Genomic DNA, 144,179 nt, shown 5'->3' with positions numbered 1-144,179 from the left:
CTTAAAATAAATAATGCAAACATATTTACAGGAATGAATTCCTGCTCTTGAGCGTATTTGTCACTTGGAGACTCCTGAGTAGGGGAGAGGGAACTGTGCCTGACTTGCTTCTTCATTCCCTTTTCCCTCGGATGTATATGTCACAAACCCAAATGGGTGCAGGATATAATCCAGCCCTCGAGTTGCAGGGGGAGTAATGTGATTCAATCCAAATATTGTATAATAAATGTGTTAAATATTTAAAATGATCGTGCTGAGGAATTGACCCAGCGGAGCTTGATTTCACACATCCTGACAATTTCACGCACCTATGGGCTTACATTTCTTGGTAAATAATAAGGGGCTATTCATGTCCTAGTCTAAGAATGAAGAGTTTGGGTTCTTTCCCTTGTGGAACTCCTTAAAAAGGAGAGTGCTCTGCACTGGACTGATCACCTTGTTCTGCCCCCCACATCACTCCAGTCCAGCCATGTCCAATTCTTTTAAGTGTGACAGCCACACAGGGTGTACACAGCCATAATGCAGGGAGGTGACTTAAAGGCAGGACCAGCAGGGCTGGCTCTGGTGACAGCTGGCTGCAAATCCCATTAGAACAACCCACTTCAATTTGTGCAACTTTGTTCTGTTGAAATGCTGTTGAATGCAGGGCACCATCTCTGCAGCCTGCTATTTTAAACACAAAAAAGAAAGAGGCATACCTGCCTGTGCTGCTGTGATGTGAGGAGAAGTGGCCCAATTACAGCATAGCACCTAGCCTTGCTGTTTCCATGGCTTCACAGTACAGTACTTCCATCTCTTGAGGCCATCAGTGCAGGAACCAGCATCTTATCAATGATCATCCTGGTTATAACACTCTTCTAAGCCATACCTGCAGAAGCCCAGTCTCGGCAGTGATGCAGGATAATAACTTTTCCCACAGGACCCGTACGCTGATTTGTTCCTGCTATAATTTGTGCTGCATCCATCCCAACCTACGTTTTCATAAACAAGTTAAAGAAGTCAGAGCAAAGGCATTGTGTTCTCCAGGCTCCTTTAAGATGATCCCATTGTTTCATGAACTTGTTACGACTTGTCATCCAGTGTAAGGGACCCTTTGAAATGTAGCACTTCTTGTCACCTGCATGGTATTACCCCAAGTCAAAAGAACCTTGAGCCAGTCTGGGCTCCATGGGATACATGGTGCAGGTGCCTGGGTATTCATCTATTCTGCCTGACTGGCTTAATGAAGGAGAGCTTTTCTGTCCAGACTGGAAGGCTAACTATATCCAGAGAGAATGAGTACATGAACATGCTGTGAATAAGACATCCATTTTCTTGGGCCAATGTTCTCTCTGGACAGAACATGAGTAACTACTATTCACTTCACAATTGTGCCTCCTAAATGCTGTGCAGAAAATTAGGATTGAAGGATACAAACTTGAAAAAGACTGAGCATCTGCAAGCCATGATGATAAGCCCACTGCAGCGGCAGTGTCCTCCTAATTATCTTACTGGCTCTCCAAGCAGGCACAGGATAAAGAGTGAGTGTCCGTATGTAGTGAGAGGTGGCTGTGCAAAGGCACAAGGTCAGTCAATTCGTATATATGCACCTAACAGCATGAAAGGGGTTGAAAATGTTTTCTGTTTGGTGTGGCCCTGCTATTGCCAATGGCCAAGCTACACACGCTGTATCTCTTGACAGAGAAGGGTGCAGACCAAATCCTCAAAGTCAAGCTTTGGTCATGTTGGGACTCTACCTGACCTACATCTAACTACTGTAAATTTGTATCCCCTCAAACGCTTCAGGTTTAAAGAGTTTCAAACCTAGGGTCCAGGTCCAAATGCAAACTTAGGGCCAGATTCTAGTCCACCTTTAGGTGCCTAAGTGGACTTAGGCACCTTTGTACAATTTTATTCCACCCTGTCTGAGTCCCTGAAAATTTATTAATGCATCTACTTCAGTAAGAAGCAAGGATTTCTTAGGGAGATATCTTTTATTGGACCAACATATAGTTGTCATAATGTTAGACAAGCACCAAATACAAGACTTTCTTCCTCTTGTCTACTTTGGTAACATACTGTTATCTGACCCTAAGACTGACATAAGAAGGCAGTGAGGAACATCACACATCCATCTGCCTTTTCTTTTAACACTTTTTTAGGGGCTTGAGCAAGGTGGAACTGGATTGCACTTAGACATTTAAGTCCACTTAAGTGCCTAATTGTCAGAATAGAACCAGGCCTCTCATGTTTTGTGTTTTTCCAGTCATGCTAAGTGATTTCCATTTCCCATTTTCATAACTTGATACAGGAGTCAATGCAGCAGCTCCATAGAACTGTACTGATTACTATAGGCAAAGCTGAAGTACACAAATAATAGAGCCTTTTCTAGCCCTGTTACTAATAAATACAGCTGGACAGAATTTTTTAATGAATAGTTTATTTGCTAAATGCAGTTTGGATTGACTCAGATGATGAATAAATTTTGCTTGTATATAAGAAAAGGTGGGGGGTAGATTTAGAAAAGTGTAAATATCTCATTGTGACATTTTTAAATGACTTTGGACTTTAAACTCTTCATACCTAGACAGCATAACTTCATGTGTAATCATCATTAAAAACAACCAATAACAAAATTAAACTTTTGTTTGTTTTCCAGCCAGACTAGCCAAAATGTTTTGTTTCAGGTCAACCCAAAACAGATTTTTCCCCAGTCTCCCAATTCAACTACTAAACTGACATATCACTTCTTCACTTGGCCTTATTTACAGTTATGAATGGTTAAACCATTCATAACCATTCATCAAAACCATTCATCAAAACTTTTCTGTGCTACATGACTGATTCAGGGTTATTTTTTTAAAGTTGAAACAAAACAGCCATCACTTCTGAGTACAATTTTTTCATATTAAAATAAAAAATACAATCATTTTTCATAAATAGATTGTAATATCACCTTGCTTTAAAACAAGAAGTTGAAATTTGGCTAGGCAGAAGTTGTTTGCTGTGTTGGCTACAAAGCACCAACTCACAGGATCATCATAAAATTCTAGTTTATTGGATGGATGCAAAAGTCAGACCATGAACCTTGGTGCTGATCCCCTCAAACACACACATTCATGCACGCACACACACTCACAGTAGCTAGCTATGAACACTAAGCCCCAGTGTCAAGATATACCTATCCCCATCAATGGAGTCCACCGTTGATGGCCAGTCAAGGCTTCTTTCAGTACGATGTTGCTTCAGAAGAGGGTTGCCCGCTGGTCCTTCTGGCTGCACAGGCAGGGTGCTGGTCAGGTCAAAAAGGGTGCCATTGGGGGCCATTCTTTGCTGCCTTTTATCCCTTTCTGGCAGACTTTGGTGACTCCCCAATTCTCGGGCTTACCCAATCCAAGGGTCATTGACCTCAGGAGACATCCCTCTTGGTAGTTGCTGGATGGCAGCTGTCAGCCCCAGGGGTCACATCCGCAGGTACGTGCAGTCTCAGGAGTCCATTGATGAATTTTGATTGATTCACTGCCGTGACAAATAGAGCTCTGGAAGTGGTTGATCAGGGGGTATTTCAGCCCCAAGGGTCTGTTTCCAGTGTTGAGTTCAAACCCGGGCTTTCACACCTTTAACAGTGAAGTTTCAGGGAGTTCCTGGCTCTATATTGATTCTTTCCTCTTTTTGGTCTGTAGTTTTGTAGGTGTTAATTGCCACTCGTTAACTTGTTTATCCAGACTAGCTACTGTGTTACACAATCAACCATAATTCATTTAGGGACCCACTCCATACAGAAATTCCTACCCTTGCTAACATTGTTACATGATACTTACTTTCAAACTTAAAGTACATTTGTAAAAGCATCTATAAGCTCTATTTTCACTACAAGTACACATTATATAAAAATAATAATAATATAATAAAAGAAAAAGATAGAGGAAGGAAGAAAAGGTAGAAAAGAGAAAGCATCCCCAAAAGGGGGCAAATACTGCAAAAGGGACTTTTGCCATATGAAGGGGCTTCACATTGTGGGGAGGGAGGGGGCAAGCAAAAAGGTTTCTTGCTACAGCTGTATCAGACACACACCTTTTGCTGTCCCCAAGAAAATGTCCCCAAATTTACAAGTTACAATACTCTAGAAACTGTAGCTCAGTCATGCTCAAAAGATGCTTGTTAGAGCTTGGCAGTGCATCTTTTCCAAAGAGCTGGGCAATACATTTCTCCAAAGATTCATTGTTCCCATGCAGGTCTGACAGGATGAGCTGGACTACACAGAGGGCACATCTACACATTTCTGTAAGAACAGTGGTCATGCGCATTAAGTGTAGTACCTTTTAAGTGATGATAAAGCACAGTAGACTAATTTTACTCCACATTAGCCCAGTATTATGGCTTATGCCATGACATGCTAATGTGCAGTAGAATTAATCTACTGTGCATTGAATGTCTCCTGTAGACATGCCCAGAGAGAGGTAGTTAGCCATGAGTTGTTAGCTCATGCTTACATCATCTGATGAAGTGAGCGTGTGTTCATGAAAGCTTATGCTCTCCCTATATGTCTTAGCCCAGGGGTGGGCAAAATGTGGCCCAGGGGCTGGATGTGGCCTCCCAGGCCATTCTATCTGGCCCACAGGGCCCCTAAAATATTTAGAAAATTAATATTTATCTGCCCCTGGCTGCCTGTCATACGGCCCTCAATGGCTTGCCAAAACTTGGTAAGTGGCCCTCCGCCTGAAATAATTGCTCACCCCTGTCTTAGCCTATAAGGTGCATATCTGCATTGCCTTCTGCTGGGCTACACAGCCATCATTTCCAGGAAGCAAATGAGCATGCTACTACCTGGGGCTAGAGAGGACTTTTCTTTCAAAGGCTTTTTCCCAGTGCTAAGGGATATTGTGTTGTCAGGTACCAGAACTGAGTCTATGCTCTTCCAGACACTGGATAAGAAAGTCACCTGATTTGAATGCAGAGGGTTAAGGACCAGATGCAGGATGAATGATGGGTTTGGGGCAGGAGCAAAACGGGCCAGAGAGAGTGGCTGAAGGAAACAAAAGGGTGTAGGACGAAGTGGGACTTACAGAGAACAGGCTGAAAACACTACAGGGCACTTCTCTCCAGAGCCTGGAATAGAGCCCAGTGTTCCTGAGTCTCATTGTTCCTCTTCTGTCAGCAAGCAGCTGTGAAACCCTCTACTTGAGGGCTCTTTTCCTCTACTGACTATCAGTTAATGCAGCTGGATCTAAAGGTTCCAGCATAGCTGATGACCCATATGGGTGACAATGTGATGCCATACAATGGACATTCTGCTTTGCTTTTTTAAAAAGATTATGAAATATTACATGCACACATGCACACGCAAACTAGATTAAGAGACCATTATTATGGTTATAAAATCAAGTGCTCAAGAATGAGGAAAAAGCAGCATTAAGGAACTTAAATTGGCCTTCTTATGCTTTATGATAAGTGGATTTAGGCACCTGAAGATATCCAGTCCATCCTGCTCAACTCCTTGCGAAATAGTCACTGTAAAGAGTAGGTCCTCCTCCTCCTCATAGCTTTTCGTGATTTAGTCTTAAGGCTAAGATGCTGGTGTGTCACAAAAGTAGGCGTGTTAACATTTTAAGGACTTGAGATGGTTGGAACAGAATCATCCTTAGGCATCAAAGTTAAGCTAGGCACCTAGTGGGTGGAATAGGATGTGGCCTGTACCATTTTGTCCAAGGGATGGCTACCTCATTCTATGTGAAACTGGGAATGGTGTTCAAGGGGTGAATCTGGGGTACACAGTAAATAGAGCTGTTGTCTGTAGGACACCTGCCACAGGTTTGCAAAAATTAGATTAGGGATTGAAGCAAACCTCAGTCCTGTTTTTAAGTATATTGAAAGCTGTCCCAGAGAACTGACTTCTGTGCCTGCCTCTGCCACAATTCCCTTCTGACACTATGCAAGTAGCTTAAACCAACTGTTTACCTTCTGGTTACCAACTGTGTATTCTTCATTTTCTTGATGCCCAACTGAAGAAATGCTAAGTACTCACTGTTGCAATAGCAGTCAATTGAAAACACAGTTGAACATACAAAACGCTGTACGATGCTAAGTACTGTGGAAAATCTGGTTGTGGGAATTTTAGATAGTGCATCCAAAATTAATAGACACAGAATCAAGAGTTGGCACCTACGTGTTTGGAAAAGCCCATTAGGCACCTATCTGCAATTTTAAGACACCAACGTACTTTGAAACATCTGGCCTTCAGTGCCTCTGTTCTCCATGTGTAAAATAAGGATTCTATTGCCACTTTACCTCCCTTGGGTGTTCTGCAGATTATTTCATTAATTTTTGTGGAGTACTGCAATACTACAGTGATGAACACCATAGAAGAACTCAGGGAGAAGTTATTAATTCTATATTCAGAAGAGCATTTGAATGGTATGTGGTAAATAAGGCCTGGGGACACATACTGAATGATGAGTACAACAAGAATTATTGAATAGCTGCCCATCCAATGAACACTGTCCATCCTGTGCATTAAGGGAGGCAGGGGACCCAGGTAAAGAATAATATGCAGCCTTGTAATTAAAGATTGTATCATAAAGCAAGTGCCCCAGGAGGTTGCACTGCCCGTCTTAATTCTGCAGTGCAACTTTGACATTGATTTAATGTAGTTTTTTGTGTGAGGTAATACTTCCCTACTTGTATTCATGGCATATGTACTGGCACCTATATACGTACCTGACTCCTGCTCCAGTGCATGCTAATTAGCATGCATTGGAGTACACTTGATTAATTGAGTCTGGTGGAGCATGCTAATTAACATGCTCCAGCAGCCTCAGCATTCAGTGTATTCAACATTCCCATGCTTCAAAACAACAGTGGGAGCACTTTTACTAAAGCCCATCAAACGAGCTTTAGTTAAAGCGCTCCCACTGCCATTTTGAAGTGTGGGATACTGAATACACGAGATGCTGAAAGCACTTTAATTAGAGCAGCTCCCGAGAGCTGCTCTAATTAAAGTGCTCCTCCCCCCACCGTGAAGCACACGTAAAGACGCCCAACATGTCTACACCTTCAAACAGGTGCCCATTGGCTTAATCATTGCAAACAAGCCACTACTGAGTATTGTGCTTTGCATGTATATGCCCTTATTACTGCTTTTGTTGAGTGTGCACAGCTGGAGTTTTTGCATGCAACACACTCACACTTTTGTAAAATCTAGCTCCCCTGAGCCTTTCTAAATGTTGCTCTCTCTTCCTCTCATCTAAGGTTTATCTAGCTATTGGTCACTTGTTAGAGCTCTTTCTCCAGGTTACTTGGCACTCTTCAGAATTGGATTTTTATAACATTAGTTAGAACTTACAAAGAGCTTGATAAGTATTAACTGTCACAACATTGCACCATTTCGCATAGGGAAAAACTGATATGCAGTTTGAAGAAGTAATTTGCCCAGGGCCAAAGAGCTAATATGTTGCAGAGGTGGAATTGGCACTCAAGACTTCCTGAACCTCAAGCAATGGGCACAGACTATGAGACCCCACCACCTGTCTATTAGAACATCCATTGCTCTGGCATCTGTTAAACTTGTTGGTTTGCTGGGGAGCTCCCAACAGACTGGCTTTTTCATTTCCGTTGATATTTTAACAGTACGAGCTGGCAAGCCATTGACTTTAGTAGGGAACTGAGATCATAATGGAAACTGTTTGAAATCTCAGAATTTAAATGAAATATCTGTGTATAGTTACAATCATAAATAAATACAACTTAATCCAAGATATGTCATAGTGAGCCAGAGTGCCCCTTTATCAGATAAAGAACTCCACCCTCCAAGATCACAATAAACCTCCTCTTGTAAGTCCGAAACTATAATCTGTTGCAATTATTCAGTGCCCTCTCCAATGACATTCAGGTAACCGAAGTTGCTGTCTCACAGGTTGTAACTTCTTTCTTTACTTTCTCACCGAGACATGAGTTCAGATTTTGTTTCCTGCTACTATCAGTGGACTCACTAACATTTAGAGCAGAGCAGGGAGCACAGCATCCCTGCTGGTGTTAGGTGATAGTAATTAGTGTTGTAGGGTCAGGCAGGGGCCAAGCTTGGGTTGTAGCGAGCCCAAGTATTTTCTGTTCACCTTTGGCATGCAGCAGCCTTTTCTACTAAAGCAGTTTTTTTGCTTAGCAGAGAATAGAAACGTTCCACTATGATGAACAAAACATTTCACAAAAACCCTCCCATATCATATCATCTTGTCAACTGCTGTTCAGTTCAAAAGAGATTTAAGACAATCTGCAAACACCTTTGAAATGTTCAGACCAAGACAGAGAGAGAGCAAGTTTTTTCCTCCTAGAGCAGCACTGTGTCTAAAGAGCGAAAAGATGCCGAAAAATATGAATAGGATGTTTGAACCACAGCAGCAGCTGTAACCTAGCCTGAACTTTGAGCGCACTGTCTATTAGCCTCAGCAAGCAGCACTGCAGAACTGGGGGGGAAATTTGTGGTCTCCCAGCTGTTCCAACCTTTCACAAGCCCCACAGCCGTGGCTTGCTTTGTGTGACTGCACTGACCCTTTCTCTGCACAAGTAACCTGCCAGGTTTCACTGACAACAGCCTGAGCCTGACGCCTTTCACGTCACAACTGCCTAAATCGTCCCTTATCCCAAACCCCTCCCTCAGGCCAGCCTCCTACTAAACTTTTCTCTCCAAAAAACCAACCACACTAGACTCGCCCCTGCCCTGATGTTAAATGCTTTTGTATTTCAGTTGTCATTATCTTGCAAATTAAAGTCACCCTCAAGGTTATACCAGCTAAGCATCTGGACAGTAAACCCATGATGTCCACTCCCCCTCCCAGCAGAGTCCAGCCCAGACCTGAGAACTCTGTTGAACTGAGGCCAACCCTGCTGCTACTTACATCCTCACCCACCCTCCTTCACACCTCCTTCAGGTGTCAGTCAGAGTTGGCCCTGGGGCAGTTGAAACAGGCCTCAGAATCAAGGGGGTGGATCAGTTGAATGGCCTGCAAATGCCATTGAAGGTTTGCTTGGGGTGCCTGGTGAATCCAGATGAGTTTGGTGTGGCTATAATTTTTACAGACATTCACCACTGCCTAGGACAGAGGAAGTGTGTCTCATCCCAGGCTCTAGTTGACTGCCACCCACTGATTCTGCTCTGATTGGCAATCCCATCATCAAGCCTAGGGCAGTGATTCTCAACCATTTTAGATTTGAGAAACCCCTCTTTAGACTCAAGGCACTCCTCAAAAAATGTCAGCCTTTAGCTTTTACTCGATTTTTGACTTTGGAAAAATAATTATAGAGCAATTCTTCTTTTGCAAAGAATTCAGAAAGACCACAGCAGGACAGAATATTTTTGCCACTATGGATTTTGTTTTTAGGTCTCTAGGTTTATCTTGTGAATAATGTGTAGTTGTTTGCACATCTAATGGTGTTAATATTGGGCAACATCCCACAAGACCCTTAAAAAGATCTCACAGCTCCCTAGTTGAGATCCACTGGCCTATGGGGCTGGGAAACTGATGTCTCCTCTTCCCTAAAGAGAAGTATCTGACCATACTTGCTGAACCTTAATTGTCTGGCCTTACCTGCATTGATTAGACAGTGTGGAGGAAATGTTGCTTTCTTTCCATACCTGTTCTGGGAACTTTGCTCTCCAGGGCTAGTAGTGCAGCAGTTTTCACCAACAGTGGGGGGAAAAGAAGAAGAATTTTACTTTAAAAAAGGAATGGTAGCAAGTTTTCTTCAAGACTGGCCCTGGCAGCACTAAGATCTTTGTTAAGGATTGGCTTCCTCAAGTTCAGGAGGCTGAGAAATGTGTAGAATAAATTACTTTTGACACTCACTCCTACATTTCCAGACTTGCACAGCATTTTAGCCACACGACTCCCATTTAAGTCAATGCAAGTTATTAAGGTCAGTGGGAGTTGTGTGGCTAAATCCCATTGCAAGGATTTGAAAATGTAGAGGTAAAAACTCTCCCCTCAGACACAGGCAGGATTCCGATCACAACTTGCTCTGCTGCTATTCTGTGAAGCCACATTTGTCTGTTTAGCAGATTTTTAGGCATGCATTGCCATGGCATCTGGGCATATGACAACTTTTAAGGATACTCGCAGACTAAAACATCATACATTAAAACAAATTCTTTACCTATAGCATGCAAAAACACCACCTTCTATAATTAAGCTAAGGAAAAAATACAATCACAGGTCAGATCCATAGATTGTAAAAGGTACCGTTCCATATCTGGCCTCCCCTCTTTTCTGTTTAAGTACTTTCTTTACCTGTTTAAGTCATTTCACTCCCCATGGATAGTGGAAGTATTCAGGTTCTCTCTTTGATCTAATTCAATTCATATTGCTGTCCTGTTTCACTGTTCACTATTTCAGGTTCCAAACACTGCAGGGAAATGGCGATATTAACAACAATTTTCTCTGAGATTTTCAAAAATGTCACCGCAACATTTTTATGCATGTTCTTCTCAGCTGAATTTTGCAAAACCCATATTTATGGCTCCATTTCACCTGACAGTGTCCCTTTAAATAGGACAGGCTTGAAGGAAGAAGGGATCAGTCCCTCTGACAGGAGCTAAAGTCCTGTTCGATCTGGATTATATGCTGGTTTTGCTTAACAAACAAAAGAATGAAGGGAATGATGCAGCAATGCAATGCCATGTTTGCACAAACCTACTTGGTTGCATTCTTTACCATCCCTTTGTCTGGTTAAGGGTTATTTTGATTTTGTACATGCAGCTTAAAATGAAGGGACGGAGGCTTTCTTTTTATAAAAGAAGCTGTAAGATCAGGCCCCATTGTGCTAGACACTGTATAAACACATGGCGAGAGACCATCCCTGCCTGAGGACTATACAGTCTACACAAACAAAAGGCACAATGAATGCAAAGTGATTTGTCCAAGGTCATTCAGCAGGGCAGTGGCAGGGACAGAAATAGGTCTCCTGGATGTCAAGCCCGCACCCTGTCCACAGGACAAAGCTGCCTCTCAAAAGTAAAAAGGGATAGCCTATATCAAGGTTGAGCCAACAAAATCCATGGCAGTTCTTCCACTGTCTTCTAAGGGCTTTGGCTCAAGCCTCAGTCTCATTGCCTTCTTTCTGACAGTGATTGATGTTAAACCCTCTCATCCCCTATTTATACAATAGTGCTCCATGAGCAAAGCAATTCCCTTTTTGACCTCAGTGGCTTTTGGCCAGTGGCATGATGGCCAGTTCTGATCTTGGCTTGCAGAGCTGCAGACATGGTTCTGTTTAAACCTACTGAACCTGCAACCCAGGCCCATTCCATTCCAAAGACTGAAGTTAGCTTCCTCCACACAGCCCAAACTTTCTGCCTGGTTCTCCCTCCATCTGCCACACTGGGGAGACCTTCAGTGTGACTTTCTCATATGACACAGCTGTTGAGTTCATCACTTTTTATTTTGCAAGGGCTATGGGAGTGATCCTATTCACTTTTACCAAATACAGAACTGCCTTACACGTTTGATGTGTTGGATGAGTGACCAGAGAGGAGAGTACTCAAAATGTACCACCTACATGTCTACTGCAGCAAACACTGGATGCAAATGGACGCTCAGCAGATACTGTTGTGATGCCGTGGATTCCTCTACTCTCCCTCCTGGAACTAGTGTTGTTACCGGAGAGCAGCTTTTAAACAGTTTTTCATCAGTGGGAAATGCAGGAACGAACATGGGAGAATGGCACGTGCACATTCCTCTTTCCCACAAGGCTTCACGTATCCAGCTGATGCAGATTCTCCACAAATATGAACATTTAAGGATTACTCACTGTGCCATCCAGCTGCTCTTTCAGAGCTGTTCTGTGCTGGTCCTATCTATAATTCCCATGCTACAGGGTTCAGAGTAGCCTATGTATGTCTTGGTCTCCTCAGCAAGGGATGAAACAGAACAAGAACAGCTGAAATGAGTTAAACTATTTTTCAGTGAGTGCCATCTGAGCATCCCATTATAATCTCAGCCAGAATTCCTGTCTCCCACCTTTTGTCTGCCTTGTATGTTTAAATAGGAAACTGGCAGGGGCAGTTATGGTCTCTCACTATGTATTTTTTACAGCCCCTAGTACAATGTGCCCCTGAGCTTAGTTCTGGTCTCTTGGCCATATTGTCATAAGAACACGAATACTAACCAATAGATTAGCAATCGGAATAGCCACGTTTCCAGATTTTTCTCCAATCTCTGTTCTCATATGCATCATCCCAAAATCCTTTCTGAGCACTTTGGTTGTTTGCTGTTTGTTTCCGTCTGACTCTTACCTCCTCTTCTAATTGTTACCTATTTATTGCTGTATTGTGATGTCCTCTGGAGAGCCCAACTGGGGATCAGGGCTCCATTCTATTAGGCAATGTACAAACAAATCCATGGAGAAAGATAGGCTTTGCCTCAAAGAGCTTAAATATAAGGCCCTGTTGACATGCAAATTGTACCAGTTTAACTTAAGTCAGTTTTCAAACTGATGTATTAAAATGGATGCAATCTCCTCTGTGGGCATGTCTATTTGGGTTGAGGAGTGGGTTATTGAAATTTAACTTATCTTAAATCTGTTAGGAATTAGTTTAAGCCATAATCAGATTAGTTTAAACTAAAACAGAGCATGCACATGGGGGATTGCACACAGTTCACTCCACTGGTTTGAAGTCACACACTTGCAGTACTTAAAGGTCAGTAAAACTTTTTGTGTAGATCAGGTCTCAGTCAATTCTCCTGCTGCACATGTCAGACAGGAGGCAAGATATGGGGTTGCAGTTACAGGATGCACAACCTTGAGCAGACTGCTGCTGCTTCCTATGTGGTACAGACCAGTGGGAATGGAGGGCTAGATTGCCACCAAGTGAGGATTAGTCACCCTACTGCAGCTGAGGATGAATCCTCCTAACTGGTGAACTTTCAACCTGCATGTTAGGTGAGCTCTCACATATATACACTGCTTTTTATCCTGTGATCCTTGCTAGCCCTTGAGTTCCATATTCCTTTCCCCTCGTTGGGATGGAGTCTATAAATCCTGCACAGCAAGGAAGGGGTTAGTAGGACCAATAGGAAAGCTAGGACCCGGTGACACCCAAAGTTTCCTGGCTAACCAGTGAGAAGGCAAGCCCAGTACAACAGAAATGTACAAAGGAAAGGCTGGGCAGTCTGCAGGTGGCTCTCGGAGAGGGCAGGAGCTCTGGGACTGCAAGACACACCACAGTTGTGAAGCTTGGTGACTGAGCCAGCCCAGGGGCATCATGGCTAAGTTAAAGACCCTGAGATAGGAAGCGGCCTAGGGTTGTTGAGAAGAATGAGATTGTCCGGACAATTTAAACACCAATTTAACCTTATGAACCTGGAATAAGACTCATAGTAGGGGAAGTGCCTGACCCCCCTACCCCAAGATCCTTTGTACTTTTTCACCCAAGAGGACATTTTCAATGTCTGTCTCACTGGGCTTCTATAGACTATACAGTCTACACAAACAAAAGGCATGATGAATGCAAAGTGATTTATCCAAGGTCATTCATCAGGGCAGTGGCAGAGACAGAAATAGGTCTCCTGAATGTCAAGCCAGCACCCTGTCCACAGGGCAAAACTACTGCTCAGAAGTGAGAAGAAGGGATAGCCTATAGCCTATATGGCTTGTAGTTGGATGAGGAATTTCCACCCTCACCAGCCCAGCACAATGTGAATAGCTATAGCACGGATCAGCAGCCTTTATCTGGCATGGGCCGGAGCTTGTGAGCTGGCTGTGGCTGTGGGTGGCTACACTGGACACCCCTGCATTTCCAGGATGCCCATTATAATTCCAACAGCTGACCGGGACCAGCCTCTGACATCCAAAACTGTCCCAGCTTAACGGGGGACATATGGCCACCCTATCTGTGCCCCTCTTTCCTCCTGCTCCCCCCCCCCGCCAGTGTCCAGCTGCATTCAATAACCTGACTCCTCTGTAGCAAGGCAAGTACAGACAAGGAGAAGCAGCAGGCTCCACAGTGAAAAGGAGTGCTGTAGAGGGGATGGGTGACAGAGAACAGCTCTGTGCTACCAATCCCCTGTGTGGAATCAGACTTTTGTGGGCCACATCAGACTTCTTCATGTGCTGGATCCAGGCTGTAGGTTGCTGACCCCTGAACTATGAAGTTTATTACCGTTCAAAGGTGACCCCCAGAGACACATGGGGACCTTGACAATGCCCACTGTCTCATACCATGTCAGTGGTTTTTCTCCTTCTGTCTGTAGTTCTCTTTATGGACACCTATTTCCACCCCTTCACCCTGACATCTTTTCTTGTCCTCTTTCTCACTCTCTGCCCCTGCCCCTTTGTCTTGAAATCTCAAAAGAGACGTGTTAGGGCCCCAGTCTGTCTCATTCTCTCACTCTTTGTCCTGCTTTACCTTCAGACTGCTTTTTGCCTAAATCTCTTTTCCCCATTTCTGTCATCTTATATTTTCTCCAGATCTTGCTCCTCTACCTCTACTCCTCCCTTGTTTCTCCCTCCCATGCTCAGTTTGTTTCTCTAGGTGCTTCTTCCTGCCTCCATGATTTCCTCTCTCTCATGCTTTTTCTGCCCTAGGAAGGCCAATCAAATCTCTTTAAGAGACTGATGTACACGTCCTTTTCCCCCTAAGTAACAGTTCCACTGCTTTCAGGAGCCATTCACTCAAATGCAAGCTCCTGTGGGTTTGCCGCTGTGCTCCATAAATCACTTTCTCCCTCCTTTGCTCCTGATAAATCTCCAGTGACTTCCAGAGGTGACACAAATAAGGACCAACACCCTAGTTGAATAGTAGTGCAGCAAAGACTCCTGTAAGCATGAGCTGACAACACCGATGCTACCATGGGGGTAAAAAGAGACACAAAGAGATAGCTGGGCATGGCATGAAAATGGCCTCATTCAATGATTTGCCTAAGCAGTGGGACTAAAGAGAGGCCTGGACTGGAAAAATGCAGGGCTCTCTACTCCCTGAAATCCCACCCACCCTCTAGGATCCATCCACTAGCAAAACTCCACCCACAAACGTATAGGCAGGATAAAAGCCAGTAGGACTTCACTCTCGCCTGTGGGTGTGCCAAACCTTATGGTTGGCTCCGTGGCAGCTTGAGGGTATGCAGCAGTGCTTCTGAGCTGCTGTAGGGAGGCACCACTCCTTTCTCTGCTCTTTCAGCTTGAACAACTCCTCCGCCCATTTTCTCTCTTCTGCAAACCTAGTGGCATTAGCAGGAGTCTTTCCATTGCTGTTAATGGGTTTTGGATTAAGCCCCTAATGCCTACTCAAGCTGCTGGGCTTTTGTAGGATGCCTGGAAGGGTAACAGGTTCAGGCTGCTTTGAACCATGGTGGAGAGTAAATTCCAGAGTCACAGAGCTGAAGTTATGAATGTCCTGCCTGCTGTCCCCTCCATGGTACAAAAGTCCAAACTAAGTCCTTATCAGCTGCAACTCTGAAAAAGGTTATATGGGCATCTCTTGAGTAGAGAAGTTGTCAACCATTTAGAGCAGAACCAACATCTTCAGCCAAGCAGCATGGCATCTAACCTGCCCTGCTTTGTGCTCATAGTGATATATGCCACTTCAAAAGTGCACTGCTACTTGTATACTAACTTTAGCTCCTGGGGTTAGGATGTTCCCTTCAGGAGGATGCCATAGAAGCCCAATCCTAAGCATAATAAAAGGCCACGTATCTTAAAAATATATGCAGAAGACAAGAGGACTGTCAGAACTAGAGAAGAGACCATGAGTCTTTCACCTCTAGGTCACTAGCTGCATTCAGCTTGGCTTGTTGTTACCCTCTGCAGGATGTCCAGCAAAGTAAGGAGCTAATTGATCCAGTCAGGAAGGGGATGCTAGTCCCATTTCTGCTTGGGCAAGTCACTTTGCTTCTCTGTTCTCCCTCACACCCACTGTCTTGTGTATTTTGACATTAAAACATGGCTTGTCTTTTACTTGGTTTGGACAGCATCTAACACAATGACTTCTCAATTTCAGGTACAGTCTGTGGTTACTCCTATAATACAACTATTAAATCCAGGCCAGGGTTATTCTCTTGCCACATAAGACTGTCTAAAAAGGCCAAATGATGTTTTCTTGTGAGAGCAGAGATGGAGTTTGCCTAGATGTAAACTAACAACAATCCAGCCTATGTATTACAATCAAGCCAGCCTACATGCTATAATCTTCATGCCAGTAAATCAGGCCATTGGTCATTCCCCTGGCTTGCCTCTAAAGGAAAGCAGACAGCACTTTTTGCCTTTTATTTTCTTTGCTCCTGCATTCCAGCATCCAAACACCTCTTGTACAGAGCAATTCCACTTTCCTTTCTCCTAGGCCGGCTTATGGTGCAGCTTTAACAGGGCTGCCAAGAGGGACAATCCCCAGGTCCCATGACTATCAGAGGACTGAGGGAGGAAGTGTCACAGCTCATTAATATACCTCTTACAGCGCTCACCACTTCTGCTCATACTGAACACGCTTCACTCGCCTTGTTGTGTCGCTCTGGTAAGCGTTCTCCAGAAAGAGACTCATATTGACCTGAATACTTTCCTTTAATGTTGCTTGTGTGGGGGAGGGAGAGGGGACAGATCTAATCTCCCCTATTTGCACAAATACATACTGGGATAAACAGAGAGTGAATGGTCCCAAAGCAAAACATGTAGATGCCTGAGATGAGCAATGGTCTTGCTCCACGGTAACTGCCTGGCATGTATCTACGACCTGCTGACAATACACTGTATGTTCTGGAAGGGTAAATCCTCTGACCCTATAGCTTTGTTTCCTTAACATTAGCCAGCCTTGGCTTTGCTGACCCTTTCATATAGCTGCCAAGTACTGATACAAAATTGTAATCACAATGGCAACTTTTGTGACAGGAAGAATGGGGTTGTGCCTTAGGGAGTGGCTTGGAGATTGCAGAGAGCTGGGTCCAGTTCTGGACACTACCACAGAGCCTCTGTATGACCACAGGTGATTCATTTAGGCCTGTCTACCTTGCAACAAGGAGGCTTGACTGTGCACCCAAGCCAGTGTTCACGCCAATAGCACTGAATGTGCTGTGTCACCAGCCAGGTACCCAAGCAGTATCCAGGATCCCAGATTGGGAGGAAGCAGGTACAGCTTGCACAGAAGTCCATACTGCAATGTCTTCATTTGAAATTGGTACCCAATATTGCTAGATTGAAGCCATCTTAGGTAAGCCTGCATGCTATTCTTTCTACTGCTAATTCTTTCCTGCATGTTGTGGAAATTGGACAGCTAAGGAAATACAGACTAGATGAAAGTACTGTAAAGTGGATACATAACTGGTTGGATCATTGTGCTCAACAAGTAGGCACAAATGGCTTAATGTTTAGTTGGCAGGAGGTATCAAGTGGGGTTCCTCAGGAGTTTGTCCTGGGTTCAATATTGTTTAATATCTTCATTAATTATTTGAATGATGGGATTGTGAGCACACTTAACAAATTTGCAGATACTCCAGAGAGTAGGGTTAGGATCCAGAATGTCCCTAGGCTGGAGGAATGGTCTGCAACCAATCAGGTGAGATTCAACAAGGACAAGTGCAAAATTCTGCATTTGGGACAGAATAATTGCATTCATAAGTACAGACTAGGGAATGATTGGCTCAGTTGCAGTACTGTACAGAAGAACCTGAGGGTTACAGTGGACCATAAGCTGAATATAAGCCTACAGTGGGCTCTTGTTGCAAAAAAAAGCCAACAGTATCCTGGGTTGTAATAATAGGAGTGTCACTTACAAACAAATCAAAAGAAATTATTCTTTTGCTCTATTCAGCACTGGTGAGGCTTCACCTGGAGTACTCTGTCCAGTGTTGTATCCCACACTTCAAGAAGGATGTGGACAGGTTGAAAAGAGTCCAAGATAGAGCAACAAAAATGATTAGGGGCCTGGGAGGCAAGACTTATAAGGAAAGGCTGAAAGAACTAAGGTTATTTAGTCTAGAGAAGAGAAGACCGGGGTGGGGGGGTTGATGACAGTCTTCAGATACCTGAAGAAATGATTACAGAGTGGATGGAGATGAGCTTTTCTCTGTGGCTGTAGGGGACAGTACTAGGAGCAATGGCATTAAACTAAAGCAGGGGGAAATTAGGTTGGAGATTTGGAGGAACTTTCTAAGTATGAATGTGGTCAAGCATTGGAGCAGGATACCTAGAGAAGTACAATCTCTATCCCTGGACATTTTCAAGAGCAGGTTAGACAGACACTTGCCTAGGATGGTTTAGTCAGGAGCAATCCTACCTTGAGCAGGGGCCCAGACAAATTGACCTTGTAAGGTCTCTTCCAGCTTTACTCTCTTGTGATCTTATGATCCTATGATGCTGTTCGGGTTTATGTAGTGCTCATCAGGGCTGTGCGAAATTTCATTGGGTGTTTTGTTTCGAAGCTGTTTCAACATATTTTGAGCTCAAAACAGCAAAATAGAAACAAAACAAAAGGTTTCAAAATGAAACAAGGGTACTAAAAATGTTTTGAAAGTTTCAAAAGGTTTAAAGTTTTAAAGCCGGGCTTACTTTGCTTCAGTGCCAGTAACAGCAGCCTCCCTTCTTCTGGCACCCAGATCCAGAGGCCTGCACCCCCAGGAGGGCTGCAGGGCTGTGTTGGACTCCTCAAGGGGTGCATGCCCCCAGATCTGCGCCCGGATGAGAGGAGGCTGCCTCTCTCACCTGGGACTGGCACTGGGTGTGGGTTGTGCCCAGCACCGGAGAAGATTGCAGCTACCGCTTGTCCCAGATGGCAGTGGCAACCTAAGGCTCCTCTCATCCAGCGCACAGAGCACAGGGCTCGCACCCCTGGGAGGGCTACCAGGCTGTGTTATACTCCTCCTGAGGGTGCAAGCCCCTGGATATGTGCGCCGAATGAGAGGAGTCCCAGGAGGCAGCAGCAATCTTTTCCGGTGCTGCGCATGGGCTGTGCCCAAAGCCAGTCCCAGGTGGCAGCGGCAGCCTCCTCTCATCCTGTGCACAGTTCTGGGGACCCACATCCCCAGGAGGAGTCTGGCACAGCCCCGCAGCCCCCCGGGGGGTGAAGGCCCCTGGATCTGCGTGCTGGATGAGAGGAGGATGCTGCTGCCTGCAAGTGTCAGGAGTTTTGCTTTAAGAGTTTGAGGTGCAGTTTTCCAGAAACCTCTGCATCTATTTCTTTGAAACTTAGCAGACTTCATGCTCTCATAATGGGCTACCATCCCTTCAATTTTCATCCAAATCAGGCAATGAATGACAAAGTTTTAGGCATTTTCATGATTCCCCATTATAGCCTATGGGCGAAACGTCAAATCTTGTTGAAACAGCAAAACAGTTTTGACGAAATGAAATGGGCTAGTGCTTCAAAATGAAACAAAACAACAAAACAAAACACTGCCCCTTCAAAATGGTAAAGCAGGCGTTGAAACGAAACAATGCTGTTTCGCACAGCCGTATCATGCGTGCCAGGTACTCTAGGGCAGTGGTCTCCAAAGTGGGGTGCGCAAGATGATCCATTGGGGAGCAGGAAGAAAATATTAGAATTTCTATTTCTATTTATATTTATATAAATATACATATATTGGGGGTGCATGCTCAAAAATTTTTTACTGATAGGGGTGAGTGATCAAAAAAGTTTGGAGACCACTGCTTTAGGGGACATGGAAACTATATAGCCATTCTCAGTGTCTCCAAGAACTTTAACAGTGATTCAAAGAAGGACTCAATGTGTCAGGAGTGAGGGAAGCATAAAAGGAAGTGGGAGAAGGGAGATGGATAGAGGACATATGAGGAGGGTTAGATCATGGGAAGAGAAAGGGTGAGACCAAAAAGTGACCTGAGAGGCAACTTTGATGTGTGCAGTAAGTCTGTGAAATACAGTCCAGAATCTGTCTGATGCAATTATAAGGTGAACAACTTGGAGACAAAGGGATCTGGCACCTTCAATCCAGAGGGATTTTGAAACACTTGAAAGAGAAATGGCCCCATTTTGTCTCTTCTGTACACAAGGGCTATATATCTGGCAGAACTGGACTCTCCCTGCCCAGTAGGTGACAAATTCTCCTGAAGTGCTCTGGTCTCAGAGGTTGTTAATGTAGACATGCTCACTCTGAATGAAAAGGCTCTTGGATAATTGACTGGCACATCATGAGCCCCTGCTGTGAGGTACTGAGGGGCCCAGAATCTCATTCTAGCAGGTTCTTAATGGACATGTCTACACTGGAATTTAAGCACAACTAAATTTAGTGCACATTAAACTAATGTGCATTAAGCGATTTTTGGCAGGTGTCTACATGTACAGAGACTTGGCACTAAAGTTAGTGCCAACTCCCTGCAGCCCTGCCATGTGCCCCTAGTGGCTGGGAAGACTTGGCACTAAAGTTAGCGCTGGGTCACATCTACACATGTATTAACGTGCTTTAACTAATTCTGCCTAAATGTGATACCTGCAAATGCAGGTATCAAATTTAGGTGCAATTAGCCTAATTTTGCCATTTTAATGTGCATTAAGGGTACGCACATGTAGATGCATGCCTGTAATGTGCATTAAATTAGGATAATGCACATTAATGCATCTCATGTATGTAACCTGAGTACACCCAAGGGTGTGCCCTATTCTCAATCAGATGGGACGGGTAGGCAGGAGGGGGGTGCTGTGAGAGCGATGCCGGAATTTTGAGCAGCTCTCTCTTTCCTCTATAGAGTTAGCCCAAGCCCAAAGTTCTTAACTATATACAAAATATTGACTTACCAACATTTTTATATATATATATATATATATATATATATATATATATATATATATATATATAAAACTCTTTAAGGTAGATATAATTACGGCTATAAATGCAAATATACAAATAAAGGTCTGTTAGCTGAAGGAAGTCGTCCCTACAGAGGGCATTCGGGAAAGTACCTGTGCCTCAGGCCCAGAAGAGAGGTGGATCCCAGGATAGTCAATCCAGCAAGTTTATACCACAAGTGGGTTAGCTAATAAAGACATCCTTATACAGCCCATTATACAGAATTAATACACCAAACTATTTATAACACCAACAATAACAATAGATAATGAATGGGAAACATAACTATACCAGATATTAGATGCACCTGATCTAGGTTCCAATCACTAGGTCCCTCAAATGGGATAGGGCCTTCTCCCCCTAGGCCCACTCCCCACAGGGTCCCTTGCCCAGGGGCACCTCCCCTCATCCCAGCCTGCTGAGCATGCTCCCCTTTTATACTCTTCAGGGGCTCCACCCCCAAAGTTCTCCGGACCTGGCTGGTACAGTTCTGATTCAGGTCCAGCTGCTCCTTGCCCCCTTCCTTTGGAAAAGGGCAGGGCATTGCTTCCCTTGTGCTGCCTCTGGATTGGTGAGCAGGCTCCACCAATCAAACAGCAGACCCTTGATCCTTGGACTCAACCCAAGCTCCAAGAAGGTAAGCCTGCTACATGTAGATGCACCCAATGAGGAGTGGGAGTGATTGCTATTAGTCTGATCGGGGGCTGGGACTTGATCTCCTCTGCATTACCCGAGAGAAGGAAGGTCTAGCTCCATCTGAGCGTTCTACATGCTGTACAGTTTGATAAGAGACAGGTGGCTGGGTATGGCTGGAACATGAGGAAAAGGAGTGACCAGGGGCCATCCTTCTCATTTCATGCTGAATCTTATAGGTCTTCAGAGGGAGGGCCTCTCTTTTCTATGCATAAGGATTGGACAGGTGAAAGGATCTCTTGCAGGGCACCATACAGGGAGAGATGTGAAGCACCAGAGTATAGACATACAGCACCTTCAAGCCCCCTCCCTAGGGGCTTTGCACTACCAGTGAAGCCAACCAGGAAATGCCATTTTTTCATCCTGAAAAATAATGACAACAGAAAATGGTTTTAATCAAACTTCTTCCTTGGTTTCTATTGAAAAGCTGAAATCCTGTACTTAGGAGTTGTACTCAAACTGAAGTCTGAGGGTTTTGGATGAAAATTTCAACCAATTAAGTGAAAATGGCAATTTCTCATAGAAATTTCCCTTTAAACAAAAAACCCCATGTTTTTCAGTGATGATGTTTGTCCTAGCACTGTTCTTCAGCTGTTCTGGATGTTGGGTATGTTCCTCTGATTTTCATATCTCCTAAATTAAGAGGCTATTGCTGAAGTTTCTTCAAACTAGTAGCAGATGTACAGTCCCTGACAAAATACAATCCTGTTCCTGGATGCAGGCTTCTAGATACTACTACAATTAAAAAAAATCATTAGCAAAAATAATAACATCCTAAGTCTGTTCAGTAGAACCAGCTCTGTCAGTTCATGTGCAGAAACTACCTATTTTCTACAACTGTAAAGCTAAACTATAGCTGCTGGCTACAGGCCCACAGTTGCAGGTCCCCATGGTTAGATTGGGTAGTTTGAGCATTGTGCTAATAAGGCCGAGGCCATGGATTCAGTCACTTTAAGACCCAAGGGAGACCTGGAAAAGCTGTGACCATCTTTAACAAGAGCAAATAAAAATGCTTTCCTACCATCTTTGGTATGGGCAATCATGTCCACCCACATGATGTTGGAAGTGAGTAAAGAAGTAAATGCACAAGGTTGGATTTTCCAAGCAATGTAAGGAAGAATTTGGCTCACTTTAATGGGAGATGTGAGTCTAGATCCTCCAAACTTCTTTAAAGTGGAGGAAAGATGCCACGTGTATACTAACTGCCACTTGTATACTAACTGCTACTTTAAAGTGGAGGAAGGATGATCCACTAGTGTGTGCTCTAGCCTGAAACTTAGAGCAGCATTTCTCAACCCATGGGTCATGACTCAAAAGTGGATCTCAAGAATACATGAAAGGGTCATGAACAAACTTTAAAAATGAGTTCTCCTTTAAAAGAGAAAAACGTGGGAAACCATGGCTTTTTCCTTGCAGGCTGGAAAAGTTCCAGCCTGCAAGGGGCTGCTTGGGCCCCCCCCCCCCACACCCCTTCTCTCCCCTCCCCTCTCCACAGTCCCACCCCCTGTCCCATGCATGTGAGGCTGGGGCCTGGGGGCAGGGGAAGCAGGGTGGGAGTGAGGGGCAGTGGGTTGCGACTAACCACTGATGTTTAGAAATGGGTCCTGGAAGAGAAAAGGTTGAGAACCACTGACTTAGAGCATGTGGGCAAATCATTTACTTCTCTTTGTGCCTCAGTTCTGTATATTCACAATGGGGATAATGGCAGTGCCCTGCCTCAGGTGTTGGAAAAATACATTAGGATCTGAGATTCCCATGAGCTTTACAGTGATGGAGGCTCTCTAAGTACCTAAGTCCAAACAGAATGTAATAATAAAGGACAAGATCCTTGAAAATAGCACTGAAGCCAATAGAGTTCTGTTAATTTGTCTTTCCTGAGTACCTGCCCAAAGAACTGAAAAAGCAAACAGAAGAGCAGCATGGCATTTGTATTATCTACCAGCCCGGCATTTAATATCCCTGAAGATGCAGCAGAATTGCTCGATAATGGCAGAAATAGCTAAGCGGGTTCAGAAATCTGCTAACTGCCTGCGGAGCTGGAAATCCAAAGTGACATGCTGTACTTGGCGTATGCAGGTGAGAAGGTCTGGGACATTTATTGACTATCCAGCAAAACATCAAGCCAGAAAGGAAACCCTCTTGCAAAAGCATTTTCTGTTATCTCACCCATTTTTGTTATTAAGGGAATGTGGTCTGGAAAACTTTTGCCTTCAGATGGGAGAGACAAGACACAGGCAAGGCAGCAAATTCTTTGTACCAGTGCTTTCTCATATGTGAGTTTGTTGGTTGGGACCATGAGATCAAGATGGAAATCATACAACATTGTTCGTCAGTGAGTCAGAGCCAACTATGGGCAGACTTTTAGAGATAAGCTCTTGGAGTAGTGGAGTCCTGAGCGCATAGGTAACTGGTAGGGAGCGCACAGGGATGCACGTGCCTCCCCTGAAGGGGCCAGTGCCCCCCCGATGGCCAACACTGATGCTGTCAGTAGGGCTGGTGCCCCCCCCCCAGATTCAGGAGGCACCAGTCACTCATGCCTAAGTGTAAAAAACAGTATAACCATCAGGTATACTAAAGCAGTGGTTCCCAACCAGTGTACTGCAGCACACTGGTGCATCATCAGACATTACCAGGTATGCTGTGGACCCTTGGGGGGCATGGCTCCTGGTGGGGCGTGGCTCCAGCCAGTGTCACCAATGCGGCCCCACACCAACACCAGGCCCCGGCTGCCCCTCCCCGCCCCCCATGCCGCGTCTGGCTACACACCCCTGCCCACCCTCCCCACTCTGTGTCTGGCCAGGCACCACACCCCTAGCCCCCTGCTTCGCATCCAGCTGGTGTGCCGTGGGATGGAAAAGGCCGTAGGAGTGTGCTGTGGGATAAAAAAGGTTGGGAAAAGCTGTGCTAAATGAATGTGAATCTATGGACACAGAGGGCTATGTCTTAGGAAGTAAGACTCAGAAATGGCAGCTTTCAAAACACACCATAGGGCTATAATGCCTGTCCCACATGACAATCTTTAAACCTTATTCGAGAAAAGGGAGAACTTCCATTCTAGGCAAGAATGATGTGGGAATGCCCTGCTGGGGAAGCAGCTTCTCTTAAAGAAGATGGGGCCAAAACAGAGGGAGCTGAATTCACCTAAGGGACTGGGATTAATGGGAGAGGGGGTCTGGAGAGAGACCCCATGGCTTAATAGAGAACTTTGCTGGGAAACAAGAGATGTGCAACATGAGCCTAACATCTGTCTCCTGCTCCCTGGCCAAGAGCCCTAGCCACTAGACTTTTGGGCTGAAAGAGGGAGATATCCTCTTCCTCCATCATGTAACACATGCTAGTTATGGTTTTTGCCCAGCTGAAGTGTGTGGGGTTTGTTAGCTGAGCTATTCTATTTCTGTGCCTGCCGTGAGTGCAGCATATTCAATAGGCTAACACAGGCAACAGTGATTCAAAAACTGTGTGTAAGTGCTGGAAACTGCAGTTACATGGCAATGAATGTTCTGTTTAGGTATGGAAAGTAAAGTATGGTCCAGCCTTTAGAGTTAACGTTGTCAAGCTTTCTTCTGTAAGTAGTGTGGTTTGGGGTTTTGTTTAAGTTTAAAGGGAAAGCTGAGAATCTCACAAATTCACGTGACTCCAGAAGGTTGGGCCTTAAGAAAATTCCCAGATGTCACAAGATTGGCAGCAAACTTAAAGGAGTTGGCTTTACTCCAAGATTAAACATTAAATAAAGGAAAAATAAAGCTCCCTTTTTTATTGAACTCTGGACAGGTCTAATATTTTGCCTCTCTGTTTGTGAACTGCACCTGAGCTGATCGCAATTTTCCTGGTGAATTAGTTCCTGCAATTGATTTGTAGTTTTGTAGATCATTTGCAGGTAAAATTCAAGCCTTTTGCATTGCCTGTATAAGTCACATGTTGCTGTTTATGTTCTGTGATTGGAAGATTGTAACTGGGTGCATCTACATGCGATGCTTTATTGTGCAGTAGAGCAAATTACTGCAGAGTAAGTATCCATGTCTACACGTGCAGACACTTACTGTGCAGTAATTGACTCTACTCACAAATGCAAGTAGCAAATTTACTTGCAAGTACTTACTTGCAAGTACTTACTGGGTGCTGGACCATCCTGGCCCTGGCAGTCACTTTCATGTTGCCCACTGCCCAGCCCCAGCCGCAGCCCCACCTTCCCCTTGGCAGCCACTTGCTGCCCAGCAGCAGGCCCTCTCTATCTCCACTGGGCAAGAGCCCAGGCCTCTGCTCCAGGTCTCCCACCACCCAGCCCACACACCTGGGCGCAGCGCCATCATGCACCCCAGCTCCATGTGGCTGTTCATGTGGTACCAGCACTATGTATGGGCCCTGCTGGCCTTAGCCACTGGCTACAGGAGGGGGAGCCAGCTGCACCAGGAGAGCAACACCCGCTGTTGCCCCTGGATGACCCCTGCCTTCTGGGCTTGCTGCAGCATATGCACCTGCAGGGGAGCAGCCAGTGCTGGGTGCCTGTCCTCAGGCTCTGCTCCCTAGGTACCCCCAACCCGTGGCTCCCCACCATGGGAGGGCACACAGCACTTGTAAATAGTTAGCATGGGGAAGAGGATATTTTATTGGTGATGGTGGTGGGTGGGGTGGGTGATGGAGAGGCTCTGTGGGGAGGGAGGGATAGAGGAGGGACTTTGTGGGGAGAGGGAAGAGGGGAATGGGCTCCATTCCTGGGGAGGGATGGGGAAGAGGGTGTCTATTTCTGTGGAAGGGAATAAAGTGCTTTTCTGAGAACTGTCCACAGTGAGCATGGTGCTGGGGGTGTGCAGTGGGGTGGTGGTCCATGGGCTGCCATCCAGGTGGGCTACAGTGGGGAGTGCAGTTAGGCTGGCTAGCTGGGTGCAGCGTGTTGTGGAGCCATAAGGGCCCAGATTGCCTTAGGCCACACATCTGTTGCTGTGGCAGGCCAGCAAGGCAGCATTATGGTAAGCAGGAGCCTAGGGCATGGGACATCGCTGCCAGTGCCAAGGGATGGAGCAGCCATGGTGCAGGGGGCAGAGGCAGAGGTGCTGCCACTATGCTCTGCATGCTGCTCCCAGCCAGAAAAGTATCATGCAGCATGCATGGCTGCCTTTTGCAGATGGATGTCGGCCACAGCCAGCTGTGACCAGAGCCTCCAGCTCCCCCTAGTGGCAGCAGGGGCCCAGTGCAGGGCACCACAGAGTGGGAACAGATTTGCTTCTAGGAGCAGCAAATCTGCTCCCACGTCCCTGCGCATGTAGACACATGCCCAAGAGAGTTTACTCTTGAGTAGTTTACTCAAGTTTTCAAGAGTACTTGAGGTCAAGTAGTTTTCAAGAGTAAACTGTTCCCGGATTATTTGCATGTGTAGACGTGCCCACTGTGACTCACGTTTCTTGCACAGACAGTTGTGACTATGGATTTGAAATTTGCATTCAATGAATATTCTGCAGCACTTGTGGTTTTAGACAACATTCCTGCCAGCAAATCTACTAGCTGTGATAGTCAGGAAGAGTGAACAGGAAGGGGTGTAAATAGAGTTGAAATTACAGTACAACATCACTATAATGAATTTTCATATAACCTGAGTTCATTAAAATTCATTAGGCTCAGTAAAAGAGGGGGTTTGTTATAATAGGGTTAGTCTATTTGCTGCATCATAATAATGAAAAAATAAGTTCCTGCTATTGACATCTTTAGAAAGAAGGGGGAGTTGGAGGGGGTATATAAATAGGGTATGTTATAATGAGATTGTACTTTAACTCAGTCTCATTGCAACTTATCACTATCATGTTTGAGTCCATTTCATTAGTTCATTAAGTGGACTAGCACCATGTGTAGTTCGTTCTTGCTTTCTTCTTCTACTCCCCAAGGAAGAAGTGTGTGTGCGCAAAGGGGGTTTTACTTTGGAAAGGTTTTATCTGGGCAGTTTGTCTTTGATTTATATAAATATCCATACTACTTTGGAGAAACATACCTTTCATTTGGAGCAGGAGAATGATGAGGTTTGCAATGGTCCTTGGTACCTGCGGAGTTCATTCTGTGGTCTTAGACCTGCTGCTGAGAAAGATCTTGTTTCCTGCATAGATGAGCTTTGCCTCTGTGACAAAAGATTTCATTAAAATTGAGGAGTGACTTGCTAGGCTGCAGGATTGCAGAAAAAGACCATAGAGAGGACTGCAGGATGAAAAATGCTGAGAGCCTACCAGGATGTATTAACAGGAGTGTTATATATGCAAGCCATGGAAAATGATACTTCCGCTCTACTCAACTTTAGTGAGGATTTGCCAGGAGTACCATGCCCAGTTTTTAGCACCACACTTCAAGAAAAATGTGGACAAACTGCAAAGAGCTTTGAGGACAACAACAAAAATCATTAGAGTTCTAGAAAATGTGACATGCAAGGAACGGTTGGAAGAACTGGGATTATTTAGGCTAAAGAAGAGAAGGCTGAAGGGGGAATTGATACCAGTTTTCAACTGCAAAAAGGACTGCTGTAAGATCAACTATACTAGGTCCATGAGGGGCAGGACAAGAAATAATGAGTTTGAATTGCAACAAGAGAGATTTAGGTTGGATATTAGGAAGAACTTTCTAACTGTGAGCATGGTACAGCATTGGAATATTTTTCAGTCAGCAAAAGATTTTAAGAGCAGGTCAGCCAGACATTTGGCTGGCATATGTTAGACAAGGTGCAACATTACCTTGCACAGGGGGGTGGACTAGACAACTTCCTGAGGTCCCTTCCAGCCCTATTTTTGATGACTCCATGATTGACACCTTTTTTAGGCATCATGGGCCCACATCATGCAGCACCTAGAAGATGAGGATGGAAAACTCAGTTAGAATCTGCATGGCTATTTTCAAGATCAATTTATCAGTGTTTGTTCAGCTGTAATTACATCACTGTCAAGTGGAGCTGAAATGTGGCTCTTTGTTCCTTGTTTGATTCCTGGTAAAGGCAGTCTCAGGGGCAGGTGGTACTGCATTGGCTTGGTGGATGAGACTTTAGCTCAGGGGTGGGCAAAATACAGCCCAGGGGCCGGATGTGGCCAGCCAGGCCATTCTATCCAGCCCGCGGGGCCCCTAAAAATTTAGAAAATTATATTAATTTGCCCTGGTCTGCATGTCATGCGGCCCTCGATGGCTTGCCGAAACTCACTAAGTGGCCCTCTGCCCAAAATAATTGCCCACCCTTGCTTTAGCTCCAGTACTGTCCCATGTGGGAATGAATGAGCTGCAGTCTCTGACCTTGGACCCTAGATGGCCTTTTTCCACAGCATTAAACTGTCACAAGATTTGGAATAGTTTGCAGGTCTGCTTAGGAGCTCCTTAGGACAGGAGTAGCATGGGGTGCTGCCAGACAAGACCAGGGTGTATTGGTAAAGCTTCATGGAGAAGCTTGTATCTAGAACGGTCTTGGGTGGCACTGCAGGTCAGGGTTAAAGGGAATTAGCACCAAGTCCAGGGCTGACCTAGGAGGGGACACTGCAGATGGGGACTGTGGAGCTTTGGCAATGGACTGGACAGCACTGGACTGCTGCAGATCTGGCCTGGGGTGCAGAGGCAAAGCAGTGTGGTAAAACTTGGCTACCTCCTGCCTGCAGTGAGCCTGGCTGCAGCTGGGGCTGTGACTCTTGCACTGTCATGAACACTAAATAGATTTTCAACATTTAAAGAAAAAGCAAGCGTGTGATTCATTACAGCTACAGGCTCCAGCATTTGTATGAACTGCAGTGCCAAGAGCAGGCAGCTCTGACTGGTTCCAGTACGAGTATCCAGCTCCAACTAGTACCTGTTGCTGCTGGCTGGTACCTTGCATAGCAGCTGATATTTACAGGTATGGATCCAAATGCAAAATGTTAACGATGGAGCTAAAGAGCAGCAGCTCACCCAGAGAGCAGCCTCCTCCTTCCCTTTCACACAGGAGAGCAGCCTCGGCATTTTTTCCCTTGATAACACAGTGTCTAGTATTTAGTAGCCTTCTTATGCTGTCGCCGGCCGACCTATTTCTCACAAATCCTGACTGGTCTGGCCTTAAAGCATCTTGACGCAGTGCTGAAACCAGCCTTGACGCAGCAGCGAAGCAGAAGCAATGATGCTTGAGATTTCCCGACTAAGCGGGAGCAGCAGAGGATTTGTGTAAACTTTCAGGGGAGAAAATGTTGGCTGGAAACAGCATGCTAGGCAGTCGCATTCAGGATCTGGGGGAGGAGGTAAGGGGGAATCATCCATTGTTTCTGTGAACAACAAGAAGTAAAGATGCCCCACAATCCCACCAGGTGAAGACAAGTGTGCAGAGATACATGGAGGCAGGGTGGGGCTGGGGTCAACATCCCCTCAATCTTCTTTGACTGTGCCATCATTTTCTTGTTTAAGAGCTCTCTCTGCTGTACTTTGTGCAATGACCCTTTCCTTTGTAGTGCTGCCTGAGCAACACGCAGGCATATCTCTACAGATAGACAGAGCTGAATTGCACTGCACCTTCCTGTGCTGAGAAAGTAGCCCCTTCTTGCCTGTGAGTGACACAATATACCTTATGCCTTCCTGTCTAATCCACTGAATGCAGAGAATGTGAGATCCCCCTTAACGCCCATCAGCAACTGCTGAAATAACCTTCCTGTATCCTGTCACACCAGGAAAACTCCTCTCTGGAGGGTATCGTGCCAAAGTGCAACAGAGAGCTGAATGTACACCACTCCCATGGAGGTAGGAAGGACAGGCACCGGAAAGAGAGGTCTTGCTGGGGGAAGGAATAGCTAGAAATATTTCATTCCAAGCTGCCTATGGAGTCTGTTACACGCGCAAAGGTCACCAGTAGGGCAGTGTTCTCTGGTTTGAGAATTACAGACCAGTACCACATGGGTCAGGAGACTCAGTGCTGCTGCTGACATGATAGGGGACAAGGGGGTGTTTGCACACCAAGGTGTTCCTTACACAGCACAGTGTATCTTGTTTAAAGTATACCTAGTCTTGAAATCAAGACCTTAGATGATGAGAATCTACCACATCCTTAGGTCAGCTGCCAGTGGAGAAGTGCACTAACTTACTGAACCAGCTCTGGCTGGCCACGCTTTAGCTTTGCGGCAGACTTGCAATGACTCCCAAAGAGGCAGGGAAATAACCACAATCACTCCTTGCTTTACCGAAGAGGAATCTTACCAGTGCCCTCCTGGGAGCTGCCTATACTGAGAACCTCACTCCATCACATTGCTGCTTTACACAATCACTTTTCATACAAAAGGATAACAGAAGCTACTTGTTAATCGTCTAGAACAGGGGGGACCGACCTGCAGCACGTGCCACGAGTGGCTTGGGCAGCCTGTGTGTGTGACATATGGTAGGTTAGGGAAGGGACAGGCAACACAGCAGCAGATAGAGCAGGAAGCAGAAAGCAGAGCAGCAGGTTGGGGAGGGAGGGCAGGGCTGGAAGCAGAAAGCAGATCAGGCAGGAGAAAAGGGATCAGAATGGTACTTGGGGAGAATACAGGGCTAATTTGTGAATGCCAGAAAAGGTTGGCCCCTACTGACCTGGAAGTACATGCTAGCTAATATTAAAAAGGGGCTAGGGTTGCCTACCATGGGCCAAGGGGAGATAAATAGAGCCAACAGTGGTTTGAAAATATGGAAAGGAAATGCAGAAGAGCTTTCTGACACAGACTGAGTAGGAAATGGAGGGGCTTGCCAAGCAGTATGACTGAAGGAGACTTTTGCACTGATGTAGCTGCACTCATGTAAACAGTGACTGGGGATAAATGTCTGAAGCCTGTAGAAGTTGCATGAGGATGTGTCCCTTAGGAGCAGTTTGCACCAATGAAAACATTTCAGGAGTACGTGAGCCCCAGAGACATTATGGCAATGACCAGAGAAACCCCACTAGGTTAATTCCTGAAAAAGTCAACCTTCCATGAAGCCAATTAGCTGGTCCAGGGGCTCAATTCTAAGGGCACTTCATGTTATTGGCACAATCTCTGCCCTATTTTCTAGCAACAAAAGAACTGATTCGGGCTGTAGAATGCACAATTCCACCTCAAACACTGATCGCTAGTTTGTCTGCAGTTTATCTCAGGGTAGGTGATTGCTAACCCCTGCAGACAGCTCTGCCCAGCAGGAGATGGCAGTTACCCCTCACCCCCACACATACTGGCCTGCCAGGTTCACACTGTCCTTGTTTAGCTCCCTCTGTTTCCCATATACAGCTTACTGGCTGCATGATCACGTTTCTCTGTTGTGTGTAATGAGGCTGCTAGCACCTGCCTGCAGCGTCTGGGTCCCTGCTGCCGCTGCTCCACCTGCCTTGCCACTTTAGATCTCTTGCCCTTCATCTCAAGGTAGCAACATCTTACCATTCAAGCAATGGCTCCCAGGAATTGTGCTGTTTCCATCACCTCACAGAGCTCTGCAGTACCAAGCCTCTGGGGGTGGTTCCTAGATTTGCTACTCGGATGGTGGCCAGTTCTCACTCCCCACCCTGCCTCCTGCCTGTTCTCAGCCTGTTCCACCTCACTTGAGAGTCCCAATCTGTGTGATCTTCCTCCATCTCCTCCTTCATCCCCTGCTGTCCTCTATAAAAGCTTTGTGAGCACCTCCCAAGGGTGGAGTCCACCTTTGTAGAAGACCTCTCAGCAAAAATTGCAGGCAGCTGCAGGAAGTACTGCTGGTCCTGGTGTTGTGCTGGGTGGCACTGCTCCCTCTGAACAGTGTGCCAAGGTCTCCTTGTGAAGTCTGATGACAAACCCAGTGCTAGTCAGATCCTGCCACTCTCACACCACTGGCACAACTCCCCTTGACTTCAAACACACAGTAGTTGGTCTGTTGGCAGCAATGCCCAGTGCCAAGATTCTCCTTGCTGTCACAGGTTTGACCTCCTGCCAGTTCACCCAGCAATGCTAAGCAGGAATTCAGCCTATAGGGGCACTAACTCCCCCATGAATTCCTTGCTAGGCCTGCAGCCCAGTACTTTACACAGAGCAGCTCAGCAAACAAGGGCATTTTAATCCTGGTCACTCATTCACCTGACCCCTAGTTACCTTTCCTGCTTGATGCAGGGGGCTGGACCTGATAATCTTCTGAGGTCCCTTCCAGCCTTACAACCTATGAATTAAAACTATGAATTCAGTAATAGCCTCCTGAAGCCAGTGATTCTGGCTTAGGTCGTGAATACAGTGCCTTATCCTATCAGGTAGGGGAATTCCCGCTCTGGAAAACGTGTATGGAGGTGAGTAAGATGGGAGCACATGGATAAATAAGATGGTGGATCTAGCTAGGGTTCATGCCTCACTGTGCTCTATTCAGGGCCCTGTGCCTAAAAATGCTAATAAGACATTTCAAGTCACTACCACAGTGGCTTTCTGTTGGTTGCAGCCTTGGTTACCTCTCTGGCCATCCCTCACCCTGGCCTCTTTGTGGGGACTCCGCCACACTAGGTCACTGCAGACTCTTGGGGACAGCTGAGTCCTGGTATAACCCTTTAAAGCTATTGCCCCTGAGACATCCCTCCCCTAATGGGCATGTCTGGCAGAGGGACCTGCCTACATGAGCAGCTTTAGAGCAGGGAGCCAGCTCCTTTAAATTTCCTGTTGAATATTAACAGAGTAATTGCAACAAAACACCTGAAACACTGTTCACCCAGCTAGGTTGCACTTCTCCAGACGTCCTGCCTGCTGCCAGTCTTGCTGTGCCTCCTGCAAAGGACAAGTTGGAATAAAAGACTTGAGCAAGAAGCACAATGCACAAGTAGCTGAGCTGCTGACTCCCTCCCTGAGCCCCATCTTGTCCCCCTGAAGTCAGCCGGGCTTTGGCTATTGAGCCCAGAGCAGGATCAGGCCCCGCCACGCTGGGAGTGAGATTCCCCATCCGGCTCAGATGAAGCACATTTTGTTCTGAGCTTCCTGCATCCTGCCTGCGTTCCCCACGTCGCTTTGTTCTCCCAGGGAGGGGGGCGTAGAGGTCAGAATGAGGGCAGGCTGCTAATTGCGTCAAAGAGCAAGAGAGGCTGGGAGTGAGGATTCAGCAGCCAAGCTAAAGCAGCAGCAATTCAGAGTCCAAAACATCAGCAGGAGTTGAGAAAAGAGGTGTCGAGTCAGGCCGCAGCCTGTTCCAGAGAGGAGAGAAGGGCAGTGAGGACAGGAAAAGGAGAGAGGAGAAAAAGAAAGGGAGGAAGAAGAGACAAGGAGGGGAGGAAGAAAGGGAGAAGAGAAAGCCAGGCCACTCCTTTGCTTGCTACACTGATGAACAGTGTGGAAAACACATAGATGTGCTGGGTGAGAATGGGTAGATAAATCAATGGGTGTGCATAGGAATGATCAGATAGCTAGAGAGAGGAAGGTAAAGAGAGAGGCAAAGTGTGAGTAGGAATAAAATGGGGAAGAAAGGAAAAATAAGACGTTGGCATGAAGAAGGAAGGGAAAGAAAATGGCAGCAGAAGAGAAAAGGGAGATAGCGATGCCCTAGGTGATAAGAAAACAAGGAAGAATGAGAAAAGAAGAAGCTTGAAAGGTGATGGACCAGAAGTACAATGTGTAGTCCCAAAGGCCCTACACCAGTTGCTTTGCATTGGCCTTTCCAGAAGGTCTCTGAGCTGCCCCCAGCCCTGGGGAGAGGTTAGAGTATTCATCCCTTTCTTTCTAAGTGGCCTCAAGTCACTAAGCACATAAGTCTGGATCCTCAGCTGATTTACATGAGCCTGCCTGGTGCTACTGAACTTAGCAGAGATACACCAATTGGCACCAGCTAAAGTGCTGGCCTCTCAAACTCTGAATGTTTCTTTCTGTAATTTTCCTCAGTCACTTCATAATTTCTGTTGCGTTTTTCTGAACCTCCACTAGGATTTCATGTTGCAGGTACCAAAGTGCCCACAGCACACTGCCAAATACCAGGGGGGCCTCAGCAGCTGTGAGTGGGATGATCCTCTCCATGGTCCGTGACATGACAGCTTTCTACTTGCGAATGAAACTGATATTTCTGCTTTATAGCATTGCAAACCCCTATTTCCTTGCTGCTTATTCTCAGCCACATTTCCTTCAGCTCTTCCAAAGCTTTCCCTTCCACTGAATGTTTCTAGTTTAGGTTGTTTTCTCTCTAAGGGTGCCTGTAGATGTGCTGTGAGCCTGCTCCAACAGACTGTAATTACAGTGTGTCGGAGGAGACTCAATTAATCGAGTCTGCTGAAGTGTGGTAATTACTACGCTCCAGGCAGCCTCTGCGTCTCGCATATCAGCATCCCCGCACTTCAAAATGGTGGTGGGGGCACTTCAACTAAAGCTCATCAAATGAGCTTCAGTTCAAGTGTCCCCACCACTATTTTGAAGCGTAGGGATGCTGATACGTGAGATGCTGTGGTACTTTAATTAGTGCCGCTCTCAGAGCCACTAAAAACACCCTCTGACCCTCCCCAGGGCTCATGTAAAAGTGCCCGAAAGTTTTAACTAGCATTTTTCCATATTGGTTTTTACTGTCCATAGGCATGAATTATTTATATCTGTGGGCATTTGCTATGAGTTCATGATCAAAACCCTTGTTTCTATCCTATGTAGTAAACATATAACTTGCTTGGTGATCATGACAACTGCCAACTTCATAACTTCTGCAGATTTTGTTTGTATCCAGGTAATCTCCTGCTCCAAATCTTTAATGAGTATATTAATTAAGACTGGAGCTCCCACCCACCCATGTAGCAATACACTAGACAGCTCCCTTTGCTCAATATCTTTTCTTTCTTCTGCAGTTCATCAGCCGTTTCTAGTCCATATGCAACCTCATCTCCATACTGATTTGAATTCATTTTCAAGTTTTGTAGGATACAGTATCAAATATTTCCCAATGAGCAAGATGTAATACATTGACTACATTTCCCTAATACCCACAGACTATTGTTTTTCTTTTTTAAAGGACATTGTTGTCTGCCACTATTTATTCTTCATAAACCCTTGTTACTCATGGCACATGGTTCTTTTATCCTCCCTGCTAGTTTTTTCCTGCAGTGAGTTCATCCTTTCTCATTCATTTCAGATGCCCTTTCTCCCACACTGGCTGTAATCCTTTTCTACATCTCTACCTTTACCCTAACAATACTGATTTCCCTATATGTTTCTCTTCATTCCTTTATCTCATGCCATTCCCTTTGTACCCTTGCATTCATCTGCTCTTGGTCTCCTCTTGTCTTTCCCCTCCCCCAACATCAAATCTATGCAACCCCAGTTTCTCTCTACAGTTCAGTCCCTTGGCTCCTCCATTTGCCCATATCTACTCTCCCCAACTCCTTTCCTTACATCCTCCACCCTTCTCATCTACCCAGTCACACATTTTATGCTCTTTTCTCCTACCTTGATTCAGCCCACCTTCCCTACTTTCCTTTTCAGCCCCTCTTCCTTGCCAGCCCTCAGCCTCAGACTTCTCTCTTTTCCCTCCAATGGAGCCCTTGTCTACCCGCAGCTGCAGAAGAGCTCCCTCTCTTCAGCCTGCTGAGGATTCCCCTGTGCTACCAGGTCTTAGTCTCATGGAGACAATGACCAGGCTTACAGAGATCAGCTCTGCATAGCACCACCTGGAACAGGAACATTGGGACTGTCACTGCGATGCCACTTGAATACCTCCCTCTGGAGCCTGAGCAGTCACACACTGGGCTCACTGGCTGGGCTTTGGAGGGAAGTGTGGAACTGGGCAGCTCCCATCTGGATGTTGCCCCCAACCCCTGATAGCTAGCTTCCCCCAAGTCACATTTTTTTCTAAGACAGCACAGGTGTCTGGATTCTTCATGAATGGGAATATATCTTCTGCCTCCAGAGCGGGTGGGCCTGACGGCTGCAACTGGAATACAGGGGAGTGAAGGCAGAGAGAGACACAGCAAAGCAGAGTAGGGTGTGAGCTAGATGTGAAAAGCTGGGTAGGGCATTACTGACTCCTTGGACTAATTCCTGCTCCCTGCATGTCTGTCATGCGCTGGTCTGTCAGGGAAACAACCACGTTCAGTGAATGAACTGGCCCAGCACCACAAAGCCTTCTACTTCCAACTTTGCTCTGTGGCTTTGGAAAGTGGCTTCCCTGCTTCTGTCTAGATTGTAAGAGGTCCAGAAGCTTTCCTCCTCCCTGGAAACCTGTCTTGCTTTATGTTTGACACACCTGGACTCTGGAAGCACGTGAAGGATCCTGATTTCTGCTCACAACGGCACTGCTGCCAACATGTACTCCCTCTGTAGGGAACGTGTTTGCCAGCTGAAGATAAACAGCCCTGATGTGAGCAGTGCTATTTAAGCAGCAACAAGGGCCCTACTGCCCATCTCTCCTTCTGTGACATGGACCAAAAGTGGCAGTAGCGCCAACAAGAACGAAAGAACATGCAGCTGGTGCTACCACCTGTGCCTGTCGAATGGCAGCCAAAGCTGGGTCTCTGATGGTGGGGGAGGTTACAGAAGCTGTCTGTGACTCAAGGATCTGGGCCAGAAAGCACTTGCCATGTCCCTGGCTCCAACCTAGAATGCATTAGGGAAGAGGATTATCATTATAATTAATGCTAGTGGGCATGGAGCACTCACTTGCTCTACTGTGGGTTGATTCCCTCCTCTCCCTACCCCCAAGATCTGGCTAGCAAGCAGCTCCAAAATCAAACACCTGTACAATTGCCAGATATGTGTAGCTGCTGCTGCAACATCTGCAGGGCATGGCATATGCCAGCTGCCTCACTAAGAGTGGTGGAAGGAGGAAAGCTAGGCAAGGGCTCAGCTGGAGAGAGGAAGCCCATGCCCCATTCAGAAACCCCTTCCTCTGTTGCCCTGCTGCTTTCAAGCTTCTCAGCTGGAGGAGATTGCTTCTTCACCTTCCTGGAGGTGTCAGGAAAAAGTCCTTCACTAATTGCCAATCAAGGAGGCATCAGCATTTTACTGCTGAGTGCTCTTCTCTCCTTGGTCCATTTGATTCTACGAAGGCCATGACTTTGATAGTAGCTGTGCAGGAGGCAAAAGGAGAAAACCATACAGTTCTCTGGGGTCTTTGCATCTGACTACTGGTATTTTACCTTCCCTGACTTTATGGCTTTGTCTTTGATCTTTCTACCCTGTGTTTCCTCTCAACCTTCCTGGGTCTGGCTAAGGGAATAAGTGGGATTTTGATGACTGTTCTGCAGCCCCTACTATTTTTCTCCATTTCTGACCTCTATGATTCTCTGCATTATGAGATGTAAGTCATTGGCTGTCACAAACTGCACCCACTACTCAGCCATTGGGTTTCACGTTTAGCACCACTCCTATGGTAGCCTGTCAGACAAATGTTGTATAGATGGGCCTTCATACAGATTCAGCACAAGGGACCATCACCCAAAGACATTTATATATGGACATCTTATTTCTTGCTTGGCACTGTCCTCCAGTTAGAACAGAATAAAAGCCCTGTATGCACTTGCTGCAGGTCATGTCTTTCACCTTCTTTCCATCCTGGCTTTGAGAGCCTTCTCCAGTGTTCCTTCTGGAACAGCTTTACTGTGCTGCTTCACTATGATAAGCCAAGGCAGTAGGGTCCATGTATAAGCTCACTAGGATGGGAAGTGAGTCTTTGCTTTTAGTTCTGGCTCTGGCTGCTGTAATGGGTCTCCCTGGGCAAGGTGCTGCTACTTTGCCTCAGTTTTTCATCCTGAAAAAAAGGAAGTTCCAGGGTTGTTTCCCTTACCCGTTCCACAGGGTTGCTGTGTGATCCTTAACGTGCTAAGTAGGTGGGTCAACAGTGTAGTGGTTAGAGCACAGGAGTTAGGTCAGTCAGCTGTCAGTTTATGTTCTTTGTTCAACTATTTACTTGCTATTTGACCTGGAACAAGTCACTTCCAATCTACTTGGGCAACCAGGTTAGTCCCTGTCTGTTGAGAGATATCTGCACCATGCCCAGCACCATAGGGCACAGTCAGTGCTCTGATTTGTAACTAACAATGACAATCATACCTCCCTCTTTGCATTTCACCATGATTATGTCTCCTCCCTGCCTTTCCCTTTGCAGTACGGTGTGGGGATGGAGATGCTGTGCCAGCTGGGCGTGTATAATCAGTTTTCCCTGCTTTTAGCATCAGTGGCTTAGCTTGCACTGGAGATTCATTCACCTTCATACCCCAGCCTCCCTTTGCAGAAGCAGCAAGCATGTGATGCAGCAGGCACTGCCAGAAGGATTGCAATGCCACTATGACAGCCAGTGGAGAGAAGGGAAAGCTGCTCCATGGAAATGCAGAAATTGTTGCTCATTATCCAAGGAGGGAAGTGAAAGCCACTGGAGAGGCAAAGGGACCTGTTCACTCTCATCTATCTGAACATGTTCCTCACTGCACAGGCCCTTCTGATAATGCACTTTGGCCTTAGCACGCTTTTTGCCTTCAAGGCTCAGGCAGAGAACATGCCAGTTTCTTACATGCAGCAATCACATTATTTGTTAGGACAGCCAGCCCTGCTTTACCTTCCTGCACTTCATGCCTTAGTCAGACGCAGACTCTGTGCTTTAGGAAGATACCTCTCCACCATGCTTTCATGCTCCCTTTGTGTCACCTTAGCAGTAATGTCTCTTTGCCTGCTGGGCAGGATTCTTCTGATGCATTTGGCCTAATGAGGGTGAAGGATTTTCTGGGCATTGCTTACCAAGTTGCTGTTGACTGTTCACAGAAGAGCAGGCCTAGAAGCCGGGCCATGTAGACCGATGTCCATATTCCAGCTGTGATTACAGTCTGATATGTAAGTGGAAGGCAAACCCCACTCATGAAGCAGTGCTACAAAAGGGATGGAAGTTATAGCCCTGCTCTCAGCTCCCGCTGATCAACATGCTAAGCTCACACAGTTGCAAATGTTACCCACAATCATAAAATCATCCTGAATCACCTGCTAAGTGATTTGGGCCATAGACCAAGCTGTTACATTGGCATTATTATTATTATTATTATTATTTAGACTTTTATGACTCAGAAATCCTTTGGAACCAATAGCAAACGGGTTTGAGCAAGATCAGAATGGGTTTCCCCTTCTCCATTCCACCCTTGTGTCAAGTTCCCTAGGCCAATGGTGACTGGCATAAAAGGCAATTTCCTTTGGGCCATCTGAAAGTGTGTTTCACACTCATCACATGCCACCTTATTGCTGGAGGGATGAATCCAGGTGCACAGCAGGCTGTAAGCAATGTCCACTGTACCTTAGCATGACGTATTGATGCAAGCTGTCCTCCATACTAACCAGCCCTTGCCATGTCTCATTTTGACCATAGCTTTCAGCAGCTGCAGTGGAGGCAACAAAAGCAGCATGGAGCACTGCAACTGGAGTCACAATACCACTGACTTGTTTCATAACCTTGTCCCATTACTTCCTGCAGGTCTCTATCCCTTTCTTACCCTGCTACTGTATAACCACGGCAGCACACAGAAGTATGAGCCATCCATGAAAGAAGAATGACTCCTACATGTTTTAGCTGAGAGGGCCAACTAGTAGAGACCTTGTAGTTGTATGAAGCTTATTTTTTCTCCTCTTGCTCTGGGATGCAGGATCTTGTGGGGCAGGGACCGTTTACCTTTAGTAGGGCCATGACCTGACATCTCTTGATACTAGCGCTAATGAAATAGCTAATGATGGTAATAACTGTCTCACCTGACATGATGCATTACTCTGCAACTGGATTTGCCCTATGTATAACAACATCTTATACTTGTATGTTATCCTTCATTTGAGGACCCTAAAATGGTTTACAAAGAGTCAAGAGCATATCCTCACAATATGCCCTTGAAGTGGGGTAGTGCCATTTTCTCTGCTTCTCAAGACACAGAGGGGACTTGCCGAAGTAACTTGGCAATAGAGAAGAGAACCCATGTCCCCTGACTCCCAGACCCCTGCCTTAGCCACAGCACAGTCCATCTCTAGCAAATATCTTGGGAAGCCCATTTCCTGTGATGAACAGCAGCTGATGCCCACATTCCCTCTTAATGCCCTCTCAGTCTAATTTTTCCTTTTCCACACCTGACTCATGACTGGGGGGGGAAGGTCTTGGCTCCACCTCTCCCCACAACCACAAAAGTGCTTTCTGGCACCACTAAGTTGGCACAGGGGGTTGACCTCAGATGCTGCTGAGCTTGTACAACACACAACCACACTCTCCTTCCCCACCTCCAGCATGGACCATTACAATGTGGTAGCCAATCATAGCTCAAAGGGTGTCTCTCAGGCATGGGGCTGTCTACAAAGTCTCTTTTATGAGTGGATTTATGGGTCAGCTCCTGCTAGGTCTAAATGCTCTTTCTAAATTCCCAGAGCTTCACATCCTCCAAAGAACCTGGTGAGAGACCTGCTTTGAAGTAGCATGTGGCCATTTGCTATCACAAAACTAGATTTACCAATTCACAGTCTTAAAGTAAATTTGTTTTACTGAACATACAGCTACCCAAACTTACTTGTTAAAAAAGTGCTCCTGTTTCTAAGCACTCATTTTTACTTGTCTTGACAGAACACGTCTAAATACAGTTATCTGTGGCATGTTAATTTTATTGTTTTACAAGAAAAAGTGGCATGTGCTATATGTTCAAACTCTAGACTAGCTCAAACTCTAGCTAGTAAATATTCCCAAGGGAGACAGCTTTTTAACCAAACTACTTATATGCTTAAATACTTGTTGATTTAACAAGTGGTGGCATTTATTTCTTGGAACACTGCTGTGTTTCCTGCCACGGGCTCAAGGACCCAGGGAAACGAATGTGTTTGACTCCATTGGAAAAAGCCTGCATGGTTATTGTGAGACTGGTAGGAAGTACTCGTGCAGCAAAGAGCTATGAGTGTATGGAAAGTGTCACCTGAAAAGGGGAGGAATAACCTTCCTGCAGCTGCTTGTTAGACTGAAAGGAAGAAAGAAAATGCTATAAGAATGCTGTCATCCTGGCTGGCTAGGGCCTAATCCAACCCCTTGGTGTAGTCAGTGGATGTGTCTACACACGTGCTTTAGCCTATTTTAATGCACATTAAAGCAACCCAAAATGCTCTTTAGCTCATAGGCATTAAAAATAGGCTAATGTACATTTTTCCAGTACCTCAAAATGGAGGTACTGGATTTAATACGCGCTACCTAAAGTGCATTAATTGAATGTGTAAATGTGCACAGTAAGAGCCTTTTCATTGACTTTACTAGGAATTGGGTCAGGCCCTTAGAATATATGGCCAAAGAGAAGGGCAGTTACAAAGGACTCAAGAAACAAATTTATAATTCTGCTATGTAAAGTAGGAAGCCGTATTGGATCCAAGCAGGGTGGGAAAAGATCAAAGGCAAAGCAGTGAACCTTTTAGATTGGTGGTGCCTTTTTCTGGAATTCAGCATCCACTTAGCACAATGTGTCCACTTAGGATGGGACATTTACCATGTTCAGGGTTGACCTAATTTTACTCCCACTAATGCCAGTGGCTACCCACTGACTTGAGAGAGAGCAGTGTTTTAGGCTAGCACTGACTGCTTTTAAAATTTCACCAGTAATTTCCAATATCACTTGGCCTCCACTTTTACAAGGAATGTAGTGCAGATTCCATCTTCAAGCACAAGTGGTCGATTCTTCCACAAAGTCACCACCACCAACAACTATACATGAATTTCCAAGGATGCTGTTACTTTGATTGTCCACCTCCTACCTGTAATGAAAACTCTAGTGATCAATTCTTGTACAGTTTAGGACTCCTAAAGATATTATAATAAACCCAGACTTAACACAGTATATATTTTGCAGAACATGTGTTATACAATTAATGTAACATATGCATTTTGGGGGGAAAAAACGTTGATTGCTCTATTTGTACTGGCAAACAGTTACAGATCTTTCATTTATTTTTAGTCTGCTAATAAAAAAACAAAGCAAAACAAACTCCCCTCCCCAAGAAAACACCCCCAAACCATTATTACCAAGAAGGCAAACTTCAGAGAATGCCATGATACAAGGAGTGACGTATCCAAAAGGGACAGTTGCTGTTTTGTTGTTCTCGGACTGCATGCAACGGAAATGGACAGAAATAACAGAGATGTAAATCATGACACAAAACATGCATTCATTTTATTCACAAAACAGCCTGGATCGCTAAAACATTACAAACAGCATTTCAATTTAATGATGGAGAGAGAGCTGGAAAGACGGGGATTGAAACAGAAGAGAAATATCAGTTTTCATAACTGCTTGAAGCGCAGGTCCTGCAATATTTTTTTATTTTTCTTTTAACTTCAATAAGTTTACAAAAATGGTTTCTATAAGTAAACCGTTGCAATTAGGATTTTTTCTGTATGCAGTATTTCTTGTTCTATATTAATAAACTAACAATGTCTTGTTTTTTTAAGACTGCCCATTTTATAGCCATTCTTCTTTTATCTTTAATACCAAACTTCTTGCTGGTTAAACTTACATATGTGAATGGTTAGGAAAAGGGAAACTACATTGCTTTAAACATATTCTCATTTATAAACATGAAGTTGAGGCATTCTAGAAACTATCCACTCTATTGTAAGATGGGAAATAATCAAATAAAAAGTATAAATGAGGGTGTAATTAAACAACTGTGCTAAATTACAGTAGTGCTTATTAGTAACTAGATTTTAAAAGGTTACTGTAAATTTACATTCCCTACACAAGAACTGCATCTTTCACACATAAACAACATCAACACCAAAACACAGAAAGAAACTGATTGTCCATACTCTGTCTATTAAGTCTTGGTACTTTACAGATTCATTGTAATTTTTTTTTTATTTGAAAAGCAGTTAAATGTTTTACTAGGACTTGAAGATGTTAAACAAACGCAAAAAAAATATAAAAACAGGAATGAAATTTGCGAGAAAATATTTTTGGTTCTAAAGAGACACAGGTGCATCCATTCATTTCAGCCAAAAAATTCCTTGCCTGAGACAACACAAGCAAGCAGTGACATTGCACTTGGATGACAGAGCTTTGGAATTCTCATTCCTACTGAAACCATCTGAATGCAGCTCCTGTAGGAAGCATCACCTTCTGGAAAGAAAGAGAGAAAAGAGAACAGGGACACACGTTAGGTCAACTCCATGGGAGACATGCACAAGCAGAGCTGGCCGTACAGAGGCCTCCTCTTCACACACCGCTGTTGCCTTTAGACTGTCCCTCTTGGGCTGATCCTGAAAACCTTCACGCACATTATCAGTCCCTTTACTGCTCCAACAGGAAATTCCAGTAAAAGTCCCACCCCGCCCCCCAGCCTACTACAGAAGGGACTGCAGGATCTGACTGATCCATCATACAGGGGTGGGTTTCTTTGGTCATTTCTGTTGACCCCTAAGGAAGCCATGTTTACGCTACTGCATGGCCCAAGAGGTATTAACAGACTGTATAATATAATCAACTGGGAAGATGGTTTAAGGCACCAGAGTAAAAGTAACATATGACAACCTACAGTCATATGGAGTGTACAGTCTGCCCCTGAAGTGTAAGGGTTCTGTTATTCTACACCTCATTTGTCCTGCCCGGGAGATTTTTTAGCAGCTGCAGCCTTTGGGGGCAGGGGGAGAAAGTCAATGCAAAAGGAGAAAATCTACATAGGATTTGACAAATAAATACCTGCTTTGTCATCAGGGAGGGGGAGCAGAAATATCCTAATCCAAGGGTTCACAACCCCCCACCACCTTGAACACGTGCCTCTGGAAATACAATGCAGTATTCTTCCCTTGCAGCTCCTGTTTCAGGCAGTCAGCTAGCCACTCCCTTGCTGGCTGTAATGATCTCACACTGCTCCCTAAGCCACCCCATTGTCTGTCTGCTGATTAGGGCACAAAGGGATCCACCAACGGCTAAGGCGCTCTGAGTGCTACGCGGTACCATGGGAAACGGCACTCCAGCCTCTGCGCTCCTGCACTAAACTACTTTGCGTTCGTTATTAAGAGTCCCACCACCCAGGAAGGCTCCATGCAAAGCTGGTGTACAGAACACAAGTTCTTTGCTGTGCCTGACACGTCCTGGGCATTCCCTGGGCAGGATCCAGGGAGGGGCTCACATCTGAGCCAATGCACCCCATCCTGAGCCAAAATTCAAAACTTGGCTAAGACATTAAGCTCCTTGATCCTTGTACTGAAGCAGCCAGATAGAGGTAACTTGAATTCCAAAGGGGCTGAGCACCCACCTAATCTTTGTCAGAAAATGTTACAAATCATAATTACGTGGCTTTGTAGAGTTGGAAGAGAGTATAGCTACATGGATGCAGAGTTGGTGTATGTTAGCACAGTCTAAAACATGCAGCCTACTTTAGCCCAGGACAGTAAATCCAATGGGAGCTGCAGAAACTCAGCACCTTTTGAAAAAACAGTGGTTTCTATTTGGTGCTGGAATACAGATCCAGGAGCCCAATGGCAGGCAAATTTGAGAATTTGCCCTCAAGATCCTTGCTCCAGAATTGGTCTTACAGATTCTGGGTGACTGACTGCCACTGCTACCAATGGACAAGTCTCAACAGAATCAGGCGCTCCATCCCTGCTCTGGTCAAGTCCTGCAGATCTCAAGTGGCATTTGTTTTCTGTGTGGCTTCACTAACAGCTTTGGGATTGGGTCCAGTGAGAAGAAGGCTCACTACTTTAATGGTGGGCAAGCATTCTGGGCCAGAGGCCTCCTGTTGTATTCTAGCATGTCTGGTGTGGCCTTTAGCCTTGTCTACACTTGGAAATGCACTTGTTGCTGACAGCCCTACTCAGAACAAGGTTCACCTGCACTATCTGAACCATTGCTCTATCCAGTTCTCCCTTTGCAGGAAAACTGGCCGTAACTGCTCCTTTTCTCAGCAAGGCGTAAATTCCCTTGTGAGGACTCATCCTCTACAGGTTCTGAAAAAATTAATAAGTGTAAAGGCAGGAAAATTAAGAGTTAATCCACGCCTGCTCCACTGAATAGGCACAGATTTCTTAACAATCAGTTGCACTAGTAACTAAAGCCAATCCCTTGTGTTCTGCATCAGCTGTGTCTTAAAGAGCATGTTGTTCAAAACCTACATCTCTGATGCATCTTTTAAAGGGTTCCTTAGAAAGTGAGACTCAGGTGACATCTATTAATTAATGTTCTCTTTTCAAACGAACAGCTCTTTTACCAAGCACATACCCTCAGCTTCCCTGCACAGCTACCGCATGCTTCTGTCCACTGACAAAATTCAACAAGAGAAAAGGAGGCTTGTTTTGAACAGCTATTACTCAGCTTTCAGCATGGGTCAGGCTTTAACCCTTGTTTCCTGCTGTGTGAAGCTACTGAGTTAGCTTGTGATAGGGATAAATGGCTGCTCCAGGCTGAGCTGAGTCCCAGCAAACTTGCTTCACTCAGGGTCTGTCTGACCCAGGGCTGCTAAACAGTTTTTAATCTTAAGAAAGGAAGCATGCCAGCCTGGGAAAGAGATCTCTCCCCTACCCACAAGGGCTCATATTAGAAGGGTTTCACTTGAGAGATCAGAAAAAAAAGCAAAAAAAAAAAAAAGGAGCCACAGAGAATGCTTGCTCCTGAAAGGGCATCTGGAAAAACAGCTCTGCAATTGTTCCAGCAGTCCACTCGTTGTTCCAGACACAATAGAACAACCTCCTACTTCCCCCGTGTCTGATGTAGATTACAATGTCCAGCTTCCACCAAGTCGGATACAGAAGAGGAAGGGCAGCCTTTCCAGCACGGCTGGTATGGCAAGGTAACTTTCTTTACAAAGCTCCCCTAGCCTCATGCTGACTGTTGAGTCTGCCCCAAACCTCCCCTTCATTTCAGGCCATTAAAAAACAGGCAATGGTGGCTTTGGTAAAACAGCTGGCTGGAATAAGAAAGACAGATCCCAAGATGGCACAAATTAGCCATGGAAAAAACCTTTGAGGGCACCTGATCCAGCCCCAACAAACAATCTGTGTTTTGAATCACTGTTTAAATTTAAATAATAATGCTTAGCACTTCCTATCAGATGGCAACCTGCTTTGCCAAAGAGCACAGGAGTGCAATCTCTGGCTTCTCAGAGGGAAGCCACCTCCTCCAAGATCAGCCAGAGAACCAGGATTAGAACCCAAGTGCCTACCTCTGGATCGGCCCCTTTCCCTCTTGAGTGCTGCGCACCTAGCTATCCCCGACCACAACCCAGGCCAGGCTCAGAAGACGGCATCTTGTCAGTGCAGCCCCTTTCATTTACGAAGATTGCCACAAAGCCTGAAAACTACAGCCACCCTACACCACTCAGAAACACAACAGGGGTTTCCTGAGAAAAGAAGGAAGAATGTATTCATTAAACCGAAGGAGGAGTTTGGGCTGGCAGGAATCAATCATCCATGCTAAGATTTAGCAAGGGCTGTAGGGACAATGCCTCTGATCTGGCTACCAAAAGTGGTCAGGGCCTTTGGTTTACATTTCTCATTGGCAACACCTCCAAAAACCTTGAACACCCATGCCCACTGGCTCCAGGATATTTAGGAAGAAAAGTGCTGCTTATAGAGGGCCCCGCAACTGTGTTGCCAATCACTGTTCATCAAACTCAACCCACAGGAGATGCCATGTCACTGCACACAGAGCTGACCCTAGGGGTGTGCGGGACCCGGGGCATATTAGCTTGTGCGGGGGCCGGCGAGTGGCTGGAGGGGGAACAGAGGAAGAAGGGGGTGGCGAGCAGAGCGTGGAGCTGGGATGGGGGTGGCAAGCAGCCACAGAGCGAAGATGGTGACACGCAGCAGCCGTGCATGGTGGTGGCATCTTCAGCACAGGGTGCGGGGCTCCCCAAAATGTGGGGCCTGGGGCAGTCACCCTGATTTGCCCCCAAGGGATGGCTCTAACTGCACGAGGGACAATAACTGAAATAAGGAGATGCCGCTGCTTAGCCCTGTTTAGACAGTCAGCTAAATTAACTGAAATATAAACAAGTTGTAATCTTCCTACTGTGATGTGAAGGCACAACCACATGTGATACACAGCAAGAGAGGGGACTGCTTTTCCAAAACTGATGTGGAAAGATCTGCTCACAATGGCAGGTGGCAGCCACAATGTTAGAGACCAAGAGCATCGTGTGCTGGGGGCTGCCTGCCTGCCATAAAGGCCAAGAAAACTAACCAAAGCCAGATGCACTTACTAGACCATGGGACCCCACTGCCCACCATTAGGGAGGGTTTTGGAGGTGATGGGGAGGGAGTGCAGGAGGTGGGGGGCGGGACGACAGGAACCAGATGTACCAGTTAAATCCCTCCCCTCTGGTTCCTGCAAGTTGAAGGCAGTCTCAGAAACTGAAATTTCAGGAAAACTGCAAAGTATTGCAGCCTGCTCCAGGTGAGGTGAGTGACCAATGGTAAGACAGGGTAGCATGGAGCACCTTTCTGCAACCACCTCGTTCTGCAACCAGCTCTCCTGTGTCAAACGCATCCAACTTGATCCAAGCCTTCATAAAACAATGGGCAGACTTATCTGGCCTGGAAGAATCCAGCACATTCTCTTCTCTTTCCCTTTTTCCAACCTTTTTCTCTTTCCCTTTTCCAGCCTTGGAAAACTAACTCATTTTTCTAGTGAAGGGTTTCCCTGAAACCCAGTGGGGCTCAACATTTTCCACAAAATACTCCAGGGCCTTCCTAGCACTGTGGGAGTGCTAGGTCCTGTCCTAGACATGAGGAAGCACCAAGAAAGACATTAAGAGGTACTGTCTTTTAATGAGGGCACAGGGGATCGGCTCTTCACCCATTCCTGTATCACATGAACCATGCTGGACTCTGTCCCCTTCCTTTGGAACACAAGATACAGAGCGGGGATGTCCATCAGACGTGGATGTGGAATGGATGGACCAATACTCTTAGCTGGTCTGGCTATTCCTGTGTTGCCAGGAGCGGTCAGTTGCATAGCTGCCTCTTCATTCATCTTGCTAATCTCCTGCTGCTGGAGATGGATCCCAAGGAAACCACACTAATAATATTAATCAACAAACAGAACTGATGGTGTTGGCCCAGGTAAGAGGCTCGGCACTGTTTGATGAGAACCAGTGCCCTTGGCTTCCCTGGACTTCCCAGAGAGCAAGGTAGGCATGAAACTGCCTATCTTTCAAGTATTTCAGCAAGGTGGAGAGTGCCAAAGTGCCAGCTACTGATGAGCAAGCCATTCTTGGGTGCCTATACACAAGTGTGGAGGCAGATCCAACAAAATTCCAGTGCATCAGAGCAGACTCGATTAATTGAGTCTGCTGGAGCATGGCAATTACTGCACCCCAGCAGCTTCCTGCATCTCGTATTTCAGCATTTCCGAGCTTCAAAATGGTGGCAGGGCAGTTAAACTAAAACTTGTCAAACAAGTTTTAATTCAAGCACAACTAGCACCATTTTGAAGCGCAGGGATGCTGATACATGAGATGAGGCAGCACTTTAATTAGAGTGGCCACTCTAATTAAACTGCCACCCATCCCCACCCCTGGAGCAGGTGTAAAAGTGCCCCTTGTGCCTGAGCTCTTCACACTGAGCCTGTATGTTTCAAAGAGCCTCAGGGCAGCTCCCACTTTGGTCCATCTGAGTTGTGTGTGCAAAGACTCCCCTACATATTTTAGCCCTAGTGCGTAAAAGTGTCTTTACTTGTGCTCTGGGGTGGAGGGCAGGAACATTTTAATTAGAGTGGGTCTTGGCACCCGCATGTTATTAGCAGTCCCACCAGTAGACCATGTTTGATCCTGGTTAACACGGTCTTGGGACCCACTCTAATTAAAGCACCTGAAGCATCTTGTATACTCAAGTGTCCTGCACTTCAAAATAGCAGAGGGGGCATTTTAACTAAAGTTTGTTTGGTGAGTTTTAGTTAAAGAGCCCCACCACCATTTTGAAGCATGGGGACACTGAATACGTGTGACACTGAGGTTGCTGGAGCATGCTAATTAGCATGCTTCAGCAGATTCGATTGAGTCTGCTCCAACACGTGCTACTTAGCATGCATCGGAGCAGGCACTGGGCATGTGTGTAGGTGCCCTAAGTGTGCAAGTGTCTGTATGAACAAGGTTACTTGTCTCCTCTGCAGATGCTGTTCTGGGGGGGTTGGCTGTCCTCTCGCCTGCTTCAGAAGGGAAATTCACACTCTGGGAGAGGACCTGAGGGAGCAGCTCAGTAGAATCTTCCTCCCTGATAGGCAAGGGCACAGAAGTCGAACCCCAAGTTTATCCCCTGGGTAGAAGTTTGGGGGCCCTGCAGGGACTGGAATCTATGCTCTAGAGTCTGTATAAATATTGGGCAAAGGCAAGTTGACATTCAGGTGTGCAAGGAATTTCCCAGAAGCCTGAACAGGGAGGATTGAGCTGTATTTTCCTCGAGTGACTGTAAGGAATACCACACATAAGACCTAGATACGAGAGCAGCATCCTGGGTATGAGCACAGTTGAGGCCAGCAAATATAGCAGTTCTGGTGCCTTTTCAGCAGTAGAGAAAAAAGCATAAGGACAGCCTTTCCTTTCCCCAGCATTGTACCCTGGCTGTAAGATGATTTATGACAGTCTGGGTCCACGTGCATAGTGGTTAATGCACAAATGTTCAGGCCATGCTCAAAAGCAGAACCCAAGGGTCAGGTATCCCGGTTCTAGCCATATTAGTCCAGAGGCAAAAGGAATCAGAACTCATGGCAGAAGGGTGCTTGCTGCCTGAAAGCTTGCAAGTAAAGATTTTTTTCTGCATAAATCTAGTTGAACACCAAGGGTAGCATTCTATTCTTTCCTGGTTGTCTAAATGGCCATTTTTTGGTCATCCACAGGGCATTTTTGATATTTATAGTCATGGGGTAATTCTTTTCCTGGACACAGGAAAAAAGTGAGATATGTGAATGTGCTGAATCTGCATGTCTGAATCTAGTTATTTTCTGTTGAATCTGCTAATGCTAATGCATGTATAGCTTTACTTTTATGTTCATAATATAGTCTGTACCTGCCAGTCTGGCAGCACTCTTTCCCACACTTGTGGCTGAAGTCATTAGTTTATGAATGCCTTGGACAAATATAACAGATGACTATGTGGTAAAGTCAAACAAACATGTGCAGTAGCAGTCATAGCCTGTATGCACACCATTTGTGGAGGTATAGACATTTTCAGGAAAATGTAGTTATCCAGAATAAATGACTACCAGACTTAGCTCCGGGAACCAAAAAGGGATGTGTGTGCATGCCTGTCCCCACCCCTCCCCCTTTTGCTCCTAGGGCTCAGTAGCTAGGGCACTCACCTGGGATACTAGATGCCCTGGGTTCTCGGCCCCACACTCACCCAGAGGGGATTTAAAACAAGGCCTTTCTGCTTTCCAGTACACACTCTAATTACAGGTCAGGCAAGGGCACTCCACTAGAATGACAGGTAACAACCAGTCTTTCCCCCTATCTGAGTGAGGGGGCCGAAAACCCAGCCTTCAAGTTCTCAGAGGAGTGCCCTAGCCACCCAGCTATTTATTGTGCAATATGGAAGTCTCTCATACATTTTCCTTCTGCCACTCTGTATACGTATGTATGTAGTTAGCTATGTCTCCAGGAGTAGACTACTCCTGGGCATGATAAGTACCAAAAATACGTTGTAAATGACCAAAGAATGGCAACTTAGGTAATCAGGAGAGAAGAGAATGCCTCCCACTTCCCCAAACAGGCAGAAACTAACTGGCATCTACTACTGGTCTGATGGATCCGCAAAACTGCTTATCTGTTCCTGGGTAGCCAGGCTAACAAGTCCTCCTACCTCCAGGTTTTTGCCAGGTTATTCCAAAATGCTTTTGCACTATGAAAAACCTGTCCCACAATTCTCTGCCTTGGCACAAGCAGTTGAAAGAGATGTGAAATTCACCCAGATTGTCCTATGATACATGGATACAAACACAGTAGACAATAGGGTAGATATGAACAAGCCAATATAATTAACACTTGCTTGAGCACGAAACAAGGAACAAGCTGTTGCATGGACAAACTGGAACATGCTATTAGCAGTCCCATCAGTAGAACATGTTTGATCCTGGTTAACACGGTTTGGTCTATCTTTGGCATATTCATAGATGTAGTCTACGGTGTTTCCAGAGAGCTGCACTGTACTGAGGGAAAGGGCACGCACACAATGGGGACTGAATAACAGGCCTTGGTTAGTGAGAGGAGATAGTGCCTGGCATCCAGCAGGATTGTACCACAGCTGGCTTTCTGCACTTGCTTATGGGCAATAAATAACCCATCCCTTCTACACTTAAAATACATCTGGTTTTTCTGGGGAAATTTATCTTGTCAGTTGACAAGTAACCCCATGGCACAAGCATTGTTTCCCAACAATTTCTGCAATTTGCAGTCAAATCACTGGGGGAGGCAAAAGAGCAATTGGAAAAAAGATGCTTTTGTGTTGGTTACATGTCTCATCAGCACCAAGAACAAGTGCTATTTGGGAAAAAGGATGAGAGTTAACCCTCTCATGCTGGCCTGGATTTCCTGAAGAAATGTCCCTCGCAAAACCAGATGACATTCAAAGGACGTGTTAGCTGACACCTCTGCACACATGTGCCGGAACTACTCTAGCAACACCCTCTTTGAAAGTGTTTGTTAAGATTCTTCCATTGTAACCGCAAGGAACAGATTTTCACTGCCCAGTGTTGAGGATATTCATGGCTTGGACAGCCCTGTAAACCCCAGCTACTTCACACCTCCAATGATCTACAGATTTGCATCTAAATGCACTGTGCTATTGTACATGGGGTGAAGGCAAATTCATCTTAATGGAGCCAAGACTGGTGCAACTGTAGTTAAAGTCCTGCAGTAGTCAGAACTGAAACAAACAACCATGGGTAGAGGTGAAGCCTGGCGACTATTTCCTTTTACTGGAGGGATGGATGCAATGAGCTTTTTGGCCCTTTCACCCTTAAAGCTGCAGTGTCCCAGTGCCTTGGGTTCTGCCCTGCAGAACCTTCATTACTGAGATGCTAACAGATGCCAGTTCCTCAGGCTGCTTGGTGAGCAGATAAAGGTTAATACCAGTGCTGGGAGTTGTGTAATTTACGCCACCATAATTTTTAATGTTATCATCTTACTGCCTGACTGCTATACCAGTACAGTGTACATGGCTCACTCTTCCGTCTGGAAGCTCTTCTTGCTGTTCATTGTCAACAAAAATCCTCTTACACCTCACCCTTTCTTTAGCATAGACTTATGCCATCAGTGCTATCCTTGTCTCAGGACCACTGCATGGCTTGCCTTATGAAAAGCAACATATCTGATGCCAAGAGCTGGGTGACACTCAAGGAAGTTATCTTGGAAGATGAGCTCCATCCCTTCTCTCTCCCTCCCCTCCCCTCCTTCCAAGGACACTTTTGTCCAGAGCGTAAGCATGGCTCATGAGCTCTACTCTACCACAGAGGGGTCAGGCAAATGGGGCAAGGCAGCCCTACCCTGGGTCTGGATAGTAGCCAGTACTCTCCTGCAGAGCTAGGACAGTGCCCACTGGTGCATTCACACAGCAAGGGATTCCCTTCAATTTCAGCTGTTCCCTAAAGGGGGGACCCAGGTGGCTCTGAAGAATCCCTTTGCCAGAAGCTCCACAGGGTCCCAAAGGCCAGCTTTACAGACATAGCTCACTAAGTACATGCTAGAGACCATAGAGGGTTCAGCACTCCTCTGTGACACATATGCAGGGTCCAACACTGTTACTTTCACCACAGCAAGCAAGAGAAGTCAGAACTATCAGAAGCTGTAGAATCAGGGAAATCAAATGCTGGAAACACAGCTGCCACTCTAGCCTCTGAGATGCCAGACTTGCAAGGGCTCTAGACAAAGGAGCTACCCTGACCCAGGGCAGGCAAATTCATTCCTAGTGCAAGTGGGAGCCAGATTTACACATGGGTAGGTGATGCCACTGCCAAAGGCCCAAGGTTGCAGGAGGCCTCCTCCATTGCCAGCATTCAACCTGAACTGAAAAATGCAACTGTAACCTACTCATTGGCCCCATTCTGATTAATGATGAAAATTCCCACCCACCTACAAGAGCTGCATGTGTTCAGCAAATGCTCAGCACTGCTAAGGATCAGGTCCTATATACAGAGAGAGAGTGTGACATGTGACTAGAAGTAAGCAGATCCTAGATACATCTACTGAGCAAGTTAGGCCCAAACATTGAGTCCCAACTCACTGCAGGTCCCAGGGCAGGGAACCCACACCTGGGACCTGGAGCTACACTAGATAAATGTTGACTTTTATGACTGTTTTTCAGGACTGTTCAAATACATTATGTGAAGAGATTTCAGGCACTGGGCCAACCCCTAGCCCTCTGCCATGAGTACTCCTGTGACTATTTGCCATTCAGCTTGCATGACTTGTCACCTGAGGTCAGATAAGTAATGCCTCTATGCTGCGCCTGGGACCACCACTGAGGCACACCCTCCTGCCCACTTGCTCCTTCTTTTCCAGCATCAAATCCCAGAAATGAGATGATGTAACCACCTTAGAGCATCTCTGGCCATGTGCCAAGAAGTATGTCCAAGGCAGAGAACTCAAGAGTGGTGCTGAGGTGTGAACTCGGGTTTGTTCTCCGCCAGCTACATTGCCTCATTTCCGGGATCTGGCACATACTGGGCAGCAGTCAAAGGGGGTGGGGGTGGCCTTCTTGGTGGTGGTCCTAGACATAGCATAAAGACAGTGTAGGCAAGCCTTAAATCACATGGCACTGTTTCTGTTCCCTAATTGGGATGGCAGAAACATTCCTAAAGCAGGTGAATGAGGATTTCAAGACAAGTATGTGCTTGCATCTCCCATGAGACACTTGCTTTCTGCAGACAATCACATTCAAGAGTGGGAAAAAGGAGGGAAAAAATGAATACAAATGGTTGTGGATGGCACCAAACTGGGTTGGTAAATCATTCTTTTTTAGTGTTTGGCCTATTTGCTCATTGATCTCAAAAACAGCCAAGTTCACAGAGAAAGGAAAATATCATAGAATCATAGAAAGGACAAGAAGGGACCTGTAAGATCACCAAGTCCAGTCCCCTGCCATGGGCAGGAGGTAATCGGGCTCAAATGAGCTCAACAAGGGATTTGTCCAGCCTCCTCTTAAAGACCGCAAGAGATGCAACTGCACCACCTCTGCTGGAAGTGTGTTCCAGATTTTAGTTACCCAAAAGAAGTTTTTCCTTATGTTCAGCCAAAATAGTTAACAAAAAACAGTTAACAAAAAATAAGGTGAGGCTGAAAAGATAGTCAATGTAACACAAAGGCCTCTTGAATCTGTCATCAAGAGTAATCTTTGGACAGAGCATCATTTCCTAGCTATCACTAGCAGCGGAGACTCAAGTACTGAGGCACAGAAACCATTCCTGCTACATCATCAACACCTCTACTCGGAAAAGGAATTACTGCCACCTTCAGATGGTGCTACTGAGCCAAGAAAAATGAGCAGAAAATTGCATGCTGAAGGAATTTATCTGTCTAATGATGCACTTTGGCCAACAGTGACAGATGGATTTGGTGGAGCCATAATCACTCATAAAGCCTGTCTAAACATGGGTGATTTCCCAAATCTGTCTGATAGCATAGAGAAGATGAAGTCTGAGAAGAGACTATTTTAATAAGAAAGGAGAGAAACAATGAAAGTGCCAAAAACCAATGGAACTGGGGAGTGCCTGTAGTCTTCATCTCCCCCCAGCTTCAGCAGCTGGAAGATTACACAAGGAACCACTTTAAAAAGTGGAAGACTGCATCCCCTATTGGCAGACCATTCAAATATAGCCCTTGTCTTCTGTCAAGTTCAAGATGAACACAGCTTCTGGGACGACATGATGAAAAGAGTGGCCATACATACATTTGAGGATCTGCTGTATTTTGATCATTCTGTAGCACCCTAAAGGATGGAAACTTACCTGAGATTTTAGAGCCAATAACATATCAATTGTCAATTCACTTCTACAGCCACACCAAGGTGCAGCAAGATTTCTTAATGAGTTCAAGCCCTATATCTAAACAAAATCACTTAGAAAGGAAAGGGACCCATCCTTATAGGGGTCCCAACCCATATAAATTAAAAGCCCCAAGATCCCAGTCAGTCACAGAGCAGGAAACAAATCAAACAGGTGAGTACTACATGGGTTTCCCATGCTATTTAACTTCCATATAGCTCTCATAATGCAGGAGGGGAAAAAAAACCTTCCTCAACCTACTGTGAGCTGTGGAATCTATTGACCTGCTTTAGGACTCTTCCGAAGAGATGAACTTTTTTTTCCCCGTCTCCCTTTTTCCAGATCACTGAATCAGCAAATTAGAACAAGAATATAATTTAGCAATACAGCAGTTTTTGAAAGACATTGGTCCCCCTATGTCCACCGCCCAAATAGATTTTTTTCCCCTTCACTATTCATTCAGATCTGATGCTAATTGAAAACTTTGAACGTGGTTAAGAAAACAGCAAGTTATCTCTTTTGGAAGACGTCAGAGATTGCATAATACCCTTGCAACATGGTACAATATTTTGCTGCCTCCATGGAGACTGTGATGTTTTTAACCTTCAGCAACTTCATGGGAGCAGTCTTCAGGTGGAGGAGGAGAAAGGCACATACAGATTGCTGGCTGATCACTACCAAAACCTGAATGTGGATTAAATGGAATTTACAGGGAACTTTGTTCAGAGATCTCAGCCTATCCAAGTGTGGCCACTGATCCACAGCAGAAAACAATCACTCACAATTTAGCTATTTCTGCTCAGGACTGCGCTAGCAGGAAGAATCAATTCCTCAGTATCCACTCAGTTCTTCCAGGCCAAGGCTGCATCCCTAATATGCAAGGGAAATACGAGACCCGATATGCAAGATCCATTATTGTTGCTACCTATATCATTTTTATGCTAGGGCTTGGAAGATCTTATAAGAGGTGTATGCACACTCCTATGGAAGCAAAAATAACTTAAGGAGAAGAAAGCCTCCTGGCCCAACAGAATGCTTCTGAGAGAAAGGTTTCCTAGAATTTCAAATTTGAGAAAGCAGGTGGACGGAGGCTAACATACCCCCTGCATCAGCAACACAGCAAATCCAGTGCTGGGGTTGAGCTCTTACAAACAGGCAGACCAAAAGGAGGAGCAAAAAGCGCCCCAAAAAGACTCCATCCTTATATCCTATTGTCATTGATCTTTCCTCCCTGACAACAGTGACCAGCCTGCAGTGTGAATGGCCACACGTATGTGGTATTAATAGTAAAGCACTGCAGTTCACTGCTATGTCATGTCTGGAACATGCTCAGAGGCACTTCACATAATCTAACCTGAAGTGTACTGGGAACAGGTGGGTTCTTACCTTGATCCACAAAGCCCTTGTTGCATTTCAGAAGTATCTGATAAGGCAGTCCATGTTACCTTGCATATGGCCTCTAAATTAATCGCATAACTCCCCTGCACTGTCATTCTTTCAGGAACCAGTTTCCTAAGCCAAGCTGAAGTGTTGGTGCAGCTTTTCTTCAAGGCTGCACACTGCTGTCCTGGCTCACACAAACTTGCCACTGATTTGAGAGTAAAGTCTTAAAGCCTGACCCTGCAATGTGCATAGCATCCTTAGGACTCACTGAATTCGGCTGGAGCTGGAAGTTCCTAGCATCTGATGACAGGGTCTATCCTGATTTTGATTACTCCAGTGCAAATCTAGAATAGATCCTTATTCTTTGGTGCATTTGTACTGGAATATTCAAGATCAGGATCTGGTCCCTGAAAAAACGTAGCCTGCCTTAACACTTGGCACTTTTACCAAACAAAGTGGCTGTCCCTGCTGACTTTACTAACTTTCATAACCTTAGTCCTTAACAGGTGTCCCACGGTACTCTCATTTCCTCAAGAATTAAAAGCCTCTTCTTTATTCCCTTTCAGAATACGAAGCAAATTAATGAATTCCATTAACATTAGCTTTAACAGTCAATAGTGACTGATCATGGCAGGTTAAGCTCCACAAAACCAACCTTAAAACGTCAAAGATTAAAGGCCAAAAGCAAAACACACTGAGGTCCATGGAAAGCCTCTTCATTGACTTGACCATATTATGGATCAGGCTGTCAGGCCCCTTAGCAGTTTGATTCACTTACCAGTTTAAAAACAGTACCTTGCAATGGCTAATTTGGCAGGTGAAAATCTGACTGCTAGTATTATGTAGCAAATGGGCATTATAACTCAGAGGGGCCCCTCCAGGAGTCAGTAAGAGGAATAAAAACACTCTGCTGAGGGTTCTACGCATCATGGCAAGATCTATTTCACCTCTAACTACTAACTGGAATGTGGTGGAGAAACATGAGGGGAAAACTAATCATCTGCATGTGATGCTAAATGTGAGAAGCATTACCAACAAAGTAAAAAGGACCCGGTATTTTATTATCTAGATCAGCTTCCAAACAAAACATTGTGTCCCAAGAGGAAGGGTGGTATGTCGGACTAGACCCAGTTACCTCCAGTGCTGCAGAAGGCTTCTTTTTGAGTTCCTCACATTTTCGGAATTTGCAAATCTGATGGCCAGTTTTGCGATTCCTACAACTGCTGCACTGCTCGCAGTTTATCCGTCTTCGGCACGGAGGGCACATGCCACATCTTTTCCGTTTCTTTTTCCCAGAATTGATGGCAGATGCCAATTCATTCTGCATTGGATACTCTGCCAAGCCAGCCATATGGAGCGCGCTCTCTGCCAGAAATACTCCAGCAGGGGTCATAATGAAAAGGCCTGGGTTTATGGGAAAAGCCCCCAGGTAAGGAAAATCAGAGGGGCTATTCATTGTCTCTGCAGCTGAGACCGCTTCCATGTCAGAGATACCGGTCCCGTGGTCAGTCGGTAGAGGAATGTGCTCCTGTACCGCTCTTTTGAGCATATCTGTAGACTGAGCAAACTGTTGTAGGCTGTTCTGTCCTTCTGAGGAGATTTCTGTCGCTCTGTCTGATTTGCTCAGCATATTAGAGATGTTTTTGTGCTTTGAGGTAGAATTACTTTTATCCACAGTTGCTTCATTGCCATTAGTTAAGGGGGTGCCTTTCTCTGAATGTTCACTTACCGAGCTGGTGCTGCCAAAAGTGGAGTAGTGGGAGAGCGGACGGGACTTCTTAAGACTTTTATTCAAAGGTTCACTTATTATCCCACTTTTGTTTCTCCTCTCAGAGTTGACAGGGGGATGAGAGTCATCTTGGTTATTTTTTTCCAACATGTCTGGTTTGTTCCCAGTATCTTGATGGGAGCCAGGATTGGACATGGTGTTAAAAAAAACCCAAAAACAAAACAAAAAACCCCCGAACCCCACTTGCAGTGGCAACAAACAAACAAACCAACCACCAAAAAATTATATAATAAGAAACAGAGGAAATCCTTCCGCGGCTGCTGCAAGGGTCTTCAGTGCAATTTCAGTGCAATGACATAGTCTGCTGCTCTGATACAAAACATACGACTCTGGAAGTAGAAAATAATAGGCAGTTAGTACTGGCAAGTGCAAACATGCTTTCCAAAGAAGCTCTTCCTCCCCCTGCACTGAAAATCTCAGTTCCATTAGCAAAGAAACTAGGGAGGAATGGGCCTCAATTCCAAACAGCTCCTCTGGTCTTTAAAGTTTAAAGGGTCAAGATAAATATTAAAGGCTCTAAAAATAAAGTCTCAGCCCATGGCTATCATGGTCTATTAAACCTTCAGGATCCTGCTTTTCATCATCCACCAGTGGAAATCAGGAATAACCCCACAGAAGCCATATCCACTGCTCTCACTGACGTAATGGGTGAGCAACAGGTCCTTGAAGAAGCTGCAGTCACCTTTGCACTTCCCTGAAGTCAGGGCTGCTAGCTTTGTCTGTGGCGTAAAATAGAGCAGCAGATTCGCTGGTCAGCAATGGGGAAATCATCAGACTCCTCACAACACTGCACCAAGGCCAAGTTGTTGTGAGAAAGGACATGGGGAATCATGAGGGTATCTAATTGATTTCCCCCATTAATGTGAATCTATTTTCATGCTGCACCCAGCCTAGGTAAGGCCTGAACATCATTTCAGCTGGTGTTTCCAGCCTGTTTCTCTCCCCTGCCCCTCTGCTACCCCAGCACTACAGCTCTCCATGCTCCCTAGGTTGGATGAGATGATGCTTAGCTTTAGTTTTATGAATGAGGGTGCTTATTGAAATTCAGTTTGGAACAGCCCACCCGGGGCTCTAGCACAAAGCCTGAAGGTCAGGTTCATGTTAGGCTAACAATGTTGCTTCATTTAAAGGTTTGCAAAATGCTACGTGAAGGGCGGGTGAGGCTTCCTAAAGCCTCTTGGACCTAACTCTGACCTCTGTTTTTCCTGTGCAGTGCCACAGGACCTGCCCCTCTCTACATATGACTGAAGAAGCAAACTGGATGGTCATAGGAGGAGACACTGAGGTCTGTGACTGCAACCCATCCTACACAAGTAAATATGCTGGTGCAGGTCCACTCATTAGCATGGAATTCATGGCCACACACACCCACACACAACAAAGCCAGAGTAATCAGGCTTTAGCTGAGAAAAGCTGCAAGGCTTAAGGGCACAGAGCCCATCCCCCCACCAAGCGAGCAGGCTGCAGGGCTTCTCAGCGATTCCCTCCTGACTACAGCTCCAGTCCATGAACTGGTAACCAGCTACCAAAAGAGCCATAGCCACTGCACAGGCACAAGCGGGAATTGCCACCATCACCACTAGCTTTCCAGAGGCTCCTTCACACAGGCCTACCAGCTTGGAGCCCATCTTCTTCCTGCACAAGGACTGGAAGATCTCCTGCACAGTTGCTCTGCCCACCCCTACATTCACAGACATGATTGTCATGGGACTTTGTTTCACAAAAGGTGGACTTCCCCTGCCCTACTCATCTGGAGCCATGCTGTAGCATCTCCTCTCCCTTGCAGCAACGAGCCCAGATTACTTCCAGTGCAAAGAGTAATTATCTCATTGGCACACTCCTCCTGGCTTATATCAATCCATCATTCTTTCCTTTCTTGCAGGTATTCTTCAATTAACACATCCTGTTCAACATGTCTGCACTTTCCTTGGGGCCTACAGAAGAGAGATCAAGTTTGCAAACTCTCAGTAACTCAGTCTTACACAGTATACAACCCTTCTGTCAATATATAACTACATGGGCACTGTGATACTAGCTCAAAAGCTGAATATTTATCTCACCATGGCCAGATCAGTGTACTGGAAAGCCACAGTGTAGGAACAGGAAGACATCCCAGTTCGCCCTGATAAGGGAAATGGCTTGACTGATAAGAGAAGCATTCCTACCACTGCACTGCTATCACTTTCTTCAGCAGTCATGTATTATAATTTATCATGTATCGATGCAGATTCTGTGTTTTTAGCCTGCAGGGTGCAAAAATGGGTGAAGGGTCATGACCATGTTGCCATTCTCATGCTGGTAAGTGGCTGGGCGGATCCTGTCTAGACAGAAGGGGGGTCTTGACATGGAAACAGGTGGCACAATATGGGAAAGGCTGAGATATGGGATACTTATAAAGTTACAGGGGCTATGGGACAAATTCAGATAAGCAGGTGGGCTGCCCATGGAAGACTGTGGGATGCTTGGTGGTGATACAGACAGCAGTGAGAGCTGGCTAGAAGGTGCATATAGGGGATAAAGTACAGTGACATACCCTGGTCACAGAGTCCATGCACAAAACTCTAACAAGAACTACTGGAGGCAGCGGGGCCCCAAGTTCCTTTTAAGCAACACTCTGGTGTGGCACACCTTTATTACAAAAATGCCAGGCACTGGAGCAATCTGGGGCCAGGAGAGGGGGGCGCAGCAGGAAAGGCATCTAACAAGAGGATGTGAGATAAAGCAGCCCAGCCTCCTTATCTAACACCCTCCTGCTACTGCTTTTCCTGCTGCCCCTCCTCTCTTCCACCCCCTCCGCATGGAGGTCCCACTTGTTCTGCTCACCTACCGGCTGTATAGCTGGCAGCCAACTCCAAATTTACGCCCAAACTTGACATTCTAACAGTTGCTTTGAGTCATACACAACCCAAATGCACATGAATGCACACGTCCAGGCCTGGAAGTCTGCACTGGAGACAGAAGCCAACATAGGGTATCCAGTGCCACCATGATTATCCCAAGACCATTCCCAAGAAACAAGCCCTGTCGACTCACTCGCACTCCATACATGTTGAGACTGGTCCCCATAAGAGCCATGCCAGGTTATAAGGAACATGTCTGAGACCCAGAGTCTGGCAGTGCTTCAAGAAGCCAACCAGAAAGCAACTACACTTCATTTTTTGGCAAGCATTCAGTGACTGTCTCAGGCATGGGCAGACAAATCTAGCATTGGCAAAAGGAGGCACTGTGTCATTGGAGTGGTCCTGACTACTTACAGCCCCAACAAATTAGGCCCAAGGATTCACACAACCCTATTATGCATCATGTATGACCCTGCATCCTAGCAGTGCTCAAGCGCTGGTGGCTTAGAGCTTTTTTTCCCTGGTGCAAAGCCCACATAAAAGAATCTGCAGAGCACGTGTGAGGCCATCAACGGATCCTTGATGCCAAACAGAGGAGCGGGAGGTGGGCGACTACTATACTGTTGCAAAGCTGATGCCATGCAGCTCTCCCAATGATCTTCTCCCCTTCCTGGGCATCCAAGGGGTCTTGCCAGAGCTCCCAGGGCATGGTGGTCTCTCTGCACTCTTTCTCTGCCTGAATAGAAAACCAGCCTGTCTGGGAGTTTCTAAGGTTTATTATGGCCCTGACCTTGCTCAGCTGTGTCAGAATACAGACTGTTCCATAGTTGTGTGCAATATAGCCACAGATCTACAGGCAGATTGTTGCAGTTATGCCACGGCCAGTCAGGAACGCCATAAAAATGGAAACTGATTTATTCCCAAAGATGCCTGTTGCTGCTGCTTATCTGGAAAGCACATACTCCCACTGAATATGGAATGAATCCCCCCTGTCATTCACAGCATGGCAGACCCAGTCCCTGCTGGGCATCCAAGTTCCTCAGGAATAGGCAGTTCGTAGCTCTTACAATCCAGTGGCTACAACCCCTGATGAGCTCAGAAGCTGAACGTCTTTGGATAATTAGGAAGTCTCCATAATTAGGATAACGGACTGGCCAGCAGGCTGTTCCAATTAAGCAGCTTCTTCTCTATAGCTAGCCACCTCTGGGGCACAACATGGCAGGTGCAGCAGTGAGGTGGAACAGTTCGGACCCACAAGTGCATATGAAATGCACATGTATCTGAAACTGATATGGCAATGTAGGGATGTAGAATGCAATTACCTGGCTTGGAACTTAGCCAGGACATGAAGCCTCATACTCCAACATTTGTAAGCAATGCCCTGGGATTTTTAATGACTGTCTAGGGTCAGAATTGGTGGTTTTACAAACTTGTCATTGAACTTGGGGATTTCTAAACTTGACAGGCTCAATTTAGTGAAAAAAATTCAGCAACTCCTCCCTCCAGCCCCCTCAAAACCCAGATGTTTTCTTTCCAGTGTGTCCACATTCTGGAAGCAGGCACAAGGGCACAGATGAGCTGACTCAGCAGAAACCTAAGGGCTTGTGCACAGCAGTGAATCAGTCCTCAATTTACGGGTGTGTTCAGCTCACATTTCTCTCCCATTTGTAATCTTAAGGAGTTTAAGCTGCAAATGACATTGCTAGGACACCTTTCCAAATTCCTGAAGTTTCCTTTTATTAAAATCTTGGGACGTGAGTCTTGCCTGAATACCTTGTTAGAAAGCGTCAGAATTAAATTGGTCATGGCAAGGGAAGATCTTTGAGTGAAAGTTGAAGTAGCGGTGGCCAAAAATTAGCTGCTTTTAAGATGGAGCTTGATTGTTTGATGAAAGGCATTATATGATGTGGTTGCCTGTGATAGCAGGGGACAATGTGATGACCCAGGCGACTTCCTCCAGACCTCTGTTCCTAAAATAAAGAAAGCCTGTTCTGTATATTTTAAAGTGATCAGGTTATAAAGCACATATCCAGTGTATGAAAAGGATGCCATACAGAGAGAGGTCAGACAGGCTGCAAACAGAGGTCGCCTTTGTGCTGCCATCAATTTTATCGCTGTACAACGTGAAAGCACGCCGATGTTGATGCCATTTGACACGCCACAAATGCCTGAATTTGTGGCTGCGACAAAAGGAAGTATTAATTTGTGTCACTATTTTGTGGCAGATGTCTGTGTGTTTTCAGTCAGAAAAGCACAGGCAGCCCAGAGCTTACCTGGGATCACCAGCCTTGGCCTCCTCATCTGCAGAAACATCTCCATGCTGGAATCCTCAGGCGTACGTGCTCTAAGGCAGTGAACCCCAGGTCCCCCACTTGCACAGGCAAGTCCAGGAATCAGACTCAGGGTACACCTCTGCAAACAGAGAAATCTGAGGTTCCCCCGTTTTATAGAGGAGTGTCCTGAGTGTTGTTCCATAGGCTCAGGCCCCTGCAACTCCTGGGAGCCACAGTGGCTTGACCCTGCAGGACAACAGGCAACATCAGTTTCGCCCAGTGAAGCAGACCACTACATCTCTAGGTCACTAGCTTGAATACAGTTTATGGTTAATCAATACTAATCAAAATTCATTACCAGGTCATGTCAGCATAATCAGAATCACTATCAAAGCTGGAACCCATGGTTGTCCATCTTGTATTTATCTACATGTATATGTGTATAGATTTGTACCAGTCAGTATCCAGCTCAATCAGTTATTTACAAAGGTAGATCCTCCTTTGTGTTCTACTGTAATGGTGTAAGCTCTACAGCTAATTACAACAGGGAATTATTTTCCTCTTAATAACACCTGTATAAATCAGGAGTGACTTGATTGAAGTCAGTGGATTTACTCTGTTGTAACCCTGGTGTAAACAAGGGAGTCAGGGCCAGTGCTACAATACCTTGTGGGACAATAGTATGTTTTCATCAGGGCTGATCATTACCCAGCATGAAATCAAGGGAATGGTTTTATGTTCAATCATCACTGGTTTAAAAAGGAACCTAAGATTGGGGAAGTTGTGGGTTCAAAGAGAGGAAAGAGTCCCACCTCTTCTCTGCACAGCCCCGATCATCGCAAACAGGGGCCCTTATTCACCACATGATGCAAGCAACTGAAATTTGTTGCATCTGCCTGCAGGCAGAAGCCAATGACCACATCTCAGATACATGTGGGCACATGGCTAGGTATACACAAAAATCCAGAGGTGTTACAGCAGCATGAGTGGTATATCCAAGTCAACCTTCATCTAGCTCACTCAGGTAAAATGAAACAGTCTAGAATCCAGTACACACTGCTCGAGCGAATCTGGAAGTCTGTATATGTAGCTCAAACTGAAGTTCATGCTGCTTCGTCTTTACTGCTTTTGTTACCTGAGCTAGCTAGACGAAAAGGTGTTCGGGTAGCCTGCCAACGCTGCAATCACTTTCCAACTGCAACATAAATGATTCAGCTGGGTAGGTACGTGCAACCTTTCAATGCGGCAACTCACATCTCCCAAGCTGAATATGGTTCATCCCATCCTGCTTTTATGTTAATACTATCCTTTCATAAGTTAGATAGGTTACACAAGGCCCCTTTGCTGGCTGCTTTATTGGCATAAGTTTCCATGAGCTCAAGCTTGTTTCATCAGATGCTGTGTCTTTTCACAGCATCTGATGAAGTGAGCTTGAGCTCACAAAAGCTTATGCGCTTTCTTTGATTTAGTTAGTCTACAAGGTGCAGATTTACCCTGTCCTCTACCTGACTTCAAACTAATATGGCTGACTACTTCTCCCACCCTTATTGGTACATGTTTCAACTTGTGCCTTGTGGGAACTATGGGAAGGAGAGTATTCATCTGCAGGCCTGTACTCCTTGGAGCATGAATAGATCCCTTCTGCTTGGTAAAACAGGGAAAATGAGAAGCAGCAATGAAAAGAAAAGGGAGTGAACACAGGAGAGGGCAGGAGAGGGGACATAGTGGATGGAAGAGACGATGGCAGGAGGGAGAGCTTCTAAGAGGTCATCTAGATCCTTCTAGCAGGCCATGATGGGACTGGTTTTGTTATCCCTGAGGGACAGGTCTAGGCCATGGTGGTATAATCTATGTGAGGCAGTGAGGACTGAAGACTTCTGTCTCAGGGTGTCCACATCAGTACAATCCTCTTGACCTTGTTAGTGACAGTGACACCGCTACTTAAATCAAGATGCCACCTGCTTCTCTATTGATGAGGCATTTGTAGGTGTTTTGCAGGTGAGATTTTCCAAATGGCTCAGCCTTGGCTTAATTCTTCTGTCACTGACATCAAAAGCAAGTCTCCCATGGGCATCAATGGGAGCAGAGTTAGACCAGTGCTTTGGAAAACCCACCCTACCTTTCTACAGCAACGCCATCAAAGGATGTGAGCACACGTAACAAAATAGCCACCCCCACCCTGCTTGAGGTCCCTTCATATTCCTGCCATAGGAATACCACCAGAGGCAAGAAGACATGCCCAGGGTTGCACACTGAGTTAGCGGCCTGAGCCAGGAATAGAATCAAGGTCTCCTGAGCCTTAGCCACAAAAACAGCATACTGGGGAAGCCTGGGAACAATTTCAAAAGCAGTTCCCCCCTTGATACACCCTTCCAACTGCTGGAGCTTCAGATTTCCCATCTGCAGGCCCCACTGTCCAGATCTGCCTTGCTGTGCCTTTCTGCTTCATAGCCTCCTGCCTCACTGCAAACCACAACTGCAACCCTCTCCTTGTCCACTGGAACAGCCCTAGGCTGGCAGGCTGACTCCTTGGGTCCTCTGCCAGCCCAGGCTGCTCCCACAGGGTCCATGTGCTGGGCATGAATAAACTTTGAAACTAATTGCTCCAGAGTTTTTTGCTCCCAGGCGCACATTCAAACAGTGCACCCTGGAGCAAAAAAACTCCAGCACAATAAGCTCCAGAGTTTATTTGTGTGAATTAATTGCGCGTGCAGATGCGTCCAGTGGGTGCAACTGCTCTCTGAAGGAGAACAGATCACAGTGCCTCTGTCCTGCTGTAATCTCACTCTGGATTATTTAACCCTAGGAAGTCTCAAATTATTATAATTATTATTACAACATTAAATAATTCTGTACTGTAGTAAAGGTTAGAAGCCCTGCTCATAGAACAGATCCCCACTGTGTTGGGCCCTGCACAAACACAACACAATGAAAACCCCTGTCCCAATGCATTTATCTAGTTTGCCTAAAAATTGTTCAGCAAGATGTACCATATTAGAGCACTGGTCAATGCTTGTACCCTGCAAGGAGATATTCTGGAATAATTAGTTTACATTAAATTTATACCCTTTCTTATTCTAGAATAACTTTCATGTGTAGTGAAGACCTCAGAGTAAAAAATAATACATCCAGGAGAGACTGTTTTGCAATGGAAGGGGCAGGACACAGAAAGAAGGATGCAGAGAGAGAGAGAGAGAGAAAGGAGGAAAAAGGGAGAAAGACAACTAGCTGCAGAAGCTGAGCTAGAAGGAAATAAAGGCAGAGAACATTCAACGGGCACTTCCCCACGAGTGGGAACATGTATTTGCTCAAAGACAACTAGCAGTGGCACACATTTGTGCCACTGCTAGTTGTCCCCAGCCATGCCCCCACACACATTCTCTGGTACACAGCAAATTGCCTCAGGGTGGGGAATAAGGTCTGGCCCCAGCAGCCTTACCTGGGTTTCTGGGGGCCTCCTGGGGATGCAGAGACAATGATCTGGGCATGCAGAGCTTAGCTGACAGCCGGAGCGTGGCTGTGGCCAGCCAAGCTCCAGTTTCAAGTGGCACACATGGCTACATACCCATGTGCCACCCCGCTTTTTCTGGCACAGGTTTTTAGATACCAGGACTTCCTGGTATCTAATTTTGTTGCCACACTGCAAACATGCAATGCAGCTAACAGAATCATGAGCACTGCATGCATTTCACGTCACCTCAAAAGGCTGTGAGGTGCTGCAAACCGCACATTCTCACTCATGGGTATGTGGCCAATGTGGCTCTGATCAGAATAAGGAAGCTGTCTCCAGGAAGCTGATTCAGGTGATGAGAGGGCAGGAGGAGGCAGTTGGATTGCTGACCACTGAAAAGGAAAAGCCAGGTTCACTCAACTTCTTCAGATGAGCATAAGTGAGGAGTGCATCAAGCAAAAAAAAGGCCTCACATCACCCACGAGTGATCCCTCTGGCTATGCAAAACTTATTTGGCTCCCTGCAGGGAGCCCTGCCCAAACTTCCTGGCCAAGAAGAGGATGGTTGGGATACAGGGTAGAGGCATATGGGGTAAGCTGTAATGCATGGGGACCAGAACATCCAGCAGGAGAGAGGTAATGGGGTTCAGCGAAAGGATGGAGCGGAAGCATCTACATCTATGCCTCTGCACCAATCATGGCAGGATTGGGGCTTCTATAAGCAAACTGAGGGGCACCCCAGCACCCGCAATTCTGTGGGATTTAAATCTTCAATGGAGGTAGTGGCTTACCTAGATCCTTTGCCAATTATTTTCCACCATCATTCCTCCATCCCCACTAATTCCGCAATGCCTTTTTATTCTTATAAAACTCCCCAAAACTTGCCCTAATCTTCCCTTTAGAACAACAGAAAGCAAGCAAGCAAGCAAGCCCACCGCCTGCCCTTGCTTTCTGCGTTCCCTCCCCCGACAAGAACATTTGCTGGGCACAGTGTGTCATCTGTGCTCATGTCAGAAGGTGCTTAGTTTCAGAGACAGCATTAAGCATCATGTGATACACCCATTCATTCAGTCACCATACAGGGCAGCTTAGCAGGCTGGAAGAATGCCAGGGTTAAAGGAGACACTGTCAAGGTCAGGCAGACCCAAAATGGACCTACCAGGCTTAGAGCTGTTTGAAAAGTTCAGGCAGCCCTTGGGAGTTCTGAATTATGCCCCTACCCACCCCCAACCCACCTGCCCCCTCCGCCAAATTCAGCTTTTGCAGCCCAACGGCTTATGGTCACTCCTGCAATGACAAATAAGCCAGACCCTCAGCCCAGCTATTCAGGAGTAACTTCTCTGCATCAAGTGAACTACTGCAAGCAGCCCACCCAGCCACAGCCAAACATGCAACAGCAAGTGAACCAGAGTGATAACCCAGAAACTCATGGCCAACACAACACACTCATGACAGCCAGACCCCAACTGCAACACAACACAGCAGCACTTAGACACACCCACTTACCAGCCTGGAGATCTCAATAACAAGCCAGATCACGTGATCCAACAGGCCCCCAGCCAATAATAAAGCAGTGCCCCCCCTCCCCCCAAAGAAGATGGAGATGAGTATTTTTTCTTGCTGCACAAGGCAGGACAGGAGACAATGGAGTTAAAGTACTGCAAAGAAGATTTACCATATTTACTCAAATACAGGATGATGCTAAATATAAGATGACCACCCAATAATTAGGCTCTATATATGGAAAATGTATACATTTGTTATAGTTTTCCAAGTACAGAATCTAATTATGGAAGGTTTGCTTTGAATTTGTCTCCCAGCCACTGCTACAGCAAGGAAAATAAATCTGTGGGTTTAGGTGGCCCCCTCACCCTCTGCCCTGCCAACTTCTTCCCCATGCAGCCCTTTTACCTCCTTGTTACTCTCAGACCCTGCTCTCCCTGAGCACATGGAAGTGAGAGGCAAATTTGAAAGCAATGACCTTGAAATAAACATAGCTCTAGTAATTTGCATGTACAGGCAAATTATTGTGATACTCATGGACTTAGTTCATTGAGAACTGAAGAATTTTACCTTTTTTTGAAACTGCTGAAAGTTTAGTCCAAAGCCAAAAGGCTTAGTTTGCCATATAGTTCACTGGGCTGGGCCCCAGAAGAGTCAACAGTGTTTCAAGCCATACTGACCCCATAGCTTAGTACTGGTCAATATGTGTGTGTACTCCAGATACCCCACCACAAAGGACCCATGTGCTAATTAGCTTCCCCACCGTGACTGAAACAGGGTGTTCTTGTCATGAGTCCTGGGATCCTACAAAAATGTATATACAGATGAGGTGCAGGACAACCTGGTCCAGCTTCACCTCATGGAAGATGGCATCACACTAATCATATGTGACAAGCTGTGAGAGGGGGTGACAGAGGAATTCTGGGTGAACTGTTTGCGGCTCCATTTAGTGATGTTTGCCAGACATTTAAAATTGATGAAGAAACAAGAATCATTAGACATGGAGGGGAAAGGCACAGCTCAGCTGTGGAAGAGGAAGTCAAAATGTATTCAATGTAGTGGCTTACTATGACTTTGAAAAGAGTTGGCGCTAAGGAGGACTGAGTGCCTGTGCCAGTGCCTTCTCTGTTATTTGGAATAAGTTGCTTCCCCTTCCTCTGCTTCACTTATCTGTTAAAAGGGGCTATAGAAATATATATTTTTTTAAAAATCCGTAAAAAGGGGATAAAAATGCCTACCTCCTTTGTAAAAAGCCTTGAGATCTGTGGATAAGAAGAGCTATGAATTACTATTTCTACCTTCTATGGTTTCTTCTTCAAGGGTCAATTGTTCAAAAAACCATTCATGACACAAGATACACGTATGGCTGCAAAGAACATGTCACGCAATGCAAGAATGATACAAACCACAGTGTTCAACTATGTCCCAAGCTTTCCTCTGCCAACATACTCTTTGTCCCACCTTCCCAGGAAAACAACTTATTTTGCACTGAGAGGCATTGGTAACAAACAGAATTTGCCTGGAGTTTATCACTGACACCTCCAAATAGTCACCATTCCACAAAACATTTCTTTGACAACAATTTTACTCTATGGAATATTGTCTGGATGGTTTGAATCTCATAATAATATTTATTGTCTTGACTATAATCTCTGCTCCTTATATAGTGTTTTGCAAAGACAGACAAATACTATATGAGAAAGAAGAAACATGGAGCAGGGAATGACTTGGTCCTACAGTGTCAGAGCTGGGACTAGACCCTGGAATCTTGATGCCACTCCTGGGCCCATTTCCATGCGGCCACATAATGTTCCAGAACTTAAAAACCAAAACCACAACTTGAAACCCCCACATTTGTCCCATCCCCCAACCCTTTACAATGCTCCAGCTTTGGTTTTCTTTATAGCAACAGAACCCTGAGAATGTAGCTCCTTCTTTCTCTCTAAGGGGGCAAAGAATATAAAAGGTTCATGTACTTGCTAATGCCTCTCGCCCAAGCAGAAGAGGTTTGTGCTTTTAGAGCTAAAGGCCCTGGGTTCCATACTCCCAGACAAGACCCAGCCAGTGGCGTCATTACAGGATAATGTTACTGTAATACTAACCAGTTCCAAGAAAGCCCTTAAAAGAGCCCAGGCTCTGCTAACATCTCTCACTCCAAAAAGCCCCAGCACCTTAAGATACAGCCATCATAAAATGACAGGCAAAGATCTTTCTGATTGTTGAAATCATTTATCGTGGGAGGGGAAAGAATATTCAGTTCCTTGTATTAATGTAAAGACAACAGATTGTGATTTCCAATCTCCCTGCATTATTTCACTGTCCAGTGCCCAGCATTGCTGGAAAGTAATCAGTTCCTTCAGATGTAAAAACTCTTGTCTTTAAAAATAACTTCTGCTTTCCTTTAATTTTAAATAAATCACTCTCCTCCTGTAACAGCCACTGTTCGCTCAGCCATGCACTTAGAGCTACTACTGTAAAACATCCAGAAAAAAACCCTTGATGCTGAAGCACTCCCAGGCTCATGAGACAAAGGCAGAAAATAAAAGTTCCGCTTTTTAAATTCTTTCAGAAAAACTCTGTTTCCCATTGTGCATTGATTAGCGGTCTCTCGGTGCCACTGTATTGTCTGATACTTAACAGGCAGAGGTGGAGCGAGCAGAACACGAAAGAAAAACAGATGTCTTTTCAATCTCAAAGACGAGGAACTGCAAGTCCATAATTGTGTACACTGCGGGATTTCTGTCCGTCCATCACCTCAGAAAGCGCCGCAACCGGCCACACAGTTTATCTATCCATCTATCTGTCTGTTTATCGAGGCATCTGTAATGTGCTCAGCCGTGTGGTAAGATGCAATAATTAAAAGAATCATTGTTGTCCAAACACAGAGCAGTTTTTCATCTGTGTGTCGCCAGTAGTGATCCATGCAGGGGCAATTATTTCTTATTTAAGAAAATTGTACAGTCCATACTTCTTTTAGCTTCTTCATTTGGGGACAGGCTTGTATGAAGGTTATAGGTAGTTTCACAGCCACGGGTCTTTTACCCACAATCCCCTTTGCCTAGTATACCTGGCCTCCATCCTCTGTAAAGACCCCTTGTAGACTGTGAGTGTGTCTGTTGGTAGCATAAGAATGGTCCCTGTGCTAACAAAGTCCTAGTTTACTGAAGGCTTTGTACTGGGAGACTGGGATCTTAGGATGAACCTAAAATTGTAAAGAGACCTGAAGCCCCACCAGGATACTCTCTTACCAACCCGTGGCTGTCAGAAGAGAAGCTGTAGCACATGGAACCAGCCCAAGCTAACTAAAGTATACACTCCAGGAAGAATGGGATTCACCAATTAAGGAATAAAAAGGCAACAATTTTTGTGAAGGGACATACACAAGGGCCCAATAACACATACCTAGCACACTGAAAGCTAATGGAACGTTCAGCTTGTAACCTAAAATTGATATGCACGTCTCAGAGGCCCCTATACTACAGAAACACTGATGGATACTAAGAGAAAGCAGTCACTGTCTCAAAAGAGTGATATGCACCTACAATAAAGGCTGTAGTCAAATCCATTTGACCTCTATGCCCCGAAACCCAAAGCAGTGAGCAGGCCCCTTCTCTAAGGCGCTCAAGGATCAAACTCAGCTCTCAGATATGTGTGTTCAACTGCCACTGTCTTGAATGGAAGCTGCACTTTCCTGCCCCAGGGAAGAATTTGGCTCTTAGTGATGAAGTTTCAAAGCAGCCTCTGTTAACAGCACAGCATCTCACGGCTCAGCTCCCAATCTTCTGACTTTTATGGTATAATCAAAGCCAGAATTGCAATGCTGCTACTCCATTTCCCTTCCCAGGTGATGCAGGTCAAGTAAAAATTAGCTATGATTACTAATTACAAATCCTGGTCTAACTGCTGAGAGGCTCTGACAAAGACAGTAAGTGAAATGCATGAACCCCATGCTGCCAAATTCACTGGAACCTCTCTAGACACATTCAAATAAAGACCAAAATCTGAATGTGGAGATCTCAGGGAATTGTCTTACTCTTTGACAGCCATTAAGTTAACTGGATTAAAACTGAGCACACAGGAACCCAGGAAGGAAAAGAGATCAACTGCTTTCTGTCAGGTCCTCTTCTCACCATAGCTGGTTCCATCCTCCTCCAAACTCATTTTGGAAGCCAGATGGCCCCGAAGAAGAATAGAACAGGGAATTCTTACAGTTCTCTTGCTAAATGCCCCTTCACACTTATAATGCAGTGAGAACCTAAGATGATACATCTCACCTTTCTCTTTCCAATGAACATCCACCACTGCCAATTATACAGAAGCCTTCCAGAGCTGAAAAGACAGGAATGCTAACACCATGCCCATTCAAAACTGGCAACAAGTAAGCTCTGATAATTCTCTCTCTAATAGGTTACCTTTTCTGTGAAGACCCAGGACCTCTCTCTCCATGCTCTCATAAAAGAGGCAGATGATCTTTTAATACAAATAACCCTGTATAAACATTTGTTCTTTGAAACAGACCTAGGAGCAAAATCCTATTTCACTTTACTTGTACAAAAGGACCTCATCCAGCTACATTAGTGCCATTTTTGGCACTACTTGTGACCCTACTCCATGTGCACAGTGGATGTGCAAGTGTTTACAGCTGAGCATGGATGGTAGGTTGCACTCTGGCTGGGCAGGTTCATGGCTCCATAAGTGTGTACATGTGCATAAGTCCTGAAATTGTGGCCCAGGAAAAACCAGGAGGAGGAGAGTGCTCCTATGCTTCAGGCTAATAACTGAGTGATTAAGGTGAACCACAAAATCCAGGTTCTAGCCCCCCCTCCCCCCCTGGATTTGAACAGGTATCGTTCTGTATCTGCCAAGGTACTGCCCTAATGGCCAAGCTGCAGGTTAGGCATTAACCAGCATGCTCTCCAGCCTTCCTCTTAAAGATGAAGTGATGCATCTTGCACTTCATATTAGTTGGATAAAATGCATGGAGAACCGTAGAGAAGTTCCCCATTGGGAGCAAGGGTGCAGGTTAGCCCCCATCTTTTCCTTCCAGAAAAGCAACTCACTGAGCCATAAAACCCTCCAGCTTGTTCTTTTTCTCTAGGCCTCACGTATCTCCCCCACTGCTGGCTGCCCAAGGGGCCAGCTCAAAACAAAGAATTGATAGGGACCTGAATAATGTTCAACCTGTGACCTGGCAGCTAACGTACTATGCTGGGAAGTCAGAAACAATGTAAATGTGAACCACCTCTGGTTGGCGGGACTTAACACCTGGGTCTCACACCTACCAGGCAAGTATCCTAACTATTGGTTTAAAATATGGTAGGACCATCCTCCTTCTCCTTCTCTAGTGTCTTATACCTGCTAGTTATTGGTTTTTGCCTGACTGCAATTCCATGACATACACTCACCAAAGGCACATGCATATGGAGGCCTGTACCTGCCCAAGTAGGGCTCAGTCAACTGTGTATACTCAATAGACATGCATACAAATGGAATAGTATGACAAATTTTAAGTACCAAAACCAGCAGTTACACTTACACAGCCAGGTAACTGCAATCTGGGTACATCAAGTGAAATAGGATTCTACCCCTAGTGCCCACTTAGTCCACTTAGTAACATTAAAGACAGGCCAAGTGGAGGGATGTTTTATTTAGGTCTGCAATATACACGAGTGAATAAAAATCCTGAGAGAAATGCTGAATGCTATCTTATTATACTTCCAGAGAGCAAGCTGCATCCCAAAGTCTTTAAGGTGGGGGCTGTCAACATTTATAAACACTAATATTTGTACTGTATACAGCACTGAGAACACTGTTGCTTGTTGGCAAATCGTCATCACTGTTAGCTGCAACAGCATTTCAACCCAACTGAAACACTGTTCTCTCCTGTAGGCCATCACCTGGAGCTCCTCACATTCAACATGCCAGTGATAAACAGCTGTCAACAGTCCTGTCTGGCCCAGGAGAAGAGATTGTTTTACAGATGCAGCAAGGATATCATAAGCTACAATGATGTTTTGCCAGGTAACTTCATTGCAGCCCCTGGGTTTTATTATTTCTCTTTACTTAATAACATAACATTTCCATCACTTGGAAACTTGGGCAAAAAAGTCAGACATTGAAATAGAATAGCTCCCGGGTTCTGCGTGGGCTAGCTGGAAAAAAGATGAAACCTCGTCCTACACCAGGGCCTGGAAAACTATCAGACAAAGGGAGTTTGTATTACAGGGAGGACCCCATCTCTGAGATGGTCTGTCTCCATTCCTTTGCAGTGCTCTTTGAAGGCCTGCAAGCCCCAGCAACTCTGCTGAACTCGGCTGTGATAGCCTGTTCCAGGAGACAGGCAGTTTCAAAGGAGGCCAACTCCCTAAGTAGAAAGGTTTGAGCAATTAAATTCAGCAGCTTGACTTGTACCTGGCAGCAGATGGGAAGCCATCATGGGGCGTGGACAACAGGAGTCACTTGTTCCCACAGACCTCCTCCACTAAGCGGATAACCATGCTTTGGCTACAGCTTCCAAGCAAACTTCAAAACTAGCTCTGAATAAAAACCATGTGACAGTCTATCCAGGAAGTGACCAAGATATGGACAGCTGCCTTGCAAAGGACTACCTATGCAGTCTGCATGCTGCTGACTGAGTGTGGGAGACATGCTGCCCTCTAGCGACAGGTAACAGAGAAAAAAGGGCCTATTATTAGTATTAGCCAGGGAAGACCTTTGTTAGGCCAAGTGGCTGATGCCTATGCTTCTGGAGCTAAATGCCCAGGTTTTTAATCCCAGCTCCTCAACAGTACAGAGCTTTATCTAGTAACAATATCTGCTGTCAATGACCTGTAGATTGACTGTATCATCACTGCTGCTGCACTGGGGTTCCAAGAGCCACCAATATATATGCTATTGTTTGTGCTTTTCAACCCAGAAACTTATTGGTACCAAACACCCCATTGGTACCAAACACCAAGAAGAAATGTTGCAGGAAATATTTTCCATCTAAACATTAGATAAAACCATGCAAGCCCCACAGAAGTCTATGGCAAAAGTCCCACTGACTTCCAGTTACCATGAACAAGCACAATCTGAGCCTATGTTACATGCTCAAAGACTGCTAACCTTCTTGGCAAAAGGCGACCATACTCTATATCACCTATCACACTCCTGCTCTATTCCTCTACAGCAGTGATTCTCAACTAGGGTGCCATGGCACCCCAAGGTGCCTTGAGATTCTTGCAGGAATGCTGTGAGGTGCCACACAATACTAACTAGCACAGTTAGATTTGCAAGCATGATTCACAAGATAAACCCAGAGATTTCAAAGAGAAATCCAGAACTGTGGTCTTTCTGAGTTTTTTGCAACAAAAAAACCTGCTCTATTATTTTTCCATAGTCAAAAAAAGAATGAAAACAAAGAACTAGCATTTTCCAAGGGGTGCAACAAGTCTAAAAAGTTTGGGAACCACTGCTCTACAGAGGCAGTGTCTACATGAGACACTGACTGCGCAGTAGCTTGAGACTACTGTGCATCAGTGCTGCATGACAGAAAGCATGATGCAATGCTACTGCATAGTAGTCTTGGGCTACCGCACAGTCAGTGTCACAAAAAACCCCCATTCAGTGATGCTACTACTCAGTAACTCTGGTTACTGCATACTCATTCAGTGTCTCATGTAGACATGGTCAGAGAAGACCACTTTGGTCTCATCTGGATGGCACCTGTACATCCTATTTCCAGCTAGGCACCAGGAGAGTAAGGAGCCTGCGGCATCTTATCTCAGGAGAAAGAGATTCAGCTTTGACCACCTTCTACTCAACAATAGCCGGTGGGCCCCAAGCACCTCCTGAAACATGATACAGCTACATGCAACTTATCTTCAGACCTATCACCAATTGCCATTACCAGTGGGACACATGAGTTGGTTATTTATTTTATGGGTGGTAGCTATGGAAATCAGGAGACTTTCAAATGTCAGACTACCAGGAGTTTGTCTGAAATCCACTTATCTCTGCAGCCACTTAAAATATCCAGGCCCAGAATGGTTATGGAAATAACGCAATTTGAAATTGCGGGTGTTGAGAGAGCTGGCGGGGGTCATTGCTGTGCCCTTGGCCCCGCTGTATGAGCGATCGTGGTCCACGGGCCAGATGCCCGAAGATTGGAAACTAGCTAATGTGGTCCCCATTTATAAGAAAGGGAGAAAGGAGGACCCAGGAAACTATAGGCCCGTTAGCCTCACATCGGTCTTGGGGAAAATCCTTGAAAAAATTATCAAGGATCACATCTGTGAGAGGCCAGCAGGGGAGAATCATGCCCAGGGGAAATCAACATGGGTTCATCAAAGGCAGATCTTGCCAGACCAACCTGATGGCTTTTTATGACCAGGTAACTAAATCCCTGAATGATGGTATCGCCATGGACGTAGTCTTTCTGGACTTTAAGAAGGCCTTTGCCACTGTCTCTCACCCCATTCTCATTAATAAATTGAGCAACTGTGGCACAGATGTCTATACAGTTGGGTGAGTGAAAAATTGGCTGATGGGGCGCACCCATAGAGTGGTGGTGGACGGGTCGTACTCGACCTGGCGGGATGTGGGCAGTGGGGTCCCCCAGGGCTCAGTCCTTGGGCCCGCACTCTTCAACATCTTCATCAGCGACCTGGACGAGGGGGTGGAAAACACATTGTCCAAGTTTACCAATGACACCAAGGTGTGGGGAGAGGTAGGCACACTTGAAGGGAGAGAGAGGCTACAATTAGATTTAGACAGACTTCAAAAGCAGGAGGATGGTAATAGGATGGGGTTCAATGTAGATAAATGCAGGGTGCTGCACCGGGGGAGAAGGAATCCACAGCATACATACAAGCTGGGGATCTCCCCCCTTGTGAGTACAGAGGTGGAAAGGGATCTTGGAGTCATTATTGACTCCAAGGTAAGCATGAGCCACCAATGCCAAACTGCAGCCACCAAAGCCAACCGCACCTTGTTGTGTATCCAAAGATGCATCTCAAGCCGGTCCAGAGAGGTGATACTCCCCCTCTACACAACATTGGTCCAACCTCAGTTGGAGTACTGTGTCCAGTTCTGGGCACCGTACTTTAAAAAGGATGTGGCCTGCCTTGAGAGAGTTCAGAGAAGGGCCACCCGCTTGGTTGGAGGGCAGCAGGGCAGGCCCTATGAGGAGAGGCTGAGGGACCTGAACCTGTTCAGCCTCAGCAACCAGAGGATGAGGGGGTATTTGGTGGCTGCCTACAAACTCGTTAGGGGAGATCAGCAGCAAATAGGAAGGGTCTGATTCCCTCCAGCAGCACCTGGGGTGATGAGGAACAATGGCCAGAAGCTGCTGGAGAATAGGTTCAGGTTAGAGATTAGGAGGCACTATTTCACTGTTAGGGTGGCTAGGATTTGGAACCAACTTCCTAGGGAAGTGGTCCTCACTCCTACCTTGGGTAAATTCAAAAAGAAGTTGGTCATGTGATCCCAGCGTGTGCTCTGGCCAGTGGCAGAGGATTAGACTACATGATCTATTCAGGTCCCTTCTGACCCCTAACTACTATGAAACTATGCAATGTCCATCAGAATATTTAAAGACTTCATTTGCTCTATGTACAGCTGAAGACAGCTTCTCTCTCCCTCTCCCCTCATAGAAGCTGTCCAGGGGCAAAGAAGTTGGTTAAAGCCCATATCCCAAACCTTCAGCACCAGTCAAGAGGTTGCCCACCACCTGTGGGCACCCTGTGATCCTGCAGATAAAGGCACCTTCAGCAGTCTCTCATTTCTTGATATGCGGCTCATCCCCCCTCTTCCATCCTCCCTTAACAGGCAACTGCTACACTTGCTGCCCAAATCCTGCAATGACTGTAACTAAAACCTACCAGATTCAAATTCAGGAAGGCAACAGGGATTTTTTACCCTTACCTCAACATCAGATTGAGCATATCTGTTTGCAAGGGTTAGTCTCACAGCCAAGAGACAGCAGCAGAATATCTCTGTACTATGATATGGTTTGCAGTAGGTGACATTTTCATTCTCTCCCACTTTGCTGGCTGGCACTTTCCCCTATTCAGATATTTGGCAAAAATATATATTTTGGTGGACAGCAACAGACTGACAGCCCTGAAGATGACCAGAGGGGACCCCTCTTAACAGTAAGAGAGCAGCTAAGTTTCTCTGGCTTATTCAGTCCTCAGTCTACCTGCACACACTGCAAACAAAGCTGCTAAACAGCACTGGACTGTGCTATGAAGGTCAGACTGAAAGATCGACTCATTCCTTCTTGACATAAATTCTACGATTCTGTAAGTCTCTGATGGACATTTAGCAACACGAATGTGTGTCCACTGGGACTGAGATGCGTCACAAGCTGCCACAGGATTTCATGCATATGTACCCCAGACACGCAACAGGTAGTCCCTCTCCATAACGTATGACTGAGTCAGATTAGTCTATTCCCAACACACAGAGGAAAATTATCAGTGCCTCTTTGGCAAAGATGGAGATGAATCCCATAGACTGAAGGAAACCCAGCAGAGAACTGAAGGAGCTGTGGGCAGAACCTCCAGCTTCTGTGGAAGCCAGAAGTATTGTAGAAACCAAGAGGGTGAGATCCTCCAAAGTGTTACATGTGGCAGCTTAGAGGCTTAAGTGGCTATGAAAATTTCACCAGGGAGCATAAAGAAGACTGCAAACTGTTACACAAAGTCACTGGAAGTATTTCAGATTTACTGTGATCCATGCAAGAATTTGCTTGGGGAAGGCACATTGTCTTTACAAGAAAGCAGCTGCCAGGTAAGACCAACGAGCATTATGTTACAGACCTATGTATAAGAGCTAAGGCATGTGACTTAGAGCAGTTAACAGATGGGCTAATTAAAGCATGAATTATTTGAGGTATAACTGATAACCAGGTCAAAGCAGATTGATTGGCACAAGAAAAGCTTTTAGCAGTTAATAAAATTGTCACAGCCCCATCTGAATGGAAATATTTTGAGATTAACAAAGAGCACACCATTTCTGTCAATCCAAGATCCTAAAGGTGGGGAAACAGGAAAGATTACTAGTGTACCGGTACTCAATTTTCTGTGAGATTATGCTGTTGCACAACACATTAAGTAGCAATGTAATAACCCACTGTAAATCAGTTTGCTCATGACAAGATTCCAGTTGAGCTAGCAATAGATAGTGGCCAACAATTCACAAGTGGCTCATTTCTCATTTCTCAAGTTCTCTGATATATTAGTTTGAGTACCTTGTGCCAAACCCTTACTATTCACCTTCAAATGGGCTAGCAAAAATGTCACTGAAATGAAAAAAGCTTGGGAAAAGTCCTACCTGATTCAAAGGATCCATGTTTAATATTATTAGTGCAAAGCATATCACAACAAATTTCATAATGCTTGGTTAGATCACCATTTCACAGAAAAAACCTTATCTAACAAACAACTTGAGTCAAAGACAATAAACCTATAAACTTATAGGTTATATAAACCTATAAGCAGCCTATAAGTACATAAGGGGTGTGCATCAGGATCTGGGGGAACACCTGTTTACCAGAGTACCCCAGGGAATGAGTGACAAGGTCCAACGGTCACAAACTGCTCCAAGACGTTTTAGGCTGGACATAAGGAAAAAATTCTTTACTGTCTAAGCCCTCAAGGCCTGGAACAAACTCCCCCCAGAGGTGGTGCTTGCACTCTGGACACTTTCAAGAAACATTTAGATGTTTATCTTGCTGGAATCCTTTGACCCTAGCTGACTTCCTGCCCCTGGGGCAGGGGGCTGGACCCGATGATCTTATGAGGTCCCTTCCAGCCCTAACGTCTATGAAATCTATGAAACTCTGAAACAGTTTTAACTATATAGTGAGAAACTAAAACAGAAGAAATACCAAGAATGCCAGACACTTACCCCTACTGCATGTGGGAAAGAATGTAAAAATTCCAAGAAAGGGATTGGCAAGATGCCATGGTAACAGCTGTACCATTCACGCCAAAGTTATATGACATAACAATCCCTTAGGGTCAGATTGGCAAGAAGTACAGCAGGCATCTAAGCAAAACTAAGGAGAGCAATGGCTGTTGTTTTTTTGGGGACCTTGATATAGTTCATATGTTGGCAGAATGAGCAGCTGCCTACTCAGACAATACCTGCGGTGTCTGAGCAGTGGTGAAGGGGTCTCAAGTACAGCTCCAAAGTCAGGCATTTGAGCCTGGTTTGATGCTCCCATTCAATCCAGCTACAAATAGAATGCAAATGGATGGGTTGTTTTGGGCTGGGGAATCAAATTGCTACATCGTTCCCCCCTGTGCTGCTGGTCACAGGTATTGACATGCCTTAGCCACACTGGCCCAGTGTGCTGTTAGGCTCAGGTAGCTCTTTGATTTTGATTTAATCGATGGCAATGAAGACTTACCAAGAACAGTCATCGCAAACACCACATGACAGATCTTTGTACTCAGTGCAGAGCAGTCCACTGCAGAAGCAACTGCTTCGACAGCACAAAGTAGTAGTGCAATCAGAAGCCTACAGTGTTCAGAAATGGTCGCTATTGACAGATATTTAACAGGACAAAGAGTGACTGTCTTCTCTCAGGAGGATTCAAGCCATCCTCATCCTAGCAGTGACCGTTATTGTGGTTTATCATTTATTTGGATGAGATTGTGGCTATTATTTTTGCTTGGCACTAGATTTCAGTTACACCTAGTTTTTTTAAAGAGAGAGAGAAAGGCTGATTTAACAGTAACTGCTAAGAATCTCTGGACATCAACCTCTGCCATGAAACCTTCATAAGCCTGACTCTGACTACATGACAGAGGCTGGGAAATAAAAATTAGTTTCTTGTTAGCTCTATTATGCATCATACCCTCACTATGAGACCCTGAACTTGCTGTGCTTGGACCAAAGCACCTTCCATTGGTAACAACTTTCTGTATCCCACTGCCAACCCTCTGAGTCACCCAGGCCCATGGGATAACAATTCCAATGTCTGAATGGCAAAGAGAAGGCAGCCAGAAATCCGGGTTAGCAGAAGTCATCTCAGTAATGATAAGCGTGTTTCGTCATTGCAAGACAAAGGGAAGCCTGAGTGTGGTGAAGGCATCGGCTGGGTGCCATGCCCTGCTCCTCTCCAAGCAGATCCAAGTTGAAGGGCTGGCTAGGTCCTTTGTCTCCAGACTAACAAACAGGCTAGAAGCATGTGGCCCAGAAACAGCATATCACATGGCTCTGTGGTGAACTCTGACCACGCCAGGAATGATCCGCATTGCCTCTGTGCCACATCAGGAATGTCTCTGGGAAGCAGGCCCTGCCCACTCGTTCTCACTCCGTATGAGCCACCACAAAGGGTCTTGAGCCCATGCCAAGCACCACTCTGTCCTGTGAGCACTTGCTGCCATGCACTCAGGGCCTCTCTAAGGCAGCCACATTGCCTCACTTCCAGATGTAGCATGTGCAGAGCAGAAATAGGGGGGCAGGAGTCTGCTTCACAGGGGCACACCGGAGTACAACGCAGAGGGGGTAGAGACAAGCTCTGAACGGCTCTGCCTGGGGCCTTACCCTGTCTTCAACAGTCAGGTATAATAAGGCTTTGGGATGCAGGGGAGGGAGATACAAGGACCCTGAGGACACCCACAGGGTCTTTCAAAGACTCACCAAGATGAGGTACAAGAAAAATTACAGCCAGGCGTCTGGGATTAACCTTGGAGCGTTCCGTTGTCTAAACAAACCCCAGATGTACAATTTGGAGACCCCCAATGTTCGCCACAAACACTGCAATCTGCTCTTCTGTGCAGCAATAGTCGGGAAGCCCAGGGCACATTCTACTGGCAGAATGCTAAGACAATGAACCTCTCCTGCCATGGTCGGCGGGCTTTCAGCCCTACCGCGCTGCATCCTGCAAGACAGAGAGGGCTTGCTACACAAAACTGTTCTCTCGAGCCTTCCCTGTGCTCAGTGCCACTTGTCATTTGAGCAACCCCGTGGCCTTTAGTTGCCAAGGTTCCAGAGCTGCTCCGGAATCGGAGTCAGCTCAGCTTCTGCCCTGGAGCAAGGAATCTGAAACGCTGCCACTGGAAACGAAACAGAGCATCCATCATTTTTCTTGCCAGGAATATATCCAGCCCAAAAAGAAATACTGCCTGCTAAACAGTGCAAAACAAAAGCCCTCAATTTCATCAGCAATGCAGAGCCAGCTCCTCGCCTATCGGTCATTTCCACGAAGGTCCTGATTGTCTGCATTTCGAGACGGAATTAAAAATCACCAATGAAACCTACACAAAAAGAGCAGCTAAGTTTGGTCACAGGCTGCAGGGAATGAAGCTCTCTGGGGGACGTGCTCAGCTCCGAGTCGTGATAGCTGCAGGGCACCCAGCAGAATGCCATGCCACACCCAGGATGCATCAAAAAAATCAAAGGATGGGAAAAGGACGCAGGTGGCAGAGCCAGGGTTTGAGGGAACGAGAGCTTGCTTGCCTCACCCCCTGCAAAAATAAAATCCAGCTGTTCTCATCTGTGAGTCAGCTTTGAGAACAGCCTTTGGGAAATCATTAGTGTCCAGCTATCAGCCAGAGCAGCATCCTTCACCCCCAGTGAAATGGTCTTTCTTAACTGCAACCACAGGAAAGTGGTGAGGTTCCTTCACATACAGCCCCAGCCCTCAACACATGCAAGCCAGCCTAAATATTAATAGGAGACCCTCCATCCAAGGGAAGGATGAGTTTATGCAGCGTCCTCATATCCTAGTAATGCCTGTCTTAAACACCCAACTCCCAAGGGACTCACACTGGGTGCATCTACACAAGCTATTAATGCAGCTCAAACTCCAGCACAGTTCACACTGGCATCAGCTGCTCCCAGGTGTAGCCTCTTCACATGCACCTAGGACCACAGCAGTTTGAGATGGGGCTAGCAGCAGGCTCAGGGGGTCAGCCCCAGGCTCCAGGTGGCAGCATTAGGTAGTGGAGGAGCTGGCTGGGGCATAAGAGTGCCAGAATTGCAAACCCATGTAGCTGCCACCCTGCCAAGCCTGCTGCTAGCCTAGGGCTGCTCCACCCTGGCTCAAACTGCTGCAGTCCCTGTCATCAGCCATATGTGCATTTCTGCACACTAAATAACTCCACTGTAAAATGGCAGTTTACTGCACCCTAATACTGGTGCATGTGTAGACAGTGACGTTTTACTGCTGAGCAATTAGGCAACTCTACAGTAAAGCACACATGTAGAGCACACATGTAGATGCACCTATTGAGTCAGTCTGAAGCTAAGCTGGAACAAATGCAACTCTGAAATAACATGGATCAAATTCTGATGCCCCAGGTCTACCTTCACTTGTGCAGAACTTTCATTTAAAGTCAATCACCATATGCTGCAAGGCCTTCTTCAGTCTTTTGTGTTCTTGGGTGCTCATCTGACCATCACCCCCTGGCATCAGGAAAGATCTCACTGGAGTCAACGGCAATTTTATGGTATACAAAAAAAAAAAATAAGTTCCTGCTTCCAGAAGGTATTTAACCACGAGCGTAACCTGAAGCCCCCGATTACTGTTGTTGCCAACAGTGTTTACCACTGTAGTTTTAGGCATGCGCTAAAGTATCAATTAGGACATGAGTAAGGAACTCAAAATTTAAGCACATGCTCCAGTAGAAAAGCAAAGGGTGAGCCTCGTTCTTCTGCTGACCCAACACCTTCCAAGGAAGTGCCCTGGGGCCCTCTCATCCAAACCCCAACACCTGGAAACACAAGGCTCCCTAGAACACTGGTCCCAAAGCAAATGGAAATTACTGCAGTAAAAAAAGAATGAAAATGCCACTAGGGATAAATGGGAAAATATTTGTTGCGTGCACCTTGCTGGGACATCTAGATGAGAATGGATCTTTGCAACTTGCAGCACTGTTTCAAAGTGAGAATTCCTTACTAGTTTATTTCTAAACGTATAAAATGAGCCCAATTCTGTTTCTCTATGCTAGTATACAATATGTTATTTAAACAATACAACCAACTGTCTGAGCTCACTTAAATAAATCGTCAGACTCAACTCTCAAAGCCTTCTACTGTTCTCCACTTCAGAAAGCCACAAAGCTTGTCCTCTTGAGCTATTGTCCTGATCCCAACTCTGTCAGGTGACCTCTGTACTGTGTTTTGCACACTGACTCACTGAAATAATTTTTATTTGCTTTGGAGTCCCAGGGAATCTCGTGTTGCTAGTTTTTTCCCCAGGTCTGCTAGGAACTGTGGTGCAAGTCACTTTGCCTCTTAATACCACACAGTCCTCCCAATATTTGTCCATTTGGACTATCCAATCTTTGGAAACATGAACTACCCATCACTAGGTATCTACCCAGTCCCTCACCTGACTTGGAATTCTTAGTGTTATTTTAACATAAACAGAAGTAACTTTTCTGCCCACATTTTGTAAGGTCTTCATCACCTGATACTTGATGAAGACAACAGATCAAGCAGGTCCTTGTCCTCAGGAAGAAGTCTGAGCACGAAGGCAGATGTTACACCACATCCCAAAAGTCAACAAATCTAGGCTCTGTGAAAGTGACAGAAAACATGAGGAATCCACCATAGACATCCCATCCCCAGACACTCACATCTAGGAAATAACAAGAGCTGTGTGGACTGACACACACAGGGAGATGGGGGATGTCACAACTGTGACATCAGTTTCAACAGGAACCTATTGTGATGCCATGAACAGGAAATTCTGCCTTCAGCTACGGATGAGCAGAGGTGCTGATCTGCCTTTACTTAGCTTGTATAACTGCAGCTGTAATTTAAATCTGTGCTGAACTCCATCCACTTGGGACCAAGTCCTGCTCTCAGATAGGCAGGGGCAACTCTCTCCCGAGTGACCAGCAGTTCTGTCCCCCAGGGTTGAGACTGTTCCCAAGCCCATATGCCAGATCTCACTGCACTGAAAATTTCCATCAGCTCTTCTAGTTCTTGACACTTGCCTACTGAACAGGAAACCACTTCCCAAGAACAATACCAAAGTACTGTATGTATTTTCGCTCCACCAACCAATAGTTACCAAGATGAATAGGCAAGAAGGACATCAATCCCAGGCAAAATAATGGAAAAGGTCACATGAGAATCAACTACTAAAAAATTAAAGGAAAGCCATATAATTAATGCAAGTTCATACCATTTTATGGAAAATAAGTCATGTCAAACAAACCTGATTTTGTTCTTTGACAAGCTTACAAGTTTAGTTGATAAAGGTAAGTAAGTATATAGATATAACATACTTAGATTTCTGTATGGTGTTTGTCCTACTGTGACATGACAGTCTGTTTAAAAAATCAGGAGTATGTAATAGCAATTAAGCACATGTTAAGTGAATTAAGAACAGACTAACTGGCAGGTCTTAGACAGTAGTCATCAATGGGTATTGTCATCATATGAGACAGACTCTAGCAGAGTCGTCAGGAATTAGGCCTGATTCTTCAGTATTTTTGTAAATGATATGAAAGTGAGTTTAACGTTTCCAGATGACACAAAGATTGTGTCTTTGGAGTGGCAGGTAATGGTGAGGACAGTAATGACTTACTAAGTTGCGATCATTCAAACAAAATGTGTGTGAATACTGTCAAGGGTAAAATGGTATTTCTACACTTAAGGAATGTAACCCAAACCTACAGAATGAAGCACTCTGTCTTGGGAAGCAGTGAATCTGAAAAAGATTTGTAGGGGGTCATATTGGACCAACCACTAAACACTTTGAGTTCCCAAAGCAATCCTGTCACAAAACAGGATGATGCAATCCTTGGACACAAAAATAGGGAGCAAAAAGTTGGGGGGAGGGAGGTGATTTTATCTTTCTGCACAGCACTGGCTGAGTTGGAATACTGCATCCCATTCTGATGTCCACATTTGAAAGAAGGATATTGAATAATTGGAAGAAATTGGCAGCAAAGAGCCACAAAAATCATTCCAGATCTGGAGAAAAAGGCTTACAGGGATAGATGTAGGAAGCTCAGTGTGTTTAGATTGTCAGGAAAAGACTGGGAGAATTGATTACAGTATGTAAGTAACTTTACAAAGGAACAGTAGCAGTTGCCACGTGGCTTTTTATCTAATAAAGGCAGAACACAAACCAGTGGTTGGAAACTGAAGCCAGGCAAATACAAATATGAAATCAACCCAATTTTGAATAATGCAAGTAAAGAACCACTGGAAACAAAATCCAGAGGAAATGGTATGTCTCCCATCTCTTGATGGGAGACACACCACCAATGCTGGACACCTTCCTAGAAGGTATGTGTTCACCAAAACGGAAGTTATATTTTAATCAAACACCGGTGACTGGGCTCCGTGTAGGGGTAACTGGGTAAAATTCAATGGTCTGTGACACAGCCACAGTTAGATTATTTAGTAAATAATCTAGCCTTAAACACTATGAATCCAAGAACTGTTTCTCAAGGCAGGTATATGTACTTCTGTCTTTATCATTGCTTACCCAGTTTCAAAACATAAAAGCATTTTCTGTGCTTCACAAGAACAGTCAAGTCTTGCACACTGGCTTTCTATTTCCAGATTTATGAATACCCCACCTCACCATCTGCATGGTCAGGTTATTTGGCTAATTCATATGACATGTTGCAAAGCTTTAGGAAGCAATTTTCACTTTTCTTGAGGAAGATGCAGGAGAATGATCCTGCACTGACCCCCAGGAAAAAGATTAGGTGAGCACACAGTGAGATATGGTAGCACAAAACCCATCCGTAACCGGGCTAATGCTGTTTGGGTCTGCATACACATCATTACCATGAAGCAAGGAGGGGAGAGGGAATACTCCAGCCCAGTATGACTCATCAGGGATGCTTTATTTTGTCCTGGGCAATTCAGTACCAGGAAGATACAGATAAGTTGGAGGAAATTCAGAGAAAAGCATCAGAAGTAACAGGGGGCATAAGGGATTGATTTATGAGGGAAGATTAAAAGAGCTAAATATATAGAGCTAGCATGGCTGATAACTCAGGGAGGCCATGATAAATCGCTGCAAGCCCTATGAAACACTTCAAAGTTCATCTCTAGATGGGTCCTCCCAACCTAAGATGCTGGCACACATCTCTACACCTATCCTGGCCTCCAAGAGCAGCAAGCCCCCACCACTGACTACATGCAGGATCCTCCTAATGGAGAGAGAAGGAAGAGGAATAGGCAAGGGCACCCTCTGGAAAGGTTAGGTTGAACAACCAATACCTCAGGCTGGATGGACAAAGCACAGGCTCAACTGAAGCAGTAGGCCCATACAGCCTGGGGGTTGGAGTCAGGCAGAAAGCCATGTGCCACAGAAAACTCCCCTAAATGAAGCTGGGGCATGTACTCCAGGGTTAGAGCCTGGGGGCTAGTCTATAAATGCAATGTGTGGTTAATCAAGCTAGCACCATTCTGCACTTGAGAGCTACCCTGGTATTAGGGGACAAACAGACTTCCTCCCCAAAAGACTACAGCTGTCTTGCTTCCATGAATTGAGAGATAGAGAAAAATGACACAGGGAAAAGAGGTATCTCCAAGTTTAAGTCCTTCCTAACATGCTGGTGATGATGGCTTCAGTCTACTATAGGGGTGCCCCTCCTCTTTGTAAGATCCATCTCAAGGCAGCAACAGAGCCCAGGAAGAGAAGCCCCATTACCCATAATGAGCCATCCAGGTACTGGAGGCACAAAAGTCTCCTGGGCTACTGAAAAGGATGCAGGGACCATGCTGCAAAGGCTAAAGTTCAGGGTTCAGGAACAGCATTTTACTGAGCAACCTGGCTTGGAAAAATAGTCTGGAATCCACTGCATCAGGGCCAGTCCCTCCCCCAGACAGGGCCCTCCCTGAAAACACCAGATCTGGGCAGGGAATGAGAAAACCTCTTTGAAGTCCTGCCTTCTAAAGAGGTAGCAAAGACAAAAACAGACCCCAGGAAGTGGGAACTGCCAAGTGGCTACTGTGACTAACATGTTCCTCTCCCCACTGTCTATTCAGGTTAAACCATCTTCCTCTGCTAGCTTCTTTCATCAGCTTTCTCTTCTCCCTTTTCTAGTTTTCTTACCTAGATGGGATGTGGAGGCAAGCCGGAGTTGTGTCACAGGCTTCACATACTTCAAGAAAACAAAGAGACCAAGGAGTAGGAAATGGGAGGGCAGGAGTTATCATACCTAACCTGGAGTGACATTTCTTTTGTTCCTTTGCTTCCTGGTGGCAGGGATATATTACTGAGTGGAGGATCTGTAGGGCAGGATGCAGAGGGACACAGAGAGCAGGAGCTGACACTGAAATTAGCAAATAATAAATCATCAGAAAAGATGGCATTTTCTAAGCATCCGGGTCATCAAGAACAGTTCCATTCAGCACCTGGGAACTGGCCTCAGAGGGCAGCAACTGGTCACAATCCTATGAGGAGCTGAGCGCACTGAGATCTAGAGAAGCTGAGGAAGACCATTGGTAAAACCAGTTGAGTTTGTGCATCTCTGAAGATGCTCTGGCAGTGAGAAATAGCCTTTGGGAAACAAAAGAGTTGGAGAACTGGCTGATTTTTTAAGTTTCTTGTGAAATTCTTCTTGGATTTTTAGGTGGGTTACTGGAAAACTAAAAACACTGATACATCTTTATGCTAAAGATGGTTTTCGTCAAAGTCTGCAAAATAGAAGCAACTTTGAATTTTTTCCCCCGTCATTTTTTAGTTTTCACCAGTTCTAGTGAGCAATCTATAGATTCTGGCCTACAGAGGTAAAATAACCTACTGGGGTTTCCTATTCCTCACACTGTCGCACAGACCCCATTTAAAATCATAAGAATATTTTTTTAAATCAGATTTCACCTGGAATCTGCAAACCTGCCTAGTTTCTTCCCCACACACTGTCACTTGTAATACCAACTTCCCCATTGGAACTTAGGTGCTGACTACTTTTTTTTGTCTTGCAGCCTTGTCATAAACTAGATGTTTTTCCAGAATTTTGCACAAGCAATGGCTCTTTCCATTGCTGCAGCGAGGTCCTCTTTCATACAGGTCTCACCAAAGAGTCAGCAAACGAGCAGGTCCTCCGTGGTCTGCACTTCACGGGATTCACATATATTCGTGTCATTAGAGTAGCCCCACTTGATCATGTTAGTTTTTGATCTTCCAGTTTGTGTGAGTAGGCAATTCAGGCATTGCCATGTTGGCCAGTCTAGATCAGCACCTCTGGGAAGGTCCTCCTGGGGTTCCAGGTCCATTTCAGAGCACCAGATTGCACATAATCTTTTTTTTCCATAACCTCAGTTGTGCCCTGTCAGTCTTTGTGTCCAACAACGCAACACTGGTCACAGAACTCTTTTGTGCTTTAAGGTACTTCTTCTATGTGACCACAGAGTAGATGCCTAGGGCCTTTCTTCTGCCACAATCTTTCTTTTTGGCTTGCTACCTTTCTTCTGATATCAGGTGGTGCAATGCCAACCAGTAAGTATAGGCTATCCTTTGGCGTTGGCTTTATACATCCTGTTATCGCAAGACAGCTGTCATTTAGAACTGGGTCTAGTTCCTTGGCAGGAACGAATCATTCCCATACTGGACGTGCATCCTCTGAAGTGGAGGCAATAGCAGTGGTTCATAATGTAGCTGGGTTCACTCCCCATTTTGAGATGATCAATTTTCCAAGTATGTTACTGTAGTCACTGACTTTCCCTTTTGTCTTCTGTACATGTGCTGTGAAGGTAAGTGTCTGGTCCAACGTAATCCCCAAGTACACAGGGTTCAGGTGATTAGCGAGTAGGATTCCATCCCGGGTCATGTTTAATTTCTGCTTGGCTTCTCTGTGGTGTAAGTGAAAAGCTGTGACCTTCATCTTGCTTGGGGTGGTGTGAAGCTAGTTCTTATTGTAGTAATCTGAGAGGCTGGCCAGTGCACATCTCAGTGGCAAAGTCCTCAACAGTGGCAAAGTCCTTTTCTTGTGATATGATGCATAGATCATCAGCACATATGAAGCTTGTTGTATTACTGTGTATGGGTTGGTCATGTATGTTAAAAAGGACTGGTGCTAGCATGCTATCATGTGGCAGGCCGTTTCATTGTCATCTCTAGTAGCTCCATTTCTTGCACAGTACATAAAAATGTCTATTCTCCAAAAGAGATTGGATGAGCTGCACTAGGTGGTAGTCATGCATCGTATCATAGACTTTGCTAAACAGGTTTCAGTGGTTAACTGTGTTGTATGCCTCCAATAGGTTTACAAGCATAACTCAACTGACATAATGGCCAGAGGAGAAGTGTTCACATTGTGGCCAGTCAGATACCAACAAATCTGCAATTTCTACTAAATACCCTGTCATCAGCAATCTCAGATATACATAATGCTGATTTTGCTGATGGCACAGAAGGCAAAAGACAATGCATCTCCCAGCTATGTCAACCCTACTGTGGATAAACAAGTGCTCTCATACTTCCTGAGAAATCAGGGTAATCAACTAGTTACCTCAGGTGCTTGTACACAAATGCACAGAGCCTGGCAAACGAGTAGGAAGAATTGAAAGTCCTTGCACAGTCAGGGAACTATAATGTGACTGGAATAACAGAGACTTGGTGGGATCTCGCATGACTACAGCACTGTCATGGATGAGTATAAACTGTTCAAGAAGGACAGGCAGAGGAGAAGAGGAGAAGAAGGAGTTGTACTTTATGTAAAAGAGCCATATGATTGCTCAAAGCTCCAGTATGAAACTGGAGATAGGTCTGGTTTAGGGTCACAAGAGAGAGAAACAAGGATGATGTTGTGGTGGGGGTCTGTTATAGATCACAAGACCAGGTGGAAATGGTGGATGAGGCTTTCTTCAAACAGCTAACTGAAGTTTCCTGATCACAGGCCTTGGTTCTCAGGAGGGACTTCAATCACCCTATCATTTGCTGGGAGGGCAATCCACCAGCGTGCAGACAATCCAGGAAGTTTTTGAAGAGTGTTGGGCACAACTTCCTGGTGCAAGTGCTGGAGCGGCCAACTAGGGGCTATGATCATCTTGACCTCCTGTTCACAAATAGGGAAGAATTGGTGGGGAATGTAGCAGTGGATGGCAACTTGGGCAGCAACGACCACGAGATGACTGAGTTCAGTATCTTGAGAAAAGTAAGGAAGGAGAGCAGCAGAGTAAGGACCCTGGACTTCAAAAAAAGCAGACTTTGACTCGCTCAGGGAACTCATGGCAGGATTCCTTGGGAAACCAGTCTGAGTGGGGAGAGGAGTCCAGGAGAGCAGGCTGTACTTTAAAGAAGCCTTAGTGAGAGTGCAGGAACAAACTATCCCGATGCACAAGAAGCCTAGCAAGTATGGCAGAAGACCAGCTTGGCTTAGCAGGGAACTCTTCAGTAAACTAAATCACAAAAAGGAAGCTTATAAGAAGTGGAAACCTGGACAAACAACTAGGGAGGGGTATAAGAGCATTGCTCAGGCATGTAGGGATTAGGTCAGGAAGGCCAAACCGCCTCTCACAGTGTTAAAGGGCCCTTGCACAGGCTGATCTGCCCCAGGCCCCACACCCCACTACGGTCATCTGTGACTGTGTCCAGTTTTGACCTCCCACCCCCACTACAGAAACAATGCGGACAAATTGGAGAGAGTCCAGCGGAGGGCAACAAAAATGGTGCGGGGGCAGGAGGACATGATTTATGAGGACAGGCTGAGGGAACTGGGATTATTTAATCTAGCACAGAGAAGACTGAGGGGGGATTTAATAGCAGCCTTCAACTACCTGAAGTGGGATTCAAAAGAGAATGGAGCTAGGCTGTTCTCATGGTGGCAGATGACAGAACAAGGAGCAAAGGTCTCAAGTTGCAGCAAGGCAAGTGTAGGTTAGATACTAGGAAGAATTTTATCACTAGGAGGGTAATAAAACACTGGAACAGGTTACCTAGAGAGGTGGTGGAATCTCCATTCTTGGTGGTTTTTAAGACCCAGGAAGACAAAGCTTTGGCTGGGATAATCTAGCTGGGGATGCTCCTGCTTTGTGCGGGGGGTTGAACTACATGACCTCCTGAGGTCCCTTCCAACCCTAACTTTCTATGATTCTATGGTACAAATTCAGTCTGGGCCCACTCCAGTCATCAGTGGGGGTTTTAAGTTAGGGTAATCAAGGAATGGGAGCCTGATGCATCAGTCAGGGAAATAAGCAGGTATGGTGATAAAGGGCATATTTCTTCTTGGTTGCCCCCTGAAAAACATTCACTTTAAGAACAAAGCTGATAAGAAAATTTGGTCCACGAAGTACAGATTTTGACATTTCAAATGCAGTCAGCCACATTTTGGGGGTAGGGAAGATGTTTCTGTCATATGATTAAAGCCAAGGACTCTACTTACAACTTTTTAGGTCTCTGACATCTACATTACCAAAAACTCATACTAGGTTAAAAACTGAGCTGGCCATGACTTGGCACGCCCAAGGTAAAGTACAAATTCCTCTGGGCTATCGTGACTCATGCTTAACTGGCCTGACCTGGCTAGCTCAGCCACCCATCCTTTCATAATGGATCCACTGCATGAAACACAACATAATGCAAGGTCTCTTCTAATGGTACAGCAGCCAAACGGTGGCAGAGATTAAAGACAGTACTTAAAAAAACAGTCATGACTGAATCCAGCTGAAATCTATAGGCCCCTGCATCTGCTGAATGTAAACTCCAGAACTGTCCATTCAGCCTATGGGGCAGGGAAAAGGGTATTGCTGTACTAGCCCCAATTCTGAGCTCCCCCTGGCCCTCCCCCTTGGACAGCTGATAAGACACCAAATTACCTCCCAATTCTACATGCTGCAGTCCCATAAGACCATAGGCAAGAACACCTTGCTAGCTCCACATATTTGTGAATTGATCTGTATTCCTTCCCAGTTCCTTATTTGTATGACTTAAAAGTGAACTGAAATGCTTTAAAAATGCAGAAAAAGAGAAACCCTTCCTTAAGATCTCATGGTTCTTAAATTACAGAAGGATTTGGAGAGAAAAAAAGAACCCTAATTTTTTCCTTTGATTCAGTGTTTTAACAATGCAATTATTTCATCACTGACATTCAGCAGCATGGAGATTTCACCTGCTATTCCATAGGCAGTGGCCAATGACACCAGGGTTTAACTCCTGGCTTCCTAAGTAACATTGGGCTCCACATTGAGGAAGAAATCCTTAAGTCAGAGCCCCCATCCCTGTTGCCCCCACTTCAGTTTCCCCTCTGCAAAATGAGGATCAGAATCCAACCTTTCTCCCACTGCTTGCCTCTCTCTTCTGTTCACATTACAGGTTTGTACGGACAACTACAATTTCTTTCTCTGTGCAGTACACAGACCACTGGAGCTTCCAGGTACATTTCGTCATGGACTGAAGAGAAGCAGCAGGAAGGCCCCATTGGTAGAAAGGCAGCTCCCCTAACCAACACTGGGGACAGAGATGCAAATAACTTAGCAAGTCTTTACTACACTTCAGCTGCTCTGGGATAACTGCCTGTGTACATGCTCTTCCCCCATGGGAAGTGGAAGCTAAACGGTGCTAATTTACACCTCTTTCATTCAGGGCTGAGATACTCCAGTTTAGCTTCCAATTTCCACAGGGTAAGCGTGCAGTTAGGCAGCTACCATGGATCACCTGATATGCAGTAAATCCCTGTCCTCTTTTACCTGACTGTAAATGCATGTTCATACCCACTGTCACTAACAGAAGGGAACAACCCAGAATTTCAAAGTCCTTGTTCTCATGCGGAATTGCATCATTTTATTTTAACCTATAAATTTAAACCAATTTAGATAAATCACCACAGTCTCCTTTTGGTCTGAGTGATGTGGTGAAATTCAGCTGAAGTCAAGTTGGAATAGATTTAAACTAAACTGAAGTAAGACACTCTGGTCCTGAAATACAAGACACCCCAGAGGTAGCTGCATGGCTTAAACTGAACTGGCTTAATTAAACCAGGGTAACTCTGTGTGCAGATTAGGATTAGGGAAGGGGTTATATGAGACAGCTGTTGTTGAATTTAAGAGGTGAACCAAAAACAAGTTAATTGAAAATGATGTACCCTTCTGTGAAGATCCTCCAGTAGCAGCACGCACCAGACCTACTCCTGATTGACTTAAGCCAATTTAGAATCAGCCGAAACTGAGACAAAATAACCCATTTTAAATCTAAATCACAGCACCCTCCCGGGTGTTTGCACTGGTTTAAACCAGTCCAACCTCCTGACAACCACAGTAAGGCTGCTTGAGTGGTTACCTGGTGACACGTACCTCAATAGGTGCTCTGAAGAGCTCCCCCCGCAGGAGTGGCAGGAGCTTGGTAGGTATGGTACTTACACAAAGTCTCAATCCCATCACAAGGGCTGTTTCACAGACTGTACGTGCAACTCTGTGGCTAACTAGCCTCTGCAGTCGCTATTGTTCTCGTGTGAAAATGGCCAGTAGAAGCAAGCTTGCACAGTTTTATTGCTATTGCTCCTGTTTGCAAGGCAAGGGCACCAAGTCCTTCAGCTGAGGTTATGCAGCCCTTAGACCTGGCTCCTAAAGGAAGGGTTGACCAGCCATTAACAGCACTAAGCATGGAGAACAGTGCCCATATGCCTGCGTCCTCTGTCCCCTTCCTCACTAGCTCAGATTTCCCGCAGTCATACACCCACACGTGCGCACACACACACACACATGCGCACCCGTTAAAAAAAAAAAAAAAAAAATCAAACCTCGACAGCCCTCGAGGACAAATAAGCCAGCCCACAACATCTCCAGGTACTTCAGGCCTCCCTCCCCAACCCCTTCCAGAACAGCAGACCCCCCACTCCTCCATCCCCAGGTCCCTCCACAGGACCCTGAAGTCTGCCTACAGAGCCACATGGCATTCTTCACACAAAGCCCCTGCAATCCTCAGCCTGGCTCTGGGCTCCTTTCTAGCTAAAACGCTGATTATTTCACCCTTCCCTCTCCCCCCCCTCTGACCTTGGGAGCGGTTGTCATGCAGGCGGAGAGGAGGCGCGACAATTAACAAGCGGGCTGGGGTGGGGTGAGATCATCGACTGGATGAATGGGCAGCCCGGCACAGCTGGAATTCGGAGTGCTGCAGACAGCATTGAGGCGAGGCATTCATCTGCAGAATGGGAGAGATGAAAGCGTTTCCTGCACTGGCTGCCTGGCTGACCACAGCCCCAGAGACCCCTCGAGCCCTTCTGTTGCTGCTTCGGTGGGAGCCAGTGATTGAGACGCGTGTGGTGGGCACATGCTGAGGAATCGCAGGGCTTCGCTGACTATGACTCTTTAATCTTCTAGGCCTGCAGTAGTCACAGCGAAAGACATAGCCATTGCAGGGGAGAGGGAGTGACTGGTCAGGCAGATGCAGAGATAAAACAGCACAGCACCCTTTTTCTCTGAATCATGGCTTGCCTTGGTTAGATGCTAGGGAGATGGGCTGGACAGATGGCCTGGCAGGAAGAAGCCTGCTATCTAATCACAGAATAAATGCCAGCACTGCCCTATCGATGCCCCTCAAACCTGCCCTGGAGGGACTGCCTAACAGGGTTGAAACACAGCAGTGCGTTCATCAGGGTGTCAGTGGTTTTTGAATGACACAGAAGTCCAGCTGCTAAGATGGACAGAGCTGCCTGCTCCCCTCACACAGCTGCCTGACTGAAACACCCTCCCGTCCTGGGCGAGCACTGAACCAGCAACCCCAAGGCATACCAGTTTTCAAAGCCCGTTACCACGCCCCTCCAACACCCAGCCCCCTTCAACCACTTCCAACTGATCGCTTCACATCTATGAGAGCCTTATCAACCTGCGTTACAAAGCAGACCAGCATGGGGTGGGGACAGCCACCAAGGCAAGTGCCAGGCAAACACAGGAAAGGCAGAAAAAAGCCACAGGCAGAGAAAAGGAACAGAGAAGACGATAAATATCAAAAGAGGAAAGAGAGGAAGGGCCAAGATAAAGCTCCAAGAGGAAGGAGATGCATGTACCCCTTGCATTGTCAAGCGCTTACATGAGCATCAGCCACAGCTCTTCACACCCATGCCAACACCACCCGCCAACAGCAAGGGGAGAGCTCTCAGGGAGCAGGGAGGGCAGAGAGGCAATGCTGTACAGAGACCTACTCCCATGCTCACTGCGGAACCAAAACTCCAATCACAGGCAGAAGCAGCTTTTTGTGTAACGGATTCAAAGTGCTAGGCCCCTCACATCCAGGCAGCCAGGCTGAGCCACAAAGCAGAATATCTGTCCATGGTACCCATCCACAAGACCTGCCACCAGGCCCTCCTCTTCCCACCTTCTCAGAGCCCTCTTCTGCCATGGAGCTGGTTGATTTGATTCCAAAGTCTCTCTTGCCGTGTCCCTGTCTTGATCTCTATCTGTTTGTCCCTGGACTGTGAGCTTGGTGGGGCAAGAAGCAACCCATTGTATTTCCCTTGTAAAGCCCACTATGGTTCAGGCTTTGATCACCCTGTAGGCTGCTTCTCTCCTTGGCTGGTCTCACAGCAGCTGCAACTGTTAGAAACTGTTGAACTAACAGCCCCCTGTATAAATGGGCAGGGGGCATTGGTGGACAGATGCTCAGCTCTGGAATGCAGCCACCTCTTCCCCCTCCCTCCACAGCTACCTTTGGCCTGACACAGCCTGGCTTTGGTGACCTTCAGGTCAGGCTGCAAAGATTATCTGTTCTCCCTCAGGACAGGAGGGCATAGGAGCGGAGAAGACTGTGAGGGCTGGGGCTTTGGACACTGGTTAAATATGTGCTCAAAAGGCATTAATGTTTTGTGTGAGCCCCACAGCTCTGAATTGGCAAATTTTCAATACAATAAAATAAATCCACTAAATCTAACTGCCTGTATTATCTTTCAATTTAAGGATGAGTGGGGCAAAAACCATAAGTTTGCCCTTAGCTTCTGAAACACCCTGGCCTCATACTGGACTGAGGAGATCAGGAGATAGGGGGAAGGGAGAATTTTTAAAGTGTAACACCCGGTGTCACTCCATATGGCACGCGAGTGACAGACGGGAATAATACAGCAGTGAGATCGCTCATGTGGCTATCATGCAGCGTTGTATCAGCACTTTCTTTAGCAATCCTATTTTTCAGGGGTTTATAACTCAACCATAAAAATTTGCTCTGGCAGAAAACTTTGCATACAATTGTATCAGTCTGGGACAACTTAGCATCTCAGTATGCTCCAGAGTTTTTTGCCTTGTGTGAAAGCAGCATCCTTAAAGATCAGCCCCCTAAAATACTAAAAACAATTTGTGCATGAATGCATGTGCATGTGTATGTGTATATTTTGCTTTCCTCTAAGTCCAAAAAATAGCCATGTCTTTAAACTGAGACATTTTCAGGTTATTACTCCCTAATGTAGACTTGTGCCTTTGGGTATTTTCAGAGGGGAAAAAAACCCTGAAAGCGGCTGAGCTACTGAGATTTCCATATCAGCTGCAGTACACACACACTGCATGGAAAAAATCCTTAGGAAATTTCTGTGAAAAAAAAAAGATCCACACAACGTAGAGCTAGCTGGACACAGCATGCCAGTGGGGTCTGACAGAGCTGTTACGGTCTATCGGGCCAATAATCCACAAACTAAGACGGATTTATTGTACATGGCAGATCATAACAGCTCCAAAGAAACCATCACTGTCGACAGTGCTTAAAATTCACTTTCTTTTAAAAAAGGGCCAAAATATGGGTTTACAAGATAAGATGCACCAGTTGTTTGGATCTGCCATGTAGAGAACCCCTCCCCCTAAAAAAAAAAATCCTTCCAAACCCGGCACCATTGCACTGCCGGCGCTGTAGTCAAAGCGCTGCTGTGGATTACCAGGATGGTTTTCACCTCTGCTGGTGAGATGGATTTGCAGTACCATTGTTTCCACTGTGATATTACCACTGAACACATGGGAAGATAAAAGGAGCATGTTAAATCCAACCCAAGCCTTGCAAAAATCCAGCCCAGCTTAGGGTTTTTTTCAGATAGAAAGAAAGTTGCAAGAAGCAAAGCTCAAAAAAATAAAGTTAGGAGGTTTGCTTTAAATCAGCACCCAGAAATTGGGATTTTCAGGAGTTTGCACTGCAGTCACACTTACCACCCAGCAAAGCTAAGCTAGAGAAGGTTTTAAAAAACCAGAAAAAACAACAACCCACAGTTTGTTTGTTTTTTTCATTTTATTTTTGGCATCTGCAATGCAGACAACGTACCCAGATAAAAAGTCCAAACAGCTGAACATATGAGCAGTGCAAGGTTGAAACCATAATTGCTGAGTCTGTTCAAATCATTCAAACCTTGGAAATCAGACCGGACCTGAGCAAAAGCTTACGTTGGAGATGATAATATCAAAATGGGATGAAAGAGGATAAGCTAACGGGCTTAGCAGGCAGCTTGTCTGAATTGTTATCTCTGAGGAAGGGCCCCCATGCTCCTGATTTACACCAGTGTGAACGGAAAATCAGGCATGCACGTAACCAATCCTCCTCTCACCTGTCCCAGCGTAAATCAGGAATAACACTAAGAAATGACTGGAGTTATTCCAATGTAAATGCAGACAACCAACCATCATGTCTTCAATGTATTTAAGATCTGTAAGTTCCTCCATGCACAAGTGTTGTATAAGGTGTAGAAAGTGCGTAGGCCATCCCACTGGGACTTTAAAGAGGAGCAGCTACTTCACAAAGGTCAGATCATAATGTGATGTGTGGATTTTGTCCCACAAGCACAGGGAGGACTGAAGCATATGCTGAACCAACTAGTCTTTCAGGACACTTTTACACGTGCTCCAGGGATGGGGAGGGTAGTGCTTTAATTAGAGCGACTCTGAGAGCCACTCCAATTAAAGTGCCACTGCTTCTTGTGTATCAGTGTCCCCATGCTTAAAAATGGCAGTGGGGATGCTTGAACTAAAGCTTCAACTAAAGCTCCATTTTTAACCATGGGGACAAGATGCAGGAGGCTGCTGGAGCACAGTAATTGCCACGCTCCAGAGACTCAATTAATCAAATCTGCTCCAACACACTGGAATTTTCTGCACATTGGAGCAACCTCCACGCTCATGTATAGGCACCCTCAGTTTCCATAAAAACCAGATTTGCTCTGGAGAAGGGAGCTACTGCATCACCCAGCTGCAATCGTGGCACCCGCTTTTAGGTAAAATATTACTGGCATCATGTATTGTGTTACAGCAAAAACAATTATCTAACATTAGTTAAATATGAAAACACTATATTGAAAATGTTAGTCTGTGACAACATCTGCACTACAGCACAAGAAGTAAAAAGCTAGAAGCAAAAGTTTAGTGACTAGAGGAACAGGCCAGAAGTCTTGATTTTTAGGCTGTTGCCCTGTTTCTAGTACCAAAGCATGGGCTAGCAGAAGTAATTAGAGCAGGAGACTGAGAGGCAAGGCTCCTGAGTTCTCTTCCTGACTCTGGGAGGGAAGTGTTGCTTTCTGGTTAGAGCTGGTGAATAGGAGTCCAGACTCTTCAGCTCGTTCCCTGGCTCTGGGAAGGGAGTTTAGTCTAGTAATTAGAGCAGGAGGGCTGTGAGTCAGCAAATCATGCATAACCTCAGTGATTTTGACAATGAGGCAAAACATGGCAGTTTCAATTGAGAGCCTCCGATGAAAGGGGATATTTATATATGCAAAGAATTAGAAACTTGTAACAATTGCGCTGTCGGTGACCAGCCTTACAAAACATGCTACTTTACAATGACTGTCCAGCTGCCAAACACTGGCAGGAATGAGTTGCAGGCTTTTAAAAATAATTGGAAATAGAGATGTATTTGCAGACTAAACTTACAGTAACAAGGTGCTGAGAGGAGGGACTGTACTGGGCTTGAGTCCTTGAAAATAATGACAAGCAGGGGAGAGACACAAGCCTGTCCCTTATTCTGTATTTGAGGCTCACATGGAAAGATGGTTAACTCCAGCCTCAATATCTGACCTTGACAAATGCCAAGCTTCTGATGCCCTAGAGAGAACAGACCATCACAGAGATCCTCCCTGCACAACTGCAGCATGCTCTGACAGTTATATTAAGGGTGAGTGTTGGCCTGGCAGCAAATCCAGGCTCTAGGTGCAGGTTTCCTAACGGGAACATCTCGGTCACACTAGTCTGCCTGACACTACTGCAGTCAGAGAGGTGATAGAGGAGGGAAGAAACGGGAGAGAGGAGATAGTTTGGAGCTGGAGTTAAAAATCAGGCCTTCCACAAAAGGAGAGAGAGCATTTGCCAGAACACCCAAGAAATAATAACGAGGAGGGTTTATTTAACCCGGAAATTATTGTCTAGAAAACAATAATTAAAGATCAAATAAGGAAATGAATTCAGCAGGTCAACAGGCAGGATTATGCCATCTCCTTCAGGATGGGGTCTATGGCACGTTGTAGCCACAACTGCCCCTTGCCAGAGATCTCCCAAAAGGATGCATCTGGAATGAATCCACAAGAGACCAGCTCACAAAACCAAGCTGACGGTTCTAAAAACCTGTGTTGTATGGATCTTAAGGGGCAAGCAAGAACCAAATCCTGAAGATATTACTCATGTCTTATTCATGGAAAACACAGGCCAATGCCAAAAGTAACTTTGTTTGAGAAAGGCCCAAGTACACAGCAAGCAAGTTCCCCCTAAAAGCCAGAGGCAGGGCTTATTGCATTTTTGGACTATTTCTTTGAACTTCAAACCAACACTAACTTTTCTCAAATGAAAGGACAGAGTGAGACGGATTTGACTCTGATCTCACATCCATCATGCACCAGCCCAACACAATGGAGTTACTCCTGGTGAGAGAAAGATCACAAGGAAGAACATACATGATGCAGGGGAAATCTCAGGTACAGCCCCAGAACCTTTCCTTTAAGGCCTCTTCCAGTTTAGGCAGAACAGAAGGGCAGGCAGGGTAGTGAAAATAACTTATCAACCTTGTTCTTTTCAAGGGCTGCATTTGTCACAGCTAAACGGAGTCTGGTGAGGCCTCAGACCAAGATCCACAGGCATTTTTAGCCACTGGAGGTCTCCTTTGTCTATACAGCATGTAAGAACCAGACAAGGCAAAGAGTCCCCAGAGCAAGACTGAGACACACTGAGGATTGCCTATACTGTTAAAAAAGCCCTGTTGGAAGGAGCACATATAGACAGATTTGAAGTACTGCTCTTTGGCTTCTAGCTTCATACAAAACTTTATACGGGGGATGAGGGAAAGAGAAGGAGAGGAAGAGGAGGAGGTGCCATGACAATTTCATTTTAAACTAATTAAGCTGTGTTTGAGTTCCAGCATTAACCAAGAAGTACAGTACAGCGCTGGCTTTCTGAGGGCAAAAGTTTAGCTGAAGAATCTTAAGACTCTTGTTGAACAGACACAAGGCAGCTGATGTCAGCCAGGATATGCAGCAATAACTATGAGGAGAATTTGATCCAGTCTTCAATTCAGAAAAATTGTCCACGTTTGCCCTCCCATTCTGCTTTCCTGTGTACAGCATGCCCTCCGGTATGGGGAAGCAGGGCAGAGTTATATGTTCTATGGAGCCCATTCAGTCTAGCAAAAGTCGTCCCATCTCAGCCAGTGGACTTTCACTGGTCCAAGAAGAGAATCAGACTCTATATTCCAAAGCCAAGTCACTTGTCAAAATGCTACTGTGCAAATCCTGTTCCCAGTGCCTTGTCTGAGCAGTTGGACCAGCCACCAGGGTCTGTCCTGATGAGTGCTAGAGACATCCTCCCACCCTTCCACCTCCCTCAAACCAGAAGCACAGCTGTTCTGCGGACACTGAAATAGCGCTTAGGCTGGAGATGCACTTGTGTGCACCCATCCCTACTCTCATGGAGAAGCTGCATTCTGTGCACTTTAATGCAAGAATAAGCTCCCCACCCTATGTAACTGGTTTGTAGAATTGCATGTGGATTCATAGTCCCATAAGACACAAGGAATGTCACAGGAGGCATGGTCACACACAAAACACTGCCATGGGGAGCACGCACATGGCATTTTGGTGCATCCAACAAGAATTATGGCTCCATCATCACATTAGTTATTTGACAATTATAAGCAGAGACATCTCATAGGACTCCATCCAATCACATACACTACAGCCAGCACTGACTTGCAGCAAGTTCTGGTGTGGAACGTGCAGACACAATGCTCAGGAGTTTGGGACTGCATATATAAGAGAATACTGTGTACAGCTGCAGTTGCAGATGGAGTTAAGGATGGCAGAAAGTAATTACTAATACTACAAGCTGGCTAAGAAAATGGAGCTTAATGCCTCTATTTATACCAAGAACTGTAATGGTTTTAAGTGGGCAGGACCTAAGTTTTCCATTTAATGCAACACCTACATTTATAATATAGATTTTCTTTTGGCAATGAAGCCCCTGATTATTTTTTAATTAGAACCCAGGCTATGCTTCTTATCAGATTATAATCAAGATATATTCTTATGGTAGGTCAAAATTTGGACCAACATTACTTGTCAGCATCTCTTTTAATTCCACTGCTGCCACTAGGCCCTTCAACAAGATGCTTCAAAGTTTGTTCTTAATTGGTTTCATTTTTGCTTCATAAATGATTCACCATGCTGGTGCTGCTTAAGAGAGAGGGTTATGACAGAACATGGTTGGAAGAGCTTTCCTTTCTGACACAGCAGCATTGCTGATAAAACAGAACAGCACAGCCTGCAGGGAAGAAGAAAATGGCTGATACAGGGCAGTGGGGCTAGGGGGTCATAGAAACTCTTAGGGTTACCAAGGGAAATATCAGCTCTGGTGTTGGGGGTTTCTCTCCAAGACCCTGATCCTGAACTAAGAACTACACAGATGTAGGATGCTCATGGGAGGATCAAGACCTACCTTGAGAACAGATGGAGCCTGACTGGGATACACTGCACAACCTGGATGGTTTCTAGGGTCAACAGTTCACAGGTTCAAGGCCTGAGCTCTGTGACAAAGGACTTGGTGTATTCAAAGATCCTATAGTGGAGACAGGAAGCATCTGCAGATAGACACTGTTTGGGCCCCAATGCACATACGGTGGGATCAAGTGCCAAAGACTCGCACAGAACTCCGTGTTGCTACATTTCCTGTTCTATCAGCTTCTTTCAGGCTGGGGTCCCAGGGGCTACTGCACCCAAGAACGGGGATGCAGATGTGGTGCCACAGGCAGAGAACTGAGAAGGAAGTTTAGGGTCATTACCCATGACACCCAAATCTCCAACATGCTGCATAGATTCCATGGTTTCCTGGGTCTGGGGTGACCATGGCTTACACGACTGATGCTGCAGGAGGAACAGGGCACTCCCCTTCTCAATCCCGACAGAATAATCAGGGAAGGGACCCTGGCCTGATTCCCTTCTCAACTCCTTGCACAGCTTTTACAGCAGCAAAGAGCAATCCCACACCCAACAATACCACCCTAAGGCTCCTATTTTCTTCTTGCGTAATACTGATTCACGCTGGGGCGACTACTGTCACCCTGGCTTATGATACCATGTCCAGGAGCACAATCAAGCCTTGCCAGCTCTTGATATGCTTTGATCAGTTTTCTAACACTTGGTATTTTTCTTAAAGCCTCTGCTCCTGGAATCATGTGATTATAGGGAAATCACAGATTTCATTTAATAACAAAGTCTGCAGCCCTCATTGCCTGCAGAGCAAAGCTGGTAAATGTGATCACTAACGGTTCAAAGAACAGATGGGAAATGAAAAGAATGTAACGCTCATTGTTTTTAAAATCCCAGTTTGCTGTGGCCTGGCAAATGGTTTCTCAACGGTAATATTGACATTTTCAAAAAAAACCCAGCTAAACTCAAAAAAAAACTTTTTACCCTTTTAATGCAAAGGCCCCTTTGCCTTTGAGGCAGGGACTCATATGGCACATGGGTGTGTTCAGTGTATACTGCAGCACAGGAAACAAAAAGTGCAAAAGGGTTAAAAGCATACTCAAACTCAGAGGCTCTCTGGGCTTTATTCCTTGAGTGTGCCTGAGCAACACAGGTAAAGCATATCTGCTTGGTCTGATCCATCTCAGGACAAGAAACTCTACGAAAGTGGAATGACACTGAGCTAAAACCAGTATAAAGGAATGTAAAATCAGGTTTTAATTTTAGTTCCAACTGTGCTACCCACTTTCTTCTGGCTGCAGGTAGAAGCCTCTTTGCTTTGAGTACAAGAGGAGCAGCTCAGATAAGACCATGACAGACCTCAGCCTGGGTAATTGGTGTCAAAAGTGTATATGCTGCTCCTCATCCACTAAAGGAAGCAATGAAGGCTGGTGCATAGCAAACCCCATGGCTCCTGGGCTTGGAAAACAGGCCCAGGCCAGTCTATCTAGACAGCTAGCCCTTCCCCAGTTCAGGCTAGTGGACCTGTGGGCTCTGTGAAATGAATTGTTGTGATCCCTCCACTCCCTAATGAACTAAAAATGACCTCTCTGGATCAGGGCTGAAGCACAGCAGATGGGAGAGGCTTGTGCTACAACCGTTTGGTGGATAAACAGAGGTCGGAGCCAATCAGCAGAGCGGCGTTCCTAGCCACCCCCAGCCCACCCTGGGAAGAGGAAACACGGTCTGTTCCACAACATTCACTTGCCCTTGAAGACCCGGCACCCACTCTAATCAACCTTCTTCTAACATTGACCCAGAGGCTGCAGCTCCACTGATGTATTAACTATGCTCATTTCCATGGATCTGCGAGGGTGTGCGTGACTCACTGTGCTGCCTGGCTTCTACAGGAAAAAGCAACCTTGGGTCTGGTACTGAAGCTCCCCCATCACAGTCTGGAGCTTGTAGCCAAGTCTGCCGACATCCTCTCCCCATCTCTGACACAGGCCCCTCTTCCAGCCCAAGGAGAGCAGAGCTCAGGCACATAGCAGCTGCTGCAGATGGGCATGCAGTGGTGTGGAGACTGCCCGTATATGACAGACAGCTGTTGAGGTATTCATCTGCATGCCAGCCTGCTTCTAGAGGACTAGGGAGAGGAAAGCTCCTGGTAGACAGTCATACCCTGACTCCTCTCTTCTCCATGACTGGCAAAGACAGCTGGTCAGAAGAGGAAACAGATCAAAAGGCTTCTGATTATGGGAGTGAAGGCATGAAGGTAATCCACACTAAACAAAAGCTTTGACCCTGAAGGGCTCTGTCATGTTTCCCTTGCCTTCCCCTGAGCCCCCATTCTATTCAAGCAGCTTTCTAAACACATGTTCTCCTCCCATTGGCACAGGGTTGGCATTCAGGAGGCTAAATGACTCCCTGTGTCCTTTCCCTACACAAATACAGCAGAGGAGCTCCCATAATTGGGTCCTAGAGGAACAGAAGACAGAGCCATAGGGAGGCCTCCAATGAGTGACTTGAGGCACTGCCAAGCTAGGACAGCTCCACACATCTGCTTCTTCAACCCTGCACCACCAAAGTCAGAAGTAGCTAAAATTACTTCAATGACTTGACTGTAAGCATGATCCCCCTTAGAGATCCAGCTCCCAGATGCTTCAGGATCAGGGGAATGAGAGAGAATGCCTTTCCTTAACCCTACATATAGTCAGGCAGGACAGAAATCAAGGCAGGCTGCAGTATTTTCACCACTGACCAAAGGGCTCATGTTGCCAAATAGTCAACAACAGAGTGAGTTGTACCCTGAGCTGGTACAATCAGTGAAGGTTCACTTGTGCCAGTGGACCTGCCATGACTTGTACCAGCTGAGAATCCATCCCTCTGACACAACTCCATTCAGTCTGGGAGAGTGGAGGAAGCATCACTGAAATGTAGCCACCTCTGGGGTTCACCAACATGGGGCAGCACTATATTGCAAATTTAGCAATTTAGGAAATGAAAAATACTGTTGAATCCCCAGGGAAGTATACGGGGTGACCAGGAAGATGGGTAGGGAAGTATAATTTAAATAATGACACTGGACTCTGGCACAGAGATCAGCACTAAAGTCACCAGGAAAGAAAAATTCTTCCCTTCCTGTATATGGTGAATTCCCATGAACAGGTAAGGGCAGAACATGCAGGACAACATAAGTTCTGGAATAGATGGGCCATTCTCAGATGCTACCAATAATCCTGATTTATAATTCCTGGTTTATGTTCTGGTAGCATCCACAAGCCCTGAAAGATGACTGGGGCCATATCAATACCCAGCAAGAAACAGCTGCTGCCCCCAAAGGCTGGTGATCTGCAGCAAGACAAGATGCAACAAATATATGTAAGAAACCAGCAGAGGGAAGATGTCAGTAGCAGTGACAGAAACAACAGCCATGAATGATGTTGCTAATCCTTGCTGGCTGCCATTCAGGGAATCCACAATGAAAACAAATGGCAAAGCCTGGTACATGCGTTGCCACCACTGCCAGGATCTTCCACCCTGGGTGGCAAAACCTAGACACCTACATTTATATTTAAGCACCTAAGCAAGGGGACAGATTTCCAGCAATGCTGTGTACCCAGAATCTCCACTGGAATTCAAGCCAATGGAACTGAGCTCCTCTGAAAATCAGCCCCATGCTCAGACTGAGGCATCTAGATTTAGTCAGCCGAGCTCATGAATGCTCTCCTAACATTTTCTCACATAATCCCATAACACTAGGTAATGGATGTAGGGCTCTGATATGTGGGCTGAAGCTGTGTCCTAGCATAGGTGTTATGTGCCAACAGAAGCAGAAGGTGGCCTGCGTCTACAATCCATTCCAAAGCCAGTGAGGCTGGGATGGCCAAAAGGAGTCTGGGACTCAAAACAGGAGTGGGAACCTGACCCTTTTTAGAAATCCCAGCTGCTGTGCCCAGTGCCACGCCACACAGTGTCCGAGGGGTCAGACTAAGCTGAGTGGGCAGAGGAGGCGTGTTGAACATTTGCCAAAAAAGCTGCCTCAGGTGCAGAACTAAGAGGGAAAGCTAGTGAGCCAGAGGCCTATGAAAAATATGTTACAAGAGGAGAATGGGCCCTGCGCAGTTCATGGCTTTTCATGTGCAGATATACCAAAGACACTGAAACTATGGCAGTTCCCAGATGGGCATGGACCACTGAACTGCACAACCCCCATGGTTCACAACAGGTGCTAGTTGAAACAGGAGTTAATTCAGGGAGGCCCCATGTGCAGGAGGGCAGGAAGGAAAGAAAACTGATCACAATGGTCCCTGTTGTCCTTATAACCTGAGGACCTGTGAACATACCATAGCTGTAGCCTTGAATGTGATGCAAAATTAAAGTAAAAAAATTAAAAATCCCTCTGAAACACACCCGTCCTCCCCTCCAGAATGTGTAGGATTTAATAGCACCTTTCACTGGAACATCTCAACGCATGTTGCCACGTTCAACCTCACAGCACTCCTGGGAGACAGCTATTATTATTCTTGTTTTACAAATGGGGAAACTGAGGCAAGGAGCCATGACATGAGACAACTCAAGGTTAGACAACGAATCTGCAGTGAAGCTAGGAGTCTCATGCTCCACTACCTTGATCAAATCAGTAGGCAAACTGCCTCACTTAGGCCATTTACTTCATGCTGGAAAAATCCCAGCCCAGGTACATTTTAATCCACCAGCCCAGTTACAGTGGTCAAGATTTGCAGAAGTGATTAGTCATTCTGGATGCTTCTTATTCTTCTACACAACTTAATAGACCTTAGAAAGGACATGGCATGAAAAGCATGGGGCTGAAATTCAGTCCCCTTTAGGGCATCTCATGTTGGATATCTAAAAGCTGAGGCAACCAAAATTGCCAGCTGCTTTTGAAAATTCTCTGATACGCTTTATCTAAGCATGAGCAGCTGGAAGGTGCGGAGGCTGGGCTGGCGGTCAGGGGCACTGTCTTGGCCAGTAATTACTACTTTCATCCATGCTCAGCCATTTTTCTATGTCCAGAGCGCTCCTCTGCATAAAAAAGACAGTGTCTGAGCCAAGGCCCAAAGGGGAGGGGCTGATGTCCAGCACAACCATCTTGGAAGTCTTCTCTGCAGACAGTAGTTAATGCCACTTCTCCCAGAGGTTACTGCTTGGCTCTGGGGCATGGAGCTTTCCCTTACTAGGTCACCCTTTCAGATATGACCCATGTTGGAACTCACTGGGTAAAATAATGATCTGATGGTCACTGTGACAAGTGAGTTTGGTGGGTCCATATCTGGTTCCTAATGAAAAGGTTAGGGTAGCCTGTCACATTTACCTTTAGTTGTACCTGCCAGAGTGGTGAATTACAGTATTGTTTGAACCTTTTCTTGTTTTCCTGTTTCTGCTTTTTGCATGGTCAGCTTATAGTCTTGAGCTCACTTATGTATCGTTTCTTGTTTCAGTATGAAGCTCACAACTATGGCCATCACTAACCAGGCCAACCTCAGCAGACCCCAATGAGCAAACAGGGCAAGCAGCTTTATCCCAATGGTGCAGGGCTGTGACATGCCACAAATTCGATGGGTGAAATTGGCCAAAGCCTGCCCTACACTGCAATGAACAGTGTACTCTCCAGATATCATTTTGGCCCCTGTAGCCAGCCCTGAACTTAACTGTATGAAAATTGCTATTAAGAAACACTGGCAATGAGAAAACACTATTAAGAAACACTTACTGAAGCAGGAGCTAGTGAGAGATCACAGCAAAGCTCACATCCTTATCGTGAAATCAAGATAAACAACAAAGGCCCACATAGCACTACCCCCAAAATTAACCCGGGAAGACAAAGTTCAGCTTTGCCTGGAAGGAAAGTTAACATGGAACGGGCAGGGAGAATGAGACTATCTCAGTCTCCAGAAAAGACACGGCTCCTGTCCTCTTGCATTTACCACCCAGAACAGTCGGCAGTTTTAGCTGCTCTGATCCCAGTGGCTGTCACGAGAACAGGGTGACAGATGGTCTCTGGGCCAGACTTGACGTACAGGATCTAAGTGTTTAAAGGTGACCTGCAAAGCAAAAAGTGGGTCTGCGTCCTTTCCCCAGAAAGCCCAACAGAATGCTTTTGAAAAGATATTTGCCATAAAAACCCAGCTCGTTTAACTGGAAGTTTCTATGGATGACCAGAGAATTAGTAAATTTAAACATCTCCAATACCAAGGAAGGGAAAGATGATTTAATAAGGATGTGATTTTTATTCAACTGTCCATTTCTTTTCAATGCTTATTCAACTGAAATTTCTGTCAAACAGTTACGAGAAAAACCCTCTGGGTGGAAAATCTCCTCCGATGAGACTAGTTTATGTGGTTCAGAATAAGTCAACACCCTCCCAAAACCCTCAACAGAGTTTCAAAACATCACCCCTATGTGCTAATGTATGCGAAAGAAACAAAAGCACCCTTAATTCATTCTATGGTCCAGCTGTATGAAAGCTGTAGCACTGGCTTTAATATCAGATGTGCCCCTGAAGGACCAGTGTATCCTGCCTTCATTGGAAGGGGAAGTTTATCCACCAAATCTTCCCTCACCTCTAACATCTATAACAGCATGCTTTGTGCATCCACTTGAGGTTCTTAAGCACTGCCCAAGCTTCACAACCTCCTGTGAGGTATGGCATAGATCACTGTTACTGCCCCTGTCTTACCCTGACGGAGATGGATGAACAGAGAAGTTACATGACATGCCTTACACATCAAGCTGGTGACAAGGGAGTAGAATGCACGGGGCCTATTTCCCAGCCCTGCTCACTTAAGCCCCTGGGCCATGCTTCCACAGTATGAATTCAGCCTCCTAAGCATCCAGATTTGTGGACGATTTTTCCAGTCTCTGCAGCACTAATTAGTGCACTCACTAGCTGCCCTTCCCTGCAGCCAGGTGGGAGACTGCAGCTAGAAAGAGAAGCTCCTCATGGAATCGGTTCCTAGAAACCGGCAAGGACTGCAGGGTCATTAGTTCTTGTCAGCCCCTCGCCAGGCCTTTCATACCCAGCATGCATAGTGGAGGTGAAAGAGCCCTCTGCATTCCCCATCCCCTCTGGTCACCAGGCTGATGATGCATGCAAACTGCTTCAGCTACAGCATTAAGGCCAACAGATCAGGCCTAACCCACAGCAGGGGGCAGGCAGCTCTCCTTGCTGAGCTTGGGTGCACAAGGAAATGGCTGGTCCTGGTGATCTTGAATTAGTGCTTGGATTGATGCTGAAAGGGAGGCTCCTAGTCATGACTGTTACATGTCCAGCGGGAGACTGTAGGCAAACTGTTGGGCCACACTGCACTGTGTGAATTTTTACATCAGTGCACAGCACCAGTGTTCAGAGCATGGGACTGGGATTTGGGACACCTAGGTTCTATTCCTGGTTCTCACCTTGTGCGTGATCTTGGGCCAGCCTCTGTTTCTCTCTGTGTCTCCTTATGCATATCCACACCCTTAGACTGTAAGCCCTTTGGGCAAGGACTGCTTCCTTCTATCTGCTTTTACAGATTTGCACTGTTGCAAATGACTCCATCAGGGCAAAAAGAATCAAAGCCAGACATTACCCAAAGGAGTGATTTCCTCTCAAATCAGTGGTAAATAACATTCACGGCACCTAACATGCTGTTCCACTTGATTTCAAAGTGCTGTACAGCCATCAACTATCTCCACAAAGAGGACACGGGTCAGGATTATTAGTCCCACTTTACTGATGGGAAAGACTGAAGTAAGGAGGTGAGGTGACATGCCCAAGGCCACATAGTTGGCCAGTGTCAGCGGTGAGAACGCAGGGCTTTCTAGCTTCTGCACTCATTCCACAAGTGCATTCATCCATCACTCAGACATTCTTTGACCTGTTACCCACCTCCACAGCAGAGAAAGCAAGACAAGGAATTTTCAAATAGCCCTGCAAAGGAGAGATTCAGTAGACTTTGCTCTACAAGCATGCCCCCATGCACCCCATTGAAATTGCAGGCTATGGACTGAAGTGTGTGCACAAAAATCCTTCTGCAAGTGGCTTGTACATACAGCTACAGGGTAAAGCTCACAGATCAGGCATTGATTTGTATAAGCAACTAACTGGATGCATCATGAGCCTTTAGCTCCAACAGCAAAGTCATTCTATGTTGTTTCAGCCAACATCTTTGATTTTTTCAATGTTCTGAATGTACATTTCCCTGTCAGGCTTCTAGGTTTGCAAGCAGAGTCAGACAGAAGCCAATACCACTGGTCTCCTCACCAGTGTGTTGGCAGATTGGCATGCTGGCATTTAGCTGCCAGTCAGCATTATGTCTCTTTGGTTGGAGGGTAGGTGTGAAGTGACTGTCAGCCTGTTTCACGAGTGGGCAAGGAAATGGCTCTCTCCCACCACAGAGTACCTTTTATAGGATTTTGCAACTCACCGTTTCAGCTACCTCCACCCCCTGACACACATGTGGGCACACATGCTTTTGGGGCATGGCAACTGTCTCTGCACTATAGTGATGGTAGGTTTCAGTGAGAAAGGAGAAAACTCTGTAGGCTCAATGTGTCCAACGTGAAAGCTAATGTTTTCTGATTATCAGATCATCTGGAACATGCACATAAACATGATGTCAAAACCCAACCTTCACAATGTAAGGACTTGTCAGAATAGTATCCAGCCATCGGCTAAGACATCCCAGGGTGTGTCACTGTCAACTCACCTTGGCAATGCTCTTCCAGCACAACCTCCACTAGACCCTCCTCCCGTAGCCTCCCCTTCTCCTCAGTGTTCCACTTCCCCAGACCACGGCCTCCTGTTTTTCCTCTCTGCATCTGGCCCCCGAGTAAATTCCACCAATCCTGTCATTCCGGTAATGTCTCTGTCCTGATAACTCATAATAAGATCTACCTTTGCACCCCCAGTTGAAGCCCCCAGCTTTCCCAGTCTCTCCTCATGGCCTCTTGGCCACTGCACATAAATCAGCACAACCTGGTCTCTTTTTCTACCCTCCTACGTCCTCTCAAAATCCCCCTCTTCCCTGACAACCTCAACCCCAATACTCCAGCTCCCAGGTTTGGAGCTCTGTGACTCCTGTTTCCCTTCTCCCCTCCCATATAGACCCTTCCCCATAGAGAACATTGCTCAGATCCACCCTATCTTCTCCACCTCTGTTATGAAAGGCTCATACCATAGTTTCTCCCCTCCCCTCCTCCAGCAATCACCTAAATTAACCCTCCTCTCACATGGCTGACAGACACCTTTCCCTTCCTCAAGTCCTTTCACTGGTCCTGCCCTCCACAGAAAGCTCAAACTACTCCTCTTCTATGCAATGCTCCCCCTACCTCTATTACACATCATTTTCATCTTTGCCTCCTCACCTTTTCCCTGCATTCTGCCCACTCTTCATATCAAGTAATCTTTTTACTCCACAAAGTAACTCATTTCATTGACACTGACTTGCATCCTCCTCCCTGCTGCGTGGGACTGCCAGGATGCTCTTGGTATGTCCTCATGGACTTGGAAGCTGCCTGGAGCCAGACTGTGCCTTTGGAAAATGTCTCTAATGCATCATGCAAAAGGATGGAATTATGGCAATAGATTACACAATTATTTCACAAACTAAAACCCATGCAGGGTACCAGACTCATAGGCCCACAAAGTGGCCTCCTCAGGAGAAATAGCAGGAACAGCAGAGCTATAAGCCTCCATCAATCTTGATTTGGCAGGATCAACTCCAGATGCAGTTCCAGGTCTGTGGCTTATTCAGCTGTTAGTGTCTCAGCTGAGACTGACAACCAAAGGAGCTTTCTAGGGCCACCTAGAATGGTGGCTCTGGGTTCAGGATTGTCTATCCAGCAAGCTCACCTCATTTCATATATTTCAGATAACAAAATCTTTCAATCTACTGATCTGAGCTAGACTTGAACTAGCAACCCAAGAGAGAAAGGAACAAGGAACAGTCCAGCCCTGCTGGTCACAATATCCTTCCATTCCCTTTAAGCTCCATGCATCTCCCCACCTAGCCATTGGGAACTTCCCCACCCCAGATCAACTACATTTGGGTCTGCAGTTACCTTTCCACATACTGTGATACTCCCCCTTCATAAAGGAGGGTAGATTTTATTATCAGAGCACAGCACTAACACTTTAGAAGATGGACACTGTCCCAACAAGTTTACAGGCCAGGAACAAAGCCAAGACTTAATACTGGGTCATAGTATTTCCTACTGTTAGCTTCAGTGGGCAGTTGGTGCTTGGGAGAATCAGACCCCAAGCAGGAGCTACCAACAGGGAATACACACACCAAGGAGAAGGATGAGAGGGAAGGGATAGGTGGGTTACCCATAGTAAGCTGGCATAAGGATCATTTTGTCACAGGTACATCTTCCTGAGACCACAGACATGCAGTTTCTGAAATACTGAAAACATTTTATTCCAAAGAGAGAATAAGTTTCATCACCTCGCCTGGGGTACAAACTGCTGCTAGCACCAATCTGTTCTCCCAAGTCTGACATGGGTATACAAACACACTCACCTCCATGTCCATCTCCCTCAAATCCCCTCTTTCCTTGCTCACCATTACCTTTCACTTAACCAACAAGGCAAAACCACTCAAGAGTTAATTTCCAACCATCTCCAATTTTGTACAGTGAGACCATCTGTTGTCCCCACCCCCCCAAGCAAGGAAAACACCAGATATAACAAAAGCCAGTAGGAGAGTCCCTAAAGCCACTGCCTTTCACTCCTGTTCCACATGCTTTAGCCAAGAGAGGGCTAATCCCAAATGGAGCATGGCCTCTGTTCTAAAAAGTCCCTTGCAAACTTCCTATATCCGATGCTGAGTGCAATGGTCAGGCAAGTTTAGGCTAAGCAGCGTTGGGATTGTATTTCATGCACAAGCACAATGCTGTTGTGCTTGGGCTTTACAAACTGCAGGAAGGTGTACAAGCCCCACGCTCATTACCAATGTGTTGGGGAGATTTATGTTACAAAAAAATGTAGGGGCCTGATTTAGAAAGATACAGAGCACCCGCAGCTCCAATTGGCTTTGATCTCCTCTAACTTGCAGTGGTGTAAATCAGGAGCGACTCTAATGAAGTCAGTGGCACTACAGTAAGTAGGAAGAGAATCATGGCCTAGCCAGCTGGAACAGCCTGTCCTCTCCGCAGACGCTGTGTGCCTTTTAACATGCGGTTTCAACTCCATTTCTTCTACAGTGCTGACATCCCAGTGAGCGGCTGACCAGCTGTACATACTGGCACCCCCTCCTGCATCTCTTCGTCTCTCACCCCCTCTGACTCCTGCACCTTAGTGTTCTGAATCCTTCGCTGATGTAAGCTGGCCATACAAATTTACATCTGCTCACGATTTGGCCTTCTGACAATACCCCTCCCGCTCTAACTATCTCAGACAGCTCAATGACCCTGTTACACAAATATAGCTTGCTGCACTGTAACACTCACAAGGTCTTGTTTCAATTTCCCTTACCTTGGGTACCTCCATGAATGGATTTACTCCTGATTTACACCACAAGGAGGGAAGAATCTGGCCTAAAGAACTGTCGGATCAGGAAAAGACCATCTGGACTAGCAGGGTGACCCTTTTAGCTTTTCTTTTAATCCCACCTTACTGCTTCCCCAGATAAAAAGACTGGCATAATGCTTCCGTAATGGCCCCAGCACGTGACCTTGTTGGGGCTGGGGGTAACTCTGTGGGAGCTGACAGAGTGAATCCAGTGTGGGCTTGACTGACAGGAAGCTCTGACCCCAGTGCCACAACAGTGCATCAGGCAATGACTCCAGGGCAACGATGAATTTTCCAAGTGGACATTTCTTGGACTCCCTCCTACTGTCACTTTTCAAGGCCACTTCCTTTAGCATCTGGAGTCTAGATGTTTATAACTGTTCAACAGTCAGCAGGAGTAACAGTATCTTCACCCTGGTGATGTACCAAAGCCAACTTGTTCATTCTGCCTCAGTGTGCACCACATAAAGGGATTGTCCAGCTCATCACGGAGTCACACGCGCAAGCACAAGCTTTCCAGCAGGTACCAGATTAAGCCTAAAGACAGAGATCCAGCCAGAGAGGAGAAGAGGCTTTATCTGATGAATATTCAACATGCAGCTGAAATTCCAGGTCCCCAGCTAATCCTTAAAGATCTTTACTCCATGGGGAATCTTGGGTTGGTTCGTGGGATGCAGGATCAGAGAAGCTCAAAATGGAAAAGACCGTATAGTGCAGATTATGGAGTCCACCCCCCGCAAGAGGAAAGAGCCTCAAAGACAGGACTCATTTGCTACTGCATTACCAAACGCTCACATTTACTCTAAGTGTTTTCCAGCATTCTCTGTTGAGTTAAACGTCCTTTCAGATTAGCTGCCAAGGCTCTGGACTTTCAGCTGAGTGTCAGTTATTTGCAGGATTAGACTAGTCACAATTACTAAGACATTCAGTGCTGGTGCAGGTGAAGAGACGACAGCTGAACTGCTTCCATTTTAAAAATCCACAGCCTGTTTGCTTGGTACTTGAAAACATTTTGAGAACGGCCAGCCCCACTCTTCCCACAGCACAGCCATAGCCTCAGCCTTCCTTTGTTGCTTCAGTGAGTCTGTTTCGCATGGGCAGAGGGAAGAGAAAAATAATGTCTTTTGAAACTGAAAAACGGGACCACAAGATCTGGCAGGAGGTCCCTTAGGCCATCTAGGCCTATTCGAAAACTGACTAGATTTTGTGTTGATGGTGTCCGTGGGAGGTGAAGACTACAAGAGTCTACTACGTACATTCAGTGAAGACAACGGGACACTTTTCATTAAAGTCCAGTGGCACAAGACTGAGCCACGACACAGGTTTTAGGGCTGTTGACTATGCCTCTCCAGAGGTCCTGGGAGGATCTCAGAAGATATGCTGAACCTCAGTTTATTAGATGCATTTCTACATGGTACAAAAGTGATATTTAGAAATCACTTAGCTCTCCCCCACCACTGAAGTTGCCACCATCTCTGGGTTAGAACATTGGCCACTGTTGCACATCTAACAGTAATAGACTTTAAAAAAAAAAAAGCGGCATACAATCCTAAATCTTACTGAAACCACAAGGGAACTTCAGGAAGCTCAATGGAATTCCTCAGCTTGGAGTTGGGCCAGGACGCCTCTGTGCTCAAAGCCACGGACTCTTTCAACAGTTCAATCTAAGCACCTGAAGCCTTAACTTTAGGCCTCATCAAAAAAACAGTGCTCCCAGTAATGCAGCACTTCTCTGTAAAATGGGTCCATGCTGCCTCCACAGGAACCCACCTGCTCCTCAGCACTGATGGTATCTCATCTGGGCACAAACCCTGCATGGCTAGGATCACAGCCGAAGGTGTTGCTTCTGGAAACACTCATGACCTGCATCTTCCCCTTTCTGCAAGTTGGAACTGGCTGAGAGCAGCAATAACAGCTGCAGCCTTTTCCTCATCCGGACTTCTGAGATTCAGGCCTGATCTGGTTACCTTCCCCTGCTATCGCTGCAGTGCACGCAGAACAGCAAGGGCAGCCTGGAGCTGCCCCAGCGTCCCCAGATGTACTGAGGTACCCCAGGCACTGCACCCAGCTGCACCCCACCGGAGGCAAGAGATAGCAAGGAGGAAGGGCCCAACACACAGACATTTGGGAGCCCAGAATTCATGTCATGCCCTCCTTTATTTCTGATCCTGACACTCAGGCTATGTGCCAATGCCCCTCCATACCTCTTCCCCCTCCCTATCATATAACCCACACCACAACAACAAACTGCCGGCCGTGTGAATTCACCCCATTTTAATCTTCATGGTACATCAGCATGAAAAAACTTGGCTGTTTTGTCTTAATCTTTACCTCAGGTCATATTTACTAATCCTTTCACTAATCCCCCAACGCCTTCACAAATACAAGGCCTCATCCTGCCTGGAGTTGAGCATCTCCTGAGAGGTTCCAAGAGGCTGTAATTCCCACTGGAGACAAGGGGAGGTGAAAAGGCTATGCACCTTACAGAATCAAGCCTGAAAAGTTCACCAGGGGAGAAAAGACATAAATCCCAGAACACATCAAACCAATACAAAGACGCCAAGGTGTCTCCATGCTGCTGCTTCGGTCTTCAAGGTGACACTCTCCCTCCCTGTCATGACGGCTAACGAGTGGTGGGGTTTTTTAAGGGTTCTCATTTAAAGATACAACACCTAAGCACCGCAAAAAGGGAAACAGAGTTACAGGAGGGGATCTGGAGCCAATGGAGAAAGAATGTACAACATTCATTTCCCTCCTCTAATCGCCGCAATTCATTTTAGCTTATGAGCTTTCAACATTTAAACAAAGAAGACAATAAATAATCCGCTTCTTAAAAGGTACTTGGGAAAATAAGTGTGAGGCTGCATTATTGCTGCTTCATTTGGATCATGGCAATGGGCACAGACCTGTTAGATCTTACAGTGCAACTCCCCAAGCCTGCAGTGGATGTTCTACAAGGGATGAGCTACAAGGGTAGTTCCCTACGGTACGTTCTCCAGCATGCTGGCCAATCCCACTTGAAATGCCCGATGCAACAATGATGCCATAACTCTCCTTGGGAGGTTTCTTCTCACTCTGAGACTGGGACCTTATGGAAAGTTACTGGTGTTGATCCTGAATATTTCTTTGCTCCATTTCATCCTGTTAATCCTAGTTCTATCACCTTGAAACTCTCCCTCTTTGGGGTCTGGCTTGCACCCTGCAAACGAAGCAGGTGGTTAGTGCCTTCCCTGTAGTCAATGTTTAGCCAAGCGATAGTTCTGTTAACTTCCAAAGCTCTCCTCATGTTCTTCATGCCACTGCTAAAGGACAGGCACAGCTCATTGACTTTCTTGGCCAGGTACTCACACACCCTGACAATAGAAGATGCTCATTAATACAGGTCAATTCTCCCCAGCCTTGCTACTTGGGCTGGAAATGAACGTGTATTAATAAAATGCATCACTAAGTCAAATTCAATGCCTCTGTTATCATTATTTGTTAAGAGAAGTCCCACCTGAGCCCATGGCACCACTGTCCCAGGTGCTGTACACTCAGGAGATAATCTCTGCCCCAACCAGCTTACCATCTAAATAGCAAGAGGAGGACCAGGCCCTTTTTACCCCTGGAGAACTGAGGCCCTGAAGGGCTAAGGGACTTGCTCAGGTCACACACGGACTCTGCAGCCAAATTTCTTATAAAACCCCCATCTCCTGAGTCCCAGCTAGTGTTTTCAAAGCAAGAGATCCTTCTTCACCACCAGCATCACTGGTGAGGGGAAGTCCAAGATGGACATTTGTCTCTATCCTCCCATGCCAAGCACCATGCCCTGGGTATCTTCTCTGCCATATCCAGGAAAGAGGAGGCTCTCTCACTGGCATGCAGCTGGTTCACTCTGCTAACACCTCCTGGCATTAGCAGCAATGCTCAGCGAAGGTCAGCAGAATGGGGGGTGGGATCTGCAGTCCATTGCCAACTCTGCTACTGACTGACCTGGGTGTCCCTGTGTAACTTACCCTCTGTGCCTCAGTTTCCCAATTGGTAAAGCGACAAATCTTCCCTGTCAAATGGAGCTGCTGTGAGGCTTCAGGGGGATATCTGCAAAGCACAGATGGCTGACCAATTCCTATTTGTTCCTCTGAAAACCACTCCTCCCCAGTTTGGGAATCATGCCCAACTCTTCAGGAGGAAAGGGAGAGTCTGACTAGCCTGCATATACCTGCCAGCTCAGTCCCTCCATTTTGAGACCTTCCTCTCAGGCAAGTCAATTCCATACTCAATGCTGACTGTGTAGCTTTACAAGGAGCCAGTTCCCAGCACCATCCCCATGACCAGACACAAAGGCACTACCTCGGTCCTGTTGCCCCCTAATGCAAATGCCCCCTGTCTAAAAGCATGACAGCAGCCACATCCCTGAACATGCTGCTGAGCCTGCCTGGATGCACAGAGCCTCCGGGAGCTGCTGAGAGCAGGCAGAATGTCTGCATGCTCCCATGGGCTGTGCCCTAAAGCCACCATCAAGCCCTCGGCGTTCTGCTGGCCACGGTACACCTTGGAGCCTGCTGGCCTGTTGCACTCTGATGTAATGATTTTTTTTTTTTTACTGTGCAAGCTAAATCGTTTTGTCAGCAGCCCTGCAAGGACTGGAGCAGAATTACTGGGCGAGACAGCACGCGCTTGGACAAACCCACTGGCCGGCACACCAGGCTGGAATTTGCAAGCTGTCCTTATTCATTAAGGTGCTAAAGCCACGCACCTCACTGCTGCAGTGCTCCCGAGCCAAACAAAATGGTAGCTGCAGAGCAGCCTAGGTCCTAGCAACTGGTCCTCCTGGCTCCCTCACCTGCTGCCACCTACTGCCCCGCTCCCAGGCAAGCCAGCCCTTCCCAGCCTCCCCCCAAAATCCTTCTGAGGAATAAAACAGACCCCAGCACCAAGGCTGAGATGGAGATATTCTATAACACTGCGGATTTCCCCGTAGAGGCTGACCCATGGCTGTGTGGCCAAAGGGGCTGGGCTGGCAACGGGAGAGGAGCGTGCGGTTTGTGGAGTGCTCTGCTTTATTGACTGGTCACACGGAGCCCTGTACAAATGGGGTGGTGGATGTGCCGTCAGTGCCGCTGGCGCCTGGAACTGGCACACCAGCCTTTTAAAAACCCAGCCAGCTGGGAGTATTCTTTTTCCCCTGCTTTAAATAGCCTCATCGGCTGCTCTGAGAGCAGCTCGTTTGACAGACTCCAATGCCCCCTCCCTTCCCCGCCGTTGGGCTCGGTGCAGAGGGGGCCATTAGCGCTGGGGCAGCCGGAGGGCGTTCTCCAAGGAGAATAAGCCGGCCCAGCTGGCTCTGTTTCCATGTGGATCCTGCAAATGAGGTGAATCCAGGGGGCATCCTCCACACAGACAAGCCCAGCTGGTCAGCTCCCCCCTCACAACGTCTCTCAGGACAACAGGGCAGAGGCGGTGAGATTAGCGCCGGGAGGCGTCAAGCACTGAGACAGAGAATTAAAGGGTCACATTTTGAAGGGACTTGTGTTGCCTGTTTATGCCCCAGAATTTACTTGCCTTTTATGGGAGACAGATCTCCTAGTAACACCCAGGGCACGTCCCCAGAGTTCATGTCCCTGCTGCAGTGGGCCAGGTGGTGGTGTGGGCAGGAGGGCAGCACCATGCTTCAGCCTCAGGGGTCAGTGGATATCTCTAGACAAGATTCCCCACAGAAGAACACGGAGACGGGAGCCAGGCCCGACAGGCTGGTACCAAATGCACTGGCCTTGCCCACCCAAACCAAGGGAGAGCTCCCTTTGCCAATACCACGAGCGGCTCTCTCAGCCCCTCATTGTCAACACATGCATGCAGGGCCCTTGCACAAGGCCACCTATGCAGGGCTCTTGCATGAGGGGAACAGCTTATGACGGTAAGCCACTTGTGGATCAGGAAAATCCCATCCACCCAGTTGGATGCCCATGTGGGCCTTCCCTCCTGCCTTTTACTTCCTACCATCCTGTCCCTTCGTTAGACACCTCAGGACCCTTCCTCCTCCAGAACCAATGGGCAAGGACCTCAATCAGTGCCTGCAAACATAGTGCCAGCAGCACCCTGCACCTACTGTGGCTGATGACCTGGGAAACTCCTTGACTGTCTTGGTTACTACCGCTCATAGGAAAGCTGCCTTGCCCATGAACCCTGTCTACTGCTAGTCTCCCAATTTTAGAGATGACAGTCCCAATCCTGAGTGCAGCTACATCAGTGTAAACCCAGAAGTACCAAATTCAAGCCAGTGAAGTTCTGGCACATTTACGCAGGAATAACTAACAGGGGAGCTGATCCCATGCCAGCTGTATTGATCCCTTCCCAAACTGAAGCCATCTCAGGCCTAATCCTGTGCCCTCAGATGTCAATAAGACCTTTGCCATAAACTCCTCCTACAGCAGGACTGACTACCAAGTGCTCTCTTTTTAAGTGAGAACTAACCTGGTCTTTCCTTTCATCTCCAGTTCTTCAAGCCTGGCATCATTTGTCACCCTTGCATGACAGCAGCTTCCTCCATGCAACAGGTAACCCAACCAGCCCAAGGGGTTCTTGACCGAGATCTAACCTGGGCCTACGGAAACAGCAGAATCCTGCTTTTCTTCTGCCTTCTACAGTCTTCCTCTAACAACTCATTCTCCCAACTGTCTTTTTCTGCTGCTCTTTCCATGATATTCTTCTTCTCCCCCACTCCGCAAAATGTCCAGATCTTTTCCCTGGTCAGCACAAAGAAGAACTCCATAGACAAGTGATAATTTAATTAGCAGTTTCATAAAGGGGTGAGTATGTCTAACAAATCTGAATGAATTTTTCAAAGTGGCAACAAAGCGCACTGATGATGGAAGCCGTGGACATCAGAAAAGCTTTTTGATACAGCGCCACACAAAAGACTAATCTACAAGGTCAGTAAGTATGGCATAGAGGGTGAGCTACTTGAGTGGATAAAGGGCTGGCTTGGAAATCAAAGGCAGAGGGCTCTTGTGAGCGTTAATAGTTTGGGAAGGAGGGGGGTGAGTATTGGAGCCTCACAATGATCAGCGTTAGGGCCAATTTTTTGTATTCGCTTTGTCAAGCACCCGGAGCAAGTACAGTGCAGCAAGAGGGTCGTGTCTGCTGAGGACACAGAGACATGGCAGGCAATAATTTTCCAGGAGGCCAGAGGCTCGCATGGAAGTAGACAACTTGATTTTGCAGTTCATACTGGAGAAATGAAAGGCAGAACAGCTGAGCAGGAGGGAAGGGAAGAAGAGACCTACTGGTTGGGGGCGGGGGAGGAAGCCTACAGAACCCAGAGCAATGGAAGGAAAAATGGAAAGAAGACAGGAAAAACTGAAGCCCATATGAAGAGATCTCCCCCCTCTAGAATCTGGGGACAAAAGTTCATGAGCAGTCAGAGTCTCCCAAGCTGCTTGGGGCTGAACAATGATCTATGGGTCATTTCACCTAATCAAGACAGGAAGTATGGTCCTGCAGGAAGGACACTAGACAAGAGGGGCCAGATATTATTCCACCTATTAGGCAGCTAGAGAGTGATCACCTTCCAGCTTGCTCAAGTGCCAGAAAAACCATTACTACATCTACTTTAATAACATACCTTCATGTTAGCCCTAAGAATAAGTGTTTAAGAAAGCAGTGAGGAGGAGGACACACTCACCTTTTTTATTAACTGTTTTTCCAGGACTCAGACAGGATGAAATAAAATTGCATGCAGGCACCTAATCCACTTAGGTGCCTAACAGATAGAACAGGATTGGCCTGAGATCTGGGATCAGTTCCTGGCCCTCCAGACTTCCTGTATGACACCAAGCAAATCGCTTATCTCAGTGCTTCTATTGACTATTCCCCATCAGATCAGATGCTCTTTGGGGCAAAGACTGTCTCTGGCTACATGCTAGTTCTATGACCAACACAACGGGGCCAAGATCTTAGCTGAATGCTACATGACAGTTGACAGTAAAGTCTCCCCTTTGTCCTGCAATCACCATGCCATGAGATACTGACAATTTTCACCCAAGCCATGTACAGGTATGCAGAGGGATTTGCTGGAAGGTGTTCATTTGCCAGGATAAAGGTCACATGTAAAACTCTCTCTCTGAACACATGCAAGATCTCAGCTCCCCAGAAAAGCAGCTCTCTGACCCCCAAAGATAGAGACAGGGCTCAAGGGTGTTATCAGAGCACAGAGCCCTGTCTAAAGCAGACATGGTGCCACTTGCTGATCCAGGAAACAGGGAGAGGAAGCAGCTTTCACTTCCCTTTGTGCCTGCCCAGCTTCAGAGACTGGCACTTACAATGGCATTCACTTGTGGAAGCTTATGCACCGTGGGAGTGAGGGTGCAAGGTGCTGGTAGTAGAAGCTCTCTCCCTTGCTTATACGCCCAAACTCTGTACAGAACATAGCCTTAAATAGGGCCACAGTCAATATGAAGTAGCAAGATGCAGCCATATACTCACATTATTCTAGTATATGGTGGGCCTGAATTGTCAAGATATGTTATACGTATTTGTATAGGACTCTGCTTGACCATTCACTGCAATTGGCTACCCAAACAACCAAATCACACACAATTTGTGCATACAGTTCCTGATTCACATATCCAATGGCTGAGACTGTGCATGCAGTGTAAGAGTAAAGCCACTGAATTATTCTCTGTTGTAGTATACACATGCCAAGGATAGTATAAAGAGCAGAACTGAATAAAAGTCCTGGGAAATTCTTCTTGCACATATTATAGAGAGCCAAATAATGAGACCATATTTGGAATGCTTTGCATATTTCTGGTCATCAGATTAGAGAGATGAAGAAGGTAAAGCAGAGGGCAACAAGAATGCTACCCAGAGTCAGTGATCTTCAGTCATTCACAAAGGTTAGAGTAAGTAGGTCAAAAGTCTCCAGACAGGAAGAACAAAGAGCTAGTCTAATGGAACAGCCAGGCAAAGAAGGATCAAAATTCAGGTGCCGAAGTACCAGCCTGGCAAGAGTCTAGAAGGAGAGTGGAGGCAACATGTGGGATATGGAAGGTGGGGGTTGGGGATCTTGACTGATCCCATCTGGCCATTACAGGGAGTAGTACTGGCAGGCACTGGAAGGTAGGAAGGGTGTCATTGTGCAGATTGTTTGAGATATGGAAGGAGCAAAGGAGGAAAACTCAGCCCTCAAGGCTGGCTCTTATAGAGGCAGGGGATGCAGTAGAGAGGAGCCAACTATAGTCTACAAATGAAATTACATGACAGGGTACCTGGGATAGCAAGGGACTGGATGCCACGACCAAGGCAGCTCCCTCAAGTCCTCTGGTCCTGGCCCAAGGAGGATGGCCTTCCTCACTGATGCCCTGGAATGGCCAGTGTCTCTTACACAGATACATGAGCACACACATCAAATCCACACACTGTCTGTACATATGGAGCCAGATCTTACTTGGTGTAAATCAGGTGAGATCCTGAATCTGAAGATAGTATGTTGATTTCCGCCAGCTGAGGAGCTGAACTGAGAGGTTCACTAAAAGCCAGATGAAATGGGTATATCTGGGAATGGGATTTTAACACTGGGTTTCAAGCCAAAGTGCCCCCCCCCCCCCAAGCTAGCTTTGGAGACCTGAACTATCAAGCTCTGAGTGCACCATTAATCCCCACTGTCTCTAGCAAGGGCTGGTTTGGGCCTGTAACTGGGAACATGATCATTACAAATTTTAAACCAGGACTCCTGGAGACAGAATGTTAATACTTACTGCACCCACTGGAACACACTCCCCAGGGGAGAGATGGATCCTCTACCTTAGGGGTTGTTAGAGATACAAGGTACTTGAGAAGGCCCTAGGGGGTACGTGCAGCAAGGAGAGAATGCCGCCATGCACCATCCCACGCTGCTGCATAGGCACAGGCACCAGCCAATCGCAAGGGGAGCATGCACGTGGCAGCTGCCGCTGCTCTGCATTCAGCTGATGCCACCACGCGCCCCCCCCCCACATCCGGCTGCTGGGGGTACACTGCTCTGTGTCTAGCCGCCAGGGATACACTGATCCAAAAAGGTTGAAAACCCCTGCTCTACCTCTTGATGTCTCTGGATCCAGGCTGGCTGCCTTTTTGGAAGAGATGCTCTAGCTAAGAGGCAAGTTACTGGGGTCAAGGCAGGGGCAAGTGGGCAATATGTAATGGCCTGAGATATACAAAAAATCAAGACTAGCTGCTGTCTTCTAGCCTTAAACCCCATCAGTCTAAAAGTACCATCATCTCTTTAACAACCACAGGTCTCAAATCCTCAAGTTCACATTTCATCCAAGGGACAGTACCTTTAGGCACTCACTCCTCTGAACCACCAACACCATGGCCTACAGGCTCCCGACCTCTCCCTACAGATGGCTTTCCTACACTGACGTGGCCTCATACCACCAGTTTATCAGGTGAGAACAGCAAATGTCCGTGGCTGCAGAACCACCATACAACTAAAGCTGGCAGAAATGTAAGAGTTGGTTGATATTCTCAGCCACTAAAAGTTCAAATGGAGGCCTAAGTTTGAGATCTATCTTGACCAGAACACTGGAACAGACTACCTAGAAAGGCTGTAGGATCTCCGTTTGCAAAATGTTTTAACTGCAGGTTAGACAAATTGTTGCCTGGGATACTTTAGACCAGCAGCTCCCAATCTGTGGTATGCATACCACTAGTGGTACACAGACAACCTGTCAGTGGTACGTGTTAACAGTTTTATTATAATTACTTTATATGACAAAAAATTGCTGGTGGTACTTAAGGTTGTATCATTCTACAATGGTGGTGTGCAGTCTGTCATAGTTTGGGAACCGCTGCTTTGGACAGAGTTGGTCCGGCTATGAGCTGGGGTCTGGAGGGGATGAGTTTGTAACGTTCCATCCAGTCCTGTTTTTCTATGATTCTATGACTAAATGGGACCAGATCGTCAGCTGGTGTAAAAATCAACAGAGGTCCCCTAAAGCCAAAGGACCTGCGTTGTTTTACAGCAGCTGAGATCCACTCTTTGCAAGGGTGAGTAGAGTTAGAAATCCAAAATCCTAGAAAGCTGAAGCAACACTGGGGTTCTATTCTGTACTTAAACTGTAACTCCAGCATCAATACCTCTGTGGAGTAAGCAGCAAGCACTGAAGCTTCCAACCAAGGCAATACAGATACAAAACCACTGCAAAGGGAAGATGCTCATGCAGAGCCAAGAGAAAACCCTAAAGGAAGGAGGCATTGTTAACTCACACACCGTCTAATGGTGCTGCTGGAAAGAGAGAAGCTGGGACATCCCATGAGCAGCAGACCCACTAGCACTGAGTAACAATCTGCAGCCAACATAAAAGAAGCACTAGAGAGTCAGAAATGAAGTAGTCTCGTGGGGATAACAACAGGAAGTTTGGGGTGAGTAAGAGAGGCTTTGGCTCAGTTTGTGATGGAGGGAAGTGACAGGTTAAAAATAACAAAGGAACGGAAAACAATGATGGAACACGTTCAAAAGAGAAATCCCCAGCAGAGAACAGCAACAGCTGGAGCAGCGGCAAGAGCCTGAACTGGGTGATCCATGTTAAAGGAAACATACGCAAAGCAGATCGCTGCAGCAGGAGAGCAAAACACAGTTTTTGTGGTGAGGAGGAGGGAGTGAGAAGAATGTTTGGGAACTGGAAGAAAGGTCTGGGAATGGGAACCCGAAAGGGGGAAAAAAAAAAAAAAAAAAAGACGCCTGAAAAATAACAGAAAATCTGACCCAACAGGAAAGGGAATCAGTGAAGTCAGCCAGGATGTGAAGGCCAAAATTAAAAATCCACAGGGCCACACGGGAGTGCACTGTTTGCTTTAATACAAAAATGGCCACCTGAAAATCCTATTGACACAGGGTTCTGGACACTACGTACGAGAAAAGCAAAGTTCAGAGAAGCCAGAGCTCTGCAGGGGAGCATGCTTGACTTCAACCATTGGGCCTCGTCCTGGAAGGAAAAGATCATAGATCATTTGATGCACAAAAGGAAGAGAAGAATTATGGGGCAAGCCACAGGGCCAAATCAGCCCTGCCACTTGTAAATGCATTTACACCAGAATAGACAGATCTAAAAGCAACCGAGTCAAACTCAGCTCTCAGTTACAGTAGTCTAAATCTAGACCAGTTCCACTCACCATAATGGAGCGACATCATATAAATATCTAATAGCAGAATCTAGCCCATGACTTGCTGGATAAGAAAACATCCCTTCTTAGGACTCTGAAAAATATGTTGGCAAGATAAGGGCAGTTTCTAAGTTTTCATATCAATTTCACTGACCCATCTAAGATCTGAGGTTAGCTCAAACTGAACTGTCTGTGATTTTTTCAGGAGGCCACCAACCAGTTATGGGATAGAAATGATTTTCAGGCACTACTGACCAGAAGTTGGAGTCTTATCTCACAGCCAAGTGAACCTGTAGTCACACTACTGAAGTCAGTTCAGTCATGCTAGAGGAAAGCTGGAGTGGGTAACCGCAGACATTATATATGAAAATTTAAACCAGTGACTCAGATGTGAAAGATTGCAACTCACTGTGAAGGGCAAGGTACATTTAACGAATATATCTTCTTGCTGAAGAATTAAATCTCGCCTTTGACAAGAGGTAGATTCCATGCTCTAAGTTCTTTCCCATCTCTAACTTCTACAATTTCTACGAGTTTTCACGGGAAAACTTCAGTGTAGCAACATCAAGAGAGGAAGAGGAGGGACTGATAATGGTTTCCAAAGACAAATCAGTGGTACCCTCATGATTCACCTACTTGCGATGCTGCTTTGTTCTAATGAAGTGCGACTCTCCACTGACACGGACAGAAATGGCATTGTAGATTCCCATGTTTATTTGATCACAGGTCCTATACCAAACCATGTAACTTCACAAATAAAGGGCATAACCCTAATTATAATAATGATAGACCTAATCATAATCTTGTCAGCACCTGTCTTTCAATAACACCTGAGGATGCTGGGGTTACATATAGGTAAAATAAAGACTGAATTTGCCCTGCATAAGTAGCAAGTGTGCCTTTGGAGAAGAAGTTCAACTGGACTTTTCAGGTGCTAGGGGAAGCATACGGGAAATTTCTCAGATGAGCTGGTCTTTCATGGATTGAATATGATAGGCACAGCACCCAGTCATGCCACCATAACAGATACCCATTGCTGGACCAGGGCCACACTTTAAGACTTTGTACTAATTACCCAGAACAGATTACACTTGCCAATCACTGAAAGCCTTAGAAAGCCAGCTGTGTGATGAAAACAGGGCGGATACACTGTGCTCACAGTGCTGAATGAGAAAGATCATTGATCATTTGATGCAAAGGAAGAGAAGAATTATGGGACACAGCATGAGGAGAAGAGCACCAGGGTCACATGAGATGGTAGGAAATAGATTACAGCACATAAAAACCATGTGTGCAGTGGGAGAATCGCTTTGAGATATGAAGACCTCGATTCAGATCTCATCTGCACTAGTGTAAAGTAGAATTCCCACTGAAGGTAGTAGAGTAAACATGAAGCAAGTGTGCTCAGGATCAGGCCTTCTCTGTTTATCCCTGGAAAACAACTTGTGGCTAGTGACAAACCCTAGCAGTGTGACAATCAGCGGTTTACATACTTCCACAGCATGCCAGGATTCCCATCGCTTTATTCTACTGCTTTAAAAACTTGTGACCTTAAAATCCTTTTATTCTTATAATAACAGGCTGCCACATGTGTGGAGAGGCTTGTCAGAGAAGGCCCTGTGATGCTTCCGAAACTTAAGAAGGGCAATATAGGAAGGAAATGCTCTGCACTTGCTAACTACCTACACTTCCAGAGGCAGGAACAGTTGCCCCAAAAGGATTACAGTCAGCTCCGAACTGCCACACCTCCCTGAAAGGTTGCACATCTCCAAGAGGGAAGCAATAGGGGGATGAGTAAAGATGCGATGTGGGTAACTACCCACGAGGGGAGGGGCTATAACTATTCCCTACCACCTACTGGCTTTTAATAAAACCTTGGTAAAAGGCGCATCCCCACCCCATAGCTTAAATCCTGCATCAACAAACCAGCTCTGATGCCTCCCAGTTTCCCACCCCGACCCCTCACACATGCAGAAAACACACTCTGGACCCCCACCTTCCCCAACTCGAAGCATTCCACCTTAGTCAGGCATGTCCCAGGCTCACTCCTCACGCCCCAGCTAATGAACACAGCTTCAGGGCTCACTCCTGCTGCCCTCCCACAACAAGTATGTTCTAGATTGCATATTCTCCCAAACGCCCCCACTCCCCCAAGCAACACCCAATAACCAGGCTCCCTGGCCTCAGCGCTCAGGTGCCACGGGGCTGCAGAGCTCTGGGAGATATGACAGTCCTTGATCACTTGGAACCGCTCTCAGGTTTCAGATCCAGACACCGGAAGGGATCATCCTGAGCTCCAGCTCTGATCTCCTGCACAACACAGGCCATAGGAGCTGGGCCTCCACTAAGCCCATAGCTCCTGACTGAAAAAGAGATGCTCTCCTGGTCTTGTGGCAAAGAAACAACCCTTTTGGCTCCCTTCTTTCCTGCCGCCCACTTCTCTCAACGGAAGGGGTGCCTGTGCCACCCTCTCCCTGCTCCTCTTGCCCTTCTGCCCAGGAATAGTGGCACTGAGTTGGCTAGCCCTCCACCTGGCTCCAAGGGAGGTGCCTCTGGCTGTCTGGCCCCATTCCTCACTCTCACCAAGGCAGCCCTTGTACTCACCGGGAGTGAACAGGTTTTTCAAGCCCTGGGAGTGCAGGTGTCTATGAGGCCTGGGAACTTCAGCGCTGACATGCTGGCAGGAAAGCAACAGCAGGAAGGTGAATTCACCTGCCCCCAGCTGAACAGCTTCTGTGCCCCCCCCCCGTGCAAGCTATCCTGCTAGGGATTCCCGTGGGGCTTCATTCACTCGCACCAGCTTTCCCCTGGTGCAACTCAAACTGGCCTCAGTGCAAACACTCCTGACTGTTGTCTGGGTAAAGGAGACCAGCTAAATCACCTTTGGAGCCCTGCACTTTTCACCCTACCCCTCCTTATGAATCACTCCCAAGCCAGACCAGACCCCTGCACAGCTCTGCATGTTCCCTCCCCATCTGGCTGCACACCTAGGCAAAGGGGGTCATTTTTTCCCCTCTTGCTCTTTGCTCCAATCACCTCTTACCCTCTGACCTCCCAGTCCTACCTTACCCTCCCCTTTCCTTTCCCCAACAGAGGACTCCCCTCTTAAAGATCCTACCTCCCCACTCCCTGGCTTCCCCACCCAGCCCATCTGCCCCTGGACACAAAGGAAATACGTTTTTATAGAGAACGCTCAACACCCATCACTTCCTTGTCCACTAGGTCTCTTTACTCCCCTTTGCCCATCTCCTCCATTTAGGCTGTAAATTCTTCTGAGGCAGGGACTGTCTTTCACTTGCACAGCTCCCAGCACAACAGGCACCCAATCCTAATTAAGGCCTGTCAGGATTATGGCCTTCAAGAACACTGCTGGTTATGAAAAAGGGGTTCACAAAACATTTCTTTTGTGCTGGGTACACCCTCAGGAATAAGACATGTGGAAGAGGTATGAAGAAAGCTGTCTCAGCTTCCTCACTCAATGGGAGGTCATTTTGGTTTCAAATAAACAAAAAACAGGGTTCGAAACACTAGTGGGGGGTGCTAAATACTCTCTGAATATCCTTTAACCCCCTCTTGCGTGCAAGGGAGGAGGAAATTTAATTTCCAGCCCTGCTAACCAAGCAGGGGAAGGACCCAACTGAGGCAAAGCTGGAGTCAGCCAGAGACCAGGTTGTTTTGAGCCTGAAAGGCCCCTCTGCTCCTGGAAGTCAAAGTTGAGACAGAGGGGGAAAAAATCTTCAGCACTATATTCTAGTTGAGCAACAGAGCATGATTAAACGATGGAGGCTTTTCGTGGTCTGGTGAGTTTAAGCTATGAGCTGAAAGTTTAACTATTAATACACTTAATCAAGGGGTCGTTCCTTCACCAAGAGTTTGGAAAAACAAATTCACCATTGGTGGGGGTGGGGAAGGACTGGAGCAGGTCAGCGCAGCCCAGGCCCAACAGTCACCAGGAGCAAACTGCACCCTGCCCCCCCCGCCCCCCCCCCCCAGGCAGGGAGCGGCGGATCTGTGCAGAGACCAGGGGGGACAGGCAGGCGGGGACTGGCTCTGGCCTCCTCATTGTGAGCCTGAATGTGGCCATTAAAGCGCATGATGGAGTGGCAGACAGACAAAGTGTGGAAACACACACCGCCACACTGGCAGGAAATTCAGAGCCTTCCAAGCGCGGAAGGTATTTGAATAGCAAAGGTAACAGGAGGAGGTGCCAGCTGCAAAGTCCCAGATGGAGCTGGATTCATCCCTGCCCCCTTAGCACAGGGCTGGGCTACTGATAGGAGAGCTGGACCCTGGCCCAAACCAGCCATCTTGGCTGCTTGGTGTGTTCTGCTTCGACCCAGGCCTAAGCTGATGCCATACTGGGGAGAAACTCTCACGCCAAGGATTGTGGAGCAGACCCTCAGGGGCTGTAAACCGGCATGGTGCCATGGAAGGCCAAGCAGCTCCCACGCGCAGAAGTCCTGGCCCTGAATTCAGCCTACAGAGCATGCACACAGCCCCTGCCAAAGCCTCTAGGCTGAATCCTAAAGGTGAAGCAATGGGCCTTGCAGGTCTGCAAATCCAGGGTGCACGGGTGGAAGGGCTGTGCAGCTGGTAAGAGGAAAAAAAGCAAAGCAGCATCCTCCACTACTTCCCTCACTTACACCCGGCTGTCCACTCCCTCTCTGGGGGCAAAAGAGCCCTAACAGCAGCAGACACAAAGGAAGTCAAGAGCTGCCTGGGGCTCTCCTGTACACTCAGAGTCCAGCATGGACTCCAGACATTTTACAACCAAGACAGATTAAAGATGCCAGGACGATCCCTAGGATCAAGCCACTCATGTCCTCAGTCTTTCAGTGCAAGCTGTGCAGCTGTGGCATCCACATGCAAGCCCTTAGGTCCAGAGTCTGGATTGAACAACAGTTGAGAGCAGAGTCAGGCCTGGTGAGCATAACGTACGCCTTGGCTCATCACCCTTCACAGTCAGCTTGGCCCACTGCATTTCTGCCTATTCAGATTTCCACTTCCAGGCCCCAAGTCCACTCTCAGGTGTGCCAGTATAAATCAGCAGGAGATCCATGGAGGTCAATGGAGTCCAACTGAAGTAAAGCTGAGATAAGCAGAAATCAAGCCATCCCGCTCTTTTTTCTATGGATGCCAAAATTTCACTCACCCTCTGGCTGGGCTTCACCACAAATTCAGCCACTCCCCTCACTGCAGCCTTCCTTGCGGTGGGGGGCTAAATCCACTGCTGAGGTAAACTGGCACAGCTCCACCGAGGGTGACGAAGAACAGAGAATTTGGCTCGCAGTGGTTAATTTCCCAGAGGAGGCCCCAGTGTCTTATGCCTCTCCTGCCAAGCACAGTTCTCCTTTGGAGAGCTCAGACCCAGCTACCCACTGAGGCACAAATCAGGTGCAATTCACTCCCCTGATGGTGGTGGCCTTACACAGGGGTAAGCAGATGTAACAAGGAAGAGAATCAGGCTTGTGACAGTTGGGGTCTTCCACAGTGAAACAGGATCAGCTTTGGACTCCACCTCGCTAACTGTGTTCCCAGCCCTTCTGCAAGGCCTAAAGAACCAGCTCCCCAAGCAGCGTGCCTCTTCCACACTGGCATAAGTGGGGCAACGCGGATTTGTGGCAGTGGGGGCTCTGGCCCAAAGGGCTCTTGCCAGAGCTAGGAAGTGAAAGAGCAAATCTAGTCGTTTTTTTAAGCTAAATTTTCCGTATTCCAAGCCGAATTAACCACAACAAATTCCAAATCGGTGAGTCAGTCCAGAACCATAAGTGACCCTACTACGGGCGAACATCCTCCACCCCCATCTGGGGCTTCAGATATTTCCAAAACCGTTGGTGGGCATCCTACTTGCAGGCCCAAGCCCAGAGGCTTGTGGTCTGGATGCCCCCAAGTTTCACTTGCCCCCAGCCATACAGCCCCAAGGAGCAAGGTAGGAGGAGTCTCCCATTTCCATTAAGTGGGCATAAAGCCAAGACCTTCCCACTCCAGCAGCTAAGTGGGAGGTTTACTATACTTCACCTTAGTAGGTACTATCCCTTTGCCAGGAGAGCGGTCTTCCCCGGGAGCGACTAGGAAGACCGCCCGCCTCCACAGCCATGGTGTTTCCCTTGCTAGGCAAGCATAGGGCTACACTTGATCTGAACTGACAAGAGGCTGACAGGAATTTACTACAAGGATATATTAGTGCAAAGCACATTGGTCTTAGAAACAAACCAGAAATATTGTACAGAGCGTGATAATATTGCAGTATTGTATTGAATTCACAGGAGTACAGGCAAAGCCCCTGAGCCCCGCCCCCAAACAGCCCTCCATGTAACAGTTGGGAGGAAGGGCAGAACTTCCTCATCCAATCCGTGGAAGGGTATGGAGCTTGATTCCTCACAGACCAGCGGCCACAGGGTCTGAAGCAACAGACACTGTCCAGCAAAGATGACAGGCTCTGACTGGGAAGGGACAACCACAGTCCACTGTGACAGAGGCTCTGAGTAAGAGGGGCTGGGCAAATCCCCACCCCAGCCAGCCCCACGTTAGCACCACCCTCCTGCATGACTCCTGTCAGCTGCATCCTTTATCAAGGGGGAATAAGCAGTTTTTTTGGAAATGGGCACCTATAATAAGCTCCCTGTGCCAGTTAATTTCACAGGCACACTTTGGCTGTTGGCCTCATCAACTGCAGCTGGATCAGTCCTTAGATTTCAGGGAGTATCATGCCACTGGAGTGGAACGGTGCCCAAAGTGAGAAGTTGGGGCCAACTTCAGCGCTACAGAGAACAGACACAACTGCACCAAGGTCACTGGAGAGACACCTGACTGGGGTGATGCTGGATTCATTTGCTTGCCCAATCTTTCCCACAAAATCCATGTCAGGAACGAGTTGGCTCAAAGCCCCAAACAATTTGCCTGTTTTCCCTCCAGAGTAGCAATACCCTCTGAATAATATGTGTGCACTTCCATTCAAAGAGCTTTACATTGAGAAAAGCTCTTCCACACACGTCTCTCACACACGCATGCACCATCAGCAAAACCAAGGCTTCCCCCTCCATTCAGTAACCTCTTCATGCTTCAAATGCCCTTGTTTAGCCCAGTGCAGACAAACACAAGTATCTTCTTTTATTATCCGTCTAATCCACAGCAAGCATTCAAGTTTTGCAATGTGCACTTTGCATTTGCCCGTAAGTAAACAGAACTCCCAGACAAGTTCATTCAAAGAGTTTCATTCACATTCCCAGCAGAACTTTCAAATCATTCCTAACATTTACTACACCAATTTCATTTGCCTAGCACTTTAAACTGTCATTTCCTCAAAAGCCACCTTGCCAACTGTAATGTGCAGAGAAAGAACAGAGACTAGAAAAATGCAGAGAGCCAGAGTGAACTTTACCAGCAGAAAGCTATAGGCAGCTCTTTTGTTAGTTTACTTTTATTATCACGCTCTGATGGGTTAACCCCCACAACGGCTCTGGAGGTCAGATCGCAGCGTCCAGAGAGCCGATAAAACACGCATCTGCATACACACAAAAAAGGCATCGGCTCATATTCAAGTTACCAACTAACTCAACTCCCATGACAAGGGAATATTGCACACTACTGACTGCTCCCAACTCCATAGGGTGGCACTAGTAAAAACTGCATGACAAATTCATACTTGGCTGAGGCAGGGGAGTTTAGCTGCTGTTGCTCAGTTTCCTTCACTAATGTGAGCAGAATCCTTGTCAAATGACACTTTTAAGGTTTTCATGCCCAAAGAAAAAATGAAGAGTGATTTGTATTTGACATTGCATGGAGCATTCCCATCACTGTCTAGATGCCAGGGGTTATGCTTTTAAGGAGCTGCTTTGCACGGGTCCTTTAGGAGAGAAATAAAAAGAGGAGGAAAGGAACACTGTTTTCTACGTCCAACTGAAGGGAACTTTACAGTCCAAAGGAAAAACCTACTTCTGCCTTCTCATTAACCTGAGAAAGATAAAGATTTTGCTCTTTGGTTGTCCATTAAAACAGTCCATGCTTCTTCCAGAACAGGTCTTAAAAGCAAAACTATGTCACTATGAGTATGTTTGAAAAAAACAAACACAGAAAAAAACCCTGTAATTACAGTAGTGCTGCCTAGAAGTGAGGAAATTCAGGCTAGAACTTTTGTTAAACCCCACTGTCCCTGCAGCCTATGCACTGGGCATGAAAGACCACCCAGTGTTTGGGGAATTCTCCAGCCCAGAGAGGGGATAAACATGGAGCTAACAATGAAGTTGCAGTCTGAGGGCTGAACTTCCTAGCGCTCATAGGGTCCTATGTGCAGCCGCAAGCACGCGGGCTCCTGGGTAGCTCTGCCGAACCCCACTGCACTTGTAGCTGCAAGTACCAACATCCATGTTTCTACCAGCAATTTTAGAAGGTGCAAGAGCCTCAGGAAATGAGGCAGGGTCCCCATGCCAGGCTATGAGACCCAAGACATTTTGAAAATGCCCCAGCTGGGCAAAAGAATTAAAGGGCCACTGTCACTGCTGTCCCATTTAAGGCCTTCTCCTGCAGGAATGAATAGCAACACTCCCACTGACTTCAGCAGGGCAAGCACAAGCCACTTCTCCTACTCCTGTGCTTCGTTTACCTTTCAAGGTGCATACTGATAAGAAACATGCCCCTCCTTTTCATTCCCTGGGTTACACCTAGGTCCCTTGTGGGGGATTCCAGTCATTATTTTAAGACCCTGGGCTTTCCAAGTCTGCTACAATGAAATGGCCCAGTATCTACAGCTTTTTACTCCTTTGAGTAGGTGCCAGTCACACCAATCTTGCCAGGCACTTCATGAGACTATCTGTGGGAGTAAAGGCTGCAGGATTGGGGTCGAACAGCCCTGCACACATGTGATCTGTTATCACAGGATGTGTGTACAGCTTTGTTTATGTTTAGGACCCAGCCTTAGTAGTACTTTTTTTTTTAATCAATCATTTGAGCAAAGGATGAAATGACCCAAACCAAACAACAGGCTGGGATAAGAAGGACATCCCTCATTGTGTGGCACAGCCTCAAAAAGAGAAGTTAACCTTACTAGGCCTAAATGACTTGATAATATTGGGCCGAGTTGTGTGTACTAATCACAAATTCAGCAATCATTCACAAAAATCCACCAGAGGTTTACAGCTACCACCCTGCACGCTGGATGCCTATTAGATATATTACAACGTTGTACATTGCCATCCTCTGCTTCCATTTAATCTTTTATTCCTAGAGTATGCTCAGTGCCCTCACATCACACGCAGGGGGAGTTGCAGCTCCAGCAGCCTAAATGGCATATTACCCATCCAAAGGAAAAACGTGGGGGCTGGTATACTTTGTAACAACCTCCCCCCCCCCCAACTTCAGTTACTTGTTACACAGGGCTCCCATCTCCAGAGCAGCATCCTTCAGTGCTCAGGTATTGCAACATATATGTGGGGGAGAGGGTGGGGGAAGAGAGGAAAGGGGGGGGAGGTTCAGTCTCTTGCCTGGATGATAAATTAGCTTTAAAAAAAAAGAAGAGACAAAGATAAGAGGCTGGATGCTTTAAAAAGAAAAAAGAAAAACTACAGATGCCTACAAGCTAGTGACCCCAACGGTGAAAACTATAAATACCCTGTGATCTACCAAAAAAAAAGAGCAAAAAAAAAAAAAGCCACCCGTGAAACTCCCGAATGGAAGTGACCCGAGCAGGTAAAGCTTCTCCCCCAGCAGCCAGCAGCCACCTTTCTTTTTCCAGCTAATTAACTCAAAGCTAGAAAAACAACCCTTTCGCCCCCCCACCCCGGCAAGTTTGATGGAGGCCGGGAGGTGGGAGGCCGGCTCGGCGGCTGCACCGCCAGCCCCTGGGAAGCAGGGCTCGGCATCGCTGCCAGCCCCTGAGCTGCAGCGGCGCTAGCGGGCGCCGCTCTAATCCGCTGCTCACACAAGCAGAAGGGTCAGCTCGAGCGAGCAGCCTCCGACGCCTGCTGCTCTCAGACACCATTGTAACCTGGGAAACAAACCAGTGATTAGATCTGGGGGAGGCGGCGGGAGGCGGCTGGAGGCGGGGGGCTCCTGATCAATAATGCAGTGTCCTGGGACAGAGGGAGGGAGGGAGCCCGGCGTCCGCCCGGCGCTGGAGCCTGACATTTGCCATCGCCTGTCCCCCTCCCGGTAATGTCCCGGGGGGAGGGGGGGAGCCGGCACAGGCGAGCTCAGTATTTCCGACCAAACTTTGCTCATTAAGGCGGCGCCGGCACCCACCGGGACGACGCGCGGCGCCCGGAGCGGCTCGGAGCTCGCCCGCAGGAAGCCGCCGCTTCCCCCCGAGCCTGCCCGACGGCGGCGCGGGGCTACAGCCGGCCGGAGCCAGCGCCCGCGCGGGGGCGGCGGGACCCGCGCACCCTCCTCGCCTCGCCTCTCCTCTCCCGGGACGGCCCCCGCCCCCGCCCGGGCCCGGGCCGCCTCGGCGGCTCCCCAGCCCGCGCCCGCACCGCTCGCTTTTTGTCCGGCCCCGGCGGGCGGAGACGGGCGCGGGGCAGCCCCTCCGCTCCCCGCAGCCGGCTCCGGCCCGTGACGGCAGCGAGGGGGGAAATCACCCGGCAAACTTTTTCCCGAGACTTTCCCCCAACTCCGGCGCCGCCGGGCGAGGTCCGCCTCCAGCCCAGCGCACAGGCCCCTGCAGTCCCGGGCACCTACCGGGGAAGAGCGATCCGGAGCCGGAGCACGAGCAGCAGCGGCAGCGCGGGGAGGAAGGAGGAGGAGGAGGAGGAGGGAGGAGGGATGGGAGCTGCAGCCGCCACCACTCCGGGCAGTCTGTGTGCGTGTGTGCGCGCGTGTGTGTGTGTGTGTGTGTGTGTGTGTGTGTGTGTGCGCGTGTGTGCCGGTGCCTGCGTGTGCGCGCCGCGGCGGCCGGCCGGCCGGGTTACACATCCACATCCAGAGCATGCAAAAAAAAATTCACACCTGCCCGAGCCCCGTCTCTGCGCGAAGAGGAAGGGGGAGTCGCTGCCCGCCTCGGCCGGGGGCTGCTCAGCGGCGCCGGGGGGCTGCGCGGCGCGCCCGGCCGCGGGGTCCCGCTGGGCAGGGGCCAGAGAGCAGCGGCGCGAGGGCGGGGGCCGGCCCGGGGGCTCCCTCCTCCGCGGCGGCAGCGGCTCCTTCCCCGCAAACCCACCTCTGCATCCCTGCTCGCCCGGGAAGTGCACAGACAGGCGGACCACATTGCATCGCCCTGCCGCCGCCGCCGCCGCTGCCCGGGGCTGCCGGCAAAACCCGGACCGGACCCGCCTGGCCCCGCGCTCCCGCTCGCCTGCTGCCCTCTGCCTGCCGCCTGCTGCCCGCGGCCGCCCGGCGCCCGGCCCCGCCGCCCGCCAGGCGCAGCCCCGGCCGGGCTGGCCCCGGGGCGCGCCGCCCCCGCGCTCTGCCCTCGGGCGGCTCCCGGCGGCCGCGCTCCCTCCTCCCAGCGGGGCTGCCCAACTTCCCCGGCGGGGGCGGCCCCGTCCCACCCCGCGGCATCACCTGCTCCCGGCGGGGCTGCCCCTGCCCCTGCCCGTGCGCGGGGCAGCGCGGCTCCTCCCGGCGCATCCACGCGGCTCGCGCTGCCCCCGGGCTCCACGTGGGGCCCGGCCCGGCCCGCGCGGCGGCGGCGGCGGCGGCGGGTGACAGCCCCGTGGCCGGCTCCGCTCGCTCCGGGGCAGCGGCACCGCCACGCCCGGCCGTACTCCAGGCAACGAGGCTGAGCCGGGGTCTGGTGTGTTTTGCCCGGGCTAGACGTGGGTAGCGGGACTGGCTGGTTTATGAATGGAGATCTCGCCCATTGAGCGGGAATTCAGCGTGGGGGGTGCAGTTTCTACAGCCCCAGTCCACCTCCCCCTCCCCCCCCCCCAGTTTTTGTATTCTTTAATAATGTATTTTTGCATCAGTTGTCTGGCTGCTCACCCTCCGAGAAAGTTTGGTGTTAGCTCGCAGCATCATGTGACCCAGCCTGCGTAACAGAACCCCGGGGAAATAGTGGTGGCTGTCTCAGATAATAATTAATTAATAAGAGGATAATGTAATAACACTAAGCTCTTATATAGCACTCTCCTAGCACATTGTGCAGCTCCTTTATTCCATGAAGTTTCTTCCAGTTCTTCCTATTTACTTAAAAATAATCCCAGTTTAGCACCTCCTGGAACCCCTGCCAGGGTGTGAGCCACCCTGCACAGTGCTCTGTTGACTTCAAGGGTCTGTGGACCCCTAGCCCCCAAGCAGTTCTAAAATTAAAGCTGGATAGAAACCAACTCTAGAAAACAGCTAGGTACAGTTGTTGCATATTTTCAAGCACTAACTTTATAGCTGGTTGGCTCTTCATAGCTGGAGTGTCATTCTTATTGTGTGATAATTACTTTGGACAGTTGTGTCATATACACAATGTGTAGCAGGGGCCTTAGGATCAGAGTCTTAAATGGCACAATTTCCGTGGAGTTCTGAGGGAACCAAGATCTGACACAGTGACAGGCAGACAGAGCAGTATATATTGAGGAAAGGGAGAAAGGTGTGTGCGGGATTGACAGTGATGATGCTCCTGATGACCTTAGTCTCAGATTGTGAACCACTTGGATCCCAAAGCAATGGGCCGCTGGATCCAGAAGCAATAGGCCACTATCTGACTTCATGAAATAAAAGATGATCATTATTGCCATTCTTTCTGTGACACTTTGGTTTCTCTCTTGTTTGCTGGTTTTGTGACTGATGCCTAAAAAAGCCACAGAAGAGCTGAGATGCTGCCATGAAAGCTGAGCATAGAATACATCTAAATGAAAATGCCTCCAGCCCAGCATCCTTCAGTTGCCATGCCCAAGTCACCCTTTGCTGTATTTTAGGTCAAAAGGCCATGTGACCTCTTCTCAGCAAATTTGTAGCCAGTCAATAATTGCTGGTGCCAGAAACTATTGACAAATTGGACGGGCAACAGTGCAAAACTGTCTCCAGTCACATGGGGCTGTGGTAGCCAATGGTGTGGTAGCTGGTAATCAAGGGGTGTCATTAGTAAATATGTCATGCATAATTTGAGGAGCACTCAGGCTGACTGGTCAGATGCAAATAAATTCCTTTTTCAGTCTTTATATTGCATTGGTGAAGCAAAAGGGAAAGTGATATTTCCTGATTTTGCTGCTGTCTTCAGTCTGGATCTCAGATGGTCTCTGGGTTCCGTTTTCCACTATTCAGTCCCATACCACTTGTTCGTGTGCCAAATAGCTTCAAGCCTGATGAACCTGCTCAGGGGTGTGAGGTTCACTGCACAGGGCTTAGGGTTGTAGAACCAGGCTTATAATCAGGGTGTTTTAACATGCACACTAGTTCAACAGGCTGGCCTCTAGCATTACAGCAGACCTAACCAACAGCTGCTGTAGTTCAGGCTAAAATCCAATTTCACTGAAATCTCCCACTTTTTCCCTTCCTCCTACCTTCTTTTGGTTGGAAGTGTTCTAACTTCTTACTCATGTATTTTATTCATTATTGATACAGCACAGGTGTGCGGTCAGCACTAACCGAACAAGGCTCTAACCCTCAACTGGAGGCTGTGGGTGCTAACTTAATGCAATAAATAAGGCAGATGTTGACAAAAGCCCAAATGGAAGACAAAGCATCCAACTCCCATTGACTTTGGAGGAGACCAGAGAGTCTAACAACCCCCCCCCTAAATAACTAATAATAAATTAATAATAATAAATTATTAAATAATAATAAACAATCTGTATGCTGAGTGCTTTACAAACATCTCAGTAAATCATATCAGTGCTCAAATGCTTGTGGTTAGAGCTGATCACAAGTTTTCTTTATAAACTTTTTAAAATAAAATTTTCTTTCCCCTCAAAATGTGCATAGGGCAGGTACTTTTTTAAAACTTGACTTTCAGATTTTTATAAAAAGATTGAAAATCCAAAAGCTTTTCTTTGGGGAAAGGGGGGAGAGCTAACAACCAAAACCAGAAATATTGCAGTCCACAATATATTTTTTTCAGCCTTTAGCATCTGAAAAGCAAAAAATTTGAGCTGAAAACTCATTTGCCAAGGGACTCTACTTATAGTCTTAAATAAGACAAAGATACAGGCAGTCTAGGGGGGAAACGGGCATAACATAAAGGTGATATAAATAAGCTGCTTGTGTTTAACACATCTTGCTAATTCCAAGGGTGTTGCATTTTCAAAAGCACTCCTTGCTGACATAACTGCTATCACTGAAGTCAACAGGAATTTTACACCAGATTCCAGTGGCAACAGACTTAGAGCAATGCTTGGTGCTTTTGAAAATCCCACTATGTGCCTTCAGAGACTATGATTTTGATATTCCATATCCTCAGAAGGGTACAGACAAGAACAGCTGTGTGTGAGAAAAGAGGCAAGTAATAGTGCTACTACTGCACTCTAATGGCAGGGCAATTTTAAATATTAAGGTAAACATTGTTAAAGTGTCTAAATGACTTAGGCAGACAAGATTCTTTGGGTAAATCCAATATCTTTTATTAGTCCAACTCAAATAGTTGGAAAAATTCTTCTTTGCAAGCTTTCAGGTACAAATACCCTTTGTTACGCTGAGGAAATGTCTGCAGTAAGTCTGTGCACTCTCTCACATGCATACTGGCTTCTGGCTTCTTTACAATTTCAGGAAGAGCACAAACCAACTGCAGATGCTTCCTCAGCCTGATGAAGGGTATGTGTACCTGAAAGCTTGCAAAGAAGAATTTTTCCAACTATTTGAGTTGGACCAATAAAAGATATCTTGTCTGCCTATGGCCTTAGACTAACATGGCTACAACCTATACCTCTAAATCAGCATTTCTCAACCTATGGGCTGGAACCCAAAAGTGGGTTTCAAGAATATATGAAAGGGTTGTGAAAAAACTTTAAAAATGGATTCCTCTTTAAAGAAGAAAAATGTGGGAAACAGTGGTTTTTCCCTTGCAGACTGGCAGAGTTCCAGCATGCAAGGGGCTGCTTGGGGCCCCCATGCCCCGCACACACACACACTGGGGGACTGGAGTCTAATGGCTGGGGGCAGCAGGTCGATAGCGAGGGACTGTGGGTCAGGACTGACAATTGATGTTTACACATGGGTCCCGGTACAAAAATGGTTTAGAACCACCATTCTAAATGACTTGGGAACCTAAATCCTGTTTACAGAAACAAGTTTGAAATCAGTGGAAGGCAGGCATCCATGCAGTATTAAAAGTCCACTAGGCACCAATGTGCATCAACAGGTGCCTAAATCCCTTTGAAAATCTGGCCCATATTCACCTGCTTTTGAAAATTTCACCTTTTCACCCATAAAATCAAAAGCTATTTTGGAAAGCTGCAACTTATCCCAAATCTCACAGGCACAGATAAGAACAACTTAGATCTGCATTTCATTGTCAAACCATGACACCATACCTTTGTGAAAAATCACTTCTATACTCTAAGACTGCACAGAAATCAAAATGATAAACAACATCTATTGGAATATCATCTGACAAGACAACATAGGGCTGCATACGCATAACATAATTTCTAGCCAATAACTTCTTATGGATCACATGGATTTCTGTTTAAGGTATGTGCTTGGTCTCCATTGTTTCTGTGCCTTATAACAGCCTTGTCAAGTAGAACATTGCTATTGTACCCATTGTACAGATGAAGAACTGAGGCATGGAAAAGCTAAGTGACTTGCCAGGGATCATGTGAGAAGCCTGCAACAGAGCCTAGGTTGGCTGAATCTGGATTTCCTGAGTTCCACTCTTGCATGCTAACCATTGGGCCATCCTCCCCCTTTCCCATCCCATCTCCCAGTCAATGATCACATATAAGCAGACTCAGACTAATTCAGTTATTAACATAATTTCCTGTATTCTTTTCTCAGAACATTGGGAAAACATCCACTAAGTTATGCAAGAAGTGGGTCTGGTGAGCCTTTCCTCTATGTCATTTTGTAACTTTAAGAATGCATAAGCTACATGACAACCACAAATTCTTGCTTTATTGGTTTGCTATGCATGAACTTAGGGTAGCTGCTGTAGGTCTGGCATACTTAAAGTAGAGATCATGTTAGCTTACATCAGACAGATCAAGGGGTTTGACGGTAGGCACTGCACATACGTGTAGCATGAGATGATCTTACATAAGGTCAAACAGAAAGCCGGTTTCAAAGCCAGGTTTAAACCTAGGATCTGACTGCAGCTACTGAATCACAAGAACATTAATGAGGCCAATAGAAGATTAATTCAGCCCAAAGCATCATACCCTGCTCACACACAAAAGGTTCTGCTTCGGTACAGGTTCAGATATTGTCTTAACAATGGTGCCTGAAACACAAATGGATGTTTCAGGCATTTGGGAAAATCTGTAAAAGGATGGAATCCTTCAAAACATTCATGCTCAAAATTGAAAACTTAAAGCATTAGAGTGGTCTACATGGGGTTCTACTTCACCCTGGGTACATCTACACAAGATGCTTAACTGCACATTAGGCTAATCTAATGCTCAGTAAAGCATCACTGTCTACACATGCACTGGACTTACTGTGCATTAAATTAGTCTAATGCACCATTTGCTAATACCAACACATATAGGTACCAGATAAACAGCATGTTAGGTAATGTACAGTGGCACATGTTTAGATGCTGACCAGGAGCCATTTTGCAGCCCACACAGCTCTCCTGGCCCCATGCACATGGAGACCAGTCCCATGTGCACAGGGCAATAGACAGCTGTCTCTGTAGCTGACACAGCTCTCTGGGCCTTATGCACATTGGGACCAGCCCCCATGCTCCCTACCAGCCCCTGGGCTGGCACCTGGAGGAGCCTGGAGCTCCCCCTGAAGGGTGCAGGAAGGCAGAGTAGGACAGGAGCAGCCCTGGACCAGACTGCTCCCATTGGGCACAAATCTGCACCCAACAGGGTACACATGTATACATGTTCCCAGGCTCAGTTTACTGCACTTTATTTTACTGCACAGTAACCTTACTGCATGTTAATGCATGTGTAGACACTCCCCTTGTGCCTTTGCACATTAAAACAGATCTTACGATGACAGGCTGAGAGCCATGGGACTCTTTAGCCTGGAAAAGCGCAGGCTCAGGGGTGATCTGATGGCCACCTATAAGTTTATCAGGGGTGACCACCAGGATCTGGGGGAACGTCTGTTCACCAGAGCGCCCCAAGGGATGACGAGGTCGAACGGTCACAAACTCCTGCAAGACCGTTTCAGGCTGGACATAAGGAAGAATTTCTTTACTGTCCGAGCCCCCAAGGTCTGGAACAGTCTGCCAGCGGAGGTGGT

General features: G+C 46.5%; 1 protein-coding gene across 7 annotated transcripts; it reads right to left on the bottom strand.

Moving 5' to 3' along the window:
• Positions 1-42,451: 42,451 nt before the first annotated feature.
• On the bottom strand, positions 42,452-138,728 carry CXXC5 (CXXC finger protein 5). 7 transcript variants are annotated; one of them, XM_090065294.1, is made up of 4 exons: positions 138,055-138,349; positions 95,424-95,571; positions 57,797-58,779; positions 42,452-43,425 (listed from the first exon to the last, which is right to left on the bottom strand). In XM_090065294.1, the coding sequence occupies exons 3-4, from the start codon at positions 58,583-58,585 to the stop codon at positions 43,381-43,383; spliced, it is 834 nt and encodes a 277-aa protein (XP_089921420.1). In that variant the 5' UTR covers positions 58,586-58,779; positions 95,424-95,571; positions 138,055-138,349; the 3' UTR covers positions 42,452-43,380. The 7 variants fall into 7 exon arrangements, with proteins under 7 accessions (XP_089921420.1, XP_089921421.1, XP_089921422.1 ...); XM_090065295.1 differs by lacking the exon at positions 138,055-138,349 and adding an exon at positions 137,847-138,048; XM_090065296.1 differs by lacking the exon at positions 138,055-138,349 and adding an exon at positions 137,580-137,729.
• Positions 138,729-144,179: the final 5,451 nt, after the last annotated feature.

This window comes from Crocodylus siamensis, chromosome 10 (assembly GCF_052110815.1).
Source record: "Crocodylus siamensis isolate JL-2025a chromosome 10, ASM5211081v1, whole genome shotgun sequence".
Taxonomy (NCBI): Eukaryota; Metazoa; Chordata; order Crocodylia; family Crocodylidae; genus Crocodylus; species Crocodylus siamensis.
The sequence above is the reverse complement of the archived record's forward strand: the minus strand, read 5'-3'. Positions and strand labels throughout refer to the sequence as shown.

Coding starts and splice junctions, on each gene's coding strand:
- CXXC5 (XM_090065301.1), bottom strand. CDS start 58,585: ATGTCCAATCCTGGCTCCCATCAAGATACTGGGAACAAACCAGACATG. Junction 43,426..57,796: donor AGCCTTCTGCAGCACTGGAG/GTAACTGGGTCT, acceptor CTTTCTTTCCAG/AAGGTGATGCTTCCTACAGG.